Raw genomic sequence first — 121,896 nt, forward strand, 5'->3', positions numbered from 1 at the left:
ATGAAGACATGTGGTTTCACTCTCACCATGTGTTCCTGGCGTGTAATATCAGACAGGAAGCTTTTGAACTGTCTTAAGAGCCTGTGGCCAGGTGCATGCGGAGCACCATGATCTTCCCCTAGGCTCCAGGAAGATATAATCAACACTGCTCCTAACCAGCCAGAAAGATTCACAGGAAAATATTAAATTACTGAACTGTTGTGAATAATGGAACGGCAAAGACAGTTGCCCTGGAGGATCAACACTACAGGGGTATGTTGGTCACAATCAAAAGAGTTCTAAAACACAATAAGAGGTGATAAATCTGTTAAAGGGTGATTATGAGTCAGCCTAGAAACGACATGTTTCACTAATGGCTGGAGGTCAGTGTCCTCAGGTCAATCTTTAGCAGCGGCAGCCATGATGTCATCCTTGTACGTCAGAAACACTGGGTCGTTCGAGACCTGAATGCTGATTGGTTGAAAGCTGTGGTACACTACATGGCCAAAAGTATGCGGACACTCGCTCGACGACCTTCTCATTCCAAAATCATGGGCATTAATATGGAGTTGGTCCCCCCTTTGCTGCTATAACAGCCCCCACTCTTCTGGGAAGGCTATCCACTAGATTTTGGAACATTGCTGCGAGGACTTGCTTCCATTCAGCCACAAGAGCATTAGTGCGGTTGGGCACTGATGTTGGGCGATTAGGCCTGGCTCGCAGACGGCGTTCCAATTCATCCCAAAGGTGTTCGATGGGGTTGAGGTCGGGGCTCTGTGCAGGCCAGTCAAGTTCTTCCACACCAATCATGACAAAACATTTCTGTATAGACCTCGCTTTGTACACATGGGCATTGTCATGCTGAAACAAGAGAGGGCCTTCTCCAAACTGTTGCCACAAAGTTGGAAGCACAGAATCGTCTAGAATGTCATAGTTCCAGTGAACTAAGTGGCCTAAGGGGCCTAGCCCGAACCATGAAAAACAGCCTGTCGTAACGTTCTATTGATTCATGTGACGACTGTTGTTCATCGAATGATTAACTGTTTATAAATAAGTGATTAAGTTAATCAGTAACCTGGGGCACCATGGGAAAAGTTGTTTTTATTGAGTTTCCGTTTCCCAAATGAACTCAAAGAATCAGAATATAGATTTTACAGCAGTTGCTAATTAATTAATTTCCTCTACAGTCTCATCCTGAACGTCGCATAATTCGGGAATCTGCACAAACGCAAGTCTCACTAAATTATTCCGTACCACACCAGTTGATTATTTATTTACTAACAAGCTAAATGATAACATAAGATACACAGACACACAGTCTAGGCCACTGATTAGAACTTAGTACAGTGAAACAGGTCCCTAGCAGGCCAACACAATATGACACGTGTTACACAAAATAAGGATTTAGAAAGAGAGAGAGAGAGAGTGCATGAGAAAAAGCACACTTGGATACATTTGTAAACTTTGCTTAGTTTAGCCCTAACACCTTGCCCCGAACTGCCGCTCCTATGGGTCAGAATATCATGATGTAATTACTTGTCGGGGGTGTCTCTTCGTGGACGGAGTTCGCCTTCTCTCCTCTGATGTCAGTACCTCTTTGGTTACCTGGTGTAAGTCTCTGATTGTCCACACGATGTCAGTGTCTTCTCTCTTAGTGGTCTGTTTCCTCGCCCTTGTTCTCAAACGGGGTCTTCTCTGGATGGCTGATCAGCCTTGTATAAATGGTTCCAGCGTGGGAATGAAATCAGTGTAGACACACAATTCCTTGGATAGAATAACCAGGTGGTCCTGCTTGAATGCACCCTCTTAGACACAGCTACTCATCTGTAGCATAGATTATTAAGAGGTTCTTTTGTCTTCTCCAACCTGGTGTTGCGTTTTGGGGTTGTGACTACTCAAACTTTGGCTGCAGCATGTGGTCACCTAGTCTGATATGTAAATTCTTAACTCACATGTTTTATACCCCTGGGTAGAAATGGGCGTTTCCGCCTTCATGGCAAGTTCTCTGGGCGAATGTAGTTACGAGGCAAGACATCAAGATTGTACTCCGATCAAGTTTAGACAACTAACATTCTCTTTGATCTGGACATTTCCACACAATGTACAATATGTAAACATCATGTGCATATTATGGAAACTCTTCAAGTTACAATGTTTTCATTATAACGTCGTCATTTAACTTTGAATAAAATTTAAAAAACGACATTAATTCTCATATTCCATCTATTGTTATTACCACCATTTTGGCTGATGAAATATTTGTCCCGAAGTCCATTTAATGCATGTTATTGTTCTGAGTTAGATTCTCCATACGTCCCACTCACACATTCCAATCCTTCACACTGAGAGGACAAAGGATTTTGTCTGCTGCCTTAAGATTTAAAATGTCGTAAACCCCCCCCCCACTTCTCTATGACCCCTATGATCACCCGGCTACGCATGCCTCTCCTTAATATCAATATGCCTTGTCCATTACTGTCCTGGTTAGTGATTTTTGTCTTATTTCACTGTAGCGCCTCAAGCCCTGTTCAATATGCCTTAACCAACCATGTTCAACCTCCCACAAATGTGGTGACATCACCTGGTTTAAACGTCTCTAGAGACAATATCTCTCTCATCATTACTCAATGCCTAGGTTTACCTCCAATGTACTCAAATCCTACCATACCTTTGTCTGTACATTATGCCTTGAATCTATTCTATCACGCCCAGAAACCTGCTCCTTTTACTCTCTGTTCCAAATGTAGTAGACGACCAGTTCTGGTAGTCTTTAGCCGTACCCTTATCCTACTCCTCCTCTATTCCTCTGGTGATGTAACGGTTAATCTAGGCCGTGCAGTGCCTAGCTCCACTTCTGTAACTGTAAAAGCCTTGGTTTCATGCATGTTAACATTAGATGCCTCCTCCGTAAGTTTGTTATATTCACTGCTTTAGCACACTCTGCCAACCCGGATGTCCTCGCCGTGTCTGAATCCTGGCTTAGGAAGACCACCAAAACACCAGAAATGTCCATCCCTAACTATAACATTTTCCGACAAGATAGAACTGCCAAAGGGGGTGGTGTTGCAATCTACTGCAGAGATAGCCTGCAGAGTTCTGTCTTACTATCCTGGTCTGTACCCAAACAATTCGAGCTTCTACTTATAAAAATCCACTTTTCCAGAAACAAGTCTCTCACCGTGCCGCTTGCTATAGACCACCCTCTGCCCCCAGCTGTGCCCTGGACACCATTAGTGAATTGATTGCCCCCCATCTATCTTCAGAGCTCGTGCTGCTAGGTGACTTAAGCATGTCCCAGTTTAACACCCCGGCCATCCTACAATCTAAGCTTGATGCCCTCAATCTCACACAAATTATCAATGAACCCACCAGGTACAACCCCAAATCTGTAAACACAGGCACCCTCATAGATATCATCCTAACCAATTTGCCCTCCAAATACACCTCTGTTGTTTTCAACCAATATCTCAGCGATCACTGCCTCATTTCCTGCATCCGTAATGGATCTGCGGTCAAATGACCTCCCCCTCATCACTGTCAAACGCTCCTTAAAACACTTCAGCGAGCAGGCCTTTCTAATCGACCTGGCCCGGGTATCCAGGAAGGATATTGACCTCATCCCGTCAGTAGAGGATGCCTGGTTATTCTTTAAAGGTGCCTTCCTCACCATCTTAAATAAGCATGCCCCATTCAAAAATTGTAGATCCAGGAACAGATATAGCCCTTGGTTCTCTCCAGACCTGACTGCCCTTGACCAGCACAAAAAAATCCTGTGGCGTACTGCATTAGCATTGAATAGCCCCCGTGATATGCAACTTTTCAGGGAAGTTAGGAACCAATATACACAGGCAGTTAGGAAAGCTAAGGCTAGATTTTAAAGCAGAAATTTGCATCCTGTAGCACAAACTCAAAAAAGTTCTGGGACACTGTAAAGTCCATGGAGAATAAGAGCACCTCCTCCCAGCTGCCCACTGCACTGAGGCTAGGAAACACTGTCACCACCAATAATTCCACGATAATGGAGAATTTCAATAAGCATTTTTCTACGGCTGGCCATGCTTTCCACCTGGCTACCCCTACCCCGATCGACAGCCCTGCACCCCCCACAGCAACTCGCCCAAACCTCCCCCATTTCTACTTCACCCAAATCCAGATAGCTGATGTTCTGAAAGAGGTGGAAAATCTGGACCCCTACAAATCAGCCGAGCTAGACAATCTGGACCCTCTCTTTCTAAAATTATCTGCCGAAATTGTTGCAACCCCTATTAATAGCCTGTTCAACCTCTCTTTCGTATCGTCTGAGATTCCCATAGATTGGAAAGCTGCCATGGTCATCCCCCTCTTCAAAGGGGGAGACACTCTAGACCCAAACTGCTACAGACCTATATCTATTCTACCCTGCCTTTCTAAGGTCTTCGAAAGCCAAGTTAACAAACAGATTACCGACCATTTCGAATCCCACCGTACCTTCTCCACTATGAAATCTAGTTTCAGAGCTGGTCATGGGTGCACCTTAGCCACGCTCAAGGTCCTAAACGATATCATACAGTGCAGCCGTATTCATCAACCTGGCCAAGGCTTTCGACTCTGTCAATCATCACATTCTTATCGGCAGACTCAACAGCCTTCTCAAATGATTGCCTCGCCTGGATCACCAATTATTTCTCAAATAGAGTTCAGTGTGTCAAATTGGAGAGCCTGTTGTCCGGACCTCTGGCAGTCTCTATGGGCGTGCCACAGGGTTCAATTCTCGGGCCGACACTCTTCTCTATATACATCAATGATGTCGCTCTTGCTGCTGGTGATACTCTGATCCACCTCTACCCAGACGACACCATTCTGTATACCTCTGGCCCTTATTTGGACACTGCCTCCAAAACTCTACTCAACAAATTGGATGCAGTCTATCACAGTGCCATCCATTTTGTCACCAAAGCCCCATATACTACCCACCACTGTGACCTGTATGCTCTCGTTGGCTGGCCCTCGCTTCATACTCATCGCCAAACCCACTGGCTCCAGGTCATCTACAAGTCTCTGCTAGGTTAAGCCCCGCCTAATCTCAGCTCACTGGTCACCATAGCAGCACTCACCCATAGCACGCGCTCCAGCAGGTTTATCTCACTGGTCACCCCCAAAGCCAATTCTTCCTTTGACCGCCTTTCCTTCCAGTTCTCTGCTGCCAATGACTGGAATGAACTGCAAAAATCACTGAAGCTGGAGACCCATGTCTCCCTCACTAGCTTTAAGCACCAGCTGTCAGAGCAGCTCACAGATCACTGCACCTGTACATAGTCCATCTGTAAATAGCCCATCTATCTACCTCATCCCCATACTGTATTTATTTCTTTTTTTGCTCCTTTGCACCCCAGTATCTCTACCTGCACATTCATCTTCTGCACATCTACCATTCCAGTGTTTAATTGCTATATTGTAATTACTTCGCCACCTTGGCCTATTTATTGCCTTACCTCCCTTATCCTACCTCATTTGCACATGCTGTATATAGACTTTTTCTACTGTATTATTGACTGTATGTTTGTTTATTCCATGTGTAACTGTGTTGTTGTATGTCTCGAACTGCTTTGCTTTATATCTTGACCAGGTCGCAGTTGCAAGTGAGAACTTGTTCTCAACTAGTCTACCTGGTTAAATAAAGGTGAAATAAAACAATTTCAAAAACACTCCACAAATTTCTTGTGAATAAACTATAGTTTTGGCAAGTCGGTTAGGACATCTACTTCGTGCATGACACAAGTAATTTTTCCAACAATTGTTTATAGATTATTTCACTTATAATTCACTGTATCACAATTCCAGTGGGTCAGAAGTTTACATAAACTGTTGACTGTGCCTTTAAACAGCTTGGAAAGCGTCTGATCATTTGATTCAATTGGAGGTGTACCTGTGGATGTATTTCAAGGCCTACTTTCAACCTCAGTGCCTCTTTGCTTGACATCATGGGAAAATCAAAAGAAATCAGCCAAGACCTCAGAAAAAACATTATAGACCTCCACAAGTCTGGTTCATCCTTGGGAGCAATTTCAAAAGCCTGAAGGTACCAGGTTCATCAGTACAAACAATAGTACGCAAGTATAAACACCATGGGACCACGCAGCCGTCATACTGTTCAGGGAGGAGACGCGTTCTGTCTCCTAGAGATGAACGTACTTTGGTGCTAAATGTGCAAATCAATCCCAGAACAACAGCAAAGGACCTTGTAAAGATGCTGGAGGAAACAGGTACAAAAGTATCTATATCCTCAGTAAAATGAGTCCTATATCAACATAACCTGAACAGCCGCTCAGCAAGGAAGAAGCCACTACTCCAAAACCACCATAAAAAAGCCAGATCACGGTTTGCAACTGCACATGGGGACAAAGATCGTACTTTTTGGAGAAATGGTCTCTGGTCTTCCCAAAATAGATGGCATCATGAGGAAGGGAAATGATGTGGTTATATTGAAGCAACATCTCAAGACATCAGTCAGGAAGTTAAAGCTTGGTCTCAAACTGACCTAAGACAGGGAATTTTTACTAGGATTAAATATCAGGAATTGTGAAAAACTGAGTTTAAATGTATTTGGCTAAGTTGTATGTAAACTTCCAACTTCAGCTGTGTATTTGCCATATACCACACCCTCTCGTGCCTTTTTGCTTAAATATAAATTCTCAGACAAAATACGTTTCTAATACTGTATAACATCAAACAACAGAATAGCTGGTTTCATGAATGGTGGTCATGCTTGAAACCAATAAGACCTTTTGGGTTGTCTGCAGAAATCACTCCACCATTTCTTGGTTGCTAAAATTCTAATAGTTCACCTAATTTCAGTTTATGTGACAAAACAAGCAAGAGAATCATTGTACCATCTAAACCGCTGTAAAATATATTTTCCATAACCAAAAACATTGTATTGTCAGCTGTTTGAAGCTGGTGTACAAAACCGAAAGTAAGCAAGAATGAAACTTGAGTGAAAAGCATAGAAATAGTGAACATAGTACAGCTCTACTGCTTCTTAGACTTGCTTTCAATGAGAATGACAGATCTATAACTTTCTATGTGGATTTGGTTGTGTTGCACAAAAAGTAATGTATTGCAGCTTTAAGTATACCTTTAAGACAAAACATTTCAGAGGCCTAATTAAAAGAGATTCTATTAAATTACTAGAGGGCCTATGTCATAAACCCTTAAAGTTCCACAATGGGGTGAAAACGGAAGCCATACTGGTCAGGTAAAAATCCAAACCAGTCTAATTGGAATGAATGGCAGTAGAGGCATAATCCTGATTTCACTTTCGGCATTTGATATATAAAAAAAATGTGCAATAGAATTAGAATTGTCAACCTAAAATAGTCATATAATTATAAAAACAGTTTATACAGGTTTCATACCAATTTTCTGTAAAAATAGCCTCCAAAATATATGTTCTTGTTTCATTTACAACTTGTCTAAGTTTTATCATTAACAGATTTCAGCCAGTGTATGTATGGCTGTGGATTCACTGCATTGTTTGAATGGAATGTTGACATATTGGCATTTAATTTGAAACATTAAAGGAATCGTTCGTTTAAAACTGACTGGCTAGCTAGCAAACAAACATACAGTGCAAACAAATTCTTCAAATTCAGTATTTTACACAATATCTTATCACAGCACTGGCAAACCATGGTTGACCAACTCCCTGACCAAAATGACTGATTTTTATCACATCATAAGAAAGTCCATGTCAATTCGAGTAGTCTAATTTCTAATTACATGGTAGAAGCAGCCTAGTAACAGCCATCTACCAAATGTTGCTTCCTCACCAAGCCCAAGACCACGGGGGGGGGGGGGGGGGTGCATTAGGGCCTAATGAATTTATTTAAAATGACTGATATCCCTATATGAACTGTAACTCAGTAGAATTGTAGAAATTGTTGCATGTTGCATTTATATTTTTGTTCTGTGTAATATTGTATTAGTGCCTGTTAGTGATTAGATACATAGTAAGATACTATGCCTTTTAGTGGCAAGAAACAAAACTATAAAAAGGTGATAAAACATAATTTGCAAAACAGTGGTGACATTACCTGAGCTACTTCAGAGGTGTATTCAAAATGGTTTAAACATGTAATGAGTGCTCCAAAACAGAAACACTATTTAACATGTGACCCAGTAAAGTTTATATTATTGTCTCCTTGTGTTATATAATACACTCACATGGCATAAATAACTCTTTAATAAAATCCAATGATTAATCAGAATGATTAAAGTTACCCTTCACTGGCCGTTTGAAGAAGCGAAAAAAATTCCCGAATCAGTGTCATTTCAGTGACCTGCCTTCTTGATGGGACAAACACATATGCCTCCCTGTCAAGCCCATGAAATGGACCAGAACAGTTCAGGCCAGGGTGTACGTTGCTGGATTGAAAAACATTAAAAACATTGCAATGTTATACAATCTGAACACACCCCTGCTCTTAGTCTGGTGGCTCACAAAAAGTAAATGGACACAGCACCATCTAGGGGCTCCTTCTGCAGTAATGTCAGTGAATCCTTCCTCACTTAAAACTACATCCATCCCCAAACATGATCAATTATATAGAGTGCATTCGGAAAGCATTCAGACAATAAAATCTGGAAAAAGTCAAGGTAAGTTGTTTTTTTACATTTTCCCCTCATCAATCAAAAAACAAGTTTAGACATTTGTGAAAAAAATGAAATAATACATTTACATAAGTATTCAGACCCTTTACTCAGTACTTTGTTGAAGCACCTTTGGCAGCAATGACAGCCTTGAGTCTTCTTGGGTATGATGCTACAAGCTTGGCACACCTGTACTTGGGGAGTTTCTCCCATTCTTCTCTGCAGATCCTCTCAAGCTCTATCAGGTTGAATGCGGAATGTCCCTTCATAGCTATTTTCAGGTCTCTCCAGAGATGTTCGATCAGGTTCAAGTCCGGACTATGGCTGGGTCACTCAAGGACATTAAGAGACTTGCCCGAAGCCACTCCTGTGTTGTCTTGGCTGTGTGCTTAGGGTCGTTGTCCTGTCGGAAGGAGAACCTTCACCCCGGTCTGAGCGCTCTGGAGCAGGTTTTCATCAAGGATCTCTGTACTTTGCTCCGTTTATCTTTCCCTCGATCCGGACTAGTCTGCTGAAAACCATTGTCACAGCATGATGCTACCACCACCATGCTTCACTGTAGGGATGGTGACAGGTTTCCTGTGACGGTTGACATTCAGGCCAGAGTTAAATCTTGGTTTCATCAGATAAGAGAATCTTTTTCTTATGGTCTGAGTCCTTTAGGTGCCTTTTGGCAAACTCCAAGTGGGCTGTCATGTGCCTTTTACTGAGGAGTGGCTTCCGTCTGGCCACTCTACCATAAAGGCCTGATTGGTGGAGTGCTGCAGAGACGGTTGTCCTTCTGGAAGGTTCTCCCATCTCCACAGAGGAACTCTGTCAAAGTGACCATCAGGTTCTTGGTCACCTCTCTGCCCGAGGCCCATCTCCCGATTGCTCAGTTTGGCCGGGCGGCCAGCTCTAGGAAGAGTCTTGGTGGTTCCAAACTTCTTCCACTTAAGAGAGATGGTGGCCACTGTGTCCTTGGGGCTTTCAATGCTGCAGACATTTTTTGGTAGTCTTTCCCATATATGTGCTGGACTCCAATCAAGTTGTAGAAACATTTCAAGGATGACCTGGAGCTCAATTTCAATTCTCATAGCAAAGGGTCTGAATACTTATGTAAATAAGGTATTTCTGTTTATTTCTTATAAATTTGCTACAACTTCTAAAAACCTGTTTTCACTTTATCATTATGGCGTATTGTGCGTAGATTGATTTAAAAAATGTTTTCTCATCAATTTTAAAAGGTTGTAATGTATTAAAATGTGGAAAAAGTCAAGGGGTCTGAATACTTTCCGAATCCACTGTAGATCCATCTAAATGCAAATAGGTTGAGTTTTGAGCACAGGTAATTGCACATGCTTTAATATAATGACGAGCTTTCAGACATCTCGATGCCTGTACCTAACCAGAAAACAGCTATTACCTCATGGCTGATCCTCTGTATTGTCCTGTCACTCAAAACACGTAATAATCAAATATTACCAAGATCACCAGTCTAAACAAAATGAACTATGGACTGATTCAGTCATGCATCGATCCATTAAACAACCATCTTTAGCTATAGACAAGTGCCTTGAATCACAAATATAGCAAATCTGAAGACACAATGTCAAATGAAAACGCTATCTTTTAATAACAGATCATAAATAAAGAAAGTAGGTTACAGATCCAAGGTCAAATTACAAAAATGGTTCCTTCTCTTTGGTGCCCTCTGATAGGTCAAAGATCATGGTAATGTCATTATAGTCTAACACACATTGACGTTGTTTGTGTGTTAGGGTAGATTAATACAGGTGTGTGTGTCACCTGTGTGAGACATGTCTGTGAGGATCAAGAATAATTCTTGTAGAAGGACAGCATGTCATCCAGGCTCTGGGAGGGGGGCTGGGTCTGAGGGGGGCACTGGGGCTGAGTTTGGGGCTGGGGGGGATACTGTGGGGTGTATTGAGGGGGGTAGTGAGGTGGGGCTGCATACTGGGGATGAAAGGGTAGATGTGCAAATTGGGGCTGAAATGGGTTATCAAACTGAGGGTGTGTTTGTGGTGGTGGAGGTGGTATATATAAGGGTTGGGGCTGTTGGGAGGGGGGATACTGAGGTGGGGGTTGGGGGGGGCACTGAGGGGCTGGAGGTGCAGGTGTATTTTGGAGATGGACAGTGTTTTGGGAATGAGCAGGGGATGGTGTGGGTTGAGGTTGTGAGGGTACAGGGGTACTTGGCTGGGGTATAGGAGTACTTCTGGGCTGAGGCTGGGATACAGGAGTACTTTTGGGGTTGGCCTGGGGCACCTTGCGCCCTCCACCCTGCCCCTCTGACCACTTGAAGGCCATTTTGGGTTTGTCCTTCTCACGTTTGGCCTCTTTCCCATAGCTCTGTCTTTTATTATTGCTGAAGTACGCAGAGGGAGGGGCAAATTCCGACTCCCTCTCATCCCGCCGCCGACTCGTCCACTCGCCAAAAAAGTCCACTAGGAAAGGAATGTGTTGTCATATTGGAAAGAGAAGACAGTTAGTTAATGACTTAACCCCCGACCCCAGGCAGCATACCAGTCTTCAGTATCCCACTGGAGGAAATTGCCAAAGATGACAGGCCTTGGTTACACCTAGATCTCTCCTGCTCAAATTTGTCATGTTATACATGTTGAGTTAGTGTGGTGGAAGTGAATCCTCAATGATTACCATTAATTATAAAAGACCCATGCCAGCCCCAAACAAGGAGTAGCGTTTACCTTTGCCCCTGTCCCACTCTCTGACGTGGGGTACTCCTGGCTTGGTATCCCTCCTCTCCTGGATCTCCACCACCACCTTCTTCAATGCAGGGGCCTCTTCAGGTGCTCCACCTGATGGGGGTAGGGGCCCAATCAGGTCCTCCTTCCCTTCTGAGAGAAGTAATACAACCGTCAACACTTACAATAGCATTCACTACAGCCCAAAGTATACAGAGCAGTAGTCATAGCCATTCAATCTAGCGTGATCAGTTGTCCCTGATGCAGTATTGTTGTGGGAGTTTCCTCTAACCTTGGTTGTGTTCATCTCCCTGGTCGTCCTCAGTTCCGTCCAGCTTGGCCGCCTTCATCTTCCTCTGCCTCACCTTGGCCAGCCGAGCATCCAGCAGAGTCTTTCTCTTCTCCTTCAGCTGGTCCCTCTTACTGCGCTGGTCTGTTGTCTATGAAAAAGAAAAGGAGAGAAAAAAAACATTGACAATCTGCTTCAAACTCAGTCATTTAAATGTACTGATACATAACATAAGTAAGGTCCTAATCTCAGGGGTTGCGAAGGCTGAGAGCAACTCACCTGGTCTCTGAGCATGTCCAGGGTCTCTCTCTGTTTCCTGCGCTGCTCCTGGTCCTGAGAGAATGCAAAGTAGCCCACACCCAGCTCACGGGCCTCTGATGTGGACAGACGGAAAGATACCAGAGAGGAAAAATAGCAGGTTGAGAGATGGAGAAGGAAGAGGCCGGAGATCAGAGAGTGGAGAAGAGCACAAGTCAATCCATATCCACAGAGAACACACCTCTCTGGGTTTGCTGTAAAATGTACAGTAAATAGCGTTTGATTTGATGAGTTCACTAATGTATCTCTGTAACAGGTGTCTTGCTAACCTTGCTCCCTAATGTTCTCATAGTGGATTGGACCCACAGGTCTGTTCATGGCCTCCTCCTCCTCCCTCTCCCACTCCTGCCTTTGCAGCTCTCTACGCATGTCCTCTGACAGCAGGTCCTTCTCAGCCGGGTCACGTCTGTGTACATAAAAGCAAGAACACGTAAAAAACATTTACAAAAAAATATTAAAAATTAATAACCAGAACAACACTATTGGTACTAACATCTTCTTCTAAAAAGAAGCTTACATTAATTTCCAGGTTTGATCAGAGTAAAAGATACCTTTTTCCCTGAAAGTCTTTGTCCATTTTCTTGAACCCTGGTAGGTCTTTCTTCATGCATCTCCGAGATCGTCCCAAAGCATCTACATAGTCCACCCTGAGTAGAAATCAGTAAACGGCTACTTTAACTCCTAACCCTCGACCACTCAATGGCATCTACAGTCCAATACTCAGATTCTGCTATAGATGAGACATACAATAGTTTGGGGCTTCATGTGCTGTAGATACATTACCATTCCTCGCCTGGGTTCTCAGGGGGTGGGATGGTGGAGGAGCTCTCTCTATCCTCTCTCTCACTCTCTCGTTGGGCATGATTCTCTCTCTTCTTGTCAATAATCTTCTGGGTGAAATCCACCAGAAAAAGTCCCTCTGTCTCCTCATCTGACACATTGGAAAAGAGGATAGTAATTCCAATGTGAGAAAGACAAAAAGGCATTTGCAGGGCCTTCACATGTCAGCTTTACATACAGAATATGACAGCATTTCTTGTACAGTATCACAAACAACATAACACTATACCAGGAAAGTCTCCTTTGGTCATCTGCTCATACAGTTTAGCCTTCTCCTCTAGCTTGCGCCTGCGGGAAAAGATAGACATGGAAGACAAGCAGCAATGAGACTTTTGCTATACTACAAAAAAAGACCTAATAGAAGGCAGTGATGGTGCAGTAAACATGTTGTCAGTGTGTAGTACATCACTTTGTACTCACTTTGCCTTGTCAAGGTTGTTCTCTTCCTCTGCCACCAGTTCCACATCTTTCTGTGCCCGCTCTGAAACACCATCATTCTGTTTGCTCCATACATTAGGTTTCTACACAGGGAAAAGAACACAATGGATGTTATGGGGACAAAGTTAGGATATGCTGGTCAAAATGTGTGGTATCCTGTTCATTACATGTCTCTGTCCAGTACAATGTTCAATACATACCTTGATTTTGGGGGCTTTGGTACTAGTTCCAGCATCTTGCCCCAGTTTTTCATGTTTGAATTGCTCTTGTTTCCTGTAGAGTTCAGCTTTCAGATCAACCAACTGCAGATGAGAGTGTGATGTATTCTCCATTGAAATTTGTAACATAGCAGTGTGGTCGCCATTTTAGTGGTTAAACTGATAGCAACTTACGTTAGCCCAATAAGTCGTGTCACCATTTGCATACCCATGAACCTCGACAACAATAGGCAATGCTTTATTTTGTTTTACATTTACTTTGACTATAACATGGTTAGTTTGCCTGCTGACTAAGATGTCAGCAGAAAGTAGCCTAGCTTCCTACGTTAGGGTGCTGACTAGGCTAGCTAGCTAGCTAGCTAGCGTTAACTAACTAGCGAGCTATGGTTTACATACTGATGACAAGCAACATTAGAGACAATGTGACAATATTAATTATTCTGAACAACTCACAGATGAAGCAGTCACGGCATATTGCTTTTTCTTTTTATCCATGGTTGTTAGATTTCGATATATTCGCTCACAATCAGCTAGCTAGTGAAGACGGCGTGTTGTTTGGGTCACGTGATCATTTCGGGGGGATGTAGCTAGCTAAGTAAACTCAAGACTGCCACCTACTAGTGTGGAGTAAGAAACCTAGCGTGTATATTTTTGTATTATTACTTTTATAGATGTTTTATTTTTATTTAACCTTTATTTAAATAGGCAAGTCAGTTAAGAAAAAAATATTATTTACAATGACTGCCTACCCCAGCCAAACCCTAACAACGCTGGGCCAATTGTGCACAGCCAGTTGTGATACAGCCTAGAATCAAACTATGGTCTGTAGTAACGCCTACTGAGATGCAGTACCATGGCCCGCTGCGCCACTCGGGAACCCAAATGCATGTTCGGGCCGTGGCAGCCCAGAATCCTAACCACTAGATGCTTTCAATGTTTGCCTAATTTGTTTTGGGTTAATCACATCATGGATTTAGGCTCTTGAACATGCAGTTGATTATGTAATAGAGGGGCACATGTCTATCAGAGATGGACAGATAGTTAATTTACTAATGTGATCTTGTAACCAAAAATATACTATTTTTATGCTTACAATGATGTACAACATTCTGCCCATTATAGCTGACAAAGAATGGTATGTTGAGATAATGTGTTCTTAGCATATTTCCATACACAGGACAGTGAATATGTATATTGCAGACTCAGGAAATAGGACCCATGCCAAATCTTTTCAGTCTCCTGAGGGGGAGTAGGTTTTGTCGTGCCCTCTTCACGACTGTCTTGGTGTGCATGGACCATGTACATTTTCTGGTGATGTGGATACAAAGGAACGTGAAGCTCTCAACCTGCTCCACTGCAACCCCGTCGATGAGAATGGGGGCGTGCTCGGTCCTCTTTTTCCTGTAATCCATAATCATCTCCTTTGTCTTGATCACGTTGAGGGAGAGGTTGTTGTCCTGGCACCACACGGCCAGGTCTCTGACCTCCTCCCTATATAGGCTGTCTCGTTGTTGTCGGTGATCAGGCCTACCACTGTTGTGTCATCGGCAAACTTAATGATGGTGTTGGAGTCGGTGCATTAGGGCCTAATGAATTTATTTAAAATGACTGATATCCCTATATGAACTGTAACTCAGTAGAATTGTAGAAATTGTTGCATGTTGCATTTATATTTTTGTTCTGTGTAATATTGTATTAGTGCCTGTTAGTGATTAGATACATAGTAAGATACTATGCCTTTTAGTGGCAAGAAACAAAACTATAAAAAGGTGATAAAACATAATTTGCAAAACAGTGGTGACATTACCTGAGCTACTTCAGAGGTGTATTCAAAATGGTTTAAACATGTAATGAGTGCTCCAAAACAGAAACACTATTTAACATGTGACCCAGTAAAGTTTATATTATTGTCTCCTTGTGTTATATAATACACTCACATGGCATAAATAACTCTTTAATAAAATCCAATGATTAATCAGAATGATTAAAGTTACCCTTCACTGGCCGTTTGAAGAAGCGAAAAAAAATTCAGAATCAGTGTCATTTCAGTGACCTGCCTTCTTGATGGGACAAACACATATGCCTCCCTGTCAAGCCCATGAAATGGACCAGAACAGTTCAGGCCAGGGTGTACGTTGCTGGATTGAAAAACATTAAAAACATTGCAATGTTATACAATCTGAACACACCCCTGCTCTTAGTCTGGTGGCTCACAAAAAGTAAATGGACACAGCACCATCTAGGGGCTCCTTCTGCAGTAATGTCAGTGAATCCTTCCTCACTTAAAACTACATCCATCCCCAAACATGATCAATTATATAGAGTGCATTCGGAAAGCATTCAGACAATAAAATCTGGAAAAAGTCAAGGTAAGTTGTTTTTTTACATTTTCCCCTCATCAATCAAAAAACAAGTTTAGACATTTGTGAAAAAAATGAAATAATACATTTACATAAGTATTCAGACCCTTTACTCAGTACTTTGTTGAAGCACCTTTGGCAGCAATGACAGCCTTGAGTCTTCTTGGGTATGATGCTACAAGCTTGGCACACCTGTACTTGGGGAGTTTCTCCCATTCTTCTCTGCAGATCCTCTTAAGCTCTGTCAGGTTGAATGCGGAATGTCCCTTCATAGCTATTTTCAGGTCTCTCCAGAGATGTTCGATCAGGTTCAAGTCCGGACAATGGCTGGGTCACTCAAGGACATTAAGAGACTTGCCCGAAGCCACTCCTGTGTTGTCTTGGCTGTGTGCTTAGGGTCGTTGTCCTGTCGGAAGGTGAACCTTCACCCCGGTCTGAGCGCTCTGGAGCAGGTTTTCATCAAGGATCTCTGTACTTTGCTCCGTTTATCTTTCCCTCGATCCGGACTAGTCTGCTGAAAAACATTGTCACAGCATGATGCTACCACCACCATGCTTCACTGTAGGGATGGTGACAGGTTTCCTGTGACGGTTGACATTCAGGCCAGAGTTAAATCTTGGTTTCATCAGACAAGAGAATCTTTTTCTTATGGTCTGAGTCCTTTAGGTGCCTTTTGGCGTTGGAGTCGTGCCTGGCCTTGCAGTCATGAATGAACAGGGAGTACAGGAGGGGACTGAGCACGCACCCCTGAGCACGCACCCCTGAGGGGCCCGTGTTGAGGATCAGTGTGGCGGATGTGTTGTTACCTACCGTTACCACCTGGGGGCGGCCCGTCAAGAAGTCCAGGATCCAGTTGCAGAGGGAGGTGTTTAGTCCCAGGGTCCTTAGCTTATTGATGAGCTTTGAGGGCACTATGGTGTTGAACGCTGAGCTGTAGTCAATGAATAGCATTCTCACATAGGTGCTACTTTGTCCAGGTGGGAAAGGGCAGTGTGGAGTGCAATAGAGATTGCAGCATCTGTGGATCTGCCACGTGCGCGCTGAACGGGGAATCCACGTGACTGATTTGATGTTAAAAAGACATTGCCGATTAAGTCCCTGGTTTGGATCTTTTGGTAGTTAGAAAAAGTTCAAGCAAATATTCCTCAAGGAACACAAAATTCAGGAGCACATTGTGGAATAGTATGACTGACCCTACATACTGATCTTAGGTCAGTTTTTGAGTCGTCCCCTAATGTATTTGGATAGGGTAAACTGATACTAAATCTATCAATTTGCGAGTTCATCTGGAAGCTCTATATTCCTGCCATTTTGCAAGACTCCATTTGATGACAGTGTTGTTACTATATGGAGAAATAAATGAATTAATCATTATTGCACTAATGAGGCATGGTTTTAACAGTCGAGTGTAGGAGTTAATACATGCTATACTTGTAGGCCACCGTGTACCAAATAAAAAAATACAAGCTAAATGGGGTTTCATCTCATTTTCAACTCTACTGTCACAAAAAATGTGTCATATAGCGAATGTGCCCATTCTGGTATTGGCATGTGCGCAGACAAAAGCGATACAGTGCGGGTTAAGTCTACATGATGAGATTATTATGGACAAAATAGCTAAATTACTTAATTTTGTCAAAAGGCAGCCAAACATCGATCATTATGTCACCAGAATAAGACACGATATTTATTGAAAAGGAGCATCAAGCTCATCACCTTGCACTTTCACCACCCTGTGAAGTTCATCTTCATTTATTTAAACTGTAGCCTGCTTTCCCGAGGTTTCCCCTAGCAGTCGGCACTTCCGGTTCTCGATGCATGAGCAGTTAGATTCTTCCAATAATCACTCTATTGCGGCATTGCTTAATTAGTTGTTAGTTTAATATTACATGTTACAATCGAGGTATAGACACGTATAACGCCTTATAGTAGTGGGTGAACCATAGAACATGTCAATTGCGTGACTCCAATCGATATGATGGTTATTAGGCTATATTAATTTTTGCGCATAAATGCGTTTCCACTGCCATTTTCGCATTATTAATTTTACCGACACGAAATGATCTCACCCTGTCTAACTGTAATATGTTTTGCAGACATTTGGAAAGTTTACCGACAAATTAGCTGTTTCCATCAGGCCTAGAAGATAATTTGTTAGACATGGTGGGATCTTAATCTGTCAAAATGAATTATGTACGAAATGGCGGTGGGAACGCCAAGCGCATATATTGATATAATAACCATCATATCGAAGTAGCCTGAATTTGGAGTCATGCGATAATATAGGGTGTTCACTGTTGATGACACAGGTTTACTGGAGAACTGAGACGAAGTAGAGACTCTGGACAGGGTGGATATTCGTATAATAAAAAGCAGTTTTATTCAGAGGTAAAGATATCTGATACAAGCATGCTTGGACTCGTTCATTCGGCTCGTAAGGAACCTGCAGACAGAGCCCAGATAACAGAAATACATAGTCATTTTATACAGCACAGAAAGTAGGTTGAGTCTGGAAGTTCTGGTCCTCTGGTTGGTTCTGATGAGTTGGGCGAGGTCTCCTTCAGGCTAGTATCACTGTCCCATTGGCTCTGAGTAGAGTTCTTTGTCTTCAAAAATGTTCAGACTGAAGAGGAGTTTTTGTGTGTGCGTTGATGTTCCTGTCTTATCTGTGTTTATGAAAGATTTACGTCAGCCCTCAGTCCTTGGTTATGTGTGTGTCTCATTATCTCGTGGGAAGCCGTACCAAGCACTCTTGCTCAAGGCCTTCCCTGCCTTATCAGTGTTTATGAATGTTCTGTGTCAGCCATCTGTCTCTGGTGTGTGTGTGTCTCAGTTTCTGCTTGTGAGTATGTGAGAGAACCTTGTTTAAGAAAGAAGTTAGTTATAACAATGTAATAGCAATATGCTTGTGTTATTACAATGGTATTTCTTACATCACCCAAAAAAGTATTAATTAATTCAAGTTTTTTACAAATATGTCAATTCAATAGAAAATGATGTCAGTAGGCCAAACCCCATGTCTCTACCATATATGGTTCAAAATTACCGACGACTTACTTTGAGAATTTAGCATGTTTAGAGTGAATGGAACGTCATCACATGCATGATCAAAAAGTGGTCACTGCTCGAAATAACTCTGTGGCGCTGCTCTGCGGCAGAACGGCGCTAACTTCGAAAGTCAACTGAAAAGCTAACTAGTGGCTGCAGGTTTGTGAGTGAAAACATAGGCTTTTTCTAAATGAAATTCGCTGAATACAAAACTAAATAGGGACTCAATATATATTTATTCACGAAGCTAACAGACTGAATTTCAATATCTACTCTCCGTGAAGACAATCTGTTCCTGTTTTCATTGCGTATTTCTGAGTCTTTCACTTTAAAACGCCATAAAAACGGCTCCGCTCAACGTAGATTGATCGCAGTTATAGGCAATGAAAGCCAAGGATCTGGATGTGAAAATGATGAAGATATTGTAACGACCCTGGGTTTATAAGCGCGGCAATCGACTCTGCCGCACGAGCATGCTTTTGCGGCACAGTCGATAGCGCGCCGGACTTCGGGCTAGAAGGTCGAGGGTTCGATACCTGCTCCCAACCTGTTTCATTACAGTATCAAGTTGATTTTGATTGGTCCAACCAGCGGAAACGCCTCCAAATGGTACCATCCCACAACACAAAATATGGAAGAGATACAACCAAGACGGGGCAGTTTAACCTAGCAACGGTCTTATTTCATCAACAGTGTCAAGTAAAAATACACTGCTCAAAAAAATAAAGGGAACACTAAAATAACACATCCTAGATCTGAATAAATGAAATATTCTTATTAAATACTTTTTTCTTTACATAGTTGAATGTGCTGATGTTACGGTTGTGAAATGGCTAGCTAGTTAGCGGGTACGCGCTAATAGCGTTTCAATCAGTTACGTCACTTGCTCTGAAACCTAGAAGTAGTGTTGCCCCTGGCTCTGCAAGGGCCGCGGCCTTTGTGGAGCAATGGGTAACGATGCTTCGTGGGCGACCGTTGTTGATGTGTGCAGAGGGTCCCTGGTTCGCGCCCGGGTCGGGGCGAGGGGATGCCATAAAGTTATACTGTTACACTGACAACAAAATCACAGAAAAATTATCAATGGAAATCAAATTTATCAACCCATGGAGGTCTGGATTTGGAGTCACACTCAAAATTAAAGTGGAAAACCACACTACAGGCTGATCCAACTTTGATGTAATGTCCTTAGAACAAGTCAAAATGAGGCTCAGTAGTGTGTGTGGCCTCCACGTGCCTGTATGACCTCCCTACAATGCCTGGGCATGCTCCTGATGAGGTGGCGGATGGTCTCCTGAGGGATCTCCTCCCAGACCTGGACTAAAGCATCCGCCAACTCCTGGACAGTCTGTGGTGCAACGTGGCGTTGGTGGATGGAGCGAGACATTTTTATTTTTTATTTTTTTTATTTCACCTTTATTTAACCAGGTAGGCTAGTTGAGAACAAGTTCTCATTTGCAACTGCGACCTGGCCAAGATAAAGCATAGCAGTGTGAACAGACAACACAGAGTTACACATGGAGTAAACAATAAACAAGTCAATAACATGGTAGAAAAAAGAGAATCTATATACAATGTGTGCAAAAGGCATGAGGTAGGCAATAAATCGAATAATTACAATTTAGCAGATTAACACTGGAGTGATAAATCATCAGATGAACATGTGCAAGAAGAGATACTGGTGTGCAAAAGAGCAGAAAAGTAAATAAATAAAAGCAGTATGGGGGGTGAGGTAGGTAAATTGGGTGGGTAGTTTACAGATGGACTATGTACAGCTGCAGCGATCGGTTAGCTGCACGGATAGCAGATTTTTAAAGTTGTTGAGGGAGATAAAAGTCTCCAACTTCAGAGATTTTTGCAATTCGTTCCAGTCGCAGGCAGCAGAGAACTGGAAGGAAAGGCGTCCAAATGAGGTTTTAGCTTTAGGGATGATCAGTGAGATACACCTGCTGGAGCGCGTGCTGCGGGTGGGTGTAGCCATCGTGACCAGTGAACTGAGATAAGGCGGCACTTTACCTAGCATAGCCTTGTAGATGACCTGGAGCCAGTGGGTCTGACGACGAACATGTAGCGAGGGCCAGCCGACTAGGGCATACAGGTCGCAGTGGTGGGTCGTATAAGGTGCTTTAGTAACAAAACGAATGGCACTGTGATAAACTGCGTCCAGTTTGCTGAGTAGAGTGTTGGAAGCTATTTTGTAGATGACATCGCCGAAGTCGAGGATCGGTAGGATAGTCAGTTTTACTAGGGTAAGTTTGGCGGCGTGAGTGAAGGAGGCTTTGTTGCGGAATAGAAAGCCGATTCTTGATTTGATTTTGGATTGGAGATGTTTGATATGAGTCTGGAAGGAGAGTTTGCAGTCTAGCCAGACACCTAGGTACTTATAGATGTCCACATATTCTAGGTCGGAACCGTCCAGGGTGGTGATGCTAGACGGGCGTGCGGGTGCAGGCAGCGAACGGTTGAAAAGCATGCATTTGGTTTTACTAGCGTTTAAGAGCAGTTGGAGGCCACGGAAGGAGTGTTGTATGGCATTGAAGCTCGTTTGGAGGTTAGATAGCACAGTGTCCAAGGAAGGGCCGGAAGTATATAGAATGGTGTCGTCTGCGTAGAGGTGGATCAGGGAATCGCCCGCAGCAAGAGCAACATCATTGATGTATACAGAGAAAAGAGTCGGCCCGAGAATTGAACCCTGTGGTACCCCCATAGAGACTGCCAGAGGACCGGACAACATGCCCTCCGATTTGACACACTGAACTCTGTCTGCAAAGTAGTTGGTGAACCAGGCAAGGCAGTCATTAGAAAAACCGAGGCTACCGAGTCTGCCGATAAGAATATGGTGATTGACAGAGTCGAAAGCCTTGGCCAGGTCGATGAAGACGGCTGCACAGTAATGTCTTTTATCGATGGCGGTTATGATGTCGTTTAGTACCTTGAGCGTGGCTGAGGTGCACCCGTGACCGGCTCGGAAACCGGATTGCACAGCGGAGAAGGTACGGTGGGATTCGAGATGGTCAGTGATCTGTTTGTTGACTTGGCTTTCGAAGACCTTAGATAGGCAGGGCAGGATGGATATAGGTCTGTAACAGTTTGGGTCCAGGGTGTCTCCCCCTTTGAAGAGGGGGATGACCGCGGCAGCTTTCCAATCCTTGGGGATCTCAGATGATACGAAGGAGAGGTTGAACAGGCTGGTAATAGGGGGTGCGACAATGGCGGCGGACAGTTTCAGGAATAGGGGGTCCAGATTGTCAAGCCCAGCTGATTTGTATGGGTCCAGGTTTTCCAGCTCTTTCAGAACATCTGCTATCTGGATTTGGGTAAAGGAGAAGCTGGGGAGGCTTGGGCGAGTAGCAGCGGGGGGGGCGGGGCTGTTGGCCAAGGTTGGAGTCGCCAGGAGGAAGGCATGGCCAGCCATTGAGAAATGCTTGTTGAAGTCTTCGATTATCACGGATTTATCGGTGGTGACCGTGTTACCTAGCCTCAGTGCAGTGGGCAGCTGGGAGGAGGTGCTCTTGTTCTCCATGGACTTTACAGTATCCCAGAACTTTTTGGAGTTAGAGCTACAGGATGCGAATTTCTGCTTGAAAAAGCTGGCCTTTGCTTTCCTGACTGACTGCGTGTATTGGTTCCTGACTTCCCTGAACAGTTGCATATCGCGGGGGCTCTTCGATGCTATTGCAGTTCGCCACAGGATGTTTTTGTGCTGGTCGAGGGCAGTCAGGTCAGGAGTGAACCAAGGGCTATATCTGTTTTTGGTTCTGCATTTTTTGAACGGAGCATGCTTGTCTAATATGGTGAGGAAGTAACATTTAAAGAATGACCAGGCATCCTCAACTGACGGGATGAGGTCAATATCCTTCCAGGGTACCCGGGCCAGGTCGATTAGAAAGGCCTGCTCGCAGAAGTGTTTTAGGGAGCGTTTGACAGTGATGAGGGGTGGTCGTTTGACCGCGGACCCGTGGCGGATACAGGCAATGAGGCAGTGATCGCTGAGATCTTGATTGAAGACAGCAGAGGTGTATTTGGAGGGCAGGTTGGTCAGGATAATGTCTATTAGGGTGCCCATGTTTACGGATTTAGGGTTGTACCTGGTGGGTTCCTTGATGATTTGTGTGAGATTGAGGGCATCAAGCTTGGATTGTAGGACTGCCGGGGTGTTAAGCATATCCCAGTTTAGGTCACCTAACAGAACAAACTCTGAAGCTAGATGGGGAGCGATCAATTCACAGATGGTGTCCAGGGCACAGCTGGGAGCTGAGGGGGGTCGGTAGCAGGCGGCAACGGTGAGAGACTTATTTCTGGAGAGATTAATTTTTAAAATTAGAAGTTCGAACTGTTTGGGCATAGACCTGGAAAGTATGACAGAACTTTGCAGGCTATCTCTGCAGTAGATTGCAACTCCTCCCCCTTTGGCAGTTCTATCTTGACGGAAAGTGTTATAGTTGGGTATGGAAATCTCAGAATTTTTGGTGGCCTTCCTAAGCCAGGATTCGGACACGGCAAGGACATCAGGATTGGCAGAGTGTGCTAAAGCGGTGAGTAAGGCAAACTTAGGGAGGAGGCTTCTGATGTTGACATGCATGAGGCCAAGGCTTTTTCGATCGCAGAAGTCAACAAATGAGGGTGACTGGGGACATGCAGGGCCTGGGTTTACCTCCACATCACCCGAGGAACAGAGGAGTAGTAGGATGAGGGTGCGGCTAAAGGCTATCAAAACTGGTCGCCTAGAGCGTTGGGGACAAAGAATAAAAGGAGCAGATTTATGGGCGTGGTAGAATAGATTCTGGGCATAATGTGCAGACAGGGGTATGGAGGGGCGCGGGTACAGCGGAGGCAAGCCCAGGCACTGGGTGATGATAAGAGAGGTTGTATCTCTGGACATGCTGGTCTCAATGGGTGAGGTCACCGCATGTGTGGGGGGTGGGACAAAGGGGGTATCAGAGGTACGGAGAGTGGAACTACAGGGTCCATTGCAAACCAAAACAATGATAATGAAAACTAGCCTGAACAACAGTATGCAAGGCATATTGATATTTGAGAGAGACATACAATAAGGCATAAAGTGATTGCAGGTCTTGATTGGGAGAGCTAGCTAAAACAACAGGTAAGATAACAGCAGCAATAACAGGGTGTTAGTCTAACACAGCAACAACAGGTAAAAATGGCGACGACTAGGCAGAGAGGGTCGGATTAACTACACACAGATCCTGAGTTAAAGCACAGAGCCGACAGGTAAAACACAAATAAACAGAATGGAGTACCGTGAGTTAATGGACAGTCAAGCATGCATCAGCTATGTAGCCAAGTGATCATAGTGTCCAGGGGGCAGCCGTAGATGGAGCAGAGGAGGCCTCCACTAAGCTAGCACGCGGCGTATAAAGTTAGTAGCCCGGGGGGTGGTCTGCTCAGACGGAGGGGGTCTGGCGCAGTGGCGCTAGCGCTAGCTCTTCAGCTAGCCGGCAGATGGGCCTAGCTCGAGGCTAGCTCAAGGCTAACTGGTGCTTGCTTCGGGACAGTGGTGTTAGCCAGTAGTAGCCACTCGGTTGCAGCTAGCTAGCTGTGATGATACGGTGTAATTGTCCAGAGCTTGCGTCAGGAATCCGGTGATGTGGTAGAGAGAAAGCAGTCCTATATGCTCTGGGTTGATATCGCGCTTGCAGCTAGCCGGCAGATGGGCCTAGCTCGAGGCTAGCTCAAGGCTAACTGGTGCTTGCTTCGGGACAGAGGTGTTAGCCAGTAGTAGCCACTCGGTTGCAGCTAGCTAGCTGTGATGATACGGTGTAATTGTCCAGAGCTTGCGTCAGGAATCCGGTGATGTGGTAGAGAAAAAGCAGTCCTATATGCTCTCGGTTGATATCGCGCTTGCAGACTGGCAGGTGTTGGCCCGGTATTGAAGCTGGCTGTGTCCGAGTTGAGGGTGAAGACCGCAGCAGTGGCTAACTGACTACTAGCTAGTAGCTAGTTATCTGGCTAGCTTCTGCTTGGGGTTACGGTTCTAAAGTATAAAAAAAATAGCAGGTCCGTACCACATTGGGTGAGGCGGAATGTAGGAATGTATATTCAGTTCCTAGATGGAAAGTGAAATTAAAATATATACGAAATGTATACGAAAAATACGAAGACTATTTACTATTTACACGCTACAGGACAATACAGGACAATACAAACACACGTCCGACTGCTACGCCATCTTGGAACATGATGTCCCAGATGTGCTCAATTGGATTCAGGTCTGGGGAACGGGTGGGCCAGTCCATAGCATCAATGCCTTCCTCTTGCAGGAACTGCTGACACACTCCAGCCACATGAGGTCCAGCATTGTCTTGCATTAGGAGGAACCCAGGTCCAACCGCACCAGCATATGGTCTCACAAGGGGTCTGAGGATCTCATCTCGGTACCTAATGACAGTCAGGCTACCTCTGGCGAGCACATGGAGGGCTGTGCGGCCCCACAAAGAAATGCCACCCCACACCATGACTGACCCACCGCCAAACCGGTCATGCTAAGGATGTTGCAGGCAGCAGAACGTTCTCCACGGCGTCTCCAGACTCTGTCACGTCTGTCACATGTGCGTGTGAACCTGCTTTCATCTGTGAAGAGCACAGGGCGCCAGTGGAGAATTTGCCAATCTTGGTGTTCTCTGGCAAATGCCAAACGTCCTGCACGGTGTTGGGCTGTAAGCACAACCCCCACCTGTGGACGTCGGGCCCTCATACCACCCTCATGGAGTCTGTTTCTGATCGTTTGAGCAGACACATGCACATTTGTGGCCTGCTGGAGGTCATTTTGCAGGGCTCTGGCAGTGCTCCTCCTGGCACAAAGGCGGAGGTAGCGGTCCTGCTGCTGGGTTGTTGCCCTCCTACGGCCTCCTCCACGTCTCCTGATGTACTGGCCTGTCTCCTGGTAGCGCCTCCATGCTCTGGACACTACGCTGACAGACACAGCAAACCTTCTTGCCACAGCTCGCATTGATGTGCCATCCTGGATGAGCTGCACTACCTGAGCCACGTGTGTGGGTTGTAGACTCCGTCTCATGCTACCACTAGAGTGAAAGCACCGCCAGCATTCAAAAGTGACCAAAACATCAGCCAGGAAGCATAGGAACTGAGAAGTGGTCTGTGGTCACCACCTGCAGAACCACTCCTTTATTGGGGGTGTCTTGCTAATTGCCTATAATTTCCACCTTTTGTCTATTCCATTTGCACAACAGCATGTGAAATTTATTGTCAATCAGTGTTGCTTCCTAAGTGGACAGTTTGATTTCACAGAAGTGTGATTGACTTGGAGTTACATTGTGTTGTTTAAGTGTTCCCTTTATTTTTTGGAGCAGTGTATATTAAGGTTATAATATTGTAGAGAACAATCTAATGATTAAGTCTATGTAATTTACACAGCTGATATAAAATAATCAAAGCTTGAATGCCTAGGAACAGTGGGTTTAACTGCCTTGTTCAGGGACAGAACGACAGATTTTTACCTTATCAGCTCGGGGATTCGAACATACCACTGGTAGGAAAATGCACATATTTTCTTTATGTGGATTTTACAATATTTGCATGAAGATGTGTTGCCAATTGGATGGAAACCTAGCTAGTGAGGATGTACATAATTATATTTTCTCATAACAGTTATGATAGATGGAAATAAAGCCTGAACAAATGGTACTTGGAAGTTTACAATCCTGGCAACATGTATAGTGACTAGTGAGAGTTTCAGAATAGGATTTCTGGGGAAACAATAAACTGGAACATATTCCAGTCCGCATAATCAAAACAATCTTGGAGCGTGGCTTCCGATTGGTCAGACCAGCGTTGAATGGTTCTCATCACTGGTACATCCTGTTTGAGTTTCTGCCTATAAATCGGGACTAGCAAAATGGCGTCATGGTCGGATTTGCCAAAGGGAGGGCGGGGGACGGCTTTGTATGCATCGTGGAAGTTGGAGTAGCAGTGGTCGAGAGTATTAGCCCTTCGTGTCATGCAATCGATACGCTGATAACATTTAGGTAACATTGATCTCAAATTTGCTTTGTTAAAATCCCCAGCTACAATAAATGCAGCCTCCGGGTATAAAGTTTCCAGTTTACATAGAGTCGAGTGAAGTTCCTTGAGGGCCGTCTTGGTGTTCGCTTGAGGGGGGATGTACACAGCTGTGACTATACTGTAACTGACGAGAATTCTCCTGGTAGATAGAATGGCCGGTATTTGATTGTAAGGAATTCTAGGTCGGGTGAGCAAAAGGACTTGAGTTCCTGTGTGTTGTTATGATCACACCATGAGTTGTTAATCATAAAGCATACACCCCTGCCCTTCCTTTTCCCAGAGAAGAAGAGGCCCGGTGGCTGGACCGATTCCGACAATATATCCCGAGAGCTCCATGTTTCTGAGAAACAGAGAATGTTACAGTCTCTGATGTCTCTCTGGAAGGCAACCCTTGCTTGAATTTTGTCTATCTTGTTGTCAAGAGACTGGACATTGGCGAGTAGTAGACTCGGGAGTGGTGAACAATGTGCCCGTTTCTAAAGCCTGACCAGAAGACCGCTCCGTCTGCCCCTTCTGCGTCGCCATTGTTTTCAGTCAGCTGCTGGGATTAGATCCATTTTCAGTCTCTGCTGTAAACTGCAGGCCAATAACATTCTCAACCTTTGTTCCGTGTCAGATAAGCTTCGGGAAATGTATGCTATTGCACGCCACACCATGTTGTCCTGCATCTGTGTGAGGACCGCCCCTAGCCCAAAGGATTATGCATCTGCTGATACCTTTGTCTTAGCGTGGGGACGGTACTGGGTCAGCACTCTCTGTGAGGCTAGGTCTCCTTTGATTTTGTCAAACGCCACCTCTTGCACGTGACCCCATGACCAGTCATTGTTTTTGGCTAGTAAGTCTCTCAGGGGTTTGGTTGTATCTGAAAACTGTGAGAGGAACTTACCTACATATGTGGCCATGCCTAAGAAGGTCCTGACTTCAGCCACATTCTGGAGGATGGGCATATCTGTGATGGTGCTGATCTTCTCCGGGTCCGGCTCTATTCCAGCTGCACTGATTTTGTGTCCAAGGAACAATACCTCTGAATGTGCAAAAGTGCATTTTTCATTGAGTGTCAGGCCAGTCTCCTGGAGTCTTGTCAGAACTGTTGTGAGCCTTACATCATGTTCTGCTCTGTCCCATCCACACCCAAGCACGTCGTCCACGTGGACTATGACGCCACTCAGCCCATCCAACAGCTGGAACATGCGTCTTTGGAAATGCTCAGGACCGGAAGCGATTCCAAATGGCAAAACATTAAAACAGTAACGACCAAACGGTGTTATAAACGTTGTGAGCGCCCTACTCTCCGATGACAGAGGTATCTGCCAGAAACCTGAGCGGGTTTCCAGCTTTGTGAAGACTTGTGAGCCATTGACTGCTCCACTGATGGTAAGATGTGTCTCTCTCTGCAGAGTGCCTCATTCAAGTGAGTCATGTCCACACAGATCCTTATGTCCCCATTGGCTTTTGGGACCACCACCATCGCTGCACACCAGTCAGTGGGACTCTCTATTTTAGACACCACCCCAATTTCTTCCATCCTCCCCAACTCTTCCTTTACTCTGGCCAATAAAGGGATAGGCACACGGCGGAGGGTGGTAAGGGCATAGGGGGCAGCATCATCTTTCAGGCGGATTTTGTAGTCACCTTCTTTCCTTCCTAGGCCAGAAAACACTTTGGGGAATTTCTTTTTGAAAACTTCACCTGGGTCCTCCAGTTAGCTCACTCTCTCAATGAGTTGCAACGCTTCAATTACTGGCAGCCCCAGCAACGGTCTGGCCAGAGAGTCAATGACGAAGACAGGCTGGATGGCACTTTTGTCTTTACTCTCCAGTTTAATCACCAAGTGCCCTACCACTGGTAATTATTACTGGGCCCGTACAATTTTTTGTTTATGGAGAGCAAAGGGCCATCTCTACTATAGCTATACAGCCTAGTTGGGATTGCTGTCACTGCTGCCCCTGTGTCTAGTTTAAATGACACAACCTCCCCATTGAGTTTAATGTCTGAGTGCCAGCCAGCATTGTTTCCCCTTACTTCTCCCAGAAAGATGCTGTCCTGCTGTAACTCCTCTGAGACCTTATGCATTTGCTTTAATCGACAGACAGCTGAAAAGTGTCCTCTCCTGTGACATTTCCTGCATTCCGCATCCTTTGCCGGGCAATCTTTCCATCTGTGGAAAGGGGATTTCCCACATTTGCGACAAACACTTTAAGTAGCTACTCCTGCTGGCTGTGATTGTTTTCTCCACTTCTGTCTCTGTTCTGTGTTCCCCTCCATTTCTTTTAGCTTGGTATGAAAACGCATTTATTTCCTCACTCTCTTCGCTTTGCAAGGAGCTGCTGCCGAGCAGCATCTTCTGCTGTCTTTTTACTGTCTCACTCTGCCTAACCTGGTTTACAGCTTTGGACAAGGTAAGCTGGGAATCCAACTGTAACTTTTCAGAAAGTGATATATTTCTTATTCCCATTGCAATCCGATCTCGGATCAGCTCTTCCCTGAGCGCGCCAAACTGACAATGTTCTGCTAGCTTGTGAACAGCTGTGCTAAAACTGTTGGTGGTTTTACCCTGCTCCTGTTTGCGCACATTAAACCTAGCTCTCTCAAATGGAATGTTGTGTCTCTTCCTCTTTAAGTTTCTCTTCCTCAGTCAACAGTGAAGCATTTAATATATCCTCTGCTTCATCACCCATAGAGTAGATCAGTGTATTAACTTGAAATGCCTCATTTTTCACGTTTAAGCCGGATGCTACTCTGTACATTTCAAAGCGCCTGATATATTTCGGCCAGTTTTGAATGTCCATACAATCAAAATTCTCCAGGGGACTAATGCGAAATTCGTCAGCACTAGCCACTGGCCTGTCCTTGTTTGCGCGAGACCCTGTTGAACTTGGAATCGCAAACCCTGAAATCCCGCCAGTTTCCTCCTCTTGCAACATGTTGCTTAGCAGTAACTTAGTCCTTGCTAGTTAGCTGGCACAATAATGATCTGCGCTGTTATTCTCCAACACTGTGCCCTCCCTGCTTTGAAACAGCCTGTCGGCCTGAATGTATGATTTACTTGGTACGTCCTTCACATTTATGGGATTATTAAAACCACTTCTGACACCATGTATTATCTAAAATAAGGAGGCACAACAACGAGGTTCTCGCTTCAGCCTGTTTACTAGCCCAGTCCGCGCATGTCATACATAGGTACGGATACCCCCATGGGACATCCTACTACACTAGAATCCATGAAAGATAAGAATGTTTCATCAAACTTCAAACATTGAAAATAGCTAAAGCTTCTCCTCCTTCAGACTCTTGGTAATCCCAGGAAGGTCTTGTAGGCTCCAAAGCTGTGTCCATGACCTAGAGCAGAGGTATTACATCATCATCAGTCACCTGCCTGGGTGCTAATCAACATTCTCTCGTAAGAGACAATCCATTCTATCATAACTCACAGGCATGCTGTTATAGGCATCGCTTTGGGCCTCAGTCTGAAACCCTTTTATGGAGACACCAATATTCACTACTTCACAAAGCATTGTACTGATGATGAAATCCCATGCAAAGTAGTTAAGTCAGAGAAGACATAGTTTCATCCAAACTGTATGTTAGCTGATATTTAAATGTATATTCCGGACTCTGACATTGCTCATTCTGATATTTCTTAATTTCTTTCTTTACATTTTTTGGATTGCGATAACATCTGCAAATCTGTGTACACAACCAATAAACTTTGACTTGGTATAGGCAGTAATACTGTATTTCCTGTAGTGTTAAACCCTGGCATACGTGAGAATTCATTTACTAACCTACACGAGTCAGAAACATTTAGATAAGAGTCAGAAACATTTAGATAAGAGTCAGAAACATTTAGATAAGAGTCAGAAACATTTAGATAAGAGTCAGAAACATTTAGATAACTCTGTGGAGCAGGAGGATGGATGGGTGTCAACTCTGTGGAGCAGGAGGATGGATGGGTGTCAACTCTGTGGAACAGGAGGAGGGATGGGTATCAACTCTGTGGAGCAGGAGGATGGATGGGTGTCAACTCTGTGTAGCAGGAGGATGGATGGGTGTCAACTCTGTGGAACAGGAGGAGGGATGGGTGTCAACTCTGTGGAACAGGGGGAGGGATGGGTGTCAACTCTGTGGAGCAGGAGGAGGGATGGGTGTCAACTAGGTGGAGCAGGAGGAGGGATGGGTGTCAACTCTGTGGAGCAGGGGGAGGGATGGGTGTCAACTCTGTGGAACAGGGGGATGGATGGGTGTCAACTCTGTGGAGCAGGGGAAGAGATGGGTGTCAACTCTGTGGAGCAGGAGGAGGGATGGGTGTCAACTCTGTGGAGCAGGGGGAGGGATGGGTGTCAACTCTGTGGAGCAGGGAGAGGGATGGGTGTCAACTCTGTGGAACAGGAGGAGGGATGGGTGTCAACTAGGTGGAGCAGGGGGAGGGATGGGTGTCAACTCTGTGGAGCAGGGGGAGGGATGGGTGTCAACTCTGGATCAGATGGAGGGATGGGTGTCAACTCTGGATCAGATGGAGGGATGGGTGTCAACTCTGTGTAGCAGGGGGAAGGATGGGTGTCAACTCTGTGTAGCAGGGGGAGGGATGGGTGTCAACTCTGGATCAGACGGAGGGATGGGTGTCAACTCTGGATCAGACAAAGGGATGGGTGTCAACTCTGGATCAGACGGAGGGATGGGTGTCAACTCTGTGTAGCAGGGAGAGGGATGGGTGTCAACTCTGTGTAGCAGGGGGAAGGATGGGTGTCAACTCTGGATCAGATGGATGGATGGGTGTCAACTCTGTGGAGCAGGGGGAGGGATGGGTGTCAACTCTGTGTAGCAGGGGGAGGGATGGGTGTCAACTCTGTGTAGCATGGAGAGGGATGGGTGTCAACTCTGGATCAGACAGAGGGATGGGTGTCAACTCTGTGTAGCAGGGGGAGGGATGGGTGTCAACTCTGTGTAGCAGGGGGAGGGATGGGTGTCAACTCTGTGTAGCATGGAGAGGGATGGGTGTCAACTCTGGATCAGATGGATGGATGGGTGTCAACTCTGTGTAGCAGGGGGAGGGATGGGTGTCAACTCTGTGTAGCATGGAGAGGGATGGGTGTCAACTCTGGATCAGACAGAGGGATGGGTGTCAACTCTGTGTAGCAGGGAGAGGGATGGGTGTCAACTCTGGATCAGACAGAGGGATGGGTGTCAACTCTGTGTAGCAGGGAGAGGGATGGGTGTCAACTCTGTGTAGCAGGGGGAGGGATGGGTGTCAACTCTGTGTAGCAGGAGGAAGGATGGGTGTCAACTCTGGATCAGACAGAGGGATGGGTGTCAACTCTGTGTAGCAGGGGGAGGGATGGGTGTCAACTCTGGATCAGACGGAGGGATGGGTGTCAACTCTGTGTAGCAGGGGGAGGGATGGGTGTCAACTCTGTGTAGCAGGGGGAGGGATGGGTGTCAACTCTGGATCAGACGGAGGGATGGGTGTCAACTCTGTGTAGCAGGGGGAAGGATGGGTGTCAACTCTGTGTAGCAGGGGGAGGGATGGGTGTCAACTCTGTGTAGCAGGGGGAGGGATGGGTGTCAACTCTGTGTAGCAGGGAGAGGGATGGGTGTCAACTCTGTGTAGCAGGAGAAAAAATGGGTGTCAACTCTGCGTAGCAGGGGGAGGGATGGGTGTCAACTCTGTGTAGCAGGGGAGGGATGGGTGTCAACTCTGTGTAGCAGGGGGAGGGATGGGTGTCAACTCTGTGTAGCAGGGGGAGGGATGGGTGTCAACTCTATGTAGCAGGGGGAGGGATGGGTGTCAACTCTGTGTAGCAGGGGGAGGGATGGGTGTCAACTCTGGATCAGACGGAGGGATGGGTGTCAACTCTGTGTAGCAGGGAGAGGGATGGGTGTCAACTCTGTGTAGCAGTAGGAAGGATGGGTATCAACTCTGGATCAGACGGAGGGATGGGTATCAACTCTGTGTAGCAGGAGGAAGGATGGGTATCAACTCTGGATCAGACGGAGGGATGGGTATCAACTCTGTGTTGCAGGGGGAGGGATGGGTATCAACTCTATGTAGCAGGGGGGGGTGTCAACTCTGTGTAGCAAGAGGAGGGATGGGTGTCAACTCTGTGTTGCAGGGGGAGGGATGGGTATCAACTCTGTGTAGCAGGGGGAGGGATGGGTGTCAACTCTGTGTAGCAGGAGGAAGGATGGGTGTCAACTCTGTGTAGCAGGGGGAGGGATGGGTGTCAACTCTGTGTAGCAGGGGGGGGGGGGGGGGGGGGTCAACTCTGTGTAGCAGGAGGAGGGATGGGTGTCAACTCTGTGTAGCAGGGAGAGGGATGGGTGTCAACTCTGTGTAGCAGGGAGAGGGATGGGTGTCAACTCTGTGTAGCAGGGAGAGGGATGGGTGTCAACTCTGTGTAGCAGGGAGAGGGATGGGTGTCAACTCTGTGTAGCAGGGAGAGGGATGGGTGTCAACTCTGTGTAGCAGGGGGAGGGATGGGTGTCAACTCTGTGTAGCAGGGAGAGGGATGGGTGTCAACTCTGTGTAGCAGGAGGAAGGATGGGTGTCAACTCTGTGTAGCAGGGAGAGGGATGGGTGTCAACTCTGTGTAGCAGGGAGAGGGATGGGTGTCAACTCTGGATCAGACGGAGGGATGGGTGTCAGCTCTGTGTAGCGGAGGGAGAGATGGAGTTAACAGGGTTTGTCTCTGCAGATCCTGGTGGCAGCTTTATAAATATGACAGAGATGAAAGTGTAAAGGTTGAGAAGGCCAGGGACCTTGCACAGCGGTAACTTAAAGAGACTTAAGGAGAGATCTCATTCCCCTCTCTCACATGTGTATGTGAATGTTATGTAAACCTGTGTAACCAGGGAGACATAAGAGGGGAGAAGACAAATGCCTGTTTATAAGACATTCACATTTAGGGGCCTTCTTCTCGATGGGCCAGTAGCGGAAACCCCTCCTGGCACGGTCGTTGTACTCGTTCCTGTACTGGGGCAGGTTTTGGAGAGAGGTGCTACCACCCAGAGTACTATGAGACATGCCTAGAGGCAAACAAAACAGCATGACATGAGCAAATTTGCCCAGAAAAATTCCAGTCTGAGCTCAGTTAGATCAAGTCATTATCTCCGTCATTATTTATGACGAACAGATCATTAATAACAATAGGAACCCTGAAGAGGATTTACCTTGTGCCTTAGAAGTGTTAGGATCATTAGGTGAAGCCTCAGACATTTGAGTCAGGGGAGGAAATAGATGGTTGTGCAAACCAGCTGGACCCATCCCATACACTTGAGGATCTAGGAACAAGGGCAGGGACCAACAATGTTCTTCATGCAAAAGGTGATCTTTATGTTTTTGGGGAACTCACCCCAGCACAGTAGAGCCTTATTTCAACCTACCAAGCTACCAACACACTGGACCCTCATACCCGGCCTAACAAGAAGACCTACTGTAAGAAATACCAGTCAACAAATGACTAGATACACCAACCTACAAGCTGCAGAAGAGATAAATACAGCAAGCACATCAACAGCTGTCAGCACAGAGACAGTCAGTACACAGTGAGTTTGAAAAGAGCCACTGCCATGCTCCTAGTGAGAAGGCTTTGAGGTCAAGACAAAATATGTTGAACTTTACAGAACTATTCACAAAACCTGTTCTCTGGACTCTCGGGTTATGTCATCAAACTGCAAAGTAGGAGAAAGGCGAAAAATAATCACAGTCAGTGTAAAATGTCCTCTTCAAAATCCCATCTATTACTTTTTGGAGACTGGACAATGACTCCAGTGCTTGTGTGTGAATAGAGTAGGATGCTAATGTAATTAAAATCTAATTCAATATGGACTGGTTGTGTTAATGAGAGGTACACTATCAGGAGTGGAGGAATAGTAGACTTGGACTTCAATCAATTCCATCAGCATTACTTAACTTAATTTAGAAGAAAGTCTTGTTTATTGAATGTTATTTCACATTTTCATTATGTCTGATGATTGGTTGCATGATCAGTTATGAGAAACCTTATCATATGTATATTTAGTTTGCTCATGCTCAGGCGTAATATTACACTACCTTTTTCCTTCACCATGGTAGCTGGCATTGAGACCAGATACGTGGGTACCTGGGTGAATAGAACCCAAATGTGATTTACAAATCATTCTAAAGGATATAGAAAGTATACACCCTCCTTAGATTTCTGCACATTTTATTGTCTTACAAAGTGTGATTAAATTGGATTTAATAGTAATTTTTTTGTCAACGATTTCAACAAAATACTCAAATGTCAAAGTGGAAGAAAAATTCTAATATTTGTAATAAATAAAAAAAGATATACAAATTGGCTTAATTATTTATTTACTAATTAACTAAATAATCTCAGAATTACATTAAAAAACACACAATAGTTATACATTGGTAAATGACATGATACACTGAAAAGTCTCTAGTGGGCTAAGCCGATACGACAGTTTGGTAGACAAAGGAAGGGGGGGGGGCAGCTCAAGAGCGGGAAACTCAGAGTGGACCCACGTCCATACAGTCGATAGCTACACTCATGGAAATGCGAATACTTGGAACATGAACAACCGCTCATTCAAAAAGAAATTGCAATTTACATATTTACGAGTGTATGCCTTTGTTGTCCTTCTCTGCAATCGCCGGTCCGTCTGCTGGATAGTCTGTTGACAGATCAAAGTCTTGCGTAGTTGTAGCTTGTTATAATGGATACGTCAGAGTACCATTCAGAATTGTTCTTGAGAATAGATCTTTCAGAGTACCATTGTTCTTAGATCCGATGCGTTTACCAGACTAAAGTATTTAAACAGCTGCAGACTGAATAATTGGTCTTTAGTTTGTAGATTTCTTAACCATTTCAGCGTGGGGATGATCTCCACGTTCTCTGGTCTTGTCCTATGGTAGAGATTTAGCCTTAGTCTGCTTGGTCTATAGAGTGGAAGCCATTCCAACGTTGGGACCTCGTCCCTGCGTTCTCTTGACTCTATTTAAATTGCCAACCATTTCAACATGTAGCAACAGCTCCATGCTTTCTGGTCTAATATACATTTTGTCATGAGTCCAATTTTTAACTCTGTGCAAGGGGAAGTTCCATGATGTTTGGGTATAATGTCTGTGCCCACCCTTTATTCAGTACTTTGTTGAAGCACTTTTGGCAGTTATTACAGTCTTCATGAGTATGATGCTACAAGCTTGGCACAACGGTATTTGGGGAGTTTATTCCATTCTTCTCTGAAGATCCTCTCAAGCTCTGTCAGGTTGGATTGGGAGCGTCGCTGCACAGCTATTTTTAGGTCTCTCCAAAGATGTTCGATCAGGTTTAAGTCCAGGCTCTGGCTGTGCCACTCAAGAACATTCAGAGACTTGTTCCGAAGCCACTCCTGCGTTGTATTGGCTGTGTGCTTGGAGTCGTTGTCCTGTTAGAAGGTGAACCTTTGCCCGTCTGAGGTCCTAAGTACTTTGGAGCAGGTTTTCATCAAGGATCTCTCTGTACTTTGCTCTGTTCATCTTTCCCTCGATCCTGACTAGTCTCCCAATCCCTGTCACTGAAAAACATCCCCACAGCATGATGCTGTCACCACCATGCTTCACCGTAAGGATGGTGCAAGATTTTCTCCAGACGTGACTCTTGGCACTCAGGCCAAAGAGTTCAATCTTGGTTTCATCAGACCAGAGAATCTTGTTTCTCATGGTCTGAGAGTCTTTAGGTGCCTTTTGGCAAACTCCAAGTGGGCTGTCATGTGCCTTTTACTGAGGAGTGGCTTCCGTCTAGCTACTCAACCATAAAGGCCTGTTTGGTGGAGTGCTGCAGAGATGGTTGTCCTTCTGGATGGTTCTCCCATTTCCAAAGAGGAACTCTGGAGTTCTGTCAGAGTGACCATCAGGTTCTTTGTCACCTCCCTGACAAAGGCCCTTCTCCCCTGATTGCCCAGTTTGGCCGAGCGGCCAGCTCTAGGAAGAGTCTTGATGGTTCTAATCTCCTTCCTTTTAAGAATGATGGAAGCCACTGTGTTCTTGGGGACCTTCAATGCTGTAGACATTTTTTGGTAGCATTCCCCAAATCTGTGCCTCGACACAAACCTGTCTCGGAGCTCTATGGACAATTCCTTCGACCTCATGGCTTGGCTTTTGCTCTGACATGTACTGTCAACTGTGGGACCTTATATAGACAGGTATGTGCCTTTCCAAATCATGTCCAATTAATTCAATTTATCACAGGTGGACTCTAATCAAGTTGTAGAAACATCTCAAGGATGATCAATGGAAACAGGATGCACCTGAGCTCAATTTTGAGTCTCATAGCAAAGTGTCTGACTACTTGTGTAAATTTGGTATTTCTGTTTTTTATATGTTATAAATTTGCAAACATTTCTAAAAACCTGTTTTCGCTTTGTCATCATGGAATATTGTGTGTAGATTGATGAGGAAAACAATGAATTGAATCCATTTTAGAATAAGGCTGTAATGTGATGTGGAAAAGGTCAAGGGGCAAGAATTACTCCCGACGGCACTGTATACCTTATTAGATAAGTGTTCACTCCCCTGAGTCAACACATGTTCGAAACACCTTTGGAAGAGATTAGAGCTGTGAATCTTCTTGGGTAAGTCTAATAAGAGCTTTCCACACCTGTATTTTGGAATATTTGCCCTTTATTCTATTCAAAATTCTGTCAAGGTCTTGTCATCCTCAGTTTTCTCCCATCAAACCATTGAACTCTGTAGCTGTTTTAAAATCACCAATGGCCGCAATGTGACATCCCTAAGCAGTTTCCTTCCTGCAACTCAGTTCAGAAGGACGACTGCATCTTTGATGTATCTGGGTGGTTTAATACATCATCCACAGCATAATTATTATCTTGACCATTTATGAGTCTTTTGAAAAGTTCCCTGGTCTTTGTAGTTGAATCTATGTTTGAAATTCAATACTATAGTGATTGACCTTACAGATGTTGAATGTATGGGCGACAGAGGAAGGGGTAGTCATTAAATAATTATGGCAACCCCTATTAGTCCATATCATTTATTATGAGATTTGTTAAGCCAAATTTTACTTCTGAACTAATTTACTCTTGCCTAAATAAAGGGGGTGAATACATATGCAACGACTATATTAAGTTAGTAACTTTTAATTAATTAGTCAAAACTGTGTATAATTTTCTTTTCACTTTGACATATTAGAGTATTTTGTGTAGATCAATGACCAGAAATAACAATTAAATCTATTTTAATCCCACTTTGTAACTAACAAAATGTGAAAAAGTTCAAGGGTGTAGCTACAGTATATGATAGTTTTACTCAATTATTCATGTAGGGCCAGGGGATGTTCCTGACCACAAGACCTTACCAGTAAAAACACCTGGCCCTATGCATAACCAGTATTACTGCTTTGAGCACATCAATTAGGCTACATATAAAGTACTGGTGACGTCCATACCGCAGTCTTCATTTTGGTCCAGTGGTCTGTGTGGATGTGTGGAAACACCACAGGGTGACCCTGGGGCCAAAATGTCATGCTGTTGAAGTAAACCAGAACTGCATCAGTGTGTTAACAGTCTTATCTTTACTATTGGGATAAATTCACATGACTGAAAGCTGGCAGGAATCCGTTTATCTTCTATTCTATATCTGATTGACGTCTTTGGCAGAGGAACATGTTGTAATGTGCCAAAATCAAGATGAGAGGCAGATAAATATCCACCACAAAGAGAGCACTCAATCTGTATCTGTGATGCTGTGTGTGTCATTGTGTTCACGCATTCAAAAAATATGGTGGCATAAAATATCTCCACATTTTCACCCATATGAGATACAAAGTGCCTTCCTACATAAAATTGCTTGCATGCAAACACATTACAGCCTACTGCATACTATTTTGGTATGTGAATCAGTATTCAAGTATAACCAATACAGCCTTGCCTAACATATGAAACTAAATAATCTAGCTGTGTCTACTCTGCATAACCCTGTGGTAATTTATACACATTTGGTACATGTACTGTATGTCAGGCAAATGAGCTGTGGAATAGGGATAAGAGTTAAATGGTTCCATAGTGAAAGAAAGATGAAAGATGATTGGACTCACTGCTGTTGTCTGAAGGGACTGGGGTCCCAGGTTTTCTTCCTCTTCTCCCCGGCCTGCATGTTTCTGCAACAACTACAAAGACAGGGACAGATTGTGTTTCTTCGTAACCTAGCAACAGCTCACCAACAATCTCCCTCCTCTGGCATGACGGGTGCTGGGGGAAATAATTTCAGCCACTGACATGTAGCACACATTCATATCTTCAGAGGTGAAGTTGCAAAGAATGCACACACACACCTATAGACACTATAGAATAGTACAGTACCTAACACATGAATGGAACAGCCATAGAACTGAATATAAAAATGACATTGGTCTCTTTCCTTAATAGAATTAAACTCTGTCGTTAGTATAACCAAAGCATATAATCACTTATGCTTGAGGAACTTTTCATCTTATGCAACATTGGTAGTCTGACAATAAAACATAGGTCAAGAATTTGTTGTGCTTTAAATCCCCAACTTCATCTTTAATCTCTTCCAAACCCAGTGAATGTGACTAACAAGCTGATGAGCAAAACCTGCTCTAAAGTCAGGCCACTGAATTGGTATTATTATTATTGTTATTATTAACACATTATTGACTCAATGAATGCACAGACATGTAGGCTACAAAGCCCATATTAAGCAATTGCTAAATAAATGGAGAAGACCTCACTAGTTGCTACAGCACTAAATTCACCCTGACCTACCTGTGTCCAGTCATACCATTTTACATGCTGTTATCTAATTATTTGTATAGATTCAGAATTCATCAAATACAGCTGAATCAAAGCCATATAAAGATATCTAGTATATCCTGTTGAGGACAGAGGGCGCTGTTTTCACTTCGGGGGAAAATCGTGCCCAATTTAAACGGCCTCGTACTCAATTTTTGCTCGTACAATATGCATATTATTATTACTATTAGATAGAAAACACTCTCTAGTTTCTAAAATCGTTTGAATTATATCTGTGAGTAAAACAGAACTCCTTTTGCAGCAAACTTCCTGACAGGAAGTGGAAAATCTGAAATCGATGCTCTGTTCTAGGGCCTGCCTATTAATGTCCTTGATATTTATTAGTATAGATGCACTTCATACGTCTTCCACTAGATGTCGACAGGCAATGAGAGAAGAAATGGAGTGAATAACTTGATCTGGGGTCGAATAAAAGCTCTCGGCATGACGTGTCACCAGTTTCCTGTTTTCTGGAGAGCGCGTGAAGGGACCTGGTTTGCCTTCTGATAAGCTGTCGTTATGGACGACTAATATCTCCTGCTTTGATTTTATTTGATACATGTGACAATATCATCGTAAAGTATGTTTTTTCAATATAGTTTTATTAGATTATTGAAATTTGTTCAGGAAGGAGAGCTTCGCGCTACTTTGCTAGTGTTCCGTGCTAATTGACTGGAGAAGAGGACATTCTAAATCCAAACAACGATTGTTCCCGACAAAGGACCCCTTGTACAACATTCTGATGAAAGATCATCAAAAGTAGGACCCATTTTATGATGCTATTTCATATATCTGTCGAACATGTTGTACTAGTCGTTTTGTCGCCCAGATTTTGGGTACTCTCTCGCTATACCTAAGCTGGATGTCGTAATGAAGTTATTTTTAGAATTCTAACACGGCGACTGTATTAAGAACTAGTGTATCTATCATTTCCTATACAACATGTATTTTCTAGTAACGTTTATGAATAGTTATTTGGTCAGAATAGTTGGAGTGTCATAAAAATATCTGCACATTCTGGGAAAAGATGCTACGTTAGCACAATGTATAACCACTGATTTCAGCTCTAAATATGCACATTTTCGAACAAAACATAAGTGTATGTATAACCTGATGTTATAGGACTGTCATCTGATGAAGGTTTATGAAGGTTAGTGAAAATTAATATCTTTTGCTGGTTTATTCCCTATCGCTAACGTGCCTATTGCTATCGCTAACGTGCCTTGATGAATGAATGCGGTAGTGTGGTAGGCTATTGTAGTAAGCTAATATAATGCTATATTGTATTTTCGCTGTAAAACACTTAAAAAATCTGAAATATTGGCTGGATTCACAAGATGTTTGTCTTTAATTTGCTGTACACCATCGATTTTTCAGAAATGTTTTATGATGAGTATTTAGGTATTTGACGTTGGTGTCTGTAATTACTCTGGCTGCTTCGGTTCTATTTCTGACGGTAGCTGTGATGGTAGCTGCAATGTAAAACTGATTTATACCTCAAATATGCAAATTTTTCAAACAAAACATAGATTTTTTGTATAACATGTTATAAGACTGTCATCTGATGAAGTTGTTTCTTGGTTAGTTTGGTTGGTCCTTGGTTAGTTAGGTTGGCTTTGTGCATGCTACCTGTGCTGTGAAAAATGTCTGTCCTTTTTTGTATTTGGTGGTGAGCTGGTGGTGTTTTCGCTGTAAAACATTTTAAAAATCGGACATGTTGGCTGGATTCACAAGATGTGTATATTTCATTTGCTGTATTGGACTTGTTAATGTGTGAAAGTTAAATATTTCTAAAAAATATCTTTTGAATTTCGCGCTCTGCCTTTTCAGTGGAATGTGGGAGGAGTTCCGCTAGCGGAACGCTGGTGCCAGACAGGATATATATATATATATGACTCTGAGCTGAATAATTATATTACTATCCATGCCATATTCATGAAGTGTCTCAGAGTAGGAGTGCTGATCTAGGATCAAATCAAATCAAAATTGAATCAAATGTTATTGGTCACATACACATGGTTAGCAGATGTTATTGCGAGTGTAACAAAATGCGTATGCTTCTAGATCCGACAGTGCAGCAGTATCTAACAGGTAATATCTAACAATTCCACAACAAACCGTAATATCTAACAAATTCCACAACAAAATCTAATACACACAATCTAATAAAGGAATGGGATAAGAATATATAAGTATAAAATATATGGATGATCAGTAACAGAGCAGCTAAGATGCAATAGATAGTAAAGAATAGATAGTGAAGGATACAGTATTCATGTAGTTTTGCCTTTGAGATCATAATGAATAAGATTAAAAGGACGGCGGGACCTGATCCTAGATCAGCACTCCTACTCTGAGACACTTGATTAATTTGGCCCCTGTCCTTATGCCTCCTTGGGTTGCTGCCTGTCCTCTAGGAGGCACTGTTCCACACACTGGGTGATGTGGCTCAGGTCGTTCAGCACGCTGGGAAGGTCCTCAAGCTACTCATGAAGACACCAGGCTCCATGAGAAGAAGACTGAAGAAGAAGGAAGAGAGATTACTGGAAACTATCTAGGTTTCCCCTTTTATCTGTGGATTAATTGTCGGAGTAGAGAACACACTATTTTGTGTGACTCAAAATGGGTCCAAATTCTACAAAGATCCAGAAAAAAGGACTTTGAGCATTTCAGGTAAAATAACAACCCAATTTTTATTTCCCAGGACAAAGTAGCTAGCAACAGCAAGCTAGCTAGCTAAATGGCCATGAATATTTCATGTGTTTCGACCTGTCCCCAAATTAATACAAACAATTCCAGTTCACAAAACTTTGACGAATGTAACAGTTCCCAGTTCGTCCTTTACCCAGCTTGAAACAACATAATATATGGGTCAGCCAAAGCAACCTCACTCATACAGGTCCAAAATCATCTCTCATAGGATTCTCAGGGCAAACATAGGAAATCTCTACCACCACACCTGCCACCACAGGTAGGCCTTAATCCTGGTGGGGCTCAATTTCAGAGGAATCATTACTGCCTGACTGACTCCATCTCATGATTCTCAAGAGAGCCAGCAGACCCATGGGATCCAACATCCTAAGGATCAAATCAAATCAGAACTTTATTTGTCACGTGCGCCGAATACAACATGTATAAACCTTACCATGAAATACTTACTTACAAGCCCTTAAAACTTCTTATGGCTGGGATCCCGTTAACAGGATCGATATGACAACAGCCAGTGAAAGTGCAGGGCGCCAAATTCAAAACAACAGAAATCTCATAATTAAAATTCCTCAGACATACAAGTATTTTACACCATTTTAAAGATAAACTTGTTGTTAATCCCACCATAGTGTCCGATTTCAAAAAGGCTTTATGACGAAAGCACAACATATCAACAACAAAAAAAACACAGCCATTTTTTCCAGCCAAAGAGTGGAGTCACAAAAAGCAGAAATAGAGATAAAATGAATCACTAACCTTTGATGATCTTCATCAGATGACACTCATGGGACTTCATGTTACACAATACATGTATGTTTTGTTCAATAATGTCACGCCCTGGCCTTAGTTATCTTTGTTTTCTGTATTATTTTAGTTAGGTCAGGGTGTGACAGGGGGGATGTTTGTGTGTATTTGTCTCGTCTTGGGTGGTTGTATTGTATAGGGGGTTTTGTTGAGTGTATGGGGTTGTGTTCAGTATAGATGTTTAGGAAAGTCTATGGTTGCCTGGTTTGGTTCTCAATCAGAGACAGCTGTTTATTGTTGTCTCTGATTGGGAGCCATATTTAAGGCTATTGTGGGTAATTGTCTATGTGATGTTGCATGTTTGCACTCAGTATTATAGCGGTCACGTTCGTTTTGTTATTGTGTGTTAAGTGTTCTTTGTTATTAAAAAGAAGAATGTATTTCTCTCACGCTGCGCCTTGGTCCACTCCTTTAAACGGCCGTGACAGAATTACCCACCATACCAGGACCAAGCAGCGTGGTAAACGGCAGGAGAAGCAGCAGCAGCAGCAGGAGAGGCTGCACTATTTGGAGGAATGGACATGGGAGGACGAATTAGACGGCAAAGGACCCTTGGCAGAGCCAGGGGAATATCGCCGCCTCAAAGAAGAGCTGGAGGCAGCGAAGGCAGAGAGGCGCTATTATGAGGCGCTGGCACGGCAGAGCGGCTGGAGGCCCGAGAGGCAGCCCCAAAAATGTATTGGGGGGGGGGCACACGGGGAGTGTGGCAGAGTCAGGAGTCAGACCTGAGCCAACTCCCCCTGCTTCCCGTAAGGAGCCGGTCAGGGTGGAATTGGAGGTGAGCGACGCAGAGACAGTGAAGGAGTTAATGGGGAAATTGGAGGAAAGAGTTATGAGGGAGGTGCTGGTTTGGTGCATGAGGCACGACATGCGCCCGACTGAACGTGTCGGGGAGTTGATGTCACCGGGGACAGCTCTCCATACTCGTCCTGAGGTGCGTGCTAGCCGTATGGTTAAGACTGTGCCAGCCTCACGCACCAGGCCTCCTGTGCGCCTCCCTAGCCCTGCACGTCCTCTGCCAACTCGGCGCTACAGCTCTCCCAGCCGTGCTTCCAGTGGAGAGAGGGGGAGTCGTACCGGGCAGGCACCGTGTTATGCGGTGGAGCTCACGGTGTTCCCGGTGCGTGTGCTTAGCCCGGTGCGCAACATCCCAGCTCCCCACATCTTCCGGGCTAGGGTGAAGATCCAGCCAGGGCGGATGGTGCCAGCCCTGCTCTCAAGATCTCCAGTGCCCCCTGCACCAGGCTGTCTCTCCGTCTCATCACTACAGAGTCTCCCGCCTGGCCGGCGCTGCCAGAGCCCCAGCCCCTCAGTCCAGAGGCGCCAGAGCCAACCTGTTCAGCGCTGCCAGAGCCTTCCTCCTCTCCAGCGCTGCCGGAGTCTCCCGCCTGTCCGGCGCTGCCAGAGCTTCAGCCCCTCAGTCCAGAGGCGCCAGAGCCAATCTGCCCAGAGCTGTCTGAGCTGTCTGCCTGCCCAGTGCCGCCTGCACTGTCCGTCTGCCCAGAGCCGCCTGCGCTATCCGTCTGCCCAGAGCCGTCAGAGCTGCCCGTCTGCCCAGAGCCGTCAGAGCTGCCCGTCTGTCCCGAGCCGTCAGAGCTGCCCGTCTGTCCCAAGCCGCCAGAGCCGCCCGCCAGCCAGGAGCAGCCAGAGCCGCCCGCCAGCCAGGAGCAGCCAGAGCCGCCCGCCAGCCAGGAGCAGCCAGAGCCGCCAGCCAGCCAGGAGCAGCCAGAGCCGCCAGCCAGCCATGACCTGCCAGAGCCGCCAGCCAGCCATGACCTGCCAGAGCCGCCAGCCAGCCATGACCTGCCAGAGCCGCCAGCAAGCCATGACCTGCCAGAGCCGCCAGCCAGCCAGGATCTGCCAGAGCCACCAAAGCGGGTATTAACTATGGTGGAGTGGGGGCCACGTCCCGCACCTGAGCCGCCGCCGTAGGAAGGCCCACCCGGACCCTCCCCTTCTGTGTCAGGTTTTGTGGCCGGAGTCCGCACCTTTGGGGGGGGGGGGGGGGGGGGGGGGGGTACTGTCACGCCCTGGCCTTAGTTATCTTTGTTTTCTGTATTATTTTAGTTAGGTCAGGGTGTGACAGGGGGGATGTTTGTGTGTATTTGTCTCGTCTTGGGTGGTTGTATTGTATAGGGGGTTTTGTTGAGTGTATGGGGTTGTGTTCAGTATAGATGTTTAAGAAAGTCTATGGTTGCCTGGTTTGGTTCTCAGTCAGAGACAGCTGTTTATTGTTGTCTCTGATTGGGAGCCATATTTAAGGCAGCCATAGGCATTAGGCTTATGTGGGTAATTGTCTATGTGATGTTGCATGTTTGCACTCAGTATTATAGCGGTCACGTTCGTTTTGTTATTGTGTGTTAAGTGTTCTTCGTTATTAAAAAGAAGAATGTATTTCTCTCACGCTGCGCCTTGGTTCACTCCTTTAAACGGCCGTGACAGATAAAGTTAATATTTATATCCAAAAATCTCAGTTTACATTGGCGCGTTATGTTCAGTAATGTTTTGCCTCCAAAACATCCGGTGATTTTGCAGAGAGCCACATCAATTTACAGAAATACTCATAATAAACATTGATAAAAGATACAAGTATTAAACATGGAACTTTAGATAAACCTCTCCTTAATGCAACCGCTGTGTCAGATTCCAAAACAACTTCACGGAAAAAGCACACCATGCTATAATCTGAGTACAGCACTCAGAGCCCAAACAAGCCATGAAGATATCCGCCATGTTGTGGAGTCAACAGATGTCAGAATAGTATTATAAATATTCACTTATCTTTGATGATCTTCATCAGAATGCACTCCCAGGAATCCCAGTTGCCCAAGAAATGTTTGATTTGTTCCATAAAGTCCATCATTTATGTCCAAATACCTCCTTTTTGTTCGCGAGTTCAGTTCACAATCAGTTCACAATCAGTTCACAATCCAAACTCACGATGCCCAAATCACACCCTGACCAAACAAAAATAGAAACATAAAAAGCTCTCTACGGTCAGGGCGTGACAGTACCCCCCCCCCCCCCAACCCCAAAAGGTGCGGACTCCGGCCGCAAAACCAGAACCTATAGAGGAGTGTCTGGGTTTGGCATTTCACCGCGGTGGCGGATCTGGTGCGGGACGTAGACCCCGCTCCACCTCTGGCTTGGCCCACTTAGGTGGCGCCTCTAGAGCGGGGACCCTCGTAGCGGGCCCCGGACTAGGGACTGGGGACCCTCGTTGTGGGGGCCGGACTGGGGAGTCTCTGGAGGCTCCGGACTGAAGGGCGCCTCTGGAAGCTCCGGACTGAAGGGCGCCTCTGGAAGCTCCGGACTGAAGGGGGCCTCTGGAAGCTCCGGACTGAAGGGCGCCTCTGGAAGCTCCGGACTGAAGGGCGCCGCTGGATGCTCCGGACTGAAGGGCGCCGCTGGGGGCTCCGGGCTGGAGGCCGTCTCTGGGGGCTCCGGGCTGGAGGCCGTCTCTGGGGGCTCCGGGCTGGAGGCCGTCTCTGGGGGCTCCGGGCTGGAGGCCGTCTTTGGGGGCTCTGGGCTGGAGGCCGTCTCTGGGGGCTCCGGGCTGGAGACCCCTGTTGGAGGCTTCGTGCCATGTCTCACCCCTGGAGGCTTCTTGCCTTTGATCATCACTGGAGGCTTCTTGCCATGGATCATCACTGGAGGCTTCGTGCCATGGATCATCACTGGAGGCTTTGTGCCATGGATCATCACTGGAGGCTTCGTGCCATGGATCACCACTGGAGGCTTCGTGCCATGGATCATCACTGGAGGCTTCTTGCCATGGATCATCACTGGAGTGGAGAGACACACAGGAGGCCTGGCTCTGGGAGCAGGCACAGGACTCACCAGGCTGGGGAGACATGCAGGAGGATTAGTTCTTAGCACAGGCACAGGACTCACCAGGCTAGGGAGACATGCAGGAGGCCTTGTCCTTGGCCGAGGCACCGGATACACTGGTCCGTGGAGGCACACTGGTGGTCTCAAGCTAAGAGCCTGCACAGCCCGTCCTGGCTGGATGATGACTTTGGCCCTGCACGTGCGGGGCGCAGGCACAGGACGCACTGGGCTGTGCAGACGCACTGGAGATACAGTGCGCAGAGCCGGCGCAGGATATCCTGGGCCGTAGAGACGTACTGGAGGTCTGGAGAGCAGGGCTGGCACAATCCTCTCTGGCTGGATGCTCACCCTAGCCCGGCAGATGCGAGGAGCTGGAATATAGCGCACCGGGCTATGAGTGCACACTGGGGACACCGTGCGCATCACCCCATAGCACTGGGCCTGACCAGTCACATGCTCGCCACAATAAGCACGGGGAGTTGGCTCAGGTCTCCAACCTGACACTGCCACAATCCCCATGTGCCCCCCCCCCCCCCCAAAAAAAACAAATTCTGGGGCTGCCTCTCGTGCACGCCTCTTGAGCCAACTCCTCGTAGCGTCGCCGCTCCGCCTTAGCTGCTTCCAGCTCCTCTTCAGGACGGCAATATTCTCCCGTCTGTGCCCAGGGTCCCTTGCCGTCCAGGATTTCCTCCCATGTCCAACTCTCCAAAAGACGCAGCTCCCTCTTACCACGCTGCTTGGTCTTTTGGTGGTGGGTAGTTCTGTCACGGCCGTCAAAGAGAGGAGACCAAGGCGCAGCGTGGGATGCGTACATACTAATTTATTTAAAGAACGAACACTAAACAAACTAACAAAATAACAAATGAACCGTGAAGCTATACAAAAATGAGTGCTGACAGGCAACAACACATAGACAACTACCCACACAGACAGGTGGGAAAAGGCAACCTAAGTATGGTTCTCAATCAGAGACAACAATAGACAGCTGCCTCTGATTGAGAACCACACCCGGCCAAACACACAGAAATACAAATCATAGAAAAAAGAACATAGAATGCCCACCCAAATCCCACCCTGACCAAACCAAAATAGAGACAAAAAAATCTCTCTACCGTCAGGGTGTGACATTAGTAAAATGTTTATCATAATAAACAATTCCCTCTGGGCAAGTCTCGAGAATATATCTAAGGATAACCACACAAAATGTTGTGAATGTAGATGCTTCTGAAGCTGAGGAAAATTAATTGGCATTCGACTTTCGGGAAATGGCAGTTAAAGACAAGTATACTTCCTTTTGAGTATCAAACGTCAAACACCTATTTCAATTTAGACCCAATCACCATCTCTTCAAAGTAAATAACTACAGTACATATAGTTGAGAATGTTACATTCTCTATGAAATGGGCTTTTAAATGTGTAATTCTGTGTAGTGAGCTTTGAAATTAAATTATCATCCATTTATAAAAATTGCGGTTTAGCATTAATTGTCACAAATCTTTCCCTGGAGGCAGGTCTGCAGAATGGTCATGCCTCACTAGCTGGCACAGCCAAAAAGTAATAAAAACGTATTTTAAACCTAACCCTAACCTTAACCACACTAATAACCCTAATGCCTAACCCTAACCTTAAATTAAGTCCAACAAGCACATTTTTGTTTTCATAAATGTTTACGATATAGATCATTTTGAATTTGCAGCTGCCCTATCTAGCGGAAATCACCCCGTTCTGCCTCCAGGGCAAGATTTGTAATAATAAACGTCAACCTGCTTAAAATTCTGTACTTTTTGAAAATACTAACAGTAGAGGACCAAAATACCAACAAATCAAAAAATGTAAAGGTAGATGCAAAAAATGTATTTCAACCTGTGGTGCCTGGCCTTAAAAATGTTTAAACTGTTTCTGTTTCAAGTAAAATTGTAATGCAAAAGTGTGATTCTTGTAAAGTTGTTTTCTAAATGTGCAGCATTTTATTTTTACCCTAGAGTGGAATGTTTGAAATGGTGGCAAAAAGGTATTACTCTATTTATGTTTAATCACAGAAAAGACAGTGCAGATGGATGCAAATAAAATGGTTATCTCGCCAAGCCGGCCGGCTCTCAGCTGTCTCTATGCTGTAGCAATAGAGGCTGGGGACGAGGTTAATAAAATGGTGGTAGTACAATTACCCTCTTTAGAAGTGAAGGGAGTTTGTTGGCATTGCTCTGATATTATTGTTGCGATTTTGTTCCTATTTTTGTAGTGAACATGGTTTGACATTTGTCTGTCATTACAAGCACGACATCAAACCATACGTCTTCCGGCAGCACGTTGCAGTGCCTGGTGTTCTTTTGCACCACAAAAAGCACTGTATATTAACATGCTTTTGAGTTACCTAGGTAGTCTACACCTTTTCTTATCAGGCATACAGACATACACCCAGTCATATACTCTACACCAGGGATGGGCAATTTTGATGAGGGAGGGGGCCACCAAAAATCTGAACTTGACCTTGTGTATTCTTCTATTCTAACTTGCAACAGTAGCTTGAGACCTCAAACTAAATTCCCAAAATTGTATACAAAGGGGGTCATGTTGTCACGTTCCTGACCTGTTTTCTGTTAGTTTTTGTATGTGTTAGTTGGTCAGGACGTGAGTTTGGGTGGGCAGTCTATGTTTTCTGTTTCTATGTTGGTTTTGGGTGACCTGATATGGCTCTCAATTAGAGGCAGGTGTTTTTCATTTCCTCTGATTGAGAGTCATATTAAGGTAGGTGTGTTCACACTGTTTGTTTGTGGGTGATTGTCTTCCGTGTCTGTGCACCACATGGGACTGTTTTCGGTTTGTTTTGTACATCGTTCTTTTGTGTAGTCTATTTTCCCTGTTCGTGAGTTCTTCGTGTTATTTGCAAGTTCGTATTGTTCAGGTCTGTCTATACATTCGTTTTGTTATTTTGTAGTTTATTCAAGTATAGTTCGTGTCATTGTTTCGTCGTGTCTAATAAATCATTATGTCTACATACCTTGCTGCGCATTGGTCTTCAGATCCCTCTCTCCTCTCCTCGTCCGAGGAGGAGGAAGAATATGACAACTGTTACACATGTTTTATTGTCCCATGCACAACAGTCAGTTTAACTTGCATGCTTTACCCAACAGTGCAGTAATCAATATCAAATTAGGACAATAAAAGGCCACTCTAAATTGTGCCGTTTTGTCACACAACACAATGCCACAGATGTCTCAAGTTTTGAGGGAGCGTGCAATTGGCATGCTGACTGCAAGAATGTCCACCTGAGGCCCATTGTCTTGCCATTCATCCATCCGCTGCCATTACCTCATGTTTCAGCATGATACGGAACTGACAAAGTCAAAATCTGTCATTCTGCCCCTGAACAAGGCAGTTAACCCACTGTTCCCTAGGCCGTCATTGAATATAAGAATTTGTTCTTAACTGACTTGCCTAGTTAACCTGTCTAGCCCCGGGGTGCCGCTAGCGGCACTCCTCCCACATTCCACTGAAAAGGCAGAGCGCGAAATTCCCCCCAAATTTTTTTTTTCAATATTTAACTTTCACACATTAACAAGTCCAATACAGCTAATGAAAGACACAGATCGTGTGAATCCAGCCAACATGTCCGATTTTTAAAATGTTTTACAGGGAAGACACAATATGTAAATCTATTAGCTAAACACCTTAGCAAAAGACACCATCTTTTCTTTGTCCACCAACACCAGTAGCTATCACCAATTCGGCTAAACTAAGATATTGATAGCCACTAACCAAGAAAAAACCTCATCAGATGACAGTCTGATAACATATTTATGGTATAGGATAGGTTTTGTTAGAAAAATGTGCATATTTCAGGTAGATATCATAGTTTACAATTGCACCCACCGTCACAAATCGACTAGAATAAATACATAGAGCAACGTGTATTACCTAATTACTAATCATCAAACATTTCGTAAAAATACACAGCATACACTAATCGAAAGACACAGATCCTGTGAATACAGACAATATTTCAGATTTTCTAAGTGTCTTACAGCGAAAACACAATAAATCGTTATATTAGCATACCACATGTGCAAACATTACCAGAGCATTGATTCTAGCCAAAGAGAGCGATAACATAAACATCGCCAAAATATATTAATTTTTTCACTAACCTTCTCAGAATTCTTCAGATGACACTCCTGTAACATCATATTACAACATACATATACAGTTTGTTCGAAAATGTGCATATTTAGCCACCAAAATCATGGTTAGACAATGACAAAAGTTGCCCAGCTGGTCAGACAATGTCGTGCGCCATATTAGACAGTGATCTAGTCGTATACATAAATACTCATAAACGTGACTAAAAAATATAGGGTGGACAGCGATTGATAGACAATTTAATTCTTAATACAATCGCTGATTTACATTTTTTAAATTATCCTTACTTTTCAATACAGTTTGCGCCAAGCGAAGCTACGTCTAACAAAATGGCGTCATAAGCGATTAACATTTTTCGACAGAAACACGATTTATCATAATAAATTGTTCTTACTTTGAGCTGTTCTTCCATCCGAATCTTGGGCAAAGAATCCTTTCTTGGGTCTAATCGTCTTTTGGTCGAAAGCTGTCCTCTTGCCATGTGGAAATGCCCACTGCGTTCGGCATGAACTAGAAACGTGCCCAGAGATTCAAAGTGTCTCAGAAATAAATGTCCCAAAATCGCACTAAACGGATATAAATTGCTATAAAACGGTTTAAATTAACTACCTGATGATGTCTTTAACACCTATTACAAGTAAAAACATGACCGGAGAAATATTACTGGCTACACTAATGCTTGGAAAAAGAGCAGGTCGGTGTCCACCGCGCGTTCGGCGCAGCTGGAAAAGAGTTACTACCTACACGTTGATCTGATTTATAGAGGCTGTGATTGCGCAATCGACTCCATTCAAATCGTCATCACGTAAAGACATCCAGGGGAAGACGTAAGCAGTGTTAGTATCCTCATAGCATTCACAGCGACCTTTAAACTGACTCCAGATCAGGGGCCAAGATGTGTGAAATCTGACTCCATGTCAGGGAAATTGCTGTAGAATGAGTTCTGTTCCACTCAGAAACAAAATTTCAACGGCTATAGAAACTAGAGACTGTTTTCTATCCAATAATAATAATAATATGCATATTGTACGAGCAAGAATTGAGTAGGAAGCCGTTTAAAAATTACACGATTTCCAGAAAAAGTGACAACAGCACCACCTATCTTAAATAAAGGTAAAATAAAAAATAAATAAAAAAGATTGGGAATTTAGCCAGGACACCGGGGTTAACACCACATCCAAAAGACTGGTTTTCTGATCCACACCTCTACTTTTTTTAAGGTACAGTACCTGTGATCAACAGATGCATATCTGTATTCCCAGTTATGTGAAATCCATAGATTAGGGCCTAATTTATTTATTTCAATTGACTGATTTCCTTATATGAACTGTAACTCAGTAAAATCTTTGAAATTGTTGCATATTGCATTTATATTGTTGTTCAGTATGTAATAAAGAAAATATGAGAAATAAGAAATAAGTATTTTATTGTATTCCCTATACTAACTGTATACATAGGCTTATTACACTATTCAGCTGCCCCCACTCACCAAAACCTCAAAATATTCAAAAGATGTGGGTCTCTCTCTCTCTCTCTCCCTCTCTCGTGTATAGTCAACCGAATAGACTGACTTCAAAGGTATGTCTCTCTGATCAGTCCTTTTGAATGATTTTTACACAATGCACAAAACACAGATGTGTTAGCATTCTAAGAAAGTATTGAGTGTTTATCTCCAATTGGGGTTAGACTCCCAGTATTGAGGTCACTCACTCTCTGTTGACAATATGGGTCCTCTGATCTCACCTTCTCCACATCTCTCCCCATGGAAGACACACAGTCGGGATATCCAAAAGCCTGTGTGAGCTGTGTCCCAGGAGAGGAGAGGCTGTGTCGAATTGAACTTGCCCTTGCCTCCCCTTTAGTGGGTAAACCCAATGATGTATGTCTTACAAGACCAGAGGAGCACCCGTAACTCCCAAGGATTCTGAGCAGCGAGTCAGAGGGAGGGGAGGACAAGCTGGGCACAGAGGCTGAGCTGATCACCAAATCTTATAATATCAGTCAGATTCACAGATCATAAGGAACCTATCATCACAACATATTTACAATGGGCATGTGAGAGTAATTAGGGATATAATTATCCTGATTTTTCATTTGTTCCACATGAACACTAGCGTGTGATATAGTTGTGATAGTCACCTCCAGAAGGAGGGACCCAAAGGGCAACAGTGTCAGAGTAATTTCTCCACAGAAAACATATTTAACCAGCTGAAGTCAACTGTCTGTCTGGAATCAACACTGACTGTTTCAGGACATCTGGGGGTTGTTAGGAACACTAATGGTGTTCTGCTACATTGGCACATCTCCATGCCCTGTGATGGGACTGATTGTTTGTGTCTGTCTGGATAGGCCAATATAGGGAGGATGAGACTATAGGTCATAGGGTATTTGGGTAGATTGTCATTAGATGAGTGCATTTATTGTCAGTATTGATCCATTTTGTGTTTGTGAAATTATGACAACTCATTATATCAATGTAAATACAAAGCATTTGTCACAGGCGGGGTCTGAACTGTGGTCTCCCATGGGAGAAACCGATGTCTTGATCGTTACGTGTCTGGTGATATCCAATTGTGCACTCAAAGAAATATAATAGCATTCATTTTTAAGCAATGCCACCGACCATCAGACTTTGGCTTTAGAATTATAATAATTGTATCAAGTTTTGTTTTTTGAAAGTGTCAATTTGTATTACTGAAACCTACTTATTTGAGGAACATTTCATTTTGGAGTTTGGGGTTAGGGTTGCAGGAACACTCAGATCTGTGTAAGTTGGGATGTTCTCATTCTCCCAGGAAGCTGATACATAGGCTAAAGACCTGAATTATTATGTAGAAGCATGGAGCTCTTTATGGAAAGGGAAACTGAATTCCAGGCTGAGACAACTTCCAAAGACTGGGTGCTTAGGCCTATACCTAGTGCAGTCCAATGTAAACATCTGTTAGCCTAATACAGTACAGACAACCTACTGTAGCAGCCTAAAAATTATTTGAATTCTAATGACACATCCATCCTTTACACACACACACACACACACACACACACACACACACACACACACACACACACACACACACACACACACACACACACACACACACACACACACACACACACACACACACCAGCACTCAGAACATACACACCACACACAGTCAACTATTGTCACGTTCCTGACCTGTTTTCCTTGTTTTTGTATGTGTTTAGTTGGTCAGGGCGTGAGTTGGGGTGGGCATTCTATGTTATGTGTTTCTATGTTGGGTTAAATGTGTTGCCTGATATGGTTCTCAATTAGAGGCAGGTGTTTGACGTTTCCTCTGATTGAGAACCATATTAAGGTAGGCTGTTCTCACTGTTTGTTTGTGGGTGATTGTTCCTGTGGTATGTTGCACCACACGGGACTGTTTCGTTTGTTCGTTCGTTCATTCATTCGTTCGTTCGTTCGTTCGTTTGGCTAGTCTTTCCTGTTCGTGCGTTCTTCGTGTCTATGTAAGTTCTCAAGTTCAGGTCTGTCTACGTCGTTTATTGTTTTGTAGTTTGTTTAAGAGTTTTTCGTGTTCGTCTTGTCTTTAATAAATATAAATTATGTCTGCATACAACGCTGCGTTTTGGTCCGACCCTTACTCCTTCTCCTCATCCGAGGAGGAGGAATTAGACAGCCGTTACAACTATGCTGTTCTATTAATGATTCCACTACCTACTTTATATTTGTAAATAGTGTAAATACAGTCCATTATTAGATGCATACTACCTCTTCTATTACTTCTACTACTTCTATTTTTTAAACTATTTTCGTTATTGTTTATTTATTAATGTAGGCCTACTGCATTGTTGAGGGAGCTATAGCACATAATCATTTCGCTGCACCTTTTATACCTGCTGTAAACTGTAGCTATGTGACAAATAGGTTTGACTTAGATTTAATTCGATGTTAGCTGACCGAACTGTAAATAAAAAACAAACGCGTTATGCTAAAAAATAAAACAATATTTACATTTAAAAAAATTATACAAGTGATCATATTTGAGACGTCTCGCTAGAGTGGAAAGGGCTCTCTAGTCATGAAAAGCGGCAGCCGCTGCACGCCCGAACTGTGGTGCTGAAACTCCACCCCACCCTCTCCCATGCGAATAATATAAAACCCAGAGAAACCACTGCAACACCTCATCAGTAGACTTATCCTGCGCACTTCAATCAAACGAATAATCAGTAAGTTGTCTTTGTTTAAGTTATAGGCCTACGTTTCTTTAGCCTATGGTCCTATTTTTTTTTTTATTATTGGATTTAAATCATTGAGCTATTTGGACATTTAGGCCATTTTGTTTTGACATAGATGTGATGATGTCAGTATTTGATAAGCATTTATTCATTGTAATTTCGAAGTTTAATTAGCCTAAACGCAACTTAACTTACTCACTCAGACTTGCTTTTTATTGTTATTTGAGAAGTTAAGATTAAGATCAGATATGGTAGGTAAATCAAAACAATAGTATAATAGCATATCAACGTTTCTCATTTAGTCAGTGTATGAATCTTTGTAATTGTTTCTCTGTAGAAGACCACTCGTGCGTAAAGTTGCTGGCCTCCTCTTCGCTCTCCATCAGTAAACCATGCACCCGTTAAACAGCAGTCTCGGTAACTTCAGTATGATGATGGAGGTTGAGGACACGCCCCGGGATGAGAAACTTGCCAAAGTAGAGATCGCGCTGCTCAGTGTTATCTTCGTAAGCGCCTCTATCCTGAACACCGGGCTATTACTGGTTCTGTGGAACCGGCGCAAACAGGTCTCCAGGATGCGTGTCTTCGTGTTCCATCTGTGCATAGCAGACCTGGTGGTTGCGTTTTTCCAGGTTTGCCCGCAGCTCATGTGGGAAATTACGGACAGGTTCATTGGACCAGACCTGGTGTGCCGCTTGGTGAAGTATCTGCAGGTAGTGGGCATGTTTGCGTCCACCTACATGATTGTGGTGATGACCATTGACCGCTACCAGGCTATATGCAACCCCATGGTCAAGTTTCAGAGGAGGCACGCGCGCTGGAACATCCCAGTGTGCGTCGCCTGGACGATCTCCCTCGTGTGCGGCCTGCCTCAGATTTTCATCTTCTCGAGGGTCCAGGTGGCGCCCGGGGTGTTCGACTGCTGGGCGGACTTCATCCAGCCCTGGGGCCTGAAGACCTACATCACTTGGACCACGCTGGTCATCTTTGTCTTACCCATTTTGACCGTGGTGGTGTGCCAGGTGCAAATATGTCGAGCCATCCAGGTCAACCTTTATCTAAAGACGCTTTAGGAGGGGGTAAGCGGGGTGGCCTTTCCACTGCCCTCCAGAACCAGCAGCGTGGCCGGGGTGTCCAAAGCACGAATCAAGACCGTGAAGATGACGGTGGTTATTGTGTTCGTCTACATCATCTGCTGGACTCCGTTCTTCATGGTCCAGCTTTGGTCTGTTTGGGACATGGACGCGCCGACGGAAAGTAAGAACACAAATATCAATCTTATTATAACTAAATAATAAAGTCAACAATATGACTGTTGATGTAGCCTAGTGCTTTATTGTTTACACGCCCTCTGATTTTGGGTAAACTAGTCTACCTGTGCGTAATTTCATCTTGTGTTATTGTCATTGCAGCGACAACGTTCACCATTCTGATGCTGTTGGCGAGTCTGAACAGCTGCACAAACCCCTGCATCTATCTGCTCTTCAGCGGCCAGCTGCCCAAGAAGCTGGAAACGGTGCTGTGCCGGAGTCCGTCCGAAGTGAAAGTCTCCATTAATGACGAGGCCGCGGTGGTCAGCTCGCTCTATGTGAGCTTCAAAAGCATTTCCGATTCCAAATAGAGCGCACGGTTTTCAAATCCCCTCGGTGTGTGGGGAAGCAAGTGACTAGAGGCACGCACAGTCAATCAGGTAACCAACGGCGAGTCAAGGGCAGCTCTAATGACGGGCTATTTCAATGCCATTTACTCCCTCGATATCATGGTCAAGATGTATCAAGTGATCTTGCGGGGACATTAAAGCACTCACTATAATGGAGCCAGAAATGGGTAGGATAATTGTGAGCGCACCGTAGGGTATTAACATGGATACCGTAGGGTGTCCATGTTAATAACACCTGCAAACTGTTTGACAAAATATTGTCTAGCAGGCATATAGAATGCATTTACTGCCTGTTATTATTGTTATATTTAATAAATATATTGTAAACGATCAAACTTTCATCATAAACAGTGGAGAAGCTGTTTAGTGCTATTATAATTTTTTATTTGATTTATTTAACCTTTATTTAACTAGGCAAGTCAGGCCAGGCAGAGACATGGTGAAATAATAATTTACAAAATAGAAGCTGTGTTTTCAATGAGACAGTCCAAGTTTGATGTAGTTTAACAAGACAGGCTGACAAGCCAACTTTAGAGAGATCAGACAGTCTTTTGGTAAACCTTAACTTTGTACATATAAAAAACGATTTATGAAAGTCTTCTGTAATGTTTATCTTCTATGTTGTAAACTGAGAAAGACACCAATGATTTTGTAATGCAAGAGATTATAAAATAAATTACCACATTTTTTGGGGTCAATAGCTAGGTTTTCATCCAACAGTTTTTCATGCGAATGAATATTAAACAATATGCTTTTGTTTTGTTGCACGATAAAAAAGACCTTGTACCGATAAATTGCCATGTACCGAATAAAAAAATACAAGTTAAATGGGATTCCATCACATTTTCAACTCTACAGTTGGTTTACTCACAAAAAAAGTACTTTATTTAGCAAGTGTGCCCACTGGTATTGGCACGTCATCAAGTTTGCAGACGACACTACAGTGGTAGGCTTGATTACCAACAACGACGAGACGGCCTACAGGGAGGTGGTGAGGGCCCCCTGTGGTGTCAGGAAAATAACCTCACACTCAATGTCAACAAAACAAAGGAGATGATTGTGGACTTCAGGAAACAGCAGAGGGAGCACCCCCTATCCACATCGACAGGACAGTAGTGGAGAAGGTGGAACGTTTTAAGTTCCTCAGCGTACACATCACGGACAAACTGAAATGGTCCACCCACACAGACAGCGTGGTGAAGAAGGCGCAGCAGCGCCTCTTCAACCTCTGGAGGCTGAAGAAATTTGGCTTGTCACCAAAAACACTCATAAACTTTTACAGATGCACAATCGAGAGCATCCTGTCGGGCTGTATCACCGTCTGGTACGGCAACTGCTCCGAACACTAACCGTAAGCCTCTCCAGAGGGTAGTGAGGTCTGCACAAAGCATTACCGGGGGCAAACTACCTGCCCTCCAGGACACCTACACCACCCGATGTCACAGGAAGGTCAAAAAGATCAAGGACAACAACCACCCGAGCCACTGCCTGTTCACCCCGCTATCATCCAGAAGGCAAGGTCAGTACAGGTTTATCAAAGCTGGGACCGAGAGACTGAAAAACAGCTTCTATCTTAAGGCCATCAGACTGTTAAACAGCCATCACTAACATTGAGTGTCTGCTGCTGCCAACATACTGACTCAAATATCTAGCCACTTTAATAATAAAAAAATGGATGTAATAAATGTATCACTAGCCACTTTAAACAATGCCACTTAATATAATGTTTACATACCCTACATTACTCATCTCATATGTATATACTGTACTCTATACCATCTACTGAATCTTGCCTATGCCGTTCGGCAATCGCTCATGAATATATTTATATGTACATATTCGTATTCATTCCTTTACACTTGTGTGTATAAGGTAGTTGTTGTGAAATTGTTAGATTACTTGTTAGATATTACTGCATGGTCGGAACTAGAAGCACAAGCATTTCTCTACACTCGCATTAACATCTGCTAACCATGTGTATGTAACAAATAACATTTTATTTTATTTGACCAAGAACTCGATGGTCACTCTGACAGAGTTAATTTATTCTAGCCAACTAGCTAGTTAGCATAAAGGTAAAATACATTCAAAAGATAACGTAACTTAATTGCAGTTGTAAATGTTTCCACTAGTGACTGATAGATTTACAGTTAATGTTACTTAATAGCCTTTAAGCTATTTTACACAGCATTTTATGTCATATAAATCATTAGCTAGCTACGTTTTTAAGAGGGAGCTTTTCAAGTCGCATCTCTCCCCCTGTTTTCAGTCACAGGTGGGGACTGGATTAAGTGTGAGCAGTGCAGGAGGTTGGCTCCAATTTTACAGGGGACATTTTACAGGGGACTTTATTTGTGACCTATGTTCAAATTAGAATTGTGCAATAGCAGAGCATAAGAGCCACATCAATGTTACACTGAGTTAAGTTGTTACAAAATGTTATATTCCAGTGTTATTTAATGTTATTAGTTTTATTATATTCCAATTAATATTTTTTTAAATAAATTAAAAACAACTATCGAAAACCTTTTGCTCCTGAATTTAATTTTAAAGACTGCTGCGATTCAAAATCTTGCATTAATAAAATAACATTTAGTACATTTGTACATAATGTATTGCATGGAAAAGGAACAACAAAGAACAAAGGAAATGAATGTTCAGGTGAGTTAAAAAGAGGGACTTTACATCAAATCTCCTCACAGTGCGGGTATTAATGTTGACATGTGCAACACCAGTCCCTCCCACCATATTTTATTAAAATAAGATAACTAGACTTAGCTTTTAAGTATTACTTACTAAAGAATTTCTAAATAAAACAGATAAATGGATTTTAACACACTTGTGTGAAACCCTATGCCATAATCTTCTACCGGGGTGACCCCGGTACTTGAAAAAAATTCAATTTTTAACAAAAAAAATGTCAACTGTAGCCATTTATTTCCCTTCATAGTTTTATTTGCCAAAACATGACCTTCATCCACATACACGTTGCTGTTTTGTGTCAGCAATTAGACATTGTTCTTAGGGGGGTCTAGTTACCCCCTAGTACCCTACTCACAAGCGTAGGAGTGCCACAAGCGGGGGTGGAAGGCACGACAACTCAAATTATGTATTATTAAACAAAATTAATGCCAATTTCATGAGGCCCCGGATGATGTGAAGCCCCAGGCAATTGCCTAAGTTGCCTAATAGTAAGACCGCCACTGTGTGTGCGTGTTTGTGTGTGTGTGTCAGTCTCATTTCAGTCTGATCTAAGCAACATTTACGACTCAGTTGTATCATGTACTACTTTGAAGCATACTTCATACACAAACGCAAGAAAGACACATAAACAAAAACACACAAATCGAATAGTTCTGTACTTCAGATACACACAGATATGGACACAGAGAGACACAAACACACACACATATCTAACAGTTCTATACCTCAGACTAAGAACAGACTCAGGGGATGTTCAAGTTCTTTGACGCTGTCCTTAGACACAGGTTAATGTTGTTGTTAACTGAAAACAATCTGGGGTTCTGCCCTAGAAATGCTGTCTGTGCCTTAGGCCAGCCAGAGACTCAATATTCTGCCTTCACAATTAGACACAGAATTTATAGGCTTATACACAGAGGCTCTTTCACTGGGGTTGAACTGGAATCCTGTGTACGCCGGCTTTAAATGTGCCAACATTCAAGATTTCATGATTTAATCATCTAGGAAATCTAGGCTAAGAAATATTGAAACTTGAACAAATACAGACTGAGTTTGTTGGTGTGATAATTACAAACACAGTTTAATGTTCCATAGGTCCCCCTTGTCCCTGTGATATTAAGCTGTCACTTTGACACAAATACAACATCAGGCTATGTTCTATAATCATGGCTTTAGTGCCAAAGATGCATTGTTCCTCGAAGTTCTGCGGAATTGAAACACTCGAAGGCTCATTTATGTGAATTTAAGCATACAAACAGGCATAAACACACACACCTTTTGAAACATGATACAATTACTGTTAATCCCAGGCATAACAGTCAAGCAGGTTATAAAAGGTAAACGTAAGAGGCCTGATGTAACTCCTGAAGCACCATTTTAAATCTCGTATTTTTCCCCTTCGTCAAAGGCTGGTTTCTAAAATGAGAAAAGGGTGAAAGGGAAGAAAACGAGAAATGGATAATTCATGTATCCTCCAGCAATGTGTGTGTGAGGGATGATCACTAGACTAGGGAGAATCAATCTGTATAATCTCCATATATACACTGCTCAAAAAAATAAAGGGAACACTTAAACAACACAATGTAACTCCAAGTCAATCACACTTCTGTGAAATCAAACTGTCCACTTAGGAAGAAACACTGATTGACAATAAATTTCACATGCTGTTGTGCAAATGGAATAGACAAAAGGTGGAAATTAGAGGCAATTAGCAAGACACCCCCCAAAACAGGAGTGATTCTGCAGGTGGTGACCACAGACCACTTCTCAGTTCCTATGCTTCCTGGCTGATGTTTTGGTCACTTTTGAATGCTGGCGGTGCTCTCACTCTAGTGGTAGCATGAGACGGAGTCTACAACCCACACAAGTGGCTCAGGTAGTGCAGTTCATCCAGGATGGCACATCAATGCGAACTGTGGCAAAAAGGTTTGCTGTGTCTGTCAGCGTAGTGTCCAGAGCATGCAGGCGCTACCAGGAGACAGGCCAGTACATCAGGAGACGTGGAGGAGGCCAACAACCCAGCAGCAGGACCGGTACCTCCGCCTTAGTGCAAGGAGGTGCACTGCCAGAGCCCTGAAAAATGACCTCCAGCAGGCCACAAATGTGCATGCGACGAATACAACTGGTATAGACTTCATCGTGAAATGTTTGCACACCAATCTTCATGTGTATTTTGCTCTATCAAAGTTGAGCTACACGTAAGGGTTTTACAGTTATTCCATAACTGACACTTATTGTTATCTCATCAAAAGAGCTCTCTGGTGAACTGAAGTCGGAGGGTGTACATCCTCTTACCAAGACACTCTTATAAGCAGTGAAATCTCGAAGAAAAAAAATAATAGATTGAGAGTAGGGGTGTGTGCACTTCTCTCTGAGTGGAGAAATGTGACTCTTGACTGATAAACTGCAATTGTGCTTCAGATGATCAAATCAAAGTTTGTCACATGCGCCGAATACGACAGTAAAATGCTTACTTACAGGCTCTAACCAATAGTGCAAAAAAGGTATTAGGTGAAAAATAGTTAAGTAAAGAAATAAAACAACAGTAAAAAGACAGACTATATACAGTAGCGAGGCTATAAAAGTAGCGAGGCTACATATAGACATCGGTTAGTCAGGCTGATTGAGGTAGTATGTACATGTAGATATGGTTAAAGTGACTATGCATATATGATGAACAGAGAGTAGCAGTAGCGTAAAAGAGGGGTTGGCGGGTGGTGGGACACAATGCAGATAGCCCGGTTAGCCAATGTGCGGGAGCACTGGTTGGTCGGCCCAATTGGGGTAATATGTACATGAATGTATATGATATACAGAGTAGCAACAGCGTAAAAGAGGGGTTGGGGTGGGGGGGGGCATACAATGCAAATAGTCCGGGTAGCCATTTGATTACCTGTTCAGGAGTCTTATGGCTTGGGGGTAAAAACTGTTGAGAAGCCTTTTTGTCCTAGACTTGGCACTCCGGTACCGCTTGCCATGCGGTAGTAGAGAGAACTGTCTATGACTGGGGTGGCTGGGGTCTTTGACAATGTTTAGGGCCTTCCTCTGACACTGCCTGGTGTAGAGGTCCTGGATGACAGGCAGTTTAGCCCCAGTGATGTACTGGGCCATACGCACTACCCTCTGTAGTGCCTTGCGGTCAGAGGCCGAGCAATTGCCATACCAGGCAGTGATGCAACCAGTCAGGATGCTCTCGATGTTGCAGCTGTAGAACCTTGAGGATCTCAGGACCCATGCCAAATCTTTTTAGTTTCCTGAGGGGGAATAGGATTTGTCGTGCCCTCTTCACGACTGTCTTGGTGTTCTTTGGACCATTCTAGTTTGTTGTTGATGTGGACACCAAGGAACTTAAAGCTCTCAGGATTGAGATCTGGGCTTTAACTCGGCCATTCCATAACCCTCTATTTCTTATTTTTTAGACATTCTGTTGTAGCTTTGATTTTGTGTTTTGGATCATTGTCTTGTTGCAAGATTCATGTTCGGTTAAGCTTCAGCTTTTTGACAGATGGCCTCATATTCTCCTCAAGAATTATCTGGTACAATATAGATTTCATGGTTGACTCAATTTTTGCAAGTTGGCCAGGCCCTGAGGCAGCAAAAATGCCCCAAACCATAATGCCATCGCCTCCATGCTTTACGGTTGGTAGGAGGTTCTTCTGTTCAAAGGCATGGTTTAGTTTTTCTCCAAACATGGCATCTGGCATTGCGGCCAAACAACTCAACCTTTGACTCATCTGTCCAGAGCACATTGTTCCAGTAGTTTTGGTCTTCACCCAGGTGTTGTCTGGCAAATGTCAGTCGTGACTTGATATTCTTTTCTTCCTTCCTGAACTCCCATGTAGGCCAAGTTTGTGCGGTCTCTTTCTGACAGCTGACTCATGCACTTTGACATTGATTGTGGCAAGAGAGGCCAGTAGATCCCTTGATGTTACCCTGGGGTTCTTAGAGACTTCTATGAGCATCTTTCAGTCAGTTCTTGGGCTGAATTTGGTGGGAGGACTTGTCCTAGATAGATTGCCAGCGGTCTGGAATTTTCTCCATTTGTAGATGAGCCGTCGGACAGTATAATGATGTACTTCAAAGAAATCCATGCTACTCAATTATTGCACCCAGACTGCTTGCCCCACCAACGAGGGTCTGCGACACCAAGGGCTAAAATAGATGTCGTTCCTATTTCTGAAGCAGATCGCGCTGCAAGTCCTGCCTCTTCCATCTCCGCATTGGTTTATAGAAGAAGGTACCCACGTGCCATCTCATTGGTTATACCCACGTGGATAGTCGTGGTAATACAATGAAAGTTTAGATGCGATCACCATATAATTTAAACGATGAAAAAGCCTGGGAGGAGAGATGACTGGAAACGATTCGGTTGGCCGTTTTGTGTGGATTAATTGTCGGAGTAGAGATCCTTGTGCATTTCAGGTAAAATAACTCAATGTTTATATCCCAGGACAAATTAGCACGCAACACCAAGCTAGCTAAATAGGACAAATTAACGTTAGCAAGTGCAAGCTAACTAGCTAAATTACCATACATGTTCAATGCTTTTCGACCTGTCCCCAAATTAATGTAATTGGTTCAGAGTTTGTTTTGATATTTTAACCTGCGTGTCGTGATCGCGGTGTGTGGGGGGGGGAATACATTATGCACGATAGCGCAGCCGGTTTGGGCAAGGTGTTAAGAGTCGTAGCTGATTGCCCATGTCGATATTGACGCCGCCACCCTGGACATCGGCCATATCCTGTGGTTTTCTTTAGCAGGGTAAGCATCCAAAACGACCTACTGTCGGGCACAAGTGGACGGAGTTAATCTTCTCAGAATGATGCATTTTGGGACTTGGAATTTGTTTAGTGGTAGACATGTTCCCATTAGTTTGGCAACGAAGTCCACTAGATAAGAACTCCAAAACCGACATTCCGTTACTTTTGATCTAAACCCTAAGCCATTGTATTTATCGTAGTAATACTAAATGACGTTTGACCCCCCCCCCAAATCTACCTTTAAGTAAACTCAAGAACCTGAAACCATATCAATACCCAAGGGCATTCATACTCTACAGCTGTAGGTAGTTTGAACCTAAGTGTGCTGCAACAGGATTTCAAGAGTTGCCTCATTCTCATAACATAAGGATTTTACTGTAGGGCCAACACATGTGGTGCATGTGGCTTGAAAGACATGACAAATAAATTAACAGGGAGAAATGTATTTAGTAAACCAAAGATTTATTATGGTCTTTACAACAAATCAGCTGGGCAGATGTTACAAGGCCAGACTTAAAAAACTGAAGATTCAATTCAGGTCTTCCTTGCCATTCTCCAGTAGTTGTCAGCCAGCAGCCATTTGCAGAGTAGAACACTGGGTAGCCGGGATCTGTCCTTTACACCATTGCAACGTTTGCTTCAGACTACCACGTTCAGCTCTTGGCACATCATGGACTGCAGACTTCAGTCACCAGAGGGGGCTTGGAGATCACAGCTGTAGGGAATGGATGGGCCAGTCTACTTAGACCTCTGCCTCATCTTTCGCCTTTTACGCTTCAGCCTACAGAAGAGAGTTTCAATGAGTGAACAGCACTACATTACATGCCAAACTACTCAGCCATATCAGTTGAGATTGTTAAAGTCCCTACAGTTACTTTGCACTGATTAAGTCTCCACCGGTACTAAATGACAAAAAGTGTACACCCAGAACAGAATTGAGCCTGAAATTGTACTAAGCATGATTCTCATAGTCAAACTCAAGTCCAGCCAATCTTGCAGTGTATCAATTGCTCTGTACACAGAAGGGAGCACCATGTTTGGCTAATGACAACTTGTACCATTCATATCCAACATATGAATTAAGGCAATGAATGATTCTTACCTGCGCATACGCTTCTTCCTCCACTGTAATACAAAAAACAAACGTGTCAAGTGAAAATCCACATTCAAAACATGCAGTTAAGTTAAACATGGCACTAGAAATCACTAACATGTTGCATTACTGCAGTCTACAAAAAGACATCAAAAGCAACATTGCTAGTATTTTGCATGTGCCACTGGGCCGTTTAACTACACAGAACAAAAATAAACGCAACATGTAATGTTTGTCCCCACGTTCCATGAATTGAAATGAGCCAAGAAAGCTCAGCTAATTTCTCTCATTTTGTTGACATTCGTGATTAGCATTTCTCCTTCGCCAAAATAATCCACTTGACAGCTGTGGCATATAAAGCCTAAACATTATCAAACATGTGGGCGGGCAGGTGCCCCTGTCCAGTCATGTGAATGCCATAGATTTGGGCCTACTTAATATTGAGTGAACTCCGCAAAATGTGTTGAAATTGTTGCGTTAACATTTTTGTTCAGTAACGTTATATATATATATATATATAGCTAGCGCCATGGACGAGGCTAACGCTGCGACAAAGACTATCCTACTAGTACCAGTTAAGTTCTAAAATAAAGGAAGCTAGAAAAAGGTTCGTCTAGCGTTAGCTAGCCACTGACGAGTAGTGACAATGAGCCAAACAAAAACCCGCCAATAAGTTGATATTCGTCAATTTACCTTTGCTCTCATCTTGTGGAGATGTGTCTGCAATAAAAAATATAATAAAGTTGTTAGATGCAATGGATACAAACTATTTATTCCAGATTAGTTTGGATTCGTTTCGGGATAGCGTACTATAAGACTTACCACTAAAGCGAGGACACCAACTTGAAAGAGGATGTGACGAAGAAAGGGGAGGGGCTTTATAGTGCCAACGCAAAACTAACGTCATATTAAATTGCCCCTTGCTCAGCTCAGTGCTCACTGGGAGATGTAGGCAGAAAGGGTTGAACATAAACGAATATTTTATGTTGCAATTACGCACCTGTGCTCAGGTATGTTTAGTTTGTCTACAACCGTGTAAGACTATGGATTCAGTTTGTAATAGAAAGATTGAGCAGACTTAAGCCATAAGACTAACAAAATGGCCACACAGACTATTTGCATTGACCCTTCTATTTTATTTTGTAGTTTTGCACTGACTGTATGCACACTTTACTTTATGTACACTTTACTTTATGTAAATAGAGACAAATATATTGATATTTTTTTTTTAAAATATTGATAAAAGTCACCTTGTCCAAAAGATTTACATGGCTATCAAAACATCATGCCAGGGTAAGCCTACATGAAACAGCCCTTATTTTAAGGGTTTCTAAAATCCCCTGAGAACATTTTACAGTGGAAAAACAATTGGAACAATTTCCATTTGACTTTAGATTTTATGGGTATTGTCTCACCTCCACTGTGGGGCTCTATTGTAAACATGGTATTGTCACTGACCTAAATCTTACTTACTTTGTGTACTTATTTCTATTTCTCATGTTTTTTTTCTACTTGACTTAATGTATTATTCATAGTAATACTGAAATTGATTACGGCATTGTTGGGAAAAGGCAAGCAAAAAAATACATTTTACTGTACTTGTGCACAACTTTAAAAATGTGAAACTTTCCATCTATGTAATTTTCCTTTAGAATCTCATCAAGCAAATCAAACACAAGTTTAAAAACTCTGTGAGCAAGTTATTTTTCACCACACGAAACATCTGCGGTCCTCCTTACAGATATATAATCAGAAAAACTCTGATCATAGTGAAACTGAAGGTCCAGGGACCCGCAGATAATATAGGATTTTCATCTGTGCCCTATACAGTCCATGAGTTGTGCTCTGATGGTAGAATTGTGTTCCATTTTGTTTCATAGAGCAAAAGCATCCATTGAAGAATAGTGGAAACTACATTTAAAAAAATAAAAACACAAGGCACTGGTATCATAAAGTTTATTGAATGTTTTCTTCATTTTCTGAAAATAAAACAAAAACACAGGGAATCTGTATGTTGATTTACATGAACTCTTTGTGCATGTCTGAGCTGACCAAATTAGGCTACATGGGGAGATTATTCTGATGGCTGGCTTAAAAAAACACTTGTATGCAATTACATCAAAAATGTGTGCAAAGTTACCACAGAAAAGTAAGCTAACTAATTACCTGTCACTAAAATCATTCTACTACAACTGTTGTCAATGTAGCTTTGCCAGATAATTATATATCTTACTTAGCAGAATAATGGGTTTGCATTAAATATGATTTCATGCAGTTCTGAATGAAGACACTGTTTAAAATCTCCACTAAAAAGTTTCATATGTTAGTAGATGGTTGATAAAAATGAGGTATCGTTGAAAATAAAAACCTATTTCTAAAATTGTTTGACTGAAAAACAGCGCACTATTTCCTAAAAAAATCCCCTACCAGGCTGGCAGTAAATGTAGCAGGGTTCGTTCCCATAAACTATTCAGGTGTTGGTGCGAGAATTCTGTTCTCTAACCGTTCAATTCTGTCATGTTTGAATAACTAACACTTTAACCAAATAGGATTCTAGGCCAAAAGATTTGAGGGGCTAACTCAGTCTCCTTCATGTACAATGAAAGTACCAAGTCAGCTTATCAGGGTTTGGAATTATTACAAAGTGTGACTGGCAACCCAACATTATTTTACAACAAATATAATCCAGTTTAAATTAAAACTTGATTTATTTACTTTTTTTTTTAATTTAGAAAGTTTATAAAACTTCACCTATAGATGGCAACCATCCTGAAGTCAGGTAGCTACATCACCTAACAATAAGGTGTAAAAACACTGCTACAAAAGGTTATTTATCCATCATATTCCAAAAATGTGTTTCCCCAATCTCATATTCCAGTTAAGTATCAATGGCAAATATGTTGTTTACAACAACGTGTTACACAGATGTGACTCTTATTCAGAATCAACTGAATGATGTGGGACACAATATTGTATTTTCAACAGATTTGAGATCTATCAGATTCATTCAAATGTGCCATATGCTAGAAAAGGGCATGAGGGTCAAAAAAAGCTAACAGTTGGGGAAGATTTAGATTCACTTTTTAAGTTTCCATTCTTTGGGAGGGGTGTGAGTGTGTGTGTATGCATGTGTCAGGGTGTTAGAAGACAGGTAGCCATCTACTCTGCCACCTTTTTGCTCTCCTCAGTTGGCTGTCCAGTAGCGGTTTCCACAGTCTTGGAGGCCTAGGAGAGAGGAAGGAGGGCACCAATAAGAATGGAGAGAGCGAAGAGTGTATCAACGTAATTTGTTTTTCTTATCAAATACCTTCTTTTTCTTCTTCTTCTGTGTTTTGCGACTAGCTGAGCTCTGCAGTAGAGTCTGGGGGAGAGAGAGGGATTGTTTGTTGTTAATCATGAGATTTCTTCAATGGAAGCCACAACAGAGCTAGCAAGTGTGGAAATATACCGGTCAAAACCTCAGATACCATCTCACAGTTATCTAGTTTAGGCTCTGAGGTGCAAATCCCTGTTCATGAATAGTTATTAATGTAATATGAGCAGTGAAGAGCCTTTCAGGTTGCCTGGGGCTCTGGGCTGGGAGCCTTACTTACCCTCAGCTCTGCGTCCTGCACTTCGTGCTCTGAGTTGTAGAGCTCTGGCTCAAAGGGTCCGCTGGTGATTCTATGGGGGCCGTTGGCCATCAGCAGCACTGTGAACTTAAACTGGGCCACAAACTCTCCTGAGAGACAAAGTGAGAGATGAGACAGGTAACTCGAAACAGAAGGAAAGAGCACAGAGGATAGGAAAAGACAGATGCAGAGACTTACCCTCCTTCTCGTTGAGCACACTGAAAGGCTGAAGCAGCTCGTGTTTGGCACACTCGACCACGCCCAGGCGGGCTTTAGCCTCATCCTCAAACGCCCTGAGAGGAGAGCAACAGGACAGACCCGTTAGCTGAGGAGGTTTCCAACAGACATTCAAAGCACCTGACTCAGCATCAGAGATGGTTGATGATTTATTTTTAAATAAGAGTATGGTCTTGATATGGGGTTGGTTATAACATCTCTCTGACACTTCTAATGTGCTTCCATTTGGTATCCTACCTGAGAGTGAAGGGCATGGCGTCGAAGCGTCGCTCCACCTCACTGAAGAACATGCGGGAGGTCTTCATCTTCAGCCCGTACTGCTTACTGGGGTCCCTCTTGTAAATTGTGGTCCTCTGGCCTCCATCCCTGGCCTGGGTATAGGAGCATAGAAACATTGGACAGTCACATTTAGCCAGGTAAGAAATGTAAAGGAAAATAATTAGGGGCTTCTTAGGACAGTTCATTGGGGCAGTGAACAAAAAAATAAACATCTCCCTCTCCCTTACCTTCCCTTCACCAGTACTGATCAGGACATCCACAGCGTAGACCTCGTGCACCTCAAACTCCGCCTTCTCATGGTCCTTCCTGCAGACGGGCATCAACAGTAGCCAATCAGAGCAACTCACACAACTCAAAGCTTTCAGTTATCATTCAGTCTAAGTGTCCTCCTGTCTGTCTTTGTGGTATTGCACTTTGTCAAAGCACTATTCTCTGGGGCGGCAGGAATTATTACAAAGTGTGACTGGGGCGGCAGGTAGCCTAGTGGTTAGAGTGTAGGACTAGTAACAAGTAACCGAAAGGTTGCAAGATCGAATCCGCGAGCTGACAAAGTAAAAATCTGTCGTTCTGCCCCAGAACAAAGCAGTTAACCCACTAGGCCATCATTGAAAATAAGAATTTGTTCTTAACTGACTTGCCTAGTTAAATAAAGGTAAAATAAAAGTGTTCAAGTGCTCGGATATTAATGTACCTTTGCTGGTCTGTGGGGTTCTGAATGATGGTTTTCTCTCCATCGATGATGTGCTGCTTCAGCTGATGAGATAACATACCTTAAACAGAAAGGTACCAAAAAAAAAAACATTGCAACATTTTTCTCCCTACATTTGACTGTTGTCACACAACAGTAAACTTCATACGTTAAAGGTCAGATAAAACTGTTGATTCACTATCTTAGACCCATGAACCAGAGTCAACTTAACTAGTGAAGGCACTCACCCTCAATGGCCGTGCATTTGAATGACTGAGCAATCTTGTTCCATGCCTCCGTCACCTTTGAGTTCTGGTTGCCAGGCTTGACAAGGCGTAGGGCTGCCTCCGCACACATGTGAGCTGCATTGATCACATCAGCTTTCTTCCCTGTCACTGGAGCCTCCTACATACATAGGGCAGAGGTGGGAACTTTAAGCCTGTTGCGATGAGGGATCAAAAACCAAGTCATAAGGTCATACAAGGTACATACCTTAGTAGCTCCCACAACAAAACTATGAGCTACATTAGAGATGAAGCCGTCAACATGGACTCCAAGATCACTGCAGAAATAAAGGGGGCAGTGATGGAAAGGAAAAAGGAGAGATGAAAATGTGATAAGTCATGAGGAAAATAGAAGTGCATCAAACATTCAGAATTCTTTCTGCCAGGGGTGTGAATACTTATGTAAATGAGATATTTCTGTATTTCATTTTCAATCAATTTGGAAACATTTCTAAAAACATGTTGTCGTTATGGGCTATTCTGTGTAAATAGGCGAGAAAAACATATATTTAATCAATTTTGAATTCAGGCTGTAACACAAACTGTGGAATAAGTCAAGGAGTATGAATACATTTTGAAGGCACTGTATGTAATTGTGTAAAAGGACTAGATGAGATTATTATTTCAATGTTGTGTTCCCAAACATCATATGGGAAAGACGTCAACAAAAAATACAAGGTCAGACAATTACGAAAGAATCGAATGTGTGTGATTATATTACGGTGAGTGAGGATATGCTGAGGGTAAGTTTTGTTACTGGTTTGTTCATGTTCACCTACAACAATACTGCAGCGGGCTCAATGTATCTCAAAGACAGCAACACTAGCAATTTCATTCATGGTGGAAGGACACACCCAGGATTTTGTTATAGTAATGAAAAAGATTACTTTTCAGATTCTAAGAATGGCACAGCCATACAGTACCACAGCATAAGCTGGCATTTAACCATTAGTTGGGTCTTAAACACATTACACTCACAATATTCCAAACAGTGACATTCTTATATATTGACACAAAACAGGAAAGGTAGGGTCAGAGAGATGAAGACAAAAGTGGGCAATTCAACAACTAAAATGAAGAGGCTTGTTCAACTATGCAATGGCCAAAGTGACAATTGAACACCAATGCCAGATGAACAAGACATTTAATCCAATCATTACTTAGAGTTTGCCACATGACAGATAGACATAAGGCACACATAGACATACAGAGAGACGAGACCGAACAGAAAATACAAGCCAACAGCCAAGCATCAGATGCATGAGAACACAGCACACAAGATGACAGACGAGAGGGGTACTGGAGACACACAGAGTGATGGGGGCCACGTTACTGCAGATGGAGGTTCCTACATTTTGACCAGGTCCCCATCTTTAAGTGTGTAGTCAGGGTCACTCTTCAGGGGAGAGAAGTGGCAAACACAGTTATTGACTGAGACGCTGGTAGGGAAGGCAATGCCTGGAAAAGGGAAGAGAGAACCACCAAATCTTTAATTGAAAATAATCTGTAGTGTTTGTGTGAGAGACCTGACTGATGTCAAATTACCTCACTATTCTTGCCCCATATTACTCATCATAGTTCTGTCATCTCACTGGCATATTCAATGACCCATCCCACATTCAGGCCCATTGTGAATGTGTGGCATGGACACATGCAGACTTCTGCCACAGGCTGAACTGATCAGGCGATGTTTCTAATTTGGAAACAGTATGACAACACACTGACCCACTCACGAGAAAAACCACTGCTTTGAACCACCTGCCCTTCATAAACAGCTATGGGAGACAGGGCAAACAGTCTTATCAGTACAGTAAATAGCACCATTCCTCTTGCACTTCTCACCCATCCTTATCTCCCCTCTATCCCAGCCCCTCACCTTTCTTTAAGTCTTTCTCCTTCCTGAAGACCTTGCCAGTCTCGACCATGATGTGGGCATCTCCCTTCTCACACAGGTTGACGACAGAAACCCCTGACTTGGCCGCCTCAATCACCACACGCAGGGCCTCTGGATAACAGAAGAGAGGGCGGTCAGGGGACTAGGAGGTGGAGCGGTATCAGACAGATGAGGTCAAAAAGATTAGAGTGTAGAAGTGAGACCAAAGATGTCATTATTACATTCAATCACACCATATGCGTTCTCTATGAATAAGACTACCCATTATGGTTGTATTATGTCATGATGAATCAGCAGCCATTTAACTAGTTTCAATGTCGGGTTATGAGTCATAACCTAGGGACTGAGGCCAGTCTCTGAAGTCCATAGCTGGAAACCAGCCAAACATCCAGTGCCAAACATTCAGAAAGTATTCTTACCCCTTGACTTTTTCCACATTTTGTTGTGTAAGAGCCTGAATTAAAAAAATATATAAAAAATTGAGATTGTGTGTCACTAGCCTACACACAATACCCCATAAAGTCAAAGTGGAATTATGTTTTTAGAAATTTGTACAAATTAATTAAAAATTAAAAGCTAAAATGTCTTCAATCAATGTTTACTCAACCCCTTTGTTATGGCAAGCCTAAATAAGTTCAGAAGAAAAAAACGTAAGGTGCACACTCACTGTGTGAAGTGTGCTTTTTGAATGACTACCTCATCTCTGTACTTCACACATACAGCACCTATTAATACTTAAAAAAAAAAAATGTAACCTTTAACTAGGCAAGTCAGTTAAGAACAAATTCTTATTTACAATGATGGCCTACACCATCATAGGTTAGTATTGTGGAGTAACTACAATGTTATTTATCCATCCTCAGTTGTTTTCTCCTATCACAGCCATTTAACTCTGTAACGGTTTTAAAAATCATCAATGGCCTCATGGCGAAATCCCTGAGCGGTTTCCTTCCTCTCCGGCAATGGAGTTAGGAAGGACTCCCTGTATCTTTACAGTGACTGGGTGTATTGATACACCATCCAAAGTGTAATTAATAACTTCACCATGCTCAATGCAGTGTCGGCTATTTTTATTTTTACCCATCTACCAATAAGTGCCCTTCTTTGCGAGGCATTGGAAAACCTCCCTGTTTTTTGTGCTTGAAATTCACTACTCGAATGAGGGTCCTTACATGTAATTGTATGTGTGGGGTAGAGATGGGGTGATCATACATTTTTCTTGAACATAGTGAGTCCATGCAACATATGACTTGTTAAGCAAATATTTACTCCTGAAATATTCAATATTTAGGTTTACCATAACAAAGGGGTAGAATAATTATTGACTCAAAACATTTGTTTTAATTTTTTTATTACATTTGTAAAAGTCTCTAAAAACACAATTCCACTGACATTGTGGGGTATTGTGTGTAGATCAGTGGCACATGTCAATTTAATCATTTTTAAAATGCAGGCTGGAACACCAAAATGTGGAAAAGTCAACGGGTGTGAATACTTTCTGAAGGCACTGTAGCTAACAGTATATCCGTTAGACCTAAATTTCACTTCACTTGGAACAAGTTGCTAAAGTTAAATAGCTACCTACCCACACAGCTGGCTAACTATCAAACTCTGTTGTTCCAATTAATCTGTTAGTCAGGCAACACCATATAGCTACAAGTTGTGTGGTTGACATGGAAACATAAACGCAGTTATCCTGAAACTGTGAATTAGCTAGCTAGCTATGATTTAGAGTAGCTAGCAAACTAGCCACATCTAAATAACTAACAAATAAGGTGGTTGGTTAGCTAGCTTGCTCGCTCGCTAAACTCGACAGCTAGATGTCTGATGTGACTGTAGATGATTTAACAGTTAGCCTACGTTATTGACAAAATAACCGCGTTAACATTGTTCACAAAATAACGTTCACGTGAAGTCACCTTGCTAGCACCAAGTTACTAGACAACTAGGACTGGGCCCCATTTCCATTCCACACGTTTCTAAAACTGCGACTAGTATGTCAAAGCACATGGCTGTTGGACTGTGCCTTCTTAGTCATTGATTGGGCTTGTTCGACAGTACATGCGACTGCCAAATGGCTGATCTCCAACATCACCTTGCATCATAAATAACGACTCATTATTATTTGTAGATCAGTCAGTCAGTCACAATTCACCCACGACACATTCCCTATTTTGACGCTCTCGAACAAGGCCATTGGTCTACGTCTACCTGTTATGGTGACTACACTGTCACTACGGGCTGTGTGTACGAAACGAATGGCATGCAGAGTAGGTCACCTCATTTCAAGTCATTCCGATCGGACACTTACGGTTGGCGATGTCACCTCCCATTTTGTACTTGGTGACAACCAAGTCCTCCACGATGGTCTGTTCTTGTTCTTCGTTGTCAGACATCTTGACAACGGCTCTCTTTACAGCAGTTTTCCCGATATGTCAAGCTCCAAGACCTACACACAACCAAAACTCCACTCCACTGCTAAAACCCAGCCCCCTCATCCCAGATTATACTCCCACCTTCTTCCTACGTAAGAACAAAAAACGTCCCAACAACCATGCCGCCAAAATGAGAAGTTAAGCTTCGTGGTTTAGATTGTAGTTTTTAATCCCCTTCAAGTTACTATACCTATACACTTAGCACCACATAATAAACTACATTTTACACATTCATCTACATCCACAACATGGGTTGCGTTCCAGGTCGTCTTTTTTTGTATTGGCACTGTGAAGGAGCACCACCTTTGCTGCGAGTATAACATGCCAAGAAAGGTTATAATCACTACTGACTCAAGTAGTAAATATTGTGCAAAATGTGGGAGACACATCATCATCCTAATCATCATATTCTCCGGTGACTGGAGCAGTCTATGTTCTGGAGAAGAGTCCTTTAGATAGACGGAAAATTATTAGGTGGTTATCATCAATCCAGACAACACGGATCACTCAGACTCACTGAACACGATATACGGAGAGAAACCCCATCCCAACAGGGGGCCTTTGCTGCCTTTGTCAAGACAAGTTTCTACTTTATAATGTGATAAAATACAAATACCACATGATCATCTGCTTTGAGTTAAGTTTATGTTTATCATGGAAATGGGAATTTCAGCACTGTGCCATTTATTTTGATGCCCTAAGGGGAGAGGGACATTTATGTGTGTCTTACAAGTAGGCTAAACATTTGAAAACATTCTGATTTATTCGATATTCGAATATGGTAAAAACTGATTTGGTTTCTGAAAAGATAAATGAATGAAGAAGCACTGGACTGGAGAGCTAGGACAAAATTACAGTAGGTGCACGCACACTGCCCAGGTGAGGAAACAGTCAGCCTGAGGCATGGATTTCAGTACCAGAGTGCATGCTGCGCTTTTAAGCATGGATGTTGTTTCTGGTGTTGAGCTCTAGTAATCTGCTCAAACCAACTGCAATAAAGATGACATGGAACGTGCCCATTTATTTCTCAATTACCCCAATAAATGGGACTGTCAGAAGAAACAACAAGACCAGCACAATATAAATGAATTAAAGATCTAGTATCAACAAACTGAATGAGAATTATGTCCCCCTGATAAAAAACAATTATGTACATTCTTCAAAGATTTTTATTATTTTAAAAAAGCTAAAAAAATATCACTAAAAGGTAACATTAACATATTCAAAACATGAAAATACAAGTGAAAAAAGACATTGTACAAATATTTTTTTTCTTCTTATAAGTAAACACAAATACAAAGCTTGTAATCTGGCCATTTCATTTAGTGCCTCCCTCACTCACAGTGCCTTCCACTTGTAATACAGAAAGAAAACATCCCAAAGCTTATGTTATTATGGATAAAAACATGATCAATGTAAACCTGTAACAGACACATTAAAGATACAAACATAGAGATTCTGGGTTCGAGTCCAGACTCTGTCGCAGCTGGCCTTTACCGGGAGACCCATGAGGCGGCACACAATAGGCCCAGCGTCGTCCGGGTTAGGGGAGGGTATGGTCGGCAGGGATGTCCTTGTCCCATCGCGCACTAGCAACTCCTGTGGCGGGCCAGGTGCAGTGCATGTTGACACGGTCGCTAGGTGCACAGTGTTTCCTCCGACACATTGGTGCGGCTGGCTTCCGGGTTAAGTGGGCATTGTGTCAAGAAGCAGTGTGGCTTGGTTGGGTTGTGTTTTGGTGGACGCACAGCTCTCGACCTTCGCCTCTCCCGAGTCCGTACAGGAGTTGCAGCGATGAGACAAGACTGTAACTACCAATTGGATACCACGAAATTGGGGAGAAAACGTGGTTAAAAAAACATATAAAATATGTTATAAACATGCCACACATATTTTTAATATTGGATGGCTTTCTCCCCTCCCCTGGTCCTTCATTGATTTCAATTGGCATGGAAGAGCTACAGAGGCGTCTATCCTCTTCAGCGCCAGTGAGGGAGGTCCACTTCCCTATGTGTTCACAGCGTTAAGCTTCAGGAACAACCTGCTCTGCCAGTAGTCTGGATTGTCAAAGGAGCAATCTCCGCCACTAGGCTCCCCTACCCCTGCACGCACTTTTACAAATGCCCCCATCCCTGTGTGCTCACCCCCCATGCTTCCCACTGCACCTTCACCTTCTCTCTGCACATTCTCGTACTCCACTGGGTCCCCAGCTCCAGGGGCGGCCAGGGAATCCATGTCCTCGTACTCATCCACCTCTCCCTCTCCTCCTCCTTGCATCCTCAGACCCTCCCTGCCTCGCAGAGCCTGCCGCAGCTTGGGCTGCCTGTTAGTGTATTGATAGTCGTCCTCTTCTACGTATTCTACTACGTATTCGTCGTCCTCCTCTTCCTCCACCTCTCTCTCCCCTCTCATCCACTGTTTAGGCGTAGCTCCAGGATGCGGGACATCTCGTGTTGGGGGATCGTCTGGTCTTTCAATGGCCTCTGGTCCAACACTTAGAATATCCATGTACTTGTCTTCCATATCAACAGAGCCCCGTTGCTCTGTGTTGTCTGAATCAGAGTTGAGAGCAGGGAATTCATAGTCCTGGTGTTCTTCATTCTTGGTTTGGCCTCCCCTGTTCTCCCCAGCTGATGTCCTGTGCCCCATGCACTTTGAGTACTCTGTGTCCGGCACAGAAGAGCATTGCCTCTTGTTCATCTTCAGCCGCTGTGGGCCATCTTTGGAATGTACAGGTTGCTGCCTGGGGGGGAGATACATAATGGACGCCTGTTTGTTCATGTACTCATATTCCTCACAGGCACTGTCATGGTCCTCTGAGGGTCCTGATGGGTATGAGGAGACCTTGGACGTCTTCCCGCGAGGCAGGGTGACCTGGGAGCTAAACAGTAGGGTCTCTGTGGAGAAGAGGGACAAGAGAAAAAGGAGTGAGTAAGGTGATCCAGAGATCTGAAATGATCTGAGTACTCTTGCAATTAATACTGACACTCATATACTCAGAGTTATAACAATACCATGCAACCATCCCCAAACACGTCATGCAAAACCATATACACTTTTTATATGGCTTAATGAACATTCATAAATGCAATATGTTCAAAAGACAGAAACTCAAAGATAGATGTTTCTATGCATATTGTGTGGTATGTTGGTTTCCGTCATCTATCTCTGGTATATCACCTCTCTCTGGGCTGTCACCCAGTCCGGGGAGCATGTATCCACTCTGGTCCTTATCCCCCTCTGTGTCAGGGGAGGGGGTCTCAGATGGCCCCCCTGACATGCTGTCCCTCTGGGACATGTAGGCACTGTCCTCCCGATGCCGCTTTCTCCGCATGCTGCCAGCCAATAAAAAGTATTCGCTCATCTCCAGCTCTACCACAGTGCCCCGCCCTTCAGAACTCTCTGACATGGTGCGGGCAGAATTGAGGCGAGAGCGGGACGCTGACGGCCACACCATCTATACAGGGGTATAATGCAATATGAGTGATCAATCCTATAGGATTGATATAGGGTGGAAGATGTGTTAGCATGTTCACGTTTTCATGTACACTACTGTTCAAAAGTTTGGAGTCAATTAGAAATGTTCTTGTTTTTGGAAAGAAAATTTAAAAAAATTGTCCATTAAAATAACATCAAATTGATCAGAAATACAGTGTAGACATTGTTAATGTTGTAAATGACTATTGTAGCTGGAAACGGCAGATTTGTTATGGAATATCTACATAGGCGTACAGAGGCCTATTATCAGCAACCATCACTCCTGTGTTCCAATGGCACGTTGTGTTAGCTAATCCAAGTTTATCATTTTAAAAGGCTAATTGATCATTAGAAAACCCTTTTGCAATTATGTTAGCACAGCTGAAAACTGTTGTTCTGATTAAAGAAGCAATAAAACTGTCCGTCTTTAGACTAGTTGAGTATCTGGAGCATTATCATTTGTGGGTTCGATTACAGGCTCAAAATGGCCAGAAACAAAGACCTTTCTTCTGAAACTCGTCAGTCTATTTTTGTTCTGAGAAATGAAGGCTATCCATGCGAGCAATTGCCAAGAAACTGAAGATCTCATACAACGCTGTGTACCACTCCCTTCACAGAACAGCGCAACTGGCTCTAACCAGAACAGAAAGAGGAGTGGGAGACCCCGGTGCACAACTGAGCAAGAGGACAAGTACATTAGAGTGTCTAGTTTGAGAAACAGATGCCTCACAAGTCCTCAACTGACAGCTTCATTAAATAGTACCCGTAAAACACCAGTCCTTCTAGGCAGAGTTGCAAAGAAAAAGCCATGTCTCAGACTGGCCAATAAAAAAAAAAGATTAAGATGGGCAAAAGAGCACAGACACTGGACAGAGGAACTCTGCCTAGAAGGCCAGCATCCCGGAGTCGCCTCTTCACTGTTGACATTGACACTGGTGTTTTGCGGGTACTACTTAATGAAGCAATTTCTCACATGGAATAGCCTTCATTTCTCAGAACAAGAATAGACTGATGAGTTTCAGAAGAAAGGTCTTTGTTTCTGGCCATTTTGAGCCTGTAATCGAACCCACAAATGATAATGCTCCAGATACTCAACTAGTCTAAAGACAGACAGTTTTATTGCTTCTTTAATCAGAACAACAGTTTTCAGTTGTGCTAACATAATTGCAAACGGTTTTCTAATGAACAATTAGCCTTTTAAAATGATAAACTTGGATTAGCTAACACAACATGCCATTGGAACACAGGAGTGATGGTTGCTGATAATGGGCCTCTGTACGCCTATGTAGATATTCCATGAAAATATCTGCCGTTTCCAGCTACAATAGTCATTTACAACATTAACAATGTCTACACTGTATTTCTGATCAATTTGATGTTATTTTAAAAATGGACAAAAAATGTGCTTTTCTTTCCAAAAACAAGGACATTTCTAAGTGACCCCAAACTTTTGAATGATAGTGTATCTTTGTATGCAAAATGGTCATGGTTCATCTCCAGTGACTGACCTGAGGGTTATCCAGTCCTGGGGTCATAGGCAGGTATCCAGTCTGACTGCTGTGAACACCCTGAGGGGAATACAGAAATGGGACAGGACAGGATGGGGATTAGAGGAAAACAGGGTAACCAAAAGGTGGTTCGATCTGCCCATGTTACATAGATACGGGCCAGGGGTTTTCCTAGATAGGTCACATCGTCCGGAAAAACTCGTGGCTCCTTGTGTAGTGTATGAATATGGAGAGATGCCTCATATGAGCCCTCACCCTGTGACTGTCCATTCCTGAAAGTCTCGAGAGACTCCTGGCCTGTGACCGGTAGAGAGGGGGCGTGGTGTCCTCATCCTGGTCCTCCTGCCCCGCCTCCATGTCATCCAGCTTTGTGCTTCGTTGGTGAGATACATCTGAGGGAGAGTCTGATGGGCTGCATTTCCCCTGGTGGAATGCAACTTCAGTCATCATAATCATAATCTTCAAAATCTCCAACAACATCATTATTATCCTCATGAGCTGACATTTGGTTTGGATGAACAAGAGTGTGACTGTTAAGTAAACAGCACAGTCTTTGGACTGTAATGACTGGCATTTGGGAGTGGAAAAGCACATTCTTAGCATTTAGATTTGTAGGGCTACTGATAACTGATTTCTTCCAAAGATGGCATTCTGTCTTACCTTGATCACAAGGTACCTCGGTGGGTCCCTGGCCATTCTGGTAAACTCATTGGCCAGTTCCTTGAAAGTGGGACGGACATTCTCGTCAATCATCCAGCCTGTAAATTATAATAACGCCACGTGAGTCCCATTGAAAATAAAGTGCCAGTTGTTTGTGTATTCTTTATCAACTATACTTTCAGATCAAAACTAATTATTTCAATGTAATACATCCAGTGTACTCTAAGGACACGTGGGTGAGGACATGTGCAGCACAGTTCTGGACATATTGTAGCCCGTTTAGGCACCTGGTAGATGCGCCAACAAAAAGGGTGTTAGAATAGTCCAGACGGGATGAAATGAAGGCATGTAGGAGTCGCTCAGCTGCAGGTTGTGATCGCATAGGTCTTAAAACTTCTCTGGGATATGTGGGAAGGTAGCATCCCACTTGGCCAAAAGCCAGAAAAAATGTAGCGCGCCAAATTTAAAAATATTACTATAAAAATCAATCTTTCATGAAATCACACATGAAAGACACCAAAATAAAGCTACACATGTTGTGAATCCAGGATTTACGGGGAAAGCACACCAAAAAATTATGTTAACTCAGTACATAGCCACAGCAAAAAGCAGTAGTCACAAAAAGCAGAAATAGAGATAAAATTAATCACTAACCTTTGATGATCTTCATCAGATGACACTCATAGGACATCATGTTACACAATACATTTATGTTTTGTTCGATAATGTGCATACTTATATCCACAAATCTCAGTTTACATTGGCGCCAAATGCCTCCAAAATATCAGGAGAAATTGCAGAGAGCCACGTCAAATAACAGAAATACTCATCATAAACTTAGATGAAAGACACATATTTTACATAGAATTAAAGATACACTTATTCTTAATGCAACCGCTGTGTCAGATTTCAAAAAAACTTTACGTAAAAAGCACACCAGGCAATAATCTGAGACGACGCTCAAAAATAACAACATTTCTCCGCCATGTTGGAGTCAACAGAAATACGAAATTACATCATAAATATTCCCTTACCTTTGATAATCTTCATCAGAATGCACTCCCAGGAATCCTAGTTCCACAATAAATCGTTGTTTTGTTCGATAATGTCCATTACTTGTCTAAGTAGCTACTTTTGCTAGCATGTTTAGTGCACATGTCCAAACGCTCGCGCAGATGCAGGCGAACTCGGACGAAAACTTCAAAAAGTTATATAACAGGTTGAATAAACTGGTCAAACTAAGTAGAAAATAAATCTTCAGGATGTTGTCATCATAACTATCCAATAACGTTCCAACCGGAGAATTCCTTTGTGTCTCTAGAAGTTATGGAAAGCAAGACGATATCGTTTGGAACGCGCGTGACCAGGAACTGGCATTCTGTCAGACCACTGACTGAAACACCTCCCATCCGGCTCAACATCACAGCAGAGGCTTCATTCCACGTTCTACAGACTGTTGACATTTAGTGGAAGGCGTAAGAAGTGCAAACAGATCCATATCTTACAGGGAATTGAAAAGGCGATGAGTTGAACATCGACCAGCCTCAGAATTCTCACTTCCTGTTTGGAATATTTCTCAGGTTTTTGCCTGCCATATGAGTTCTGTTATACTCACAGACATCATTCAAACAGTTTTAGAAACTTCAGAGTGTTTTATATCCAATAGTAATAATCATATGCATATATTTGCATCTGGGACAGAGTAGGAGGCAGTTAACTATGGGCACGCAATTCATCCAAAAGTGAATATGCTGCTCCCTATCACAAATAAGTTTTAACCTGGTCTCACGCCCTGACCTTAGAGAGCCTTTTTATGTCTCTATTTGGTTTGGTCAGGGTGTGATTTGGGGTGGGCATTCTATGTTTTTGTTTTCTATGATTTAGTTTTCTATGTTTTGGCTGGGTACGGTTCTCAATCAGGGACAGCTGTCTATCGTTGTCTCTGATCAGGAACCATACTTAGGTAGCCCTTTCCCTCCTTTCTTTGTGGGAAGTTAACTTCACGTTTTTTTTGGATTGTTTATTGTTTTTGTCAGCGTCATTTCTAAATAAAAGGAATATGTACGCTCACTACGCTGCGCTTTGGTCTACTTCTTACGACGGCCGTGACAGAACTTCACCACCACCAAAGGACCAAGCAGCGCGGTAAGGGGGAGCAGCGTTTTCAGGAAGACTGGACATGGGAGGACATCCTGGACGGCAAAGGATCCTGGACATGGGAGGAGATCCTGGCCGGAAAGGATAGCCTGCCGTGGGAGCAAGTGGAAGCATTGAGGAAGGCGGAGGCAGCGAGTAAAGGGGCCCAGCGTTACGAGGGAACACGGCTAGCAAGGAAGCCCGAGAGGCAGCCCCCCCCCCCAAAAAAAAAAATTGTGGGGGGCACACAAGGAGATTGGCTGAGTCAGGTTGGAGCCCTGAGCCAAATCCTCGTGCTTACTGTGGCGAGCATCGTACTGGTTAGGCACCGTGTTATGCGGTGGAGTGCACGGTGTCTCCAGTGTGCGTTTACAGCCCGGTGTGCTACATCCCAGCTCCCCGCATCTGCCGGGCTAGGGTGAGCATCCAGCCAGGATGGGTTGTGCAGGCTCTACGCTCGAGACCTCCAGTGCGCCTCCATGGCCCAGTGTATCCGGTGCCTCTGCCAAGAACCAGGCCTCCAGTATGTCTCCCCAGCCTGGTGAGTCCTGTGCCTGCTGTCAGAACCAGGCCTCCTGTATGTCTCCCCAGCCTGGTGAGCCCTGTGGCAGCTCCACAAACCAGACTGCCCATACGTCTCCACACTCCAGTGATGATCCATGGCACGAAGCCTCCAGTGATGATCCATGGCATGAAGCCTCCAGTGATGATCCATGGCTCGAAGCCTCCAGTGATGATCCATGGCAAGAAGATTCTAGTGATGATCCATAGCAAGAAGCTTCCAGTGATGATCCATGGCAAGAAGCCTCCAGTGATGATCCATGGCAAGAAGCCTCCAGTGATGATCCATGGCAAGAAGCTTCCAGTGATGATCCATGGCAAGAAGCCTCCAGTGATGATCCATGGCACGAAGCCTCCAGTGATGATCCATGGCACGAAGCCTCCAGTGATGATCCATGGCACGAAGCCTCCAGTGATGATCCATGGCACGAAGCCTCCAGTGATGATCCATGCAACGAAGCCTCCAGTGATGATCCATGGCAAGAAGCTTCCAGTGATGATCCATGGCAAGAAGATTCCAGTGATGATCCATGGCAAGAAGCCTCCAGTGATGATCCATGGCACGAAGCCTCCAGTGATGATCCATGGCAAGAAGCCTCCAGTGATGATCCATGGCAAGAAGCCTCCAGTGATGATCCATGGCACGAAGCCTCCAGTGATGATCCATGGCACGAAGCCTCCAGTGATGATCCATGGCAAGAAGCCTCCAGTGATGATCCATGGCAAGAAGCCTCCAGTGATGATCCATGGCAAGAAGCCTCCAGTGATGATCCATGGCAAGAAGCCTCCAGTGATGATCCATGGCACGAAGCCTCCAGTGATGATCCATGGCACGAAGCCTCCAGCAACGGTCCCCAGTCCGGAGCCTCCAGCAACGTTCTCCAGTCCGGAGCCTCCAGAGACGGTCTCCAGTCCGGAGCCCCAAGCGATGGTCCCCAGTCCGGGGCCCGCAACGACGGTCCCCAGTCCGGAGACTCCCACGACGGCCTCCAGTCCGGAGCCTCCAGCGTCGGCCTCCAGTCCGGAGCCTCCAGCGACGGCCTCCAGTCCGGGGCCCGCAACAAGGGTGCCCTGTCCGGGGCCCGCAACGAGGGTCCCCAGTCCGGGGCCCGCAACGAGGGTGCCCAGTCCCGGGGTCCGCAACGAGGGTGCCCAGTCCCGGGGTCCGCAACGAGGGTGCCCAGTCCCGGGGTCCGCAACGAGGGTGCCCAGTCCCGGGGTCCGCAACGAGGGTGTCCAGTCCGGGGCCCGCAACGAGGGTCCCAGCACCAGAGAGTGAGCCAGTGGTGGAACGCGGGGTCTGCGTACCGCACCTGAGCCGCCACCACGGATAGATGCCCACCCAGACCCTCCCCTATAGGTTCAGGTTTTGCGGCCGGGGGGGGGGGTACTGTCACGCCCTGACCTTAGAGAGCCTTTTTATGTTTCTATTTGGTTTGGTCAGGGTGTGATTTGGGCTGGGATTCTATGTTTTTGTTTTCTATGATTTTGTTTTTCTATGTTTTGGCCGGGTATGGTTCTCAATCAGGGACAGCTGTCTATCGTTGTCTCTGATCAGGAACCATACTTAGGTAGCCCTTTTCCCTCCTTTCTTTGAGGGAAGTTAACTTCACGGTTGTTTTGGATTGTTTATTGTTTTTGTCGGCGTCATTTCTAAATAAAAGGAATATGTACGCTCACCACGTTGCGCTTTGGTCTACTTCTTACGACGGCCGTGACACCTGGCAATGTTCCGTAAATGGACATATTAAAACTTTGGTCATACTCTTGATGTGGGCATCAAACGAGAGCTGACTGTCAAATATCACACCCAGGTTGTCAACCTGACTGGAGGGGAGGACCTTGACACCATCAATATTGAGGCTGTAGCTGCTGATGTTGTTGATGATAGTGCGAGTGCCAATCAGGACGACCTCTGTCTTTTTGCAGTTGAAGCTCAACTGCATCCATGCCCTGATGTCCTGCAGGCAGCTGACCAGGAGTGCAGTGGGCATTGGAAGTAGGGATGCAGAATAAAAAAATAAAAATAAAAATAAAAATCTAATTTAGTGTACCCTGCGTGCACAACCCATGTGGAATTCCAGGTCTCTGGCAGTGTTTCGAACTGCCAATCTGCGGTCATGAAGACCGAGTTAATCTCAGCCTATGCTGCCCTTCAGTCCTTTGACTTTTTGGCCCTGGTGGAGACATGGATCACCCCAGAGAACACTGCTACTCCAGCTGCTCTTTCATCATCTGACTATGTTTTCTCTCATAGTCCGAGAGCATCTGGTCATCACGGTGGTGTCACAGGTCTACTCATTTCTCCTAAGTGGAGATTTTCCATCTCCTCACTTGAATTCCATAATGTCACTGTTACTTGTCCACTCAAGCTTAACATTATTGTAATCCATTGCCCACCAGGTGCCCTTGGAAAGTTCCTCAATGAGCTTGACACCTTGATAAGCTCATTTCCTGACGATGGCTCGCCGCTCTTCGTACTTGGCGACTTCAACCTCCCAACGTCTGCCTTCAATTAATTTCTTTCCAACTCTGTTTTCGTCTCTCTTTCCTCCAACCCGAACCACAGCCCCTACCCAGATGGTCATGCGCCGTCGCAATCTTCGCTCTCTCTCTCTCTTTTCAACTACTCTCTCCTCTTCTATCCTATAATCTCTCCATTCTGCTAAATCCTTCTCCATCCTGTCTCCTGATTCTGCCTCTTCATCCCTACTCTCCTCCCTTTCCGCATCCTATGACTCGCGCTGTCCCCTTTCCTCCCGGCTGGCTCTGCCTTCACCTCCTGTTCCGTGGCTGAGTGACTCATTGCGAGCTTACAGGACAGGGCTGCGGGCAGCTGAGCGAAAATGGAGGAAACTAAACTAATCCTTTCACTCCCTCCTCTCTATCTTCTCTTCCTCTGTACTTGCTGCTAAAGCCACTCTACATTTCAAGATTCTGCCGCTAACCCTCTTTTCCACCTTCTTAATCCACTACCCCCTCCCCGTCCCCACTCTCTCTCTGCGGACGACTTTGTCAACCACTTTGAGAAAAAGGTTGACGACATCAACTAATCTTTCACTCAGCCTATTGAGTCCACTGATCTCACTCACACAGAACTACCCTACAAGGTGACGTGGAGAGGATCTGTGTCTGCACCACGTAGTCTCACTAAAGGTGTCCCCCAGGGCTCGGTTCTAGGCCCTCTCCTCTTCTCTCTATACACCAAGTCACTCGGCTCCGTCATATCCTCACATGGTGTCTCCTATCATTGTTATGAGGATGATACTCAACTAATTTTCTCCTTCCCCCCTTCTGACACCCAGGTGGCGACACGCATCTCTGCGTGCCTGGCAGATATCTCAACTTGGATGTCGGCCCACACAGGCTCAATCTCAACAAGACGGAACTGCTCTTCCTCCCGAGGAAGATCTCCCCGCTCAAAGACCTCTCCATCAAGGTTGACAACTCCACAGTGTCGCCATCACAGTGCAAAGACCCTTGGCGTGACCCTGGACAACCCCCTGTCATTTTCTGCAAACAGCCAAGCATTGACCAGCTCCTGCAGATTCATACTCTACAACATCCATAGAGTACGACCCCACCTCACACAGGAAGCGCCGCAGGTCCTAATCCAGGCACTTGTCCTCTCCTGTCTAGACTACTGAAACTCACTGTTGTCTGGGCTCCCCGCTTGTGCCATCAAACCCTTGCAGAACGCTGCAGCCTGCCTGGTTTTCAACCTTCCCAAGTTCTCTCATATCACCCCACTCCTACACACACTCCACTGGCTTGCAGTTGAAGCTCGCATCCACTACAAGACCATGGTACTTGCCTACGGAATAGCAAGAGGAACTGCCGCTTCCTACCTTCAGGCTATGCTCAAACCCTACACCCCAACCTGAGCACTCCATTCTGCCACCTCAGGTCTCTTGGGAAGCTCCGGCTCCAAGCTCCTCTCTGTCCTGGCACCCCAATGGTGGAACCAGCTTCCCCCTGAAGCTAGGACAACAGAGTCCCTGCCCATCTTCCAAAAATATCTGAAACCCTACCTCTTTAAACAGTATCTTAAATAATCGTCCTCCTCACCTCAACCCCCCCCCCCAAAAAAAATACGTAAAAATTAAATAAACATAACCAGCACTAGCACTTGAGGCACCCCCTGTCGGACTACAACTGTGTGTGACCTACTAGAACCAATGGCTACAAACTTGTAGCGATCAATGAGATAGGACCTGAACAAGTTTAGGACAGTGTCTGACAGGCCAAGGGGCTTCTCCATGCAGTTTAGCAGGATGGTGTGGCTGAGCGTGTTGAGTGCTGCACCGAGGTCCAGCAGTATGAGGATGCTGGCAGCCCCAGAGTCAGCATTCATGAGAAGGCCAATAGTGACCATTACCATGGCAGTCTCAGTGCTGTGTCTAGCTCTGAAACCCAACTGGAAGGGCTCAAGTAGGTTGTAAGTGGCCAGATGGTTTTGGAGTGGGCCAGAAACAGCTTACTCAGTAAGGGCAGGTTGGAAATAGGCCTGTAGTTCTGTAGGTTGTCAGGGTCAGATCCAAGCTTTTTAAGTACTGGTGTGACTGCGGCCAGTTTGAGCTGAGGAAAACATCCAGTGGTAATAAACTTGTTGATCATTTCTGTGAAGAAAGGCTCCAGAGCAAGTAAGCAGGTCGTCACAAGGGAGGTGGTGATAGGGTCAAGTGAGCAAGTGGTGGGCTTCATTGTCCTAACCAGCTTGACTACATCAGCTGCAGTGACTGTGGTGAAGGTGGAGAACCTTGACTCAGGGAGGGTAGGACTCAGTAGCTCAACTACTGGGGCTGGAGAGGGCAGGATGGTGTTATTCATGTTTTAAATTTTGCTTTGGAAGAAGCACAGGTATTGATTGCACCTTTCTGGGGAGGCTGAGGTAGAAAAATTGTTCACAAGTTGGAGGAGCTTGCTCACAGTAGATAACAGCACCCGGGAGTTACCACTGTTTCTTCGGCAGAGTGGGTAGAGGGATAAATAGGTATATTGGTATTGAGGGTGAAGGAGAGAGGGTGGTCACTCACACTTGACCATGACCATGTAGACATCTATGGTGCAGATGGGTGGCTGGGAAAGACGCTCGCCCTTCTCCAGAAGGTCTGGCACTTCTTGTGGACGCATCGCCGAGTAGGGCTCCGCCCCGTATGACATCATCTCCCACACTGTCACTCCTGCAAGACAGAGAAATATAATAGACACTGTAAAATTATGGTAACTCAACATACACACAAGTACTTTGAACTTACTTACCATTGATATAAAAGTCTATAAAAGCACATGAAACCCACACACAAACACACAGTGACTCACCATAGCTCCAGACATCACTTTGATGTGTGTATCTGCGGAACAAGATGCTCTCCAGAGCCATCCATTTAATGGCCGTCTGTGGTGAGAGAGACAAGACAGGGAACTATGTCACCATGAATTACATCGAGTTCAAAGCCTGTGGCCATTGGAAAAAAACACCTATTAGTTAGTGTTCATGGCAGCAATACAAAACACGTATAGAAACAGGGCATTTAGCTAGTCAACATCTCACTTAAGACAAATGACAGCAGATGCTTCTAGCCAATTTTGAGCAAAAGATAAATAATAGGCTGAGACATTATCCATGTCTAGTTTTTCCATGTGACCTAACGAGGAATTCAACACACATTCACCTCATTGTAGAAGTACTTTTTGTCATCGGGGTAGAGCAGGTCTGTGATGCCGTAGTCAGAGATCTGGACCATGTAGTCACTCTTCAGGAGCACGTTACGGGCTGCCAGGTTTCTGTGGACCATCATGTGTTCCTCCAGATAGTACATACCCTGACAATGGAGAGCACACACACCTCGGTCACATACACAATCACACACACACACACACCTTTATCACATACACTTCTGTCATATACAGTGCCTTCAGAAAGTATTCACACACTTGACATTTTACAAATGTTGTTAAGTTACAAAGTGGGATTAAAATGTATTTAATTGTCCTTTCTTTTGACAACAATCGACACACAATCAATCCTCTGTAATGTCAAAGTGGAAGAAAAATGAAATGATTAGAATTACCTATGGCAGCGGTTACAGCTGTGAGTGTTTCTGGATAAGACCAAGAGCTTTCAATACCTGGATTGTACAATATTTGCAATAAATACATTCTTCAAGTTCTGTCAAGTTGGTAGTTGATCATTGCTAGACAGACATTTTCAAGTCTTGCCATTGGTTTTCAATCAGATTTAAGTAACGGTAACTAGGCCACTTAGGAACATTCAATGTTGTCTTGGTAAGCAACTCCAGTATATATTTGACCTTGTGTTTCAGGTTATTGTCCTGCTGAAATGTGAATTTGTCACCCAATGTCTGGTGTATAGCAGACTGAACCAGGATTTACTCTAGTATTTTGCCTGTGCTTAGCTCTATTCTGTTTCATTTTATCCTAAATAACTCCTTAGTCCTCCCTAGTCCTAGTCCCTAGTTTATCAAAAAAATAAATACAGCAATCACGTAATACTAACATACATTATTCCTCTGAAAAATACTCAAAACATGATGCAGCTTGAAAATATGAAGAGTGGTACTCAGTGATTATGTGTTGGATTTTCTCGAAACATAACGCTTTGTATTCAGGACAAAAAGTTAATTTCTTTCCAACTCTGTTTTCGTCTCTCTTTCCTCCAACCCGAACCACAGACCCTATCCAGATGGTCATGTGCCGTCGCAATCTTCGCTCTCTCTCTCTCTTTTCAACTACTCTCTCCTCTTCTATCCTATAATCTCTCCATTCTGCTAAATCCTTCTCCATCCTGTCTCCTGATTCTGCCTCTTCATCCCTACTCTCCTCCCTTTCCGCATCCTATGACTCGCGCTGTCCCCTTTCCTCCCGGCTGGCTCTGCCTTCACCTCCTGTTCCGTGGCTGAGTGACTCATTGCGAGCTTACAGGACAGGGCTGCGGGCAGCTGAGCGAAAATGGAGGAAACTAAACTAATCCTTTCACTCCCTCCTCTCTATCTTCTCTTCCTCTGTACTTGCTGCTAAAGCCACTCTACATTTCAAGATTCTGCCGCTAACCCTCTTTTCCACCTTCTTAATCCACTACCCCCTCCCCGTCCCCACTCACTCTCAATATTTTTAATTTTATACAAGCTTCCTTCTTTTCACTCTGCCATTTAGGTTAGTATTGTGGAGTAACTACAATGTTATTGATCCTTCCTTAGTTACTGGCGTGATTGGTAGTCCCAAAGGGCGGCGCACAATTGGCCCAGCGTCATCCGGGTTTGGCCAGTATAGGCTGTCATTGTAAATAAGAATTTGTTCTTAACTGACTTGCCTAGCTAAATAAAGGTTAAATTTAAAAGAAGTAAAAAAATCATCACAGCCATTTAACTGTTCTAAAATCACCATTGGCCTCATAGTGAAATCCCAGAGCCATTTTTCCTTCCTATCCGGCAACTGAGTTATGAAGGACGTCTGAATTTTTGTAGTGACTGGGTGTATTGATACACCATCTAAAGCGTAATTAATTTTAAAAGATTGTTGCCCTTCTTTGCGAAGCATTGGAAAACCTCCCTGTTCTTTGTGGTTGAATCTGTGGTTGAAATGTACTTTGACTGAGGGAACTTAGAGATAATTGTATGTGTGGCGTACAGAGATGGGGTAGTCATTAAAAAAAACATGTTAACCACTATTATTGCACACGGTGTGAGTCCATGCAACTTATGTGACTTTTTAAGCAAATTTTTACTCCTGTACGTTTTTATGCTTGCCATAACAAAGAGGTTGAATACTTATTTACCCAAGACATATCAGATTTTCACTATTAATTAATTTGTAAAAAAATTTAGGCTGTAACACAACAAAATATGGAAAAAGTAAAGTGGTGTGAATACTTTCTGATGGCAATGTACATAATCACTCACCCGCTCACCCAACCAACCAACCACACACACACATGGTATTTTTTTTTACTTGCTATATTGTATTTACTTCGCCACCATGGCCTTTTTATATTTTTATTTATTTATATATATATTTTGTTTGCCTTCACCTCCCTTATCTCACCTCACTTGCTCATATTGTATATAGACTTATTTTTCACTGTATTATTGACTGTATGTTTGTTTTACTCCATGTGTAACTATGTGTTGTTGTATGTGTCGAACTGCTTTGCTTTATCTTGGCCAGGTCGCAATTGTAAATGAGAACGTGTTCTCAATTTGTCTACCTGGTTAAATAAAGGTGAAATAAAATAAATAAATAAAATCTCACCTTGGCAATCTGCACACACCAGTTGAGCAGCCTCTGTGGGTCCAGGCTGTCCCTGTGGTGCCTGATGTGCTCCAGTAAGGACCCCTGATTGCTTAGCTGGGTGACCAGCTGGAGACTAGCACCTGGACAGACACCTAAGAGCCTGACGATGTACTGGTGGTCCAAGCTACCCATCACCATCATGTGCTGCAGGGGTTATCAGAAAAAAATCTCAGAGATTCAGTGTTTAATAGTTACATGTACAGGGTTGCAGGTGTGATTGCAGCGTAAAGTGAAAATCCTAGGCCTCGAGCTCCAACATGCAGAACTAAGTGAAATAAAATAATGAAATGGTAATAAAAAACAACAATATCAATATAAATAGCCCTATATACAGTACAAGTCAAAAGTTTGGACACACCTACTCATTCAAGGGTTTTTCTTTATTTTTATTATTTTATACATTGTAGAATAATAGTGAAGACATCAAAACTAGGAAATAACACATGGAATCATGTAGTAACCAAAAATGTGTTAAAAAATCTAAATATATTTTATATTCTTCGAAGTAGCCACCCTTTGCCTTGATGACAGCTTTGCGTACTCTTGGAATTCTCTCAACCAGCTTCATGAAGTAGTCACCTGGAATGCATTTCAATTAACAGGTGTGCCTTGTTAAAAGTTAATTTGTGGAATGAGTAGGTGTGTCCAAACTTTTGACTGGTACTGTTCATCATAACAACTGTAGCTGTGATGAATAAATAAATGTCCATTGGGGTGGAGGCAGAGGATAGACTGTGGGGGGGTAATAACATACATATTTTATTTTATTTTAATTTTTATCCCCTTTTCTCCCCAATTTTCGTGGTATCCAATCGCTAGTAATTACTATCTTGTCGCATCGCTACAACTCCCGTACGGGCTCGGGAGAGACGAAGGTCGAAAGCCATGCGTCCTCCGAGGCACAACCCAACCAAGCCGCACTGCTTCTTTAACACAGCGCGCCTCCAACCCGGAAGCCAGCCACACCAATGTGTCGGAGGAAACACCGTGCACCTGGCCCCCTTGGTTAGCGCGCACTGCGCCCAGCCCGCCACAGGAGTCGCTGGAGCGCGATGAGACAAGGAAATCCCTACCGGCCAAACCCTCCCTATCCCGGACGACGCTAGCCCAATTGTGCGTCGCCCCACGGACCTCCCGGTCGCGGCCGGCTGCGACAGAGCCTGGGGGCGAACCCAGAGACTCTGGTGGCGCAGTTAGCACTGCGATGCAGTGCACTAGACCACTGCGCCACCCGGGAGGCCCCATAACATACATATTAACAACTGCAACAGTGATGTTTGTCGGTGGGGTGTAGCAAGAGTCAAGATAAGTGGGTATCAGGTCAGTATGCTTTAAGGGGCAGGGGTTCTTGAGAGTGGGCATGTGAGAGTGTTTTCTTACCTCTGTGATCTCATGGAAGGTATTTTGCCCCATTCGATCATGAATAGTCTTTATGGCCACAGGGATCTTCACTGAGTCTCCCTCAGGAATCCAAATGCCCTGAGAAATATGGAGGAAAGGAGAGGGGGAGAGGGATTACCTCACAATGAAACGAAGACAAGTAAGGTAAGTAGCACAATACATGTAAGGCCTACGGGAAAATCAGAGAGGTGCAGGGTGATGATGATAATAGGGGCTTTAAGAGGGCGACGGTTGATGATGTAAACACCTTGTGGACGGAGCCAAACACACCGGTGCCCAGTAGCTTGATCTTACGGAGTTCAGTGACCTTCAAGATCCTGGCATGAACTTTGACCACTTTCTCACCAGGGTCCAAAGGCTCAAAACTCTACAGACACATGCACACAATTAATATTGACACATATCAAGACAATAGACTACACATACTCTTATTAAGAGATCCTAATTCTCTCTCTCTCGCTCTGGCTCTCTTACTCTCTCTCACAGACACACACACACACCATCCCCTCCCACCTCACCTCTCCACTCTCCAGGTATCGCCTCATGGCTCTCTTGCGCCGGATGGCAAGACCTCGGCGGTACAGAACACTCATCACAAAGATGGAGAAGCCCACTATAACTGCTGCCAAAACTCCCAAAACAATTCCTGTAATGGATTGGCTGGAAAGAGACACATGTATCAACCAATCAGCACCTGATATACAATAATGAATAATGCTACGTTCTAGACTAAACAAAACTTACAGTGAGGAGAAATCAGGTTGTCAGTGACAGGTAGAAAAAAAATATAGAAACTACACTCACCCATCAGTTAATCTGGTGGAGTCCAAACAGTCCCCAATTCCTGGGCCTGAGCAACTGAAAACACAGAGCAGAGAGATATTTAACACACACACACACACACACACACACACACACACACACACACACACACACACACACACACACACACACACACACACTCCCTCATTCTCTAACTCATCTCTCACCCCTGGGTGCAGTTGAGGTGGCAGGGCTCACAGCGTCTCTGCTGGTTGGGGTATTTAAAGATGAGACCCTTCTCCCCCATCACTCCTTCAGGGCATGAGGACACACAGTGAGGACCGTCCCTCAGACTGGCACACACCACACACTCATTAGCTCCCTGCAGAGAGAAAGTGAGAGAGTGAGAGGGAGAAAGAAGGAAAGAGAGCGAGCAAGCGCACGGAGAGAGAGAGGGGGAGAGAGGAATAGAGAGATGGAGACAGTTGACAATATCCATGTAATTGTGGTCCAAAATATTATCCACAAGGTGACAGTGAAGCACTACATTTTGGTTAGTCCTGAGAACTTTGAGAGACACTTTTCAACTGATCACTCTGAGCTCATAGAACTGTCTTTTTCAGATGCTTTGAGAGAGGTCTGTGGGCAGATGTTAGAGGTGAGCATACCAGTCCTATGCAGGTGGGCTGTCCCTCCTGGACCTCACACTCCGAGTGACAGGGCATACACTCGCCCTTCGGACTTGTAAACTCACGCCCCTTCCTGGAGAAAAGCAGAGATTGAGATTGAAAAATAGTTTAAACACATAGTCACGTACACACATTGAGACATACTGACAAATCTACATTATAATAAAGATGCATTGTTTTGAATGAGTACTGACCCGGTGAGAAATCTGCACTGATTGACACAGGTTCGCCCCCGGCTGTAGTTCTTACAGGATAGACACTGGTCCGGCCCAGGACCCCAACACCCCTCCGACGAACACAGAGGGTCACACATGTGCCCCTCCGCAACTACACACAAAAAAAATATGCAAAAAACTATTAGTAATTCACTAGTGTACCCGCAAAAAAATGTACTTAATGATTTTGAAGATGTCACCCAATCTCTCTCCTCTATCCCCCGTCTCACCACATTGGCTCTGGGGTCGGTTGTCCTTGACGTCGATGTTCTTCTGGTGGCGCTGTGGGCGGGAGCTACTACTGAAGAGGTGTGTCCAGTTGACGGTGTGGTGGTAGCATAGCTTCCTGTTTCCTGTGATGTAGACACCGCCGTCATTGATGCTCTGCAGTGAGCGCAGCCCAAGGTAGGTCAGTGACGGGATACGCATCACCAGCAGGGCGTAGCCCCTGAAGAAGAGGGACGAGGGAAGAACGCAGGTGGAGGAAGAGGAGCAAGGTAGAGGGATAGGGTGATGACAAGAAGAGAGAGAGCCAAGAGAGAGAGAACCATTAAGGTGGAGGGAATGGAGGATATTTCAGAAAAAAATATGTACAAATATATATTGGTGCTGGGAACATCAATCAAGTCAGGACAGAGACGTAAATGGATCCCGCATAAGGCATTGCTGCTCCCAAACATGAATTAATTGTCTACATGTAGACAGAAAATGTGTGTGTTGTTATTATGTAGAGAATTCATATGCTATTGTGGTAGAGACTCCTAATACCCAATGTGGTCATCAGTGGAGACTGCTCACGGGAGGAAGAGGAGGACCATCCTCCTCAGTGAATTTCATAAACATTTAAAATGTAAAACATTAAAAAAGTTATTAAGATAAAACTATAGTAAATAAAATGACATGTCACCAAATAACTGATTAAAACACACTATTTTGAAAAGAAGGCCAACAGTAGCCTCAACAGCACTCTGTAGGGTAGCACCATGGTGTTGCCGGAGGACAGCTAGCTTCCGTCCTCCTCTGGGTACATTGACTTCAATACAAAACCTAGGAGGCTCATGGTTCTCTCCCCCTTCCATAGACTTACACAGTAATTAGGACAACTTCCGGGAAGGACGTCCTCAAACCTATCAGAGCTCTTGTAGCATGAACTGTAGCATGAACTGACCCTGTTGTCCATCCAATCAAAGGATCAGAGAATGAATCGAGTACTAAAAGCATAAACTACAGCTAGCTAGCACTGCAGTGTATAAAATGTGGTGAGTAGAGACAGAAAGACAATAGTTGAACAGTTTTGAACAAATTACTTTCTTCCAAAATGAAGGAGAAGCAAGAGAGAAATAGCGAGTCATTTTTCTTCACTTTCAGTTTCACTTACTTAGCTAGCAAATGCAGCTAGCTAGTTTAGCCTACTGAAACACCCTGCTCAAACAAAGGGATACTATGTTAGCTAGCTGGCTATGACTTTCTAAAATAACACTGGAACTCTTCCAAGTCAAGTTAAGCTTTTGGTATTACTAATTTATTGCCACCAGGGCCTGCCGGTGTAACTGCTTACTGACTGTACACTAACTTTACTGTATGATTTTAGCGGGTTTACTAACACGTTAGTTATTTTAGCTATGCTGACTATGACGTTACTCTAGCTTATGGTGACAACGATGTAGGCTGTTTGTAGAGGTTTGGCTTGGAAAGGTTTTTTCGCCTGGTCGCATACAGCTGATTTGTTGTGCATTGAAGTCCACAAGCGAAGGGAAGAGCAGGAATACAATGTGGCTGTTATGAGAGTGAACTCTGTTACGCGTGATCAGGGGTGTAATCATTCTGTCGATTCTGTTGAAAACGTTTCCTAAACGTAAGCAAACGGAACAAAACGGAGATAAATACACCTGAATTTGTCCAATAGAAACTCTTGTTTGGAATTGTTGGACTAATGATCACAGCCTATATCAGCTAGATGCAGGCAAGAGTGTGCAAGGCGGTATTGAATGTCACTGTCTGTCACCTCAAATTTGTCTCTGGACCTTGTGAACTTTCATTCATATGCTTGGTTGTAGCAACCTCATGTTGGGTATATGGAAAATTAGAGGATCATGTAGTAGCCTAAACCTATCGCTGTTACATTGAACAGGGTGAATGGAATATGAATGAGTCATCCAATATGCTGTAATAGAAATAAGGCCATACTCATGAAAGGAAAATCGTCCTCCCTCATTTTAAACGGCACTGACCTCCACTGGTGGTCATAAGGTATGATCAAGTTCAAAATACAATCATGAGGATTATACCTCAACGTACACGAAAATCCCCCACCCACCACCAGCTGAGACACTTCTCATACAGTTCAAGACAACTCGTAACCAATTCAGAGGATTTTTGTTTTGTTTAGCATTGTCTGAGTATGACGTTGTTTTATCAGTTCACACAGTATCAGGAAGATTAGTAGTCAGATAGATTAGTAAAACAACTGTCACACACACTACTGGACTTCCTAGAGTGCCCGCCGCTGATGGAACAAACGAGAGAGAGAGAGAGGAATAGAGAGAGCGAGAGAGAGAGAGAAGAGACCGAGAGAAAGGGGAGCAGAGCAGGGGATGAGAAATGGGGTGAAAGGAGATGAAAGATAAAGTGGTGACAAGACACAACAGGTCAGTCTATGCATACATGTCTACAATGCAGTTAAGCACAGATGGAGATGGAAATGGGTTCAGTGGACACATACTGTAGAAAGTGAAAGAGATATTTCTTAAGTGCAGAGAGACAAAGACACAAGTCTAATGTCAGAGAGTGAGAAAGACAGAGATAGATGGTCACCTGTAGAGGGTTCTTCCTTGTATGGTTGCCAAGTTGGAGAACACCGACAGGTCAGTCAGATTTTCAGGCCACGACTGGATACTCAGAACGTCTGGCAACAGCAGAAGGTGTTAAAACACAGAACACCTTCCAAACACATCATTTCACTGACACTGCTGCCACTTAACAGGCACATGCATTTGAAACTTCAACACACACACACAAGCACACACACACACACACACACACACATACCTGTGATCTCTCTCACAGTTCTGAAGATCTTCAGTTTCTCTGGGTCCAAAGCTGTGATGTTGTTGTAGGGATCACTGTGTATAGAAGATCATCCAACAGAACTAGTGAGGTCCATTGAAAAGTGAACACATCAAGTTGACATTACTGTGCCATTTTGAATATGTATACAGTAACGGTCAAAAGTTTGGACACACCTACTCATTCAAGGGTTTTCTTTATTTTTACTATTTTCTACATTGTAGAATCAAAACTATGAAATAACACATATGGAATCATGTAGTAACCAAAAAAGTGTTAAATGAAAATATATTTAATATTTGAGATTTTTCAAAGTAGCCATCCTTTGCCTTAATGACAACTTTGCACACTCTTGGCATTCTCTAAACCATTCTCTCTTGAAGGAGTTCCCACATATGCTGAACACTTGTTGGCTGCTTTTCCTTCACTCTGCGGTCCAACTCATCCCAAACCATCTCAATTGGGTTGAGGTCGGGTGATTGTGGAGGCCAGGTCCTCTGATGCAGCACTCCATCACTCTCCTTCTTGGTCAAATAGCCCTTACACAGCCTGGAGGTGTGTTGGGTCATTGTCCTGTTGAAATACAAATGATAGTCCCACTAAGTGCAAACCAGATGGGATGGCATATCGCTGCAGAATGCTGTGGTAGCCATGCTGGTTAAGGGTGCCTTGAATTCTAAATAAATCACTGACAGTGTCACCAGCAAAGCACCTACACAGCATCACACATCGTCATATATGCTTCACGGTGAGAACCACACATGCGGATATCATCCATTCAGCTACTCTGCATCTCACAAAGACCCGGCAGTTGGAACCAAAAACCTCACAACCTCAAAGTCTCTCAGATTTTCACCCACCTAATGTCCATTGCGCGTGTTTCTTTGACCAAGCAAGTCTCTTCTTCTTATTGGTGTCTTTTAGTACTGGTTTATTTGCAACAATTTGACCATGAAGGCCTGATTCACGCAGTCTCCTCTGAACACTTGATGTTGAGATGTGTCTGTTACTTGAACTCAGTGAAGCATTTGTTTGGGCTGCAATTTCTGAGGCTGGTAACTCTAATGAACTTATCCTCTGCAGCATAGGTAACTCTGGGTATTCCTTTCCTGTGGGGGTTCTCATGAGAGCCAGTTTCATCATAGCGCTTGATGGTTTTTGCAACTGCACTTAAAGAAACTTTAAGTTCTTGACATTTTCTGGATTGACTAACCTTCATGTCTTAAAGTAATTTACATTTTCTTTGCTTATTTGAGTTGTTCTTGCCATAACATGGACTTGGTCTTTTACCAAATAGGGCTATCTTCCGTATACCACCCCTACCTTGTCACAACGCCACTGATTGCGCCGGAGGGGATGGCTGCCGTTTTATTGGCTCTTAACCAACCGTGCAATAATTTTTTCCCCCGTGTTGTTTGTAAATTATTTTGTACATAATGTTGCTGCCACCTTACCTTCTCTTATGACCAAAAATTGTTTCTGGATATCAGAACAGCGATTACTCACCTCGAATTGGACGAAGAATTTTTCTTTAATGAGTCGGACGGGAAGGATATACTCCAAACGCCCTCATCCCCGTCATTCGCTGGAGAAAGAAACTGAGATTTCGCGGAAAGAGATCGGGGTTCCTTGTGAGGATCAGGCTAATCTGCCTTTGCCACCCATACTGCTAGCCAACGTTCAATCACTGGAAAATCATTGGGATGAACTGAAAGCACGTATATCCTACCAACGGGACATTAAAAACTGTAATATCTTTACGTTTCACCGAGTCGTGGCTGAACGACGACATTAATAACAGGTTATACACTATCGGCAGGATAACACAGCAGCCTCTGATAAGACACGGGGTGGGGACCTATGCATATTTGTAAACAACAGCTGGTGCACGATATCTAAGGAAGTCTAGAGGTTTTGCTCGCCTGAGGTAGAGTATCTCATGATAAGCTGTAGACCACACCATCTACCTAGAGAGTTTTCATCTGTATTTTTTGTAGCTGTCTACATACCACCACAGACTGATGCTGGCACTAAAACTGCACTCAATGAGCTGTATATGTCACGCCCTGATCTGTTTCATCTGCCCTTGTGATTGTCTCCAACCCCCTCCAGGTGTCGCCGATCTTCCCCATTACCCTCTGTGCATTTATACCTGTGTTCTCTGTTTGTCTGTTGCCAGTTCGTCTTGTTTGTCAAGTCAACCAGCGTTTTTCTCAGCTCCTGCTTTTCCAAAGTCTCTCTTTTTCTCGCCCTCCTGGTTTTGACCCTTGCCTGTCCCCCTGCTTGACTATTCTGCCTGCCCCTGACCCTGCTTGCCGTCCTGTACCTTTGCCCCTACTCTGGATTACCAACCTCTTCCTGACCCTGCCTGCCATTCTGTACCTTTGCCCCACCACTCTGGATTATCGAACCCTGCCTGCCTTGTCATTTGCCTCCCCCTGTTGCTGTAATAAACATTGTTACTTCAACACAGTCTGCATTTGGGTCTTAACTGAAACGTTATAGTACGAACTGGTCATGACTGACCCAGCAGACTTGGACCAGCTCCGCAGTGCCATCTCCTCCCAAGGAGCCACCATTGGTAGGCACAAGGAGTTGCTTCGCGGTTTGATGGAAGGGTTCCAGGCCGTGGCCGAATGTCACGACCTAGCTTTGGATGCATTGCGGGAGCAATTCCGTGGGCTGCCTACTAGGCAGCCTACCACAACGGTAACCTCCCAGGCCTTAAGTAACCCTGCTGGTAGCAGCCCCGTCACCCCGGTTTCCCAGGAACCCCACTTACCTCCTCCGGAGCCCTACGATGGAGATTCCAGAACCTGCTGGGCCTTTCTGTGCCAGTGCTCCCTCGTTTTCGAGCTGCAGCCTTCTTCGTTCCCCTTGGACCGCTCAAGGATAGTGTACATCATTTCGCTGGTGTCCGGGAGGGCACTCGCCTGGGCCAGGGTGGTGTGGGAGTAACAATCCGCCATCTGCCTCAGTCTGGAGGTATTCGTGGTCGGAGGTGACAAAAGTTTGAGGTGCCGGTGTCCGGGGGAGAAGCTACCCGGAGGTTACTCCAGCTTTGGCAGGACTCCCTCAGTGTGGCTCATCATACTCATCATAAAACATTTATGAAAAATACATGTTGTACAGCAAATGAAAGATAAACATCTTGTGAATCCAGCCAATATTTCAGATTTATTTAAGTGTTTTACAGCGAAAACACAATATATATTTATGTCAGCTCACCACAATAGAAAAACACACAACGCCATTTTTCCACCGCTAACATAGCTTTCACAAAACCCACAAATAGAGATAAAATTAATCACTAACCTTTGAACAACTTCATCAGATGACAGTCTTAGAACATCATGTTATACAATAAATTTATGTTTTGTTCAAAAATGTGCATATTTATAGCTACAAATCGTGGTTTTACATTGTTTTACAAATACGAAATAACATCATAAATATTCTCTTACCTTAAATATTCTCTTACCTTTGATGATCTTCCATCAGAATGTAGTGCAAGGAGTCTTAATTCCACAATAAATCGTTGTTTTATTTTAGAATGTACATTTCTTCTGTCGAATTAGCAACTTTGGCTAGCATAGTGGAGTGCACATGTCCATCAACTCTTGGCGCATGGAATGAAAAATTCCAAAAGTCACAATAAACGTTGAATAAACTGGTCAAACTCAGTTGAAAATCCATCTTTATGATGTTTTTCTCATATGTATCCAATAAAGTCCAAGACGGAGCATTTCGTCGTGTATACCTAACGCATTGCAGAAAACAATGTGGTGTTCCCTGGTGCGCAGCTAAATACTGCCAATAGGGCGGACCTGTCACTCCAAAAGCTCTCATTCGGTCTCACATCAAGCTAGACACCCCATTCAACATTCTACTGCCTGTTGACATCTAGTGGAAGGCGTATGAAGTGCATACAGATCCATAAATACAAGGCAATTGAATAGGCGATGCCTTTCACAGAGACCCATTTCAGAATTTTCACTTCCTGTTTGGAAGTTTGCCTGCCAAATGAGTTCTGTTTTACTCACAGATATAATTCAAACAGTTTTATAAACTTCAGAGTGTTTTCTATCCAATAGTAATAATAATATGCATATCATATGATCTAGAACAGAGTACGAGGCCGTTTAATTTGGGCACCATTTTATTTCCAAGAGGTTAATTGAAATGCATTCCAGGTGACTACCTCATGAAGTTGGTTGAGAGAATGCCAAGAGTGTGCAAAACTGTCATCGAGGCAAAGGGTGGTTACTTAGAAGACTCTCAAATATAAAATATATTTTGATTTGTTTAACCCTTTTTTGGTTACTACATGATTCCATATGTGTTATTTCATAGTTTTGACGTCTTCACTACTATTCTACAATGTAGACAATAGTAAAAAATAAATAAAAACCCTTGAATGAGTAGATTTACTGGTACTTAAATATATACAGTACCAGTAAAAAGTTAAGTATTTTGTATGTTTATTGTATAGAAAGAGCTAGAGCTGAAAGGTAGGAGAGTGCTATAAAAGCATTGGGCCAGATTGGAACCTAAGCTGGTAGCAATACATCATACATGTGCTCCAGAGGCAGCTAGACTACCCCAGGCCATGCCATTTTGATAGAATATTGCTGCTGTCACTCACCCTTTAATCCCGGTGACCAGGAAGTGAAGGCTACCCTGGATCTTGGTGCAGTTGATGAAACTGTCAATGTTTTGAGAGTCCACTGTCTGTCTGGAGGCTGTGCCTGTTCCTTGACAAGCTAGAGATTTGAGGAGAGGAGAGGAGAAAGGAGAAGAGAAGAAAGGAGAAGAGAAAAGAAGAAAAGAGAGAAAATAATGAATAAAGCCAAAGTTTCACAACATGAGTGATAAGGGCAGGTTGCTGGAGTAGAAGACTCTATAAAGCAATGATAGTTGAAGGGTGTATGTGTGGGCACTGGACAGCCGGGTACCTTTGGGACAGAGGCCTCCACAGGGCTCACACCTCTTCACTCCTTTCTTCTCCATCTCCGTCTTATAAGAAGGGCAGCTGCTCACACACGAGCTCCCGTCTACCACAAAATTAGCTGAGGAGGAATGTAATGTGAGAGAGAAAGAGTGGGGCAGAGGGACAGGTAAAGGGAGAAAACCAATTCATTAAAATCCACAGGGAAATCCACAGGAAGATTGGACCATGCTAGAAAATTGATAGATTGAATGAGGACAATGAGTGAGACATGATGGTCATGGTTATGGCCAGGAGTTGACTGGTGACTAGAAGTGGGTAGAGCATGCTGTGTGTGGACTCACTGGGGCACTGGGCCACACAGATGGAACTGTACTGGTACTTGGCGCTGGGGTTGGGCTCCAGTTTAAAGGTGTGCTTGTTGTAGATGAGGGTCTGGGGACACTGGGGCACACAGGAGCCTGAGTTGTTGAAGTTACGGCAGGCCTCGATAGAGAAAATACACAGTTAAATGATACTGTAAGCATTTCTTAGTAGTATAGTTTTAACCCATTCATTTCTATGCAATGACTATCAGAACTACTTTTAAGACTTCTTTGCGGTGTGTTTGTGTGTATAGCAAACTCACAAAGCAGTCGGTGTCCAGGGGTCCGGTGCAACCTCCTGCACACTCCATATGACAGCACTCACTAGGACTCCTCCCAAAGCAGCGGCCATTACACTGAGGGGCACACACTGTCTTCGTCACTGGGGGGGGAAGGGGGGGGGGGCAGAGAGAGAGATAGAGAGTACTTTGAGCCAAGCAAACAGACTGAGCTGGGTTGTAGGACATTACATCAGAGCGAAGCTATCTAGTGTTGTCAGAAAATGAGAGCCAGGGGTCAAAAGTGACTCACAGCTCTGGCAGGTGTCATTCCTGGGCCCCCAACATAGACCGCCGCATGCCTCATCACATGGCTCTGAAAAACATGTCAGAAATGTTAGAAAATGTAGAAGCTACATTACACAAAAACATAGAAGAAGAAGGCCAGCATCCCGGAGTCGCCTCTTCACTGTTGACATTGAGACTGGTGTTTTACGGGTACTATTTAATGAAGCTGCCAGTTGAGGACTAATGTACTCTAATGTACATGTCCTCTTGCTCAGTTGTGCACCGGGGTCTCCCACGCCTCTTTCTGTTCTGGTTAGAGTCAGTTTGCGCTGTTCTGTGAAGGGAGTAGTACACAGCGTTTTACCAGATATTCAGTTTCTTGGCAATTTCTCGCATGGAATAGCCTTAATTTCTCAGAACAAGAATAGACTGACGAGTTTCAGAAGAAAGTTAATTGTTTCTGGCCATTTTGAGTCTGTAATCGAACCCACAAATGCTGATGCTACAGATACTCAACTAGTCTAAAGACGGACAGTTTTATTGCTTCTTTAATCAGAACAACAGTTTTCAGCTGTGCTAACATAATTGCAAAAGGGTTTTCTAATGATCAATTAGCCTTTTAAAATTATAAACTTGGATTAGCTAACACAACGTGCCATTGGAACACAGGAGTGATTGTTGCTGATAACGGGCCTCTGTACGCCTATGTAGATATTCCATAAAAGAATCTGCCATTTCCAGCTACAATAGTAATTTACAACATTAACAATGTCTACACTGTATTTCTGATCAATTTTATATTATTTTAATGGACAAAAAATGTGCTTTTCTTTCAAAAACAAGGACATTTCTAAGTGACCCCAAACCTTTGAACGGTAGTGTATATGGTATCAGTCCTAGCACTAATCTGAATACATATCATTTCTGTGAGTACTACCATCTACCTCCTGCTATACTCACGTTCAGGCCCGTTCTCGTTGATGATGACTTCAGAGTCTCCATCCTTCACTATGTCCAGCCAGTTCACCTGAGGGGTGTAGCTCAGGAACTTATTCTGAATGATCTGCACCCCTCCCTCCAGTATCTCTGTGGAACACACACAGACACATACACACACACACACAAAGGAAGACGCACAATTAGTTTAACAGGCCAGAACACGTTGGTGAGTAACCAAATCAAAACGGGCACAAATTTGTATTTCTCTCTCCACAGTGCCTCCTATCATCTCTCATGCTACAGTTGGGAATAGAAATTTGAATTTCATTGTACTTCCTGGATTGACTGGAATTGACCCCAATCCTGCTACTGAAGTTCGTATGGTAATTGGCATGTGGACCATGATAACCATGTTGCTGTTCATGATGATGATGTGTATCACTTAAAGACTTATCTTCATCACAATACATTTGTGTGTGTGTGTGTGTGTGTACCTGTGAGGTGTGTGTGTGTACCTGTGAGGTGTGTGAGGCCCAGCTCCTTCAGTCCGTGTTGGCCGTCCTTTTGGTAGTTGACGAGGACAGCCAGAGCAAAGCGATCCTCGTACAGAGTGGTGCCTCTTATGACACGGAGCTGGTCCAGCGGCAGCCGGCTGAACTGGTTAATGGCTATGAGGATGTAGCCCGTCACTTCTCTAATAGACTATGGGGGAGGAGAGGTCAGGGAAGAATGAAAGAGGAAAAGAGAAAGAGGAAAGAAAAAGGTGTTACTGTAGACGGAAACAGGATACGGATATGTTCCTCATTGTTGATCTTGGAAAGCTGCAGTGTGAGCAGGCATTTGTCACCTGATTCAATTGAATCAACTACACATCAAGACCTTGATTTGCTCAATCAGGTGTGTTAGAACTGGGCTGGGAAAAAAAGCCTGCATGCAAGTATCCCTCTAGTATGCGGAGTAAAGAACATTTATGTAGCGCAGTGGTTCCCAAACTTTTTATAGTCCCGTACCCCTTCAAACATTCAACCTCCAGCTGCGTACCCCCTCTAGCACCAGGGTCAGCGCACTCTCAAATGTTGTTTTTTGCCATCATTGTAATCCTGCCACACACACACTATACGATATATTTATAAAAAATAAGAATGTGTGTGAGTTTTTGTCACAACCAGGCTCGTAGGAAGTGACAAAGAGCTCTTATAGGACCAGGGCACAAATAATATTATAATAATAATCAATAATTTTGCTCTTTATTTAGCCATCTTACATATAAAACCTTATTTGTTCATCACAAATTGTGAATAACTCACCACAGGTTAATGAGAAGGGGGTGCTAGAAAGGATGCACATAACTCTGCAATGTTGGGTTGTATTGGAGAGAGTCTCAGTCTTAAATCATTTTCCACACACAGTCTGTGCCTGTATTTAGTTTTCATGCTAGTGATGGCCGAGAATCCAATCTCACATAGGTACGTGGTTGCAAAGGGCATCAGTGTCTTAACAGCGTGATTTGCCAAGGCAGGAATCTCTGAGCGCAGCCCAATCTGGAAATCTAGCAGTGACTTCAGATAAAAAATTTAAAAAATCACAGAAGTGCTTGTTGCAATTTCGATGAGGCTCTCATGTTCAGATATCGGTACGTGGACTGGAGGCAGGGCATGAAAGGGATAACGAATCCAGTTGTTTGTGTCGTCCGTTTCGGGAAAGTACCTGCGTAATTGTGCACCCAGCTCACTCAGGTGCTTCGCTCTATCACATTTGACATTGTCCGTAAGCTTGAGTTCATTTGCACACAAAAAATCATACAATGATGGAAAGACCTGTGTGTTGTCCTTGTTAATGCAGACAGAAAAGAGCTCCAACTTCTTAATCAAAGCCTTAATTTTGTCCCGCACATTGAATTAAATTGAGGAGAGTCCCTGTAATCCTAGATTCAGATCATTCAGGCGAGAAAAAACATCACTCAGATAGGCCAGTCATGTGACAAACTCTCATCAAGCCCGGTTACTGATTGTAACAATACAATACAAAATATAGCTTTTCTATAAATCTTCACATATAACTAATTGAACACAAGCACTATTTCTACATAGTGAAGATAAAAACTAAGTAAACAGAAGGCACAGTATGTGTGGATGGTGTGGTGTGTGTTTATTTTTATTTGTTATGTTTGGAAAGTTGAGTGAGTGAGTAATGAAATAGTTGCATATCCCAGAGCCAGTGTATTGCTGTGGGCCGGGTATGAGAGGGCTTTCAATGTTGTTCAAATGATGGATATACTTTTATAATGAATTATACGTCTTATTTATTTATTGTCCTATCATGGGGAACTACATTTTTAAAATAAATTATATCTAATTATTTATTATCCTATTTTAATGGTACGGTCCATGGCCCTATACCCTAGACACCCACATGAATGGCCCAGATACTAAGGATAAGTCCCTAACTGTTTTATGTGCATGCTGTAAACGGTCTGTATGCAGCCAAAATGAGGACAGGGACCATGAGCAGCACTGCCCCCTCAAGATTCTGAGCCTGCTTGGCAGGGTTGGTCCTGCAAAGCCAAAGCCCCCTAAAGGGAGAACATAATAAACAAGGAAATTCTCAAAGCTGCTAATGAGAACCTTGACGACCTTGTACCTAGCCGGTGGGGATTCCGGTGGGGTGCCCCCACCCAGGCAGTGGCAGTGCTGGCAACACTAGCTGCAGTAACCCATGGGGAGGGGGTCACACTCGGACATTCAGAGAGGGGGTATATTATTGTGGCCCTGGTGGCACGAAACCAATCGGACTGCATGGAGATGCTTGGGAACATGGTCAAAATGGATGACCGTATTGTGGGTGTTTCAGGAAGAAGGTGTACATTTGACCTCCATCATCTAGGATGTGACAATGGTAAATAAATCTCTACATTTATGCTCATTTTTTGCGCGGTCTTGCAGGCCTTCTCATGCAGCTGCAACTGCAAGTACATTTGTAAATCATGACCCATCTTGAGTTGGGCTCTGGGATGGTGCAATTGTTGAGAGGGTGAGCTTATGGTTGTGTGGGGGTAAGGGCTGAATGTGTGTGGGTGTATGTGTGTATCCCACAACTGTTGCGAAGGAAGAAGTAAAAGATGTTAGGGACTATAGAGGATGATTCACAGCAATATGTAATAAAAATCGAGGTGAGGGCGATGGAAATGCATTTGGCAATGGATCTGCTTCGGTTCGGTGGATGGTGCTGTGTGCACTTTTCGAAGGATGGATCCCAGTCGGTCCGGGGCTGTGCGATGCGGGGGGTCGGGGGTGGTCTGCCGGGCATTGGGATGACAACCCAACTCGAGATGGGGGCTTTTGGCGGGTGGAATGGTGGGGACCAATTGGAGGTTTGCTTAGTGGAGATGCAAATGTCATGGTACAACTATATAGACACTCAATCATTATGTTACTTTTTAATAGGACGTTTACAAACATATATTTTGATAAAAATAATTGAAAGGTGTGTCTCATTATGGTAAGTGGTGAAATAAGTATAGCCAGTTATAATTGTAATGGCTTAGCAGATAATAAGAAAAGACGATCAGTATTTACCTGGCTAAAAGAGAAGGATTATAATATCTACTGTTTACAGGAAACCCATTCGACAGTTTTAGATGAAGTTTTGTGGAAAAAGAACTGGGGGGGCAAAATATATTTCTCCCATGGGCAAAGAAATTCAAAAGGGGTGATGGTTTTAATTAATAATAACTTTGATCCAAATGTGCAACTTGCCCAAACTTTCTTATATCACTCACTTTCGGTTGGTTGAAAAGGAAATAATTTCCAAAATATCTTTATTTTTTAAACAAGCCTTAGAAAGTTGGTTGCAATTTCAGTTTAATCCACCTGAAAGGACGGAACAAATAGTACAACAAATCTTGTGGTTAAATTCAAATATAGTAATTGATAAAAAAACTGTATTTATCGAAGAAATGTTTAAAAAAGGTATAATTTTTGTGAATGATATCATAAATAGGACTGGTGGAGTAATGTCACACATGCAGCTAACACAGACATATGGAAATGTCTGCTCTACCCAAAATTACAACCAATTAATTGCGGCATTACCACAAAAATGGAAGAGGCAGGTGGAAGGGGATAAAAGTAAGGAACTTGTATGTCGGCCTTATATTAAAGAACATAAATGGTTAAAGAAAAGTGTGATAAATAAAAACATATACCAATTTCATTTAAGGACCAAAAAACTTACAGCTGTGCCATATAAATTGCAAAATAGTTGGGAAGAGATTTTCGATGTACCCATTCCATGGCACATGGTTTATGAATTGATACGCAAAACAACGCCGGATTCAAAACTTCGAATTTTTCAATTTAAATTATTGTACAAAATTCTTGCAACTAATAGAATGTTATATATATGGGGGATACAATCTTCCCAGCTCTGTAGATTCTGCTGTGAGGAGGCAGAGTCATTAGACCATTTATTTTGGTATTGTCCGCATGTAGCTCGTTTTTGGTCACAGGTCCAGGAATGGTTGAAGAATTGCAACATTTGCGTAGAACTAACGCTACAGATAGCAATACTGGGGGATTTGAAAAGCCATAGTCAATCAATCAATAATATAATAATTATTTTAGCAAAAATGTTTATTTTTAATTTACAATCCGTGGAAGCTATGAGAATAGGAAGATTCAAATCTTTTGTGAAGCATCACAGCACAGTTGAAAAATATATGGCAAATAAAAATCCGAAATGGATGATGTTGGAAGATAGATGGGAAAGGTTGAGTGGAGCTGAAGGGTGGGACTAATAACAAGATAAACAATGTAGGGCATACGGGATCTGTGAAATGTGTATAGGTGCGGAGCTATTGTGAAATAGCACAGTTACAAGTGGAAATCAAACTGGATGGACAACAGAAATAGAGGAAGGACTAAGAACAAACAAGAGAGAACTATTATAAAGTAGACTGTGTCTGTAAAATGTGTATAAGATGTATAAATTGAAGGTAAAAACAGAAATGTTTATCAGTTTACTCCAATTGGGGGATCGGTGGTAGGGTTTGCGGGGAATAATAATAAAGGTATACTCTTTAAAAAAAGTATGTATGTCTATGTAGGTATGTGTATGTATATATGTGTATATGTATGCATACGTGAATGGATATATATATTTACCCCAAAAAATATGGGGGATTGGAAATGATGCAGACAATTACATTGGAAGCAACATTCTTTCCGCAATATTAAGCTGATCCACCCCCCCAAAAAAATAAAAAATAAATAAAAAATAAAATAAATAAACTCTCATCATGCAAGCGGTAGACAAGTGAAAATTATGGTCAGTAAGAAAAGTTTTAGCACATCTCTCGATAAAAAAAAACGTGTCAATACTTTGCCACTTGATAACCACGCACTTCTGTTATTTGTAAAAGCGTTACATGGCTGAGAGAGAGTTCAGGGGCCTTACTTTAACAAAGTTAACCATTTTCACTGTAGTGTCCAAAACATTGTTCAAGCTGTCAGGCATTCCTTTGGCAGCCAGAGCCTCTCGGTGGATGCTGCAGTGTACCCAAGTGGCGCCGGGAGCAACTGCTTGCACGCGAGTTACCACTCCACTATGTCTCCCTGTCATGGCTTTTGCACCATCAGTATAGATACCAACACATCTTGACCACCAAAGTCCATTTGATGTCACAAAGCTGTCCAGTACTTTAAAAATATCCTCTCATGTTGTCCTGGTTTCCAGTGGTTTGCAGAAGAAGATGTCTTTCTTAATTGACCCAGAGGCGAAAGAAACGCACACCTATTTAGGCGAGGTGCTGGCTAGCGGAGTAGAACACTTAAAAATTAAAGAAGAGCCGCACACTCTAGGAGCTCAGATGCAATTATTTAATAACCTAATAATGTTAATGGGATTTATCTGTTAATTGAATGATTAGAATATTCCGCCCTGAAACATATAATTGTATGGAATTGATTAGAATCTATAAAATCATAATCAATAAATGTGTAGTTAGGGTAAAACAATATGTCTTTATGGTATTTTAAACACAGACTGTCTGAGCTCGGTGCCGACCTGACTAGAGATTTGGGAGAGAACGGGGAGTATGTCTCAAGGACAAGGTCTCCCTAATCTCTGTTGGCTGGGTAGTGAGACGGTATGTGCGTAGGATACCTTTTGTTAGCGTGAATGTGTGTGCGTAGCAGGACATTGTGTGTGTATGTTTGTGTGAATGTGTTTGCGTATGTTTGTGTGAATGTGTGTGCTTATATGTGTGAATGTGCGTGCGTATTGTTGTGTGAATGTCTGTGCGTGAGAAGTCAGTATAAAATGAATTGTTTTGTATTCTTGACTTTAGAACGTTCCCGTGAATAATAAGGACCGCCACGTCTATTGAATCATTCAGCTGTAAAGCATATAATTCACTGGCTTGTATGCGAAGCAGTAATTGTTTCAAAACATCTCCTGCCATGTCACTGATGCGTCGTGAAACAGTGGTTTGATGAAGGCATTGTCTGTATAGTTTTTTTTACCTTTCCCCCAGCATTGTCCCAGCCATATCTGCGGCAATAAGAAAAATTAAGTCCTCCACAATAGTATGGGGCTTGCCTGTCCTAGCCACTCGGTAGCTCACCATATAAGATGCTTCTAGACCTTCTTATTAATGGTATCTGTTGCTTTTATACATGTCTTAATACTCGAAAGTCTTTATTCTTGCTCAGAAAACTCATGTGGCTTATTTTTGAAATTGTCATGTTTTGTTTCTAAATGTCTGCGCAAGAGTGAAGGTTTCCCGCGAGAGAGTAATGGTTAATGTGATTGGATGTTAATTATTTGACTAGGCTACCTGTATTTGACATTGTGTTGTTATTTCGCTGAACACTAGATGGTTTAATTTTATTTTTGGTGGTGAAACGAGGCTATTCAGGCGAGAAAAAAACCTCACTCATGTATAGCCCCGTTGGAAAATATAAATGTACTGTTTGAAAATGTGAAGAATTATATATATATTTTTATATATATTTTTTTTAAAATGTGAATCACATTTTTATTTGGTGTATCTCCGACGGCATCTGCCCCAGTTTGGGAATACCTGATGTAGCGGATCATGTACTGTATGGTAGCCTGACTGAAATTCAACAACTTTGACTATAACATCACAACAGCCCTCTTATTCTCTCACTCATCAATTGTTACCATGACAGCCGTAACATTAGCTAACTACTGTACAGATGTGGGATCTTAATTTGATCACCCTGTTGCAGGAGAACTTTCCTGAAATGCAGGACATGTAAAACGTGTAGTGTATTTGAGGTTTAAAAAGGCTTTTGAATGTATCAACTCCTACAACAAAAAAATGTCCATTAATTATAATCCACATAATACTTCACATTTCCTGTTGCTGCAGGATAATTTTCCTGCTGTACCAAACTGGCTCAAATTAAGATCCTACACCTGTGCCATGACAGTTAAACTAGTTACGGGCAGAGGCATATACAGTATATGGCTCTGTTTACGGATAACTAACTGGTTTTCATGGCTTTGTGTTAAGTTACCATGGCCGCGCCACAGTGATAAAGGTTTCACAGGGGAATGTAAGAGGACTCATTGTGTACAGGAGACAGTGACATCATCCACAAGAGACACACAATGATAAAATCTCTGTGTTGTTCTCTGTGCCCCAGAGGGAAGTGTGGCCTGACATGTCTGATTGTGTGTTTAGTGTTGGCACTATATATATATATAGACTTCTATTGACTGGAGTAGATGATACATACTCCTGATGCAAGACACACACACACACACACACATTCACACCTGTTGCCATTCATCCACCTGTTCATCCCCTCACCTGAAGAAAGGTGAAGTCCCTCCAGTGTTCCATCATGGTGATCTCCAGGTTACCCATGACGATCTCACAGCCACTGTACATCTCCTTCATTAGCGTGTACTGCGTCTGTGAACTTCCTGTCACGCTTAGTGCATTTTGGGTGCCGGAGCATATCACTGGGGGAAAGATGGATAAAAACAGTTCTTCAGTTTTAAGGATTTACATTTTTAACTCTAGCCTATGTTGTTGTACTGACACATTTTGTGTAGTTTTGATGTAACACATCAGGTCACAACTTACATTCAAACTCTGACTATGACCAATACATGTTAGTGCTAGGAATAATAAATAACTTGTTCACGCTCCCTTCTCTTTCCCATTAGACTAGTGCTACATATAATACAGTGACTGACTGTCTCTGGGGCAGACCAACAAGGCCTTGTTAATTGTGGACTGTAGGAGTCCAGTCCTTTTCCCTTTCAATGTCATTGGAACTGAGACTGTTTTGCTAATCAAATCTTAGCCAGATGTCCAAAGAGAGAGAGCGAAAAAGTGAAAGAGGGAGAGAGGAAGGAAGAGAGGCTAACTCCGGATAATAACATGTGTTTTTTAATTGTAGTTGCTGTTGCTGTTCCATTCATTTTTTTCCATATATATTAATAAGTTATTTATTTACAGATTCACAGATAGATATGTCTCTAAGAACAAGATATACTGTGTTGGGTTTGATGGGACATTGAACTTTAACTAACATGAGGTACTGTAAATAGACCATGTTGTCAAGTTAATTTGCTCTTTTTACATGTTGTCTATGTATTGTGTTCCTGTGCTCTCACAATTATCTGAAATAAATGTTCAGCATTAAATCTGGAGACTGTGAGGAGTCACACAGATATGAGCTAGGAAGGAGCGTGTTAACATGTACTAGTTAATTCGCTTCACACAGGAAATAACAATCAGTAAAAGCTAGCAGGTGATTCTGGAGAGAGTAGCATAGTGTGTGATAACAGTCCAATGAGCAGGCCCAGACATCATAAAGCAGAGATAGTAGACATTTTATTGTGTTTGTGAAGGAGAGAGAGCAAGAGAGAGAGAGAGAGAGAGAGAGAGAGAAAGACGAAGGATGGGGGTTCAAATAGTGTTAGGTCCAGAGTGAAATTATAGTTTCTTAAGGCTCATCACAATATTTCCCTGTGAATGGATGTTTGTGAAAGAGAGAGGGGGGGGGGGGGGGGGGTCACAGGTGCTGACTCTAGTCTGGAGGAATGTGAACACACACAGAGCCAGACAGTGCACACTGACTCTACCTTGTTAGAGGGTCAAGGGACATTCCTGAACACTAACTTAGCAGCGTGCTACATTAGACCAGTGCTCTTCTATCCTGGTCCTGGACACCCACAGGGTTGCACATTTTTGCTATAGCCCAGCATTTGCATACATGTGCAACCCGCATTGTGAGGTTCCATGAGAGTAATAAACATGTAAAAAACAAGGATCAGAAATTCTTATATAATGAATCACCAACTAGATCCAAGGTGTACAAGTTATAGTCAAGCACAGTGTACTGTAGGAGTTCTGTTCAGCTCAAATTGGACCATGGACTTTGTGCAATGTATACACATTTGGTCATTGGAACCCATTAGATTGTAATTATGTTCTTATGTGTACATTTCCCATTGAGAACCATGTTATCACTACCCCACCTAGGTTAAGCGCTGGGAGAAGCCTGAGCTGGGTCACTGCTATCAGTAGATGGCTTAAAGCTGTTGACACTCAACCAGTTCAATTGCCTGTTGAGAAATAGTCCTGTGCACCTGCACATGTACACCCAGGCACACACAATCACGAAAGTATACAATCACCACATAAACACTAATGTGTATGCAAGCACAATAATTGAACACAAAGAAATTAAGAATCCATGTATACCAGGTCATCAGATGAAAAAGAACACACATACAAAATGGTCCATCACAGTAATTGACATTAACACACACAAACAAATACACAGACAGGCAGAGCAACATGCATGTTCAAATATGGTTGCTGGAGAAGTGAAGAATCTGAATGGGCTGAGTAGGTGGGTTCCCCTGGTATTGAGATACTTTCAGTATTTACAGATGGCAGACAGAGAGAGATGGAGAGGGGTGGAAGAGTTCACAGAAAACTCACACACAGTAACCTAACACATTTGAAAACATTACTGCCATAGCCAGTAGCCTAACACTCTAGAAACATTACTCAGTCCTGGATTAGGTTTAGTTGTAATTTTCATTCATGTTTCCAATGTTTCAACACTCAAAAAGTGGAGTGGAAAGAAAAGGGAAGAAAAGAAAGAAAAGAGGGAGGAGGAGATAAACACGTTTTATAAAGTGATGTAAACGGTGGATGAGGTAAACAGAAACTTGGCTCGGGACACCAAGAGATTACCGCATACCTTAGAGGTCTATTCACACACACATGCCTCACTGAGATGTATGTTTTTTATTACTTTGGTACTATTTTCACAAGTATATGCTGAATTTTAAAAACTCAGTACAAACTCCAAACTGGTGACACTTGTAACACAGCCAGTCTTAAATTAAAAACCTTTCATTGTGCATTTATTTTGTTTGTAAACATCTTTCACCACACAACCATTGATCCAAAATATAAGTTTACTATGAAATATAATGAGTATTGTATTGATATTGTATTACAGCACTGTAGGAGCTAGAAAAAACAAGCATTTCACTGCACCTGCTGTAACATCTGCTAATCTTTGTACGTGACCAAAAAATGTACAAATGGCACACAGTTTATGTGTATGTATTGATATGTAGGCTATCTAGGTCAAATAGGGGAGAGACGTTGTGCCGTGAGGTGTTGCTTATCTGTTTTTTGAAACCAGGTTTGCTGTTCAATTGAGCTATAAGAGATGGTAGGGAGTTCCATGCAATAATAGCTCAATAAAAACTGTACGCTTTCTCAAATTTGTTCTGGATTCGCGGACTGAGAAAAGACCTCCGGTGGCACGTCTGGTGGGGTAAATGTGTGTGTCAGAGCTGTGTGTAAGTTGACTATGCAAACAATTTGGAATTTTCAACACATTAATATTTCTTATAAAAAGAAGAAGTGATGCAGTCAGTCTCTCCTCAACTCTTAGCCAAGAGAGACTGGCATGCATAGTATTTATATCAGCCCTCTGATTACAATGAAGAGCAAGACATGCCGCTCTGTTCTGGGGCAGCTGCAGCTTAACTAGGTCTTTCCTTGCAGCACTCGACCACACGGCTGGACAATAATCAAGATAAAACAAAACTAGAGCCTGCAGGACTTGCTTTTTGGAGTGTGGTGTCATAAAAGCAGAACATCTCTTTATTACAGACAGACCTCTCCCTATTTTTTACAAATATTGAATCTATGTTTTAACCATGACAGTTCACAATTACATTTTAGTCATTAGCAGATGCTCTTCTCCAGAAAGACTTACAGTAGTGAGTGGATACATTTTTGTACTTTTTCCTGTACTGGTACAATCTACGGTGAAACCAAGTAATTTAGTATTCTCAACTTGTTCAACAGCCACACCATTCATGACCAGATTCAGCTAAGTTATAGAACTTTGGGAATGATTTGTACCAAATACAATGCTCTTAGTTTTAGAGACGTTCAGGACCAGTTTACTAATGGCCACCCCTTCCAAAACAGACTGCAACCTTTTGTTAAGGGTTTCAGTGACTTCATCAGCTGTGGTTGCTGATGCGTATATAGTTGAATCATCAGCATACATAGACACACATGCTTTGTTTACCGTCAGTGGCAGATCATTGGTAAAAATAGAAAAGAGTAGAGGGCCTAGAGAGCTGCCCTGCGGTACACCACACTTTACATTTTTGACAAGAGAGAAGCTTACATTAAAGAAAATCCTCTGTTCTATTAGATAGATAGCTCTGAACCCACGATATGGCAGATGCTGAAAAGCCATAACATATACGTTTTCTCAACAACAGGTTATGGTCAATAATGTCAAAGGCTGCACTGAAATCAAACAGGACAGCTCCCACAATCTTATTATTATCAATTTCTTTCAACCAATCATCAGACATTTGTGTCAGTGCAGTACATGTTGAGTGCCCTTCTATATAAGCATTCTGAAAGTCTGTTGTTAATTTGTTAACAGAGAAATAGCATTGTATTTGGTCAAACACTATTTTTTCCAACAGTTTGCTAAGAGCTGGCAGCAAGCTGATAGGTCTGCAGTTAGAACCAGTAAATGCTGCTTTACCACTCTTGGGTAGCGGAATGAATTGGTCTTCCCTCCAGGCCTGAGGACAAACACTTTCCTCTAGGCTCAGATAAAAAAAATATGACAGAAAGGAGTGGCTATAGAGTCAGTTACCATTTTCAGTAGCTTTCCATCTAAGTTGTCAATGCCAGGAGGTTTGTCATTATTGATCGATAACAATAATTTTCCCACCTCTCCCACACTAACTTTACAAAATTCCAATGCTTTTTTTCATTATTTGTTTTTTAATACATGAGTATGATGGCTCACTTTTCGTTGCTGGCATTTCCTGCCTAAGTTTGCCCACTTTGCCAATGAAGTAATCATTAAAATAATTGGCAACATCAAATGGTTCCATCATTCTTTATATCATCGATCTTGGCTTCATAATACAGTTTATCATAATTTTTGTTGAGTTTAGTCACATACTTTCTCAGTTTACAGTAATTCAGCCAGTCAGATGTACAGCCAGACTTATTAGGCACTACTTTTGCCCCATCTCTTTCAACCATATAGCTTTTAAATTTCTCATCAATCCATGGAGCCTTAACAGTTCTAACAGTCCGTTTCTTTATTAACAGGTGCATGTTTAATAATAATTGGAAAATACATTTTATAAATTCATCAAGTGCAGCGTCTGGATGCTCCTTATTAATCACATCAGACCAACAAATATTTTTAACATCACCCACATAAGAGTCACAGGAAAATCTTTTGTATAATCTCTAATACACTATTTTAGGCCCAGCTTTCGGAACTTTGTCTTTCCTGGATATAGCCACTGTATTGTGATCACTGTATCCAATGGGTATGGATACAGCTTTAGAACAAAGTCCTACAGTATTAGCAAAAAGGTGATATATACATGTGGATGATCTTGTTTCTGTAGTATTTGTAAACACCCTGGTAGGTAGATTAATAACCTGAACCAGATTCCAGGCACTGATTACAGTGAGAAGCTTGTACTTTACAGACATATATTTTAATTATGTAGTTCTCAAAAGTAATATGAGCATTGCATTGTAAAAGACAATGACTTAATATGAACATGTATTACAATGTGAAACATGTATTTCTAGATGAAACACTGATTAAGTTTGGTGAAAAAGTGTGTGTAGGATTTTGTGTGTTGTACTTACAGTTTTGAAAGAACTGCCTTTTTGATGATCTGTTTTGAGTTTTGTACTAAGAGTTGTTGAAATGTACCACATACTGGTGAAAATTGCATCAGTGATAAAAAAAAACAGTACTATTGTTCTCTTCCCACAGGGTATTATTTGTGATAGATGAAAATGGTAAATATTCACTGTAAGGGGTACAACTACCTGTGTTGCGAAGGGAACACTAGTGTTGACTGAGAGGTTCACATTGAAAAGTTCAGGGGTTACACAATAACATGCTAGAGTACATGCCTCACTAACTGGTGCGACAACATTTTTTTGTGACGTATCCGTAAATAAGAACAGGTGTCCCACTAGTGAAGCAGTAAACACTGAGAGGATTACTTGTAAGGCACAAATTGTTTTGTGTGGGCAGTTATTGTGCAATTACAGAGAAGGAAATTAAATCAAAGCTATAAATACATACTGGAACCATTTAAATAATAATAATAATAATAATATTGCAATATATCGTCAAAAAATAATATCCTGATATATAACTGTGTCGATTTTTCCCCCATCACAGGAAATAACCCAGCTTTCCTACCTCTCTATTTCACAGACCTGACACCAATATCTGCAATATAAAACAGGAACAGGTAAATTGGTTGTTTTTTAGTAACCAAATATAATGCACATTCTACAAGAGTGTGCATCATAATTCAATTAAGGTCTTTACCAGAAATCACTAAATTATCAATAATTGAAAATACATTTGTGTCACGTAACAAGAATTAAATGATTCAGATGAATATGCTAGTCACAAACATCTGATCATTAGAATAGTCATGCCAGGAATGTCAACCCTCAACACACACACACACGCCCACACAGACACACACACACACACACACGACAAACATACGTGCACACAGACACACACACACACACACATATACATACACAGTTCCAGGTGATAGAAAACAAGCTTGAAGAGATTGAGGAAAATCCAAGCTTCAGAGATGCCTGAGAAAGTGTTGTGATAGGTATATTTTTATGACATGGCAGTTATCGTTATCTCTGAACCCTGATATGAGTTTATGGCACACAGGGCCTTGTAATCTTGAGCTCTGTGCCACATCCCCGATGGCTAAGACAACAAAGCACTACCTGACCAGTGCTCATGGTCACATTTAGGACAATTAATCAACCAGTCCATCAATTGAATTATATTTAATTCAATTTGACTGGAGCCAACCTGTTATATATAGGACCAGCTGTCCATCAGTAAATAAAGTGTGAGTATTCTAACATGCAGATTCAACTCTGGTCCATTGTGTAATAAACAATTTTTTAACATGTAAAAAAAAAATGGATCCATGCAACATTTACCAGCAATGAATGAATTGTTTACCAGATATTGATGAGGAGTTATAGATCTCTAGAGAATACATTGAAATAAGGATAGTGTGCTATGCAGAAATAAAGTATTGATTTGATGCTGATCAAAATCGACATTAAATCTATTTGTACTGTTGTGTGACATGTACAGTATGAGTCTATTTACTTCAGCCTATTATCCTCCACTGACTGTCACCTGATGGGGATCACCTGCGCCCTGACCTGTTGTTTACATTGTTTTCCTCCTGCAATACACCACCTTATTTACATACAGCCGGATGACATAAGTACAGAGGTAAAGTTCAGACAGTGTTCGTGGTTGTTTGTGATTCGAATCACAACACCTCACTCTGACATGGAGGCTATACACACTCACACCTGACCCACTATGAATACCAGGTGAATTTTCCAGGAACACTTTTGAGGTGCAAAGTGAGAAAGACACAGAAGAACAGAAAGTAAACATTGTTTTCTTAGACATTTATAGGGAGGAGCTGCTTTTCCTTAACAACTTGCATGGCAAGCGATAACACAGACACAATTGACACAAACAAGCACACTGTTTCGAAAGTCGGCTAAGTCGACTAACGCACAGCAAACAGGTCCAGCACATATGAAACTGGTTTTGTCTCTACGGTCAGATTCACAGCACCGATTTAGGTGAGGACAAGTGATGCCATATTGACTATTTTATGTACACACCTCTGTGGGATTGGTCCCTCCTAAAAAAAACACAAACCACATTGGGATTATTGACAAAATAATAGGCAACTTTCTTGGGGCGTAAATGAGGTATCACACAGAATGAGACACTTTGGGCCAATTCCCAAATGACTCCTCATTTTCATAATAGGTTTTTCAAACAGAAATTTGGGCACTGTCGGGGGAAGAGGGAATGACTTGAGAGAAAGTCTAATCAATTTGACAGCGAGCCCAATAGAGGCACGAAACTTACCTTCTTGAGTTTGAGCGCAGGTGAGCTGGAGCCATGGTAGCGCGACGCACAGCGCGAGCACCTTCTGGAGTCCCCTCATTCCGACAGTTGACACAATTTATCAAACATTACGAGCTGGGAGAGATGTACAATATCAACTACCCTCGACGGTTTCCTCCTGCTCATGAATTGTTAGTCAAATAAATCATGTACATGTAAACATGTATCCCCTGCTATGTACTGTATATCAAAGAGAACAGGCAAAGTAAATAGATTCGGATTGAAGAGTCGCCATTCTTTGCAGCAGAGGGCTACTCAGCAGATTCGAATTGATTAAAACATTCCTTTAATTTACAGAAAAACTAAACGTAAAAAGCCTACTCGTTGGCCTATTGACAAAAATATAGGCTAAAATAGGGCGAGTGTATATCGGTTTGGCACAGAGTTTACAATCCTTCAACCTTTCTGATGTGTAAAATCATCCGTGGTCACTGATTGGACAAGAGACTGTCGTTGAACCAACCAGAGACAAATGCGCTGTCTGTCGGCTACTCCACAACTGTCTGCGTAAAGTCTACAACGGAATACTAATTGTTTAAAGGAAACACTCTTCACCCCACTTCTATACTGAAGTGACTGTTTCGTAGCAGGTTGGGAGAATTTACGCAGCAGGCAAGGATAATTAACATAACAGGTTAGGAGACTGGGGTTAAGGTTGGGAAATTGCTCTCCTAACCTGCTACGAAAATCACTTTGTATCGAAGTGTCCCGAATTAATCATTATTGAACCATCTTTGTGAGTAAATAAAGCTTCCTATTCATCATGCTTTTTTTATTTGCCTATATTAGTCGTATTGGTCATGTCAATATGAAAAATACAAATCATTTTCGTATCATCTTTCTGATTTCTGTAATGTCTTTTGGATATCCTTCCATAATTATATACATAAAGTATTTGAAAAAAATTATTGTAGACATTCTTGTAGCCCTACCAATTAATTATGATTAACAACACTACACACAATTGACTCAACAACGTTTGGTATTCCTGGCTTATCGCAGGGCTAATGTAAGTCCACCATTGCTAAATGTCTGCTTGTTGAGAGTTACATTGCTAACAAAACCCGCTGTTCTCCATGAATGGCGGAATTGTACCTAGGTAGCGTGGACTGATCACTCTTTCTTTGAAGGGGGCTGGACCAGCGTTATCAGAATGACAGCATTGTCCACGGGTCAAATTTACTTCTCAACCCCTACAAGCCCGTACACAGAGGGTCAAACATTCTTGCATTCTCTCGTGTGCGTCACTGAAACACTGTTTTTCTCAGTACATCAAATTAATTCAACTATTTAAATTTTGGTATTCTGTGACAGACAGTGATGAACTGATGATTATCCTAGTAGAGGACCTGCATATGAATATACTGTCTATATGTCATCATGATGGTTGTCGATTGAAGAATGACTAGTTCACACACACACACACACACACACACACACACACACACACACACACACACACACACACACACACACACACACACACACACACACACACACACACACACAAATAGAAACACATACACACACACAGAGGGAGAGAGACAGGCATGTCTGTCTGAGTGGATGAGCCAGCTTAACAACTGCTCTCTTGAAACTGGCTCTGCCTGTAACTCCAGTCTGTGTGAGTGTGTTTGTCAGTGATTGAACAGACAGGCACTAATTTAAATCTTTAAGAGTGTATTGACGCACCCATGAGTCAATCTAATGAACATAATAAAAAAAATCCCTATCAAAATCCATTAGTTTAAGCTAGAGAAATTGGTCTGCGTCT

General features: G+C 43.3%; 4 protein-coding genes and 1 long non-coding RNA gene across 5 annotated transcripts; 1 reads left to right on the forward strand and 4 right to left on the reverse strand.

The window, feature by feature from the left end:
* Nucleotides 1-10,198: 10,198 nt before the first annotated feature.
* LOC129815507 (coiled-coil domain-containing protein 174-like) lies at nucleotides 10,199-14,009 on the reverse strand. Its single transcript, XM_055869395.1, has 11 exons — nucleotides 13,869-14,009; nucleotides 13,398-13,499; nucleotides 13,180-13,280; nucleotides 12,989-13,047; nucleotides 12,703-12,850; nucleotides 12,471-12,566; nucleotides 12,189-12,325; nucleotides 11,881-11,975; nucleotides 11,605-11,752; nucleotides 11,316-11,465; nucleotides 10,199-11,054 (listed from the first exon to the last, which is right to left on the reverse strand). The coding sequence occupies exons 1-11, from the start codon at nucleotides 13,908-13,910 to the stop codon at nucleotides 10,420-10,422; spliced, it is 1,713 nt and encodes a 570-aa protein (XP_055725370.1). The 5' UTR covers nucleotides 13,911-14,009; the 3' UTR covers nucleotides 10,199-10,419.
* Nucleotides 14,010-55,697: 41,688 nt separating this feature from the next.
* Nucleotides 55,698-57,806, forward strand: LOC129815508 (vasopressin V2 receptor-like). The gene is made up of 2 exons (XM_055869397.1): nucleotides 55,698-56,611; nucleotides 56,767-57,806. Exon 1 carries the CDS (start codon nucleotides 55,747-55,749, stop codon nucleotides 56,425-56,427), a length of 681 nt encoding a protein of 226 aa, XP_055725372.1. The 5' UTR covers nucleotides 55,698-55,746; the 3' UTR covers nucleotides 56,428-56,611; nucleotides 56,767-57,806.
* Nucleotides 57,807-64,919: 7,113 nt separating this feature from the next.
* Nucleotides 64,920-66,449, reverse strand: LOC129815509 (uncharacterized). Its single transcript, XR_008753439.1, has 4 exons — nucleotides 66,390-66,449; nucleotides 66,261-66,287; nucleotides 65,577-65,599; nucleotides 64,920-65,255 (listed from the first exon to the last, which is right to left on the reverse strand). It is a non-coding gene; the product is annotated as an uncharacterized LOC129815509 (long non-coding RNA).
* Nucleotides 66,450-67,509: 1,060 nt separating this feature from the next.
* Nucleotides 67,510-75,213, reverse strand: LOC129815511 (proliferation-associated protein 2G4-like). The gene is made up of 12 exons (XM_055869399.1): nucleotides 74,872-75,213; nucleotides 72,543-72,671; nucleotides 72,019-72,124; nucleotides 70,875-70,944; nucleotides 70,631-70,787; nucleotides 70,386-70,464; nucleotides 69,922-70,000; nucleotides 69,653-69,786; nucleotides 69,377-69,471; nucleotides 69,161-69,288; nucleotides 68,875-68,928; nucleotides 67,510-68,792 (listed from the first exon to the last, which is right to left on the reverse strand). Exons 1-12 carry the CDS (start codon nucleotides 74,954-74,956, stop codon nucleotides 68,727-68,729), a joined length of 1,182 nt encoding a protein of 393 aa, XP_055725374.1. The 5' UTR covers nucleotides 74,957-75,213; the 3' UTR covers nucleotides 67,510-68,726.
* Nucleotides 75,214-76,141: 928 nt separating this feature from the next.
* On the reverse strand, nucleotides 76,142-120,689 carry LOC129815510 (receptor tyrosine-protein kinase erbB-3-like). Its single transcript, XM_055869398.1, has 28 exons — nucleotides 120,084-120,689; nucleotides 112,382-112,536; nucleotides 105,057-105,243; nucleotides 104,563-104,688; nucleotides 103,628-103,690; nucleotides 103,360-103,478; nucleotides 103,076-103,217; nucleotides 102,739-102,852; nucleotides 102,429-102,546; nucleotides 97,766-97,839; nucleotides 97,532-97,622; nucleotides 94,948-95,165; nucleotides 94,697-94,829; nucleotides 94,482-94,575; nucleotides 94,041-94,195; nucleotides 93,856-93,909; nucleotides 93,570-93,711; nucleotides 93,299-93,418; nucleotides 93,031-93,129; nucleotides 91,609-91,794; nucleotides 89,013-89,162; nucleotides 88,660-88,735; nucleotides 88,374-88,520; nucleotides 80,641-80,738; nucleotides 80,236-80,403; nucleotides 79,981-80,040; nucleotides 78,176-78,452; nucleotides 76,142-77,892 (listed from the first exon to the last, which is right to left on the reverse strand). The coding sequence occupies exons 1-28, from the start codon at nucleotides 120,160-120,162 to the stop codon at nucleotides 77,003-77,005; spliced, it is 4,335 nt and encodes a 1,444-aa protein (XP_055725373.1). The 5' UTR covers nucleotides 120,163-120,689; the 3' UTR covers nucleotides 76,142-77,002.
* Nucleotides 120,690-121,896: the final 1,207 nt, after the last annotated feature.

This window comes from Salvelinus fontinalis, chromosome 18, assembly GCF_029448725.1.
Source record: "Salvelinus fontinalis isolate EN_2023a chromosome 18, ASM2944872v1, whole genome shotgun sequence".
Classification (NCBI taxonomy): Eukaryota; Metazoa; Chordata; class Actinopteri; order Salmoniformes; family Salmonidae; genus Salvelinus; species Salvelinus fontinalis.

Coding starts and splice junctions, on each gene's coding strand:
- LOC129815510 (XM_055869398.1), bottom strand. CDS start 120,162: ATGAGGGGACTCCAGAAGGTGCTCGCGCTGTGCGTCGCGCTACCATGG. Junction 103,218..103,359: donor CCCTGGACACCGACTGCTTT/GTGAGTTTGCTA, acceptor TTCTCTATCGAG/GCCTGCCGTAACTTCAACAA. Junction 80,404..80,640: donor CGAGGTACCTTGTGATCAAG/GTAAGACAGAAT, acceptor GCATTCCACCAG/GGGAAATGCAGCCCATCAGA.
- LOC129815511 (XM_055869399.1), bottom strand. CDS start 74,956: ATGTCTGACAACGAAGAACAAGAACAGACCATCGTGGAGGACTTGGTT. Junction 72,125..72,542: donor GGAGAAAGACTTAAAGAAAG/GTGAGGGGCTGG, acceptor TCCCTTTTCCAG/GCATTGCCTTCCCTACCAGC. Junction 70,001..70,385: donor AACCCCACAGACCAGCAAAG/GTACATTAATAT, acceptor GCCCGTCTGCAG/GAAGGACCATGAGAAGGCGG.
- LOC129815507 (XM_055869395.1), bottom strand. CDS start 13,910: ATGGATAAAAAGAAAAAGCAATATGCCGTGACTGCTTCATCT. Junction 13,500..13,868: donor ATGCCGTGACTGCTTCATCT/GTGAGTTGTTCA, acceptor TCTCATCTGCAG/TTGGTTGATCTGAAAGCTGA. Junction 11,466..11,604: donor GGGAGATGAACACAACCAAG/GTTAGAGGAAAC, acceptor TACTTCTCTCAG/AAGGGAAGGAGGACCTGATT.
- LOC129815508 (XM_055869397.1), top strand. CDS start 55,747: ATGCACCCGTTAAACAGCAGTCTCGGTAACTTCAGTATGATGATGGAG.